This window comes from Euleptes europaea, chromosome 7, assembly GCF_029931775.1.
Source record: "Euleptes europaea isolate rEulEur1 chromosome 7, rEulEur1.hap1, whole genome shotgun sequence".
Taxonomy (NCBI): domain Eukaryota; kingdom Metazoa; phylum Chordata; class Lepidosauria; order Squamata; family Sphaerodactylidae; genus Euleptes; species Euleptes europaea.
This window is the reverse complement of record NC_079318.1, coordinates 267737-383106: the sequence shown is the minus strand read 5'-3', so window position 1 is coordinate 383106 and position 115370 is coordinate 267737. Positions and strand designations below refer to the sequence as shown.

Here is a 115370-nt window from a genome sequence, read left to right as displayed (position 1 = left end):
AGTTGTATGAGCCAGTGCACCAAGCCCTCCCCAAGAGGGCAGTTGGATGAGCCAGTGCGCCAAGCCCCCCCCCCAAGAGGGGGCAGTTGGAGGAGCCAATGCGCCAAGCCCCCCCAAGAGAGGGCAGTTGGATGAGCCAGTGCGCCAAGCCCCCACCAAGAGAAAGCAGTTGGATGAGCCAGTGCACCAAGCCCCCCCAAGAGAAGGCAGTTGGATGAGCCAGTGTTCCAAGCCCCCCCTAGAGAGGGCAGTTGGAGGAGCCAATGCGCCAAGCCCCTCCAAGAAAGGGCAGTTGGAAGAGCCAGTGCACCAAGCCCCCCCCCCCCGAGAGAGGGGAGTTGCAGAGAGAGAAACGCAAAGTCCCTGCAGAGAGGGCAGTTGGAGTGAGAAAAATGCCAAGTCCTGACTCCCCTGGCACAGACTGGTAGCATGCCGGCCCATGTGAGGCTTACCTGTCAAGTGAACGCTGGCTTCGAAGTGCCAATTCCTCCTTTCTGCACCCTAGGAGGAATTGGACCTTCGGGCACCATTTGGAACCTTCGAGGTCAAGAATGGGTGCAGAGAGACGCGGTTGCTTGTCTTTGACTTGGACCTTCTTGCGTCATTACTGAATTGCAATTCTTTTCCCTTGTATGTTTTATGTTGTCAGGTTGTCTTGGGTAGTTAGGGGATTTTTGCCATTGTGTTTAATTGTGTTCAGGCAACAGCATGGAGTAATGCTGGAATTGCCTTGTAATAAAAGATGCAAAGTGTATAATTTCCTATTATGTACTATTGATTTATGAGCCTTTGTGCTGCCTCTTCTATAAAGTATCCTTAATACTGGCACAGGTTATATATTTAAGATTGCTCTAACCTCCAGGGGGTGGCTGGAGATCGCCTGCTTTTACAACTGGTCTTCAGGCAACCAAGATCAGTTCACCTGGAGAAAACGGCCACTTTGGAAGGTGGACTGTATGGCATTGAAGTCCCTCCCCTCCCCAAACCCTGCCCCCTCAGGCTCCACCCCCAAAATCTCCAGGTATTTCCCAATTTGGAGCTGGCAACCCTATCAGAAGGGTTGCCAGCCTCCAAGTGGTGGCTGGTGATCTCCCGCTATTACTACCGATCTCCAGCTGATAGAGATCAGTTCACCTGGAGAAAATGGCCGCTTTGGCCATTGGACTCTATGGCATTGAAGTCCCTCCTCTCTCCAAACCTCGTCCTCTTTAGGCTCCGCCCCCAAATTTTCCAGGTATTTCCCAAACCAGAGCTGGAAGGAAACTGGGAATGGTGAGGGCACGGGGCTGCCAGGAAGAGGGCCAGAGGAAATTGCATGGGACAAAGGATACAGGAGGAAATGAGGTGCCCTCCACAAGTCCTTGAGGGTTCTCTGCACAACTTGGCAAGAGTTTTCCTGAAGAGTGGCTGCCAGGCTGAAGTAAGGAGGGAAAACTGAAGACAGGGGCCAGATAAAGGTAGGTTGGCTGGTGGCTGGGAAGAAGTTGTTTTTATATGCCAACTTTCTCTACCTTTTTAGGAGAATCAAACTGTCTTACAATCTCCTTCCCCTCCTCTCCCCACAAGAGGAACCCTGTGAGGTAGATTGGGTTGAAAGAGTTCATAGAGAACTGTGACTAGCACAAGGCCACCCAGTTGGCTTCATGTGTAGGAGTGGGGAAACCAACCCTGTTCACTAGACTAGAGTCTGCCACTCTTGTGGAGGAGTGGGGAATCAAACCCAATTCTCCAGATTAGAGTCCACCATTCCTAGCCACTACACCAGGAAGGAAAACAGCAGGAAGCAGGAAAACAAGAGGCAACTGTGTGGGCTTTTAGGGAAGAAAAAGAGGAAATAAGGGGGGGGAGAATGAGATGCCTCCTGCAAGTCAATGCAAGATGCTCACATGTGTGTGTGTATTACATCATACAAAGGTAAGAAATTATGAAGCTGCCATGCTATTCATTTATCTATTTCAGTATTGCCTACCCTGACTGGCAGCAGCCCTCTAGGGTCTCAGATGGAGAAAGGCCTCCCCCAACATTTGCTACCTGAGATACTTCAACTGGAGATGCCAAGGAATGAATCTGGGGATTTCTTTCTGTCTGGTGAGGTATTTCATAGCCACAGCATAATGCACAGCCATTACCCTAAATTCAAGTACTATAATACTTCCACCCCAGGGTCAGACAGGCAGCTATCAGAAACTAGGGAGGAAGTCATTTTATCTGAGGAAAACCCACTCTCCTCAGTAAGAATCCCTCATCCCCCCTCCCGCCCTTTCTTAATAGGTTTGGGGGTCTTTTCCTTATCAGATCACTGCATTCTGCTTAGCCCCTCCCCCATTTCTAGTTTGAGGTCAAGAGGAGCATCAAAGAGGTGGTTTGGTATTGACCACAGCCAAGGCATGCAGGTAGGAATCAAGGTAATCTCTTGGTTTCTTAAACAAACACAAACTTTATTCTACTAGTACACCTCAAGAGAGTATAGAAGCTACAGAACTATTGTGCAGAGACCAGCAGAAGAAATGAAAAAAGGCAGATTTCTAACATATCCTGGAACTTAAAATACCTGATCTCCCCTCCCTGTTGAATGATGTAAATGGGTGTATGTGTACCCAGGATGCTACCATTCGTATGGATGCACTCCTCCCACATATATGGACCAAGAAAGAACAGCTCTTTTTCTGTCCCTTACAGAAAGGTCTTAGCCAACCTAGGTTCTGGTTCCAGCAGCCTACCAGAATATAACAACCAATAGGCAGGCATTTGAATATCAAAGCAGTGTTTTCATTGTGGGTAGTGAAAACTTCTAGCTCTGGGGAAAATGAGGGTTTCCCAGCCTCCCTGGCACTATAAACATCAGCCCATCAGCCCTTCCTAAGATAAAAGGTCTTGTCCATGACATTGACTACCCTGGTTGGCAGCAGCTATCCAGGGCCTCAGACAGAGAAAGCCCTCCCCCAACAACTGCTACCTTAGAAACTTCATCTGGAGATACCAAAAAACGAAGCTGGAAATTTCTTTGTCAAGGGTGGTTTTCAACAGCCACAGCATAATCCACAGCCACTCCCGTAAATACAATTATAATAACTGAATTACAATATCCAGCACATAACACCTGTATATTGTAGGTACCTGTAATGTTCCTTCTGCATTGTGTGAGAGCCTTGTCTTTTTTAAAAGTCATTTCTGTACTTTGTGTACAGGCTGTGTGAAACAGTGGGATTGGGCCAGGGGATCCTGCAACCTGCACACATTTTTCAAAAAGATACACACAGTGCATCATGCACTAGAAGGGGCCTAGTGGGTGTACCTGGGAGACCAATGGGTACCTGGTAGTCTTTGTAGCATGTAAAATATCCTCATGCAACAATATCTTGATGTATTGTTAGAATATATAGGACTAGAGATTATGTGCCAGGAGAGGAAAATAAAGCTGTCCAAAGGACCGAAATCTGTCTCTATTAAAACTGGAGTTTTTCTTTCAAAGCATGTGACAGTAAAGTGTTGCCCACTTCAAAGGAGCCCACCCCCCCAGGCATAAATCATATATCTAAGCAATCAAAGATGCAACAGGTAAGCTTCCTCTAAAGCTGGCTAATTCTGCAGCTCTGCATCAGGCATTATTCAATGGTTTAATCACACTTGACAGATGTATTAATCTATCCCCAGTTCAGGCTATTTGGAAGGAAGGAAGGAAGGAAGGAAGGAAGGAAGGAAGGAAGGAAGGAAGGAAGGAAGGAAGGAAGGAAGGAAGGAAGGAAGGAAGCCTAAGCAGTGAATTCTACAGAGAAACAGCAGGCAGCTTCACCTTGTGGGTGATTCTATGAGATTTCAAGATTCTTTGAATATATAGTTAATACTTTTATTGCAGTACACTGGTAGTTTCCTCATCGCACGTTAGTGTGCAAAAACACACAGTTAGGGAATTATTGCTTTAGGAAATTCATTGTTCCCTAGGGCTGTCGATTCGGTTCGGCCCGAACCGAAAAGCAGCCGAATTTCCTCTGATTCGGCTGTTTTTAGTTCGGGACAAACCGAACTCAAAAATGGCGGGAAAACGGGGGAGCCGAATTCAGCGAGTTCGGGAGTTCATGAATAAATTCGGCAAATTCAGGGCGCAGCAGCATAACCGTCAGTAAGCAGCATTCTCCCCCGGCCAATCGGTGGCCAAGCTGGGTCTTCTTCTGGCCAATCAGTCAGGATTGAGTACTGTTTTGTTTTGTAAAGATTGGGTCAGGGGGCCCCTAGATATGGGCTTTCCCCTTTTCCCTATTGGGATGAATGGATCACCCGATCCTGTATGCAGTTTCTGTGGGTGGGGGGGAAGCCAAAGGGGGCTTTCGCCCATTATGCTTGGGGTGTGTGTGGCCTCTCGAGTCTCTCTCTCCCTGGTTTGAGGGGGGGCTTCAGTTGTGTGTCCTCAGGTTTTCCCTCATTCATAAGATCGGTTAGGTCTATTTGGATGCTTGCTCAAAACTGGTTTTCAAATTGTGACTTAAAGAATGCATTTGCCTGGTCCCGAGTCCGATGCAAAAGGGGAAATTCCACCCCCTCCTGCTCATTATGCATAGTTAGCTGCCTCTGTCCCTTTCCATGGTTTGCAAACTCCCAGGTGTCAGGTGTTGCTTTGCATGGTTGCAAACGTGTTGCTTTGCATGGTTGTGTTGCTTTGCAGTTGTGTTGCTTTGCAGTTGTGTTGCTTTGCAAACTTCTTCGCACCTGCCCCGCCCTTGCTCCCTGCAGCTCAGCTGTTTGTCGGGGCTGAGAGCTTTGGGCGTGGGTGGCAAGCTCTGCTCAGAGATGCACATTAAGGGTGGGGGGACCCCTTTCAGGGCCCATATCTCAGCCCCCCCGACCCAATCTTTAAAAAACTTGGGGGGTCTTGCAAGAAGGGTCCTTTGAAGCTCCGCTGAAAGTTTGGGACCTCTACCCCAAAAAATGCTTCCCCCCCAGAACCACGGAAAGGCGCGGTTGTGTTTTTAATGGCTTTATTCGGCCGACTTTTTCCCCCGAACTTTGAATTCGCGCCGAATTGCATGGACCCAAAGCGGGGGAGTTCAGACTTCGGCATATCCTGAATCCAGATGGGCCGAATCCGGCCAAATCTGAACTATACCGAATTTTTTTTTCAACAGCCCTATTGTTCCCTCCACTTTGCCTTAGGGCTAGTCCATTTCAGCTTCTAGGTCAAATCCTCTCATTGCTGGCAATGCTTCCCTTTTCTGTGATGGAGCACACATCCGTCTTTGGAACAGGTGCTGGCCTGGCTATTTTCCCTAGCAAGGCTATTCCCCTGCAGCAAGGCTGTCCCCCTCCATCCGTACAGATAAACTGAACTTTTTCCTTGCCTGCAAAAGCTCTACATGGCTAGTCTGGGTAAATCCTTTCTGTGCTACAGTAGAATCACCGCCTCATACACCACCAAGACTCAGGCATCCTCTTCCCCCAGGGCCTTTTCAATGAGCCATTCATTTTTGAAGTATCAAAACAAACTTTTTCATTTAGATGACTGCCAGGAGATGGCATCTCCTGACCTTTCTCCACAGCGAGAACAAATTCGGTCTAGGTCAGCCATTTGGTGCTTTCCAAAAGTTTTAAGAAAGACAGATTGGGCTGGATCTGTAATTGTGAAGCAGAATAAACAGTACTGTGTTTAACAAATATTGTTAAAGTAAATAGTTTTGCAGAGCTTGCTGGCTATTGGACTCATAAGAATAAGAATTGGACTCATAAGAGCTATGCTAGATCAGACCCAACACCCTTCTAGTCCAGCAGTCTGTTCACACAGTGTGGCCAACCAGCTACCTCTAGGACAGGGGTGGGGAACGTCAGGCCCGGGGGCCATATAAGGCCCGCGAAATCATTTGGTCTGGCCCTTCATGGGTTCTGGCAGATCTCTAGCTCAGAAGGATGCTGCCCTGCCTGAATCTCTTGGGCCCAGCTGGGGACAGCAGAGCTCAAAAGCGAGTCACTCTATGTGGCAGACATTCGGAGCCATCTCCGGTCGTGCCTCTTGGTTAAATGTTCGACCAAATATAGCAGGCTAATTTTTAAGTTGATAATTTTGTATGGCCCGCAAATGATGTTATAAATATCCAAATGGCCCTTGGCAGAAAAAAAGTTCCCCACCCCTGCTCTCGGAAGCCCACAAACAGGAAGTCTGCAACAGCAGCATCCTGCCTGTGCTCCTCAGAAACTGATTTAAAGAGGCATACTACCCCTAGTACCAGAGGAAGTAGATATCCATCATGATTAGTAGCCATTGATAGCCCAGTCATCCATTAATGTGTCCACTCCCCTTTTAAAACCTTCCAAGTTGGCGACCATGACCACATCCTGTGGCAGTGGGTTCCACACCTCAACTATATCCTGCCATAAGTACTTCTTTCTTCTCTGTCCTGAATCTTCCACCCTACAGCTTCAGTGGATGACCCTGGGTTCTACTATTATGAGAGAGGGAGAAAAGCTTCTCCACTCTCTCGACACCATGCATAATGTTATAGACCTCTATCATGTATCCCCTTATTTGCCTTGTTTCTAAGCTAAACAGCCCTCATAGGGCAGTTGCTTTAGCCTCCTGATCATTTTGGTTGCTCTCTTACATACGCTTTCAAACTTTACAATATCCTTTTTCAGGGACAATGACAAGAACTGTACACAATATTCCAAGTGTGGTCTCACCATAGATTTGTATTAGGACAGTATGATAATAGCAGTTTTATTCTCTATTCCTGCTCCAGTTATGGCCAGCATGGAATTTACCTTTTCCACAGCAGTTGCATACTGGGACAACATTTTCACTGAGCTATCTACTACCACCCCAAGATCCTGTTCATGGTCTATTGCTGCCAGCTCAGATCACATCAGTGTATATGTAAACTTGGGATTTTTTGCCCTAATATGCATCACTTTACACTTGCTCATATTGAATTTCATTTGCCTACTTCCCCCAAAGTGAACAGCTCCTTTTAGAGCTCTCCACAATCTGTTTTCGTGTTAACCACCCTAAATAATTTAGTATCATCCACAAACTTGGCCACCTCACTACTCACCTCTAACTCCAGGTTGTTTATGAACAAGTTGAAAAGCACAGGTCCCAATAGAGATCTCTGGCACAGGTCCCAATAGAGATCTCTGAGGGACTTGTCTGGAAAAGTACTGAAGTGGGTCAGTGCCTTTCAGTTGACTATGCTCTTAGAATTGACCCCTTCCTGAGAAGAAGTATGTTATTTTATTCAGTTAGTCACCTAATAAGCAGGATTCAACTTAAGTTTACTTACACAAGAGTAAGCCTTTTTATTGAAGTGCTTCAATTAAATATATATATAAATGTATGTATGTATGTATGTAGATGGATACGAAGTTTTTAAATGTTACAAAAGTTCAGCCATTATAAGTCTTAAACATATTTCATGTTACAAGCAATCTCTATCTTAAATCTCTATATTAGAGTTTCAAACCTTAAAACAGTAATAATATTTCATTTAGAAAACACAACAGTTACAGAAATCTGTAAAATGGTTAGAAGTGCCTTGTTCAGTGAATAAGATCTGATTTATCTTAATTCAAAATACTTAGAATATCATAAGAGTTAAGTAGGCATACTTTACCCAATCATGTCTTTCATGAAATCCTTCAATCCATAAGGACTGTGAAGAGATCTGTGAGTCCCCTGTCTATGTAAAGACAGGGTAGACCTCTGAGAGCCTCCATTTGTTGGAGAAATCTGAGAATCTCTGGTATATGCAAAGACCAGAGAAATCTGTGTGTGAACCCCTAGTTCATGCAAGAACTAGGAAGCTCTATGAACCTCTGACTCACGCAAGGGCTAGAGAGATCTAATGAGAACCCTCAGCCCATGCAAGGACTGAGGACATCTCAGGGCCTCCAGCCCATGCAAGGGCTGAAGAGATCTCCTTTCTCTGTCTTTCTGCCCCTCTTTTATATGTTTCCAATATCAATTACATAATATGATACGGACTCTGAGATGTCAACTTCTGTACATCCACTTCAGATGCTTACTTTCCCGGGTACTCCCATATTGTCAGACTTCAGTACCTCGTTGCATTTCAGCAATAGTAAACTTCACTCCAAACGGTGCAGAGAGTTTAAAGTTTTATTAAGAAAGTAAACGGGTTCAGGATATCTAACAAACTTAAGGTTGGAATACGGATTGGGGAAACAGTGGTCAGCTTTATAGGGAACATACAATACAATTGATTACATCAGCGGTAGGACATGAAAGGGTGCAGCAGAATTGTTTTGAATATAAAAGGATACAAGGTGACAGTAAGGAAATGTTCGCAGGTGATTGCCCTCTACTAAACCTCCTGGTGAGATGACTAGCAAGCGGCTGGGCGATCACTGGGCTCCCAGGCATTTGTTCCGCGGCGCCAGAGATCTCACCTGGATCTCTATTGAAACGCTAATGCCAGGCGATCAAAGGAAAGAGAGGGGGGGGTGGGAAGGAGACACGGGGTCTGCTTATCCGGGGCTCGACTGGACACCCTCGCTGACACATATATAGGAGTTCCTTTTCCAGTCAAGGGTGTCTGTAACACTCTCAACTAGTGTTGACATCTGCTGTTGTCATGACAATATATTGAACAGTCAGTTATTGCCTTACAAAATTAGCTACTATAGCTAAACTGTGCAAATCTAATATTTAATTTTATTAACATCTTCATATTATAAGAAAGGCAGTTAATATGAGTATACTTATAATAGTCTATCAAAACCCTGTATGTATCGATCTTAAAACCAGCATAACATTTATATAACATTCACTAAGTAGTGCTTTTGGCAATGTTCACCATTGGATGCTCCTGTTGATCAGGAGAAACCCACTAAGGTCACGCTAAAGTCTAAATGCTTTGAAGTGAATGGGGGGGCATTCCTTCTGACCACAGACTTGGCATATCCTCAAGATTTTCTAGGTACCCAAGGTTGGGTGAAAAGAAAATATATATAAGTCTTTGTATAAATCTGAAAGTATAATTTATTAGACGCACTATATAAAAGTTAAAATTATGTAATATCATTAAAATAGCACAATGGCATTTCCTGAGGTTGATAACTGTAACCACATACCAAACACGTTTCGGCCTATGGGGCCATCAGTGGTTAATTAAAACCCTTTGTTAAACCTGCACACATTTACAGAAATACATTAATGAATACAAATACAAATACAAACAGTTCAAACCCAACCAGGCATGTGTATATGTTGTAAATTCTATACCCAATTACTCAAACATCTGGTATAATAGGTTCTTGTTGTAATACTGGTTAGTATAAGTTTCTCAAATACTCTGTGAGCAGGTATCAACCCAGTAAAGCAGTTTTTAGGTTTTGTTTTTAGGTTGGGTTTTATTCCCCTCCTTTTTTTCTTCCACATCCTCAAGATTGTCAGTGTTAACTATAGAGACAGGCAGAAATGCTTCTTTGAAGGCAAAAGACGACGCAGACCTGTATTTTGAATGGAATTAAAGAGTCTTTTGCCTTTCCATAGGAAAAGGTACATCTTGCCAGCCCTTCCATACAGAGAGTGGTTCTAGTCTTTACTAGGGTGAAGTGTTCCTTGAATGGATTTCAAATAGGAAAATTCTACAAATTCATCTGTCCTATATGCTTTATGTGGCTTATAAATGAAAGCCCATAACTAGGGCTGTTGATTCGGTTCGGCCCAAACTGAAAAACAGCCGAGTTTCCCCTGATTCAGCAGTTTTTAGTTCGGGACTAACCGAACTAAAAAATGGCAGGAAACCGGGGGAGCCGAATTCAGCGAGTTCGGGGGTTCACGAATAAATTCGGCAAATTCGGGGCGTCAGTAAGCAGCATAACCGTCAGTAAGCAGCATTCTCCTCCCCCGGCCAATCGGTGGCCAAGCTGGGTCTTCTTCTGGCCAATCAGTCAGGATTGAGTACTGGAGGAATCAGCTGCTGCGCAGCCGGGCCGGGGAGAGAGAGAGAGTGAGAGAAATCCTCGTGGGGGGGGTGCTTGTGCACATTCGCTCCTTTCCGTGGCTGCAGGGGGTGCATTTTGGGGGTAGAGACCCCAAACTTTCAGCGCTTCAGATGAGCCTTCTTAAGAGACCCCCCAAGTTTTGTAAACATTGGGTCAGGGGGTCCCGAGATATGGGCTCCACCCCTTTTCCCTCCCCCCTTTTCCATTTCTGTGGCTGCAGGGGGCGCTTTTTGGGGGGTGCAGCCCCCAAACTTTCAGCATAACTTCAAACAAGCCTTCTTAAGAAACCCCCCAAGTTTTGTAAAGAGGGTTCAGTGGGGGCAGAAATATGGGCTCCCCCCTTTTCTCTTTCTGTGGCTGCAGGGGGTGCATTTTGGGGGTGCAGCCCCCAAACATTCAGCATAGCTTCAGACGAGCCTTCGTAAGAGACCCCCTAAGTTTTGTAAACATTGGGTCAGGGGGTCCCGAGATATGGGCTTTCCCCTTTTCCCTATTGGGATGAATGGATCACCTGATCCTGTATGCATCTCCAGAGCGGCAAAACCTTCCGTGCTTAAATGGAATCATATTGGATTACCCAGTCCTCCTCCCAGCCCCTCCTGATGGAACAGAAGACAGCCACAGTAAGACCCCTTTGGGGGCTTTAATCTATAATTTTTCTCCTGTGTGTGTGTGGGGGGGGAAAGCAGAGTCTGTGTGTGTGTGGGGAGGGAGCAGTTTCTGTGGGTGGGGGGGAAGCCAAAGGGGGCTTTCGCCCGTTCTGCCTGGGGTGTGTGTGCCCCCTCGAGTCTCTCTCTCCCTGGTTTGAGGGGGGGCTTCAGTTGTGTGTCCCAGGTTTTCCCTCATTCATAAGATCGGTTAGGTCTATTTGGATGCTTGCTCAAAACTGGTTTTCAAATGGTTACTTAAAGAATGCATTGCCTGGTCCCGGGTCCAATGCAAAAGGGGAAATTCCACCCCTCCTGCTCATTATGCATAGCTAGCTGCCTCTGTCCCTTTCCATGGTTTGCAAACTCCCAGGTGTTGCTTTGCATGGTTGCAAAGGTGTTGCTTTGCAGTTGTGGGTGTTGCTTTGCAGTGTTGCTTTGCAATTGTGTTGCTTTGCAAACTTCTTAGCACCTGCCCCGCCCTTGCTCTCATCAGCTGTTTGTCGGGGCTGGGAGCTTTGTGAGTGGGCGGCAAGCTCTGCTCAGAGATGCACATTAAGGGTGGGGGGACCCCTTTCGGGGCCCATATCCCAGTTCCCCCTGACCCAATCTTTACAAAACTTGGGGGGTCTTGCAAGAAGGGTCCTTTGAAGCTCCGTTGAAAGTTTGGGACCTCTACCCCCAAAAATACCCCCCCTGGAGCCACGGAAAGGCGCGGTTGTGTTTTTAATGGCTTTATTCGGCTGAATTTTTTCCCCGAACTTTGAATTCGCACTGAATTGCACGGACCCGAAGCGGGGGAGTTCGGACTTTGGCATGTCCCAAACCCAGACGGGCCGAATTCGGCCGAATCCAAACTATACCGAATTTTTTTTTTCAACTGCCCTACCCATAACAGTACAAAGCCCACCATATTAAAGACATTGGTATCCCTTCAACATGCCCCTGAATTCACAGAAGTCTGACATATGAATAAGGGACTTTTACTGACTGATCTACTGTTTTGCCGTTTTTTGTTTGTGGCAGTATTGTGTTTCATTGTTTTGACTGAATTGTTATAGTTGATGTTTTGAGTTATTATGCTATTATTATATTAATATATTATACTATATAATATTATAACATATATAAAATATATAATTTTATAATAATATAATATATACTGTATAATATATAATATAATTAATATATTTATATATTGATTAATACTATATTATATTATATTATATTGTATTATCCTTGATAATTTTGAATTTTTGAATTATAGGCTATTATTCTTGTATTGTTTATTGAGATCAATATAAAAGCCATAGTAGATGCACTTAAGACCATGGGAAGAAATGGGTTTTCAAGATTGTCTACTTCTGTGTTGAACTGTTGTCTATTGGGGCATCTACACCATTGCAACTCCCACAATCTTTATTATGGCACTTTGAGATAGCAGAAATTGATATTACTCAGCTTCATGGTCTTGTAGTCCATATATTATATCACAATCCAAAGTCCTGTGAGTGTAGAAACTCATTTAAAGAAACATCTGAACCAGCCTCTGGTGTATTGAAATGTTCTTCTTCAGTCTTACTTTGAAAACTTTTATAGCATGTTAGTCCCAGAGAAGAGAATACATAAATTGGTAATAATTTCTATTGGGCAAACTTCCAACAAAAGAGATGCAGGCCTCTGTGTAACTCGGCAAATTGCACAGACTTACATAAAAAGCTTTGCATAACAAAGTTATTTGGATAAATTATTTGGGACTGTGGTCAATACTACTGTGTAATGTGGTAAGTAGGATCCGACTATGTAATTTTTGCTTATGTGCAACAAAAATCATGTAACCGTGACTGTAATTGAAATTAACCCGGAAAAGAATCTCTGGCTAATTCTAAATCACCGTCTCCAACTGTAATGGACACCGTCTCCAACCGACTCCAACACCGTCTCCAACCGACCTAACTAACTCCAATAGATAATGGGGGAGGAGAGGACTATACCATTATATACATATATCACAGTAAATAATACCACAACAACAATGCGAGAATTCAGAAAATATATAAAAATAATTTTCTTTTTTGGATGGGAGTTAACTTATTTCTGCCAAATCACATTGTTTGGAGATCTGTTCATTAATTTATTTCTTAGGAGCCACAGTGAGTATTCATGTAAATTTTGCCCTAATTAGCATGAAGTTGGAAGTTGCTGGACGTAAATATTACCTTCTCTCAACTGCTGCCTGCCAAGTGACATATCTGTGATCACTTTCAACTAGGATGAGGTTCTATAAAAAGGAAGATTTAAATGCATATTATAAGGCCTTCTCCCTTAAATGTTTTTTAAAGCCAGCAATTATGAAGCTGAGGCAGCTGGGCTGAGAGAAAGCAGGAGCCAGAGCTTCTAGAGAGTTGTTGCTAAGTGAGGAGGGCTGGTGTGACTGAGGTGAATTGCTGGCCCGACCCTCTTCTGTTGGCAGTTGAGGGGTGGGACTGAGAGCCATTCATTAAGAAGGTGAGCTGAAGGGTGAGAGGCTCTTGCTCTGGGGCTCTTAGTCTGAGGGTCTGGCCCGGGGGCCTGTAAGGAGCTGACAAGTTTCTACATTTTATACGCGTTGAATGTTTTTGCGTCTTTAAGCAAGGAGTCTTCAGAAGCCGTTTGTCAGGGGAGCTATCAGGGAAGTGCAGGAAAGAAACTGAACAACTTCAGCAATGGATCACAGCAGTGTGGCCAGTGAGAGAACTGAGGCAGTAACATTCAATGCCTATGGCATGTTTGTATTTTTACCTGAGGGTAACAATAATTACACTTGCAGCAAGTTGGTAGTCCTGCTGGAGGAGAAGATACAGGGACTTGAGGGACGCTTGTCCACACTACATTTTATAAAGGAAGGTAAAGAATTCATGGACAGAACACATGAAGCACTCTTTAGGGGGCAACAGGAGAAGAAGAGTAAGGAATCTCAATTAATGGAGGTGCAACCAACACAGGAGGAGGGTGCATGGAAGAATGTGACCCACAGGAGCAGAAAAATGAGGAGTCATTCTGATTCTCTGTTGCTCAGCAATCAGTTCCAGGATCTCCCCATAGATTCTGGAACAAGGGCTACCCCCCCCAAAAAAAAACTTGAAATAAATTTCTCAGGCTCCTACAAATGAGAGGACTCGAGCTTCTGCTCTCTAATTTAGTAAGAGGCGTTTTGTGGTAATTGGGGATTCCCTACTGAGATGGGTAGAGTCTAAAGTGTGCTGACCGGACTTTTCATCTCAAGAGGTCGGCTGTCTACCAGGTGCATGCACCCAGGATGTGACAGAAAGGGTAGGAAGACTCATCAGTCCCACAGATTATTACCCCGTCTTGCTCATTCATGTGGGAACAAATGATATTGCCCGACACAGCCCAGAACATATTAAAAGAGTCTATGCGGCTCTGGGTAAGAAGGTGAAGGACCTGGGGATGCAGGTTGTGTTTTTGTCAGTTCTGCCTGTCAAAGGTTGTGGCTTAGGAAGGGTAAGAAGTTGTTAAGGAAGGAAGGAAGCGACCATAACAAGTGTGGGAAAATCCAATTTCCTATAATTAACAGTAATGTTGCAATCAACCATGTGGGAGGAAGGAAGCAGACCGGCAGCCATTTCTGACAAGTCTAAAAAGGTCAGTACATTTAAAATTCTCCTGGGGAGGCATTTTTGGAGGTAGAGCCCTCATATTCACAGCGTAGCTAGAAGGGACTCTCCTTGCACAACCCCTGACACTGGGTTAAGATTGGGTCAAAGGGTCCGATTTCATGGGTCCGGAAGGGGCTGCCTCCCTCCTCCATAGACAATCATTGCAAAACTTTGACACACACACACCCAGGACCCAGGAAAAGCCAAATAATTATTCGCCTTTTTCCGGAATTGCCTATTTGGCTTCAACTTTCTCCCCAGGTTTGTGCATTCGGTAAACCTGAACCTGAAATTTACCGAAATTGCCAATTTCGGGTTTATTTTTGGTTCGGGTTTATCAATATGCACACACCTACTGAGAGGTGATATGATAACCATCTTCAAGTAGTTGAAGGGTTGTCATATAGAGGATGGTGCTGAGTTGTTTTCTGTTGCCGCAGAAGGTCGGACCATTACCAGTGGGTTGAAATTAAATCAAAAGAGTTTCCGTCTAGACATTAAGAAGAATTTTCTAACAGTTCAAGCGGTTCCTCAGTGGAACAGGCTCTCTCAGGAGGTGGTGAGCTCTCCTTCCCTGGAGGTTTTTAAGCAGAGGTTAGATGGCCATCTGTCAGCAATGCTGATTCTATGAACTTGGGCAGTTCATGGAAGGGGGGCATCTTGGCCATCTTCTGGGCATGGAGTAGGGGTCACTGGGGGAGGGAGAGGTAGTTAGTTGTGAATTTCCTGCATTGTGCAGGGGGTTGGACTAGATGACCCTGGTGGTCTCTTTCAACTGTATGAGTCTATGATTCTCTTCTATGAATCTATGATTCCCAGGATATGTGATGTATAGATTATTTTTCAGAATGATCATATCCAAGCTGTACCAGTCTAAAGCTAAAAGTAAATATACCCTAAGCGATGTTTTTATTGTTGGTACTGATGTGTTGCAACATTTGAATAAGCAATTTTATATGTGATGTGTGTGTTCCCTCTTTCACTCACACTGTGGTCTTCGACGTGATGCTATTTAGATAAGACTAATCATAGAGAAAGACAGGACGTTGAAAGAACTTTGCAACCCCGGTGTTTTTGGAGAGCAGATCTTTTCTAGGCTGCTGTCATTCCTCCCTCCCCCTTCCCATTTTCACATTTGAATTCTGCATGGCCATGAAGATGTTTGCTCTGTGACAGACCAGACCAACTTCTTGTCCAATCATCATGGACAGCTGTAGCCTTCAACAATGGGAAGTATTGTTAGGTCAGTTTTAAAGTAGGTCCTTAAAGTTTATGTGATTATGCAAATGTTGCTGTAAACTACTAAAGGCTCTCTGAGGCTCTTCACAAATGAGTGCATTGTCACATTTCATTATTCATTGTCACATTATTCATTGTCACATTTCATTATTTCATTGTCACATTTTAGTCCTGCTGGTTTGGTGGTATCATTTTATCAGAAATGGATCATATCAAGACCATTCATTGCCAGCATCACCCTGAAGTCTTCCTTGAGCAAACTGACCCTGACTATGAACAAGGATTTTTCCTAATCCACTATGTTAGTTCTGACAAAGTTCGGGGGAAGTCACTAGAGGCAGATGTAACGATATGTTTGAATCCCCTGCTGAAATTGACTCAGCCATTTCTTGCTCCTGAGGAAGCATAAGAGGTTTCATTTAAATCAACCATCCACACAACTTTTTCATACTCTCTTGGAAAGGGGGGAGAGAGATAATTTCATAGCAGAGGGATTTCTTTGAAAATTACTTTTAAACCATTGCCAATTTTTGATCACAAATAGCAGCTGATATGGTATCAAGGGGAAAATGGCAAGTACTGTATTGATGGCATTAGTCCTATAGATTGGGCTCTGCTGCTGCAGTGCAACCAAATATCTGAGCATCAATGGCTAAAATGGAATTAGAAGCATTCGTGGAAAATAAGTCCAGCAATGGCTAAAAGTTAGCTCCATATTCAGGGTCAGAGTATCTCTGAATACCCGTAGCTGGGGAACAACTATAGGGGAAGGCTTTGGCCTTTGTACTCCTGCCTGTGGACCTTAAATGCCACTGCTCAGCTATTATTGGGAGCACATTATTACTCCCATTGAGGTCCTCAGGGCAAAGCGGTCCTGCAAGGAAGTGGAGGGAAGGAGAATAAAACACATACAACAAAAATAGGTTAACAAAGGCCACAGCTTTATTGATTACAGCAGCTGGAACATGGGTGAGGCATAGGGCATGGATCCAGACATCAGGTGACCACCCTGTCAGCTGATGAAACGATCCCCAAACCGGAGTGGCAAACTAGTGGTTCCATTTGGGCAAACACCTCTAAGTGGTCCCTTCACCACCTGGGAAAAGAGCCACACGACAGCCCCCGAGCTGGGCATCTGCAGTGATAACCCCAAGACCCCTAATTGGGGTCCCCAAAAGGGGGAAGGCAGGCACGCAGGCTCATCTTCCCCAAACTGAATCCATTCCAATGCCAAAAACTGCCCAGCTGTGATGAAAGAAAACACAGCAAACCATTAAAACAGAGGGAGGGAGGGCGGATCTGTCTATGCCGGTGAACAGGCCGAGTGGTTGGGCGAGCCGGCCTTAAATAGGCAAAGTAGCCGAACCGGTGCAGGATAACCGGCATCATCCCCCTCTGGTGCCTGGCCCGCTCAGCAGCCTGCCCCTCGAGCAGCAATTGGCTGCAAGTCGAAGGGGGCAGGCAGGAACTACCCAGCCACGCTGTGGGCACGGAAACAGCTGAGGCTGCCCACCCAGAAATGGCTCCGCTTCAGAGCAGGGCTGCAGCCCGAGTGGCCGCAATGGATGGTTCCAGTAAACCCACAGCCACGTGCTTTCTGCTGTCACACCACTGGGCTCAATTTAAAGTATTGGCTATCACACACAAAGCACTTCAGGGCCTTGGACCCTGATATCTGCGAGGCCATCTCTCCCCATACATTCCACCATGCTAGCTTCACTCATCTGAACAGGGCCTTCTGCAGGTATCAGCCTGCAAATGGGCAAAATCAACAAATGCCCGTACGTGTGCCTTCTCTGTTGTGGCTCCCACTTTCTGAAACGGCCTGCCTGAGGAGGTCAGGAAGGCTCCCACCCTCCTGGCTTTCCACAAACTATGAAAAACTGAGTCCAGTAGCACCTTAAAGACTAACAAAAATATTTTCTGGCAGGGTATGAGCTTTCGTGAGCCACTGCCAGAAAATATTTTTGTTAGTCTTTAAGGTGCTACTGGACTCTTGCTCTTTTCTACTACTGCAGACAGACTCACACGGCGACCCACTGTGAATTATGAAAAACTGAATTGTTCAAGAGGGCTTTTCTACACAGGCAATAGGATAGCACTATACAAAATGATTCACAAAGTTACTTGGCCAAATTATTAGGGACTGGGGTCTATACAACTGTGTATATTTTGTTGTAAATCCTACTGTGTAATCTTGCATCGTTTGATGATTCATGCTAACTCTTATGCTTTGCTTCAATTATGTTTTTTAGATTTCTGGTTGGTTCTATAACCCAAATTCGACTTCATTGTTTATTGAATGCCCCATCCTGTTGATTGCATTGACTCACTATGTATAATCTGCCTTGAGTCCCAGTGAGAAAGGTGGACTATAAATAATGTTAATAATTTTATGTTATTTTAATGTTAATGTTTTGTATGGTGGATTGTGATGGCCTTCGGCCACAGACAATAAACTTTATCACTCAAGGAGTACAAAAATGGCTAAGCCTAGAGTCCTAAAAGGTGTAATATAATCATATATGAGTTGAGTTGAAATAATGTAAATAAATAATAAATAAAAACTTAGGAAGGGAAAGACGAATACTCCGAATTAATGACTGGCTGCGTAGGTGGTGTCATCAAGAAAGGTTTGGCTTTCTGGACCATGGCTTACGCTTTCGAGAAGAAGCTCTTCTGTCGGGGGATGGTTTACATCTCACGAGGGTAGGAAAAAATGTGTTTAGTGAGAGCCTTGCCAACCTGATCAGGAGGGCTTTAAACTAAATCTTATGGGGGAGCGAGACAACAACTTAGAGCCTTGTATGCTGACAATACCTGGAGACGAGAACAATAAAGATTTGCAGGGAGTGGCGTGAATGCAAGGAAACATAAACTCACAGGTAAGTACAGAAACGAAAACCACAGGGCACATAAACCATGGATTCCGATGTCTGTACACTAATGCGCAGAGTATTGGAAACAAGCAGGAAGAACTCGAAGCCCTAATACAGGAAGGGGATTTTGACCTAATAGGCATTTCTGAAACTTGGTGGGATGTCACTCATGATTGGAATATTAAGATTGAGGGGTACAACTTGTTTAAAAGGGATAGAGTGATAAGGAAGAGGGGAGGAGTAGCACTGTATGTCAAAGATGTGTACACTTGTGAAGAAGTACATGAATCTGAGCATGGTAGTGCAGTCGAGACTCTATGGGTAAACATAAAAGGAATAAGAAATAATCATGATATTCTGGTGGGGGTCTGCTATTGACCGCCAAACCAGGCAGAGGACTTGGATGGGACGCTCCTAGACCAGATCACAAAGTTCTCAAAGAGAAGGTCATGGGAGATTTTAATTACCCGGATATCTGTTGGAAGTCCAACGCTGCTAAAAATGCAAGATCCAATAAATTCCTGACTTATCTTGCTGACAACTTCCTATTCCAGAAGGTGGACAGGGAAAAAAGGGGGTCTGGTATCTTAGACTTGATTCTCACCAACAGGGAAGAACTGGTCGCTGAGGTTAAAGTCGTAGGCACCCTGGGTAGTAGTGACCACGTACTCTTGGAATTTACAATCATGGGAAAAAGAAAACCTGTACGTAGTCAGACATATAGGATGGACTTTAAAAGAGCAAAGTTTAACAAACTTAATCTTACGCTAGGTAGAATCCCATGGTCAGAAATACTTAAGGAGAAGGGAGTTCAAGAAGGGTGGGAGTTTCTTAAAAATGAAATACTGAAGGCGCAATCCCAAACCATTCCTATGAGAAGGAAAAACGTAAGGAGCCTAAAGAGGCCAGGGTGGCTCCATAAATAGCTTTTTAAAGATTTGAGAAATAAAAAAGACTCATTTAGGAAGTGGAAGGAGGGCCTTATAACCAAAGAGGAATATAAACAAATCATTAGTGCTTGTAGAGAGAGTGTTAGGAAAGCTAAAGCTCAGTATGAGCTTAGGCTAGCGAGAGATGCTAAATGCAACAAAAAAGGGTTCTTTTCCTATGTACAGAGTAGGAGTAAGCACAAGGACAAGATAAGCCCATTGCATGGACCGGAAAGTGAAATTGTAACAGGAGATGAAGAGAGGGCAGAACTCCTCAATTCCTACTTTTCCTCAGTTTTTTCTTGTGAGGGAAGTGGTGCTCAACATGGCATAAACAGAACATGTGATGAGGGAAGGGATTTGCAGCCTAGAATTGGCATTGGGATAGTGCACAAACACCTGGTTTATTTAAATGAAACAAAATCCTCTGGGCCAGATGAATTGCACCCAAGGGTACTCAGAGAACTTGCAGATGTAATTCTGAACCTCTGTCCATTATTTTTGAAAAGTCTTGGCAAACAGGTGAGGTACCAGAAGATTGGAGGCGGGCAAATGTTGTCCCCATCTTCAAGAAGGGGAAAAAGGAGGATCTGGGTAACTACCGACCCATCAGCTTGACTTCTATACCAGGAAAAGTGTTCGAACAAATCATCAGACAGTCAGTCCTTGAGCATTTAGAAAGGATGGATCTGATCACTAAGAGCCAGTACGAGTTTCTCAAGAACAAGTCATGTCAGACTAATCTTATCTCCTTTTTTAAGAAAGTTACTACCTTGCTGGATCAGGGGAATGCTGTAGACATAGTTTATCTAGATTTCAGTAAGGCTTTTGATAAGGTTCCACATAGTATTCTTGTTGACAAATTGGGAAAAGGTGGTTTAGATCCTATTATTGTTAGGTGGATCCACAACTGGTTGACAGATTGTACCCAAAGAGTGCTAGTTAATGGTTCTTCATCCACTTGGAAAGAAGTGACTAGTGGAGTTCCTCAGGGATCTGTGCTGGGACCTGTGTTGTTCAACATCTTTATAAATGATTTGGATGAAGGAATAGAGGGGATGCTTATTAAATTTGTAGATGATAGTAAATTGGGAGGGGTAGCAAATACGGTAGAAGACAGAGCCAAGATGCAGGATGATCTTTTTATTTATTTATTTATTTATTTATTTATTTTAATTTATAAAATGATTACAGAGGGGGGGAAAGGGTGGGGAAATATACATGTAAATAAGTACACTGATATACATTTTTAATATATCTACTACAACCACCTTATAAGGTAAAAAAATGAAGAAAGGAAAAATAGTATTATCTGCATGTCATCATATTGATAACTATCATTCACTGCCCCTGTTTGTAACATCTTCCATGTTTTTAGATGCAGGATGATCTTGACAGGCTGTAGAAGTGGGCTAGAACTAATAAAATGCACTTCAACAAAGACAAATGTAAAGTTCTGCATTTAGGTAGGAAAAATCAAATGCTGACTGAGCAGTGGTGTGTGTGAAAAGGATCTTGGGGTCTTAGTAGACCAAACACTGAACATGAGTCAGCAGTGTGATGCGGTAGCTAAAAAGGCAAATGCAGTCTTTGGCTGCATCAACAGAAGTATAGTGTCCAGATCACGCAAAGTGGTGGTATCGCTTTGCTCTGCTCTGGTTAGACCTCAACTAGAGTACTGTGTTCAGTTTTGGGCACCACAATTTTAAAAAAGATGTAGACAAGCTGGAACGTGTCCAGAGGAGGGCAACAAAGATGGTGAGGGGTCTGGAGACCAAGTCCTATGAGGAAAGGTTGAAGGAGCTGGGTATGTTTAGCCTGAAGAAGAGAAGACTGAGAGGGGATATGATAACCATGTTCAAGTACTTGAGGGGCTGTCATATTGAGGAGGCTTCCGAGTTGTTTTCTGTTGCCCCAGAAGGTTGGACCAGAACCAAAGGGTTGAAATTAAATCAAAAGAGTTTCCGTCTAGACATTAGGAAGAATTTTCTAACAGAGCGGTTCCTCAGTGGAACAGGCTTCCTCGGGAGGTGGTAAGCTCTCCTTCCCTGGAGGTTTTTAAGAAGGGGTTAGATAGCCATCTGTCAGCAATGCTGATTCTGTGACCTTAGGCAGATGATGTGAGGGAGGGCATCTTGGCCATCTTCTGGTCACTAGGTGTGGGGGGAGGTAGTTGTGAGTTTCCTGCATTGTGCAGGGGGTTGGACTTGATGACCCTGGTGGTCCCTTCCAACTCTATGATTCTATGAAAACCAGCTTGGCCACTGTGGGAAACAGGATGCTGACTAGAGTAATCATGAGTCTGGGCTTTTCTTAAGTTCTTATGTGCTCTGTACATTGGTAAATGGCTCTGCCCTGGATGGCCCAGGCTAGCCTGATCTTGTCAGATCTTCTTTTTATCTTCTCTCTCTCTATACCACCTTGAATTTTATTGTATTAATAGGCCTCTTATTACTGCTTTACCTGCATCCCATACAATATCATCCAGTGTCCCTTTATCAGTATTTTCTAAAAAATAGTTTTGTATGTCTATTTTCAACTTATCCACAATTTTCTTATTTTTAAGTAAATATTCATTAACAACCCAAGGTTTATTTTTTTTTATTCCCATATTGATCTTTATTAATAACGCATTATGATCAGAAAACACCTTGGGTAAAATTTCAGGACCATCTGATAAACTTATAATATCTTTAGACAGCCAAAACATATCAATTCTTGAGTGAGAACCGTGTCTCAATGAATAAAAAGTATATCTTTTTTGTTACCATTCATTAATCTCCATAAATCAAACATTTCCCATTGTTCTGTTGTATGATTAAAAATACCAGGTAGTTTATCCTCTGATTTACCCTTTTTCTTCTTTGTTGATCTATCCAGTCTTGGTTCTATTTCACCATTAAAATCTCCCATCCAAATCATTTTTTCATTAGCAAATTCTGCTAATATCGATGTTAAATTAGTGTAAAACGACTTCTGATTTATATTGGGTGCATATATACCCACTGAGAGTATTTTCTGAAAACCACATGTAATTTCCACCATCAAGATCCTCCCATCTACATCCTTATACCGAACCTTAGGTTCTAAAACTAAAGGAACATACATAGCTATACTGTTAGTTTTTTTCTTTTCATTACATGTGGTAAATAATTTGCCCATTTTTTTTGCTCCAGTCTTTTAACATCTTTTGATAACATATGCGTCTCCTGTAGACAAAAAATGCTAGCTTTAGATTTTTGTAGATGATAAAATACTTTCCCCCTCTTATTTGGAGAATTCAAACCATTAACATTCCATGATACTATTTGAAGCATTTTATTATTAATATAAACCCCTATTTAATTTTTTAAAATGTTTTTCTTTCCCCCCTTAAACCTCCTCATTATCATTCTCTCCCCTCCCCCCTTTTCCCATTTTATTTCCCTTTTTTAGTTCAGCCAACTTCTCCCTCATCTGACGATGATGCCCCCCCAGTTGCTTCTTCTGCCTTTTCTTCTTCAGTACGATCCTTCCCATCGATTTCTTTCGAAGGTTGACATGGTGGTTTGCGTAGTTCCCCTTCGTATCTTCTCAAAAATTGTTCAGCTTTAACAGTATCTGTAATCCTGAATCTTTTGGCTTTGAAGATAAAAGAGACTCCTTGAGGGTATTCCCATCTGTGTTGTATTCCATTATATTTCAGTCTTTCCACAAATTCGGCAAAAAAAATTCTTTTCCTCAGAAGTCTTCCAGGGATTTCCTTCATTAGCCTCACTGGGTTCCCATCTATTGTCAGTGGATTGTTGAAATGTTTGTTCAAAATTAGGTCCCGGTGACTTCTTGAGAAAAACTGAATTAAACAGTCCCTTGGAACTTTGTTTTTTGTTGCATAAGCAGAGTTTAGTCTATAAGCTGTTATTATCATACCTTCCACTACAGCATCATCTTCCTGGAGAAAATCAGCCAGCAACATTTTCAAATACTTTTTCAAATCTGGACCCTCCAGTTTTTCTCTAAGTCCACGTAAACGAATCCAACTTTCTTTTATCTTCAGTTCCAACATTGCAGTCTGGGCGTCACGCCATTCTTCACGTTCTTGGCAGGCTTCCATTGATAATTCAAGAGCATCAACCCTTTTTCTGGTTTCTTTATTATCCTTTGATTGTTTTTGAACCTTTGCATCAAGTTTATCTTGTTTTAGTGTCAGAGATGAGATAGATTCTTGAAGTGCAGTAATAGCCACTGCATTTTGATTTAGCCCTTGTTTGACAGATTCTATCTCTTGCTTCATTGAAACCACTTCTTACTTAACTTCTGCCACCTCTTGCTTAACTGATGTCACCTCCTGAAGTGTTTTAGTCAAGAGATCTTGTAAGGAGTTGAGACTGGCATCAGGTTTTTTAGCCATCTTAACAGTTAATGTTGACCCTGTTACAGGAGAAGTGTCTGGTGAAACTGCTTGACTAGAGACAGAAGCTCTTCTTTTAAGCTGTAGAGATTGTTGGATCTGTAGCTGTTTAGTCTCTTTAATTAGTGCTTTAGGATGTTTTTCTGTGTCCTTCTTGGTTTTGTCTTCTTTATCTCCCATGGAAAGGCTTGAAATGGCTACTATTGTAATCCCGGGAAAATGGGGGGGGGTGAGATTTACTTTTTAAAACATCAGTTCAGAACATTTCTCAGTGGAACTTCAAACTGCAAGAATCAGTACTGGAGAAGCATAGCACAGTATAATGTCATTCAGTTTTCAGTCCTGCTCAGATGTTTCTCAAGCTTTAAATGGCACAGCTGGAATTTTAAGTGTGCAACAATTTGGCAAAAAGCCAAGTTCCTTTATATAGACTTAGTGAGTATAGAAGACAGACTCCAAAATGCTTCTCTTTGTTCTAAAAAAAACCTGTTAGACACCCCAGTGAGTTAGTTGTTGGAATAAATGTAAGAAAAACCTTGTTTTTGCATTCCTGTGCTGTTCTTTTGCACCGTCCTCCCAGGCTCTTGTGGTTTCAATGGCGCCGGCTCTTCCGCTATCCCTCCCGAATGCTCGCCGCCGCTTGTGAAGCAGCGGGCGCATCAAGGTCGGGACGCGAGCCGGCAGCCTTGTCAGCTTCCCCTCTACTTCAAGGGGAGCCACGTAGATGTTGGTGGGGGCAAATTCCCCCCCTCTCCGCTTTTAAGCTTGGAGCGCGGACCTTGCGCTGCCGCGGCGCTCGGCATGAAAGCCTTGAAAGCCCCTTGCTGTGGTTTCCGTAAGTCGCCTGCAGCTTGGCATCACTTTACACACACACACAAACATACACAGTAAATGAACAGAATTGTTTTGCTCTGCCCCAAAGTGCCTTTATCCAAGAATACAGGGATGCAGGGTTTTGACTTTGTTTTCAGTAGCAGTACTGCTTGACACAACTGAATAAGCTCTGCATCAGGTCCTGCTTTTCCTTGCCACTCCTCAATCAAGTTGTCATGTCAGCTGAAGGTGTATATGGCAAAGGCAGCTGTTGTGCAGGAACCTGGGGTGGGGGATCAGACTCCAGTTAGGGTTGACCTACACCTATCGCATGACCCATGTCACACCATGTAGTGAAAACTGTAATGATGTAGGGATTCAGAGAGACCACCACAAAGTTATGGCTATGTTCCAGGATGGCAAAAGGAAATGTGTCTTTACCCAATTAGTGATTCGGATGTGGAACTGGCTGCCAGAGGATGTAGCGATGGCCACAGGCATCGATGACTTTAAAAGGGGATTAAACAGATTCATGGAGGAGGGGTCTATCAGTGGCTACTAGTCACGCTGACTTAAGGGAACCTCCACATTCGGAGGCAGTAAACCTTTGAATACCAGTGCTAGGAGGCAACTTCAGGGGAAGGCCTTGGCCTCTATGCTCTGTTTGTCCTCCAGAATAACTAGTTGGCCACTGTGTGAACAGAATGCTGAACTAGATGGACTACTGGTGTGAACCAGCGAGGTTTTTCTGATGTTCTTATGTATAAAGCAGTTGTGACTGTATTACTTCCAGATGTAATGCTCCTGCTATGAGAATTTGTAGCAAGACAAATTTAGTTGTAGAGTAGAGCCTGAGAAATACATCAATTTCACTTTGAGAGGAATAGAAAACAGATTATTTTTCCCCTTGATGGACAGATATATGAGAATCTCAGATATAAACAAGACACCCAATTTGTTGTTCTAAGTTTATTTTTTAAATGGATAAGGTGCCTCAGGCAAAAATGTAGGGCACAGGTGTTTGGGGGTCTTTGGTTTGCAGAATACTGTTTATGGGAGGGACCCAAACACATATGAAGTGTGCAGCTTTGGTGCAGCACCAGCTAGCAACAACTGTGATGGAAACAGGTGTCTTTGAGGCTGAGAAGCAGCAAGTGCTTCTGTATCGTCATTTTCATTCATTAAAGAGGCTGCAATGATGGCTTTAAAAAAGATGAAATGACAGAAATGTTTCAAACTTAAGCCATTTTCATGAAGTGGGACCAACTGCAAGAAAACTAGGATGGCTAATTAAACATTGTTTCATTATGATAAGCATTAAAGCAAATGTAATGTTAAATTTGTAAATATATTTTGTCTGTAAAGTACTAGTTTTGGGGTATTTATAACCCTCTTTTGTAGGAAATTAAGTAAATAAATGAATTAAAGAAAGAATACCGGGAGTTATAGAGAAGGGACCTTGAACTTTGGATACACTTAGTTATATCTAAGTACCAGATGCCTGGCTGGAAAGTCTGTAGATAGTTATTCAAGTAGCTGTGGGGCCCAGAGTGGAGGTTCACAGGAGGAATGGGGTCACTATGTAGTACACAGATTTGGTCCAGCATGTTCTCCTCAATCCATAGAATCATAGAGTTGGAAGGAGGCATAGAGGCCATCTAGTCCAACCCCCTGCTCAATGCAGTATCTGCCTAAAGCATCCCTAAGAAGTGTTTGTCCAGCTGCTGCTTGAAGACTGCCAGGGAGGGGGGAGCCTTACCACCACCTCCCTATAGCCAGCTGATTCCACTGCTGAACTACTCATACTGTAAAAATTTCCCCTAATATCCAGTTGCCACCTTTCCACCTGTAATTTAAATCCATTATTTATATGTTTTTTATTTAATTTTTTCCAACATATTATAAAACACACAACAAATAACATACAAACCACACAACACAACAATTCTACCTGTCAATACAACTCTTGGACAAGTTACTATTTGTGAATAGCTGGAATGGGATTATAATCCTTCTAGCCTAGAGTAATATAAAACTATTAAATGCTTATAAAACATAATATTGATTAGTTAAGACTACATTAGCCTGCTATATATATATACCTATATATTTTACTTTACTAAAAGACCTGCACTTTCATATCAAAGAATAGTTAATAAGGTTGGGCTCACTTTAGTGATATTAAAAGTTTGCTTGTATAAAATTTAAAAAGCAAAAATAGAAAGAAAATAAAAATAATAAAATGCTTTAGTATATCATAACCTCATATAGTTATCCCATTAATATACCGTTATTCTATATAATAGGAAAAGTTGAGGGAAGCAGGAAAAGAGGTAGACTCAACACAAGACTATTCTTGCTGCAGTAATCATGTATCTGAACATTTCTGATTGGTTTTTTTTTTTTCAATCTCTGGTGGTAAAATTCCTAAGAGCAGAGTTTTTGGGTCCAGCAAAAAGTTCAACATTTTTTATTTTCTTATTTTTATACAGGACCACCAACAATGGAAGAAAGTTCCTTCTTTTCCAGCATCTTCCATCTGTATTTTTTACTTATTTTACTGATATCTTTGGTTGTAATATACCAACATTTTATACCAGTTTTCTCTTAGGCTCTGGCTAGCAGTGAATGTAATTGCTTTTAGCCACAAGTCTTCCCAATCTTTTAATTCAATTTCTTGACCAAAATTTTGCATCCATTTTATCATACACTGTTTGATTTGTTCCATCTCTGTATCATATTTTAATAAAAGTTTATAATGTTTTCCCAACAGGTGATCAGTATCTTTTTTGATTAGTTCAAATTCTTTTATCCAATCTGTAATCCAAGTTAGGCCTGCAGCCTGATAGTACAGTCTCAAATTCGGGACTGCAAGTCCGCCTTTTTATTGTCCTGAAGAATTTTTAATCTAATCCTTGGCTTCTTCTTGTTCCAAATAAATTTGTTAATTTGGCTTTGCCATTTCGTCCTTTTCCTCTTTTGTCATTTTAATCGCCATGATTTTAGTTTTAAACTTGTTGATTTTATAACCAGAAAAGTTGCCATATTCTTCTATTTGATAAATCAAATGGTTGTTCCGAGTGTTGTGGGTCTTTAATTATCATAACGACATCATCTGCATAGCATCTTAATTTGAATTCCTCCCCTTCTGTCACCAGTTCAGTAATTTTGGAGTCTTTCCTGACTTTGTTGAAACTTCCAGCACAGTGTTGAACAATAAAGGTGAAAGAGGGCATCCTTGTCTTGTTCCTTTGTTGATTTGGAATCCATTTGTTAGTTTCCCATTTCCTAATAATTTTGCACTTTGTTCCTTGTATATACTCTTAATCCAGCTCATACATCTGCATCCTAGATTGATCTGTTCTAGAACCTCTATCAAAAACGTCCACTGGATATTATCGAAGGCTTTTTCTGCATCAAGAAAAATAAGAGCTGTTTTCTGTTTTTTAAATTTTTTGAAATACACGACGGCATTTAATACTAGTCTTATATTGTCTTTCATTTGTCTTTTGGAATCCTGTTTGGTCCTGGTGGATTATTTTCTTGATTTTCTTTTTCGATCTTTCTGTAATGATAGAAGTAAAAATGTTTGTAATCCACATTGAACAACGAAATTGGTCTATATGACTGGGGGAGTAAAGAGTCATTACCTTCCTTGTATATCAAAGAAATATATGATTCTTGCCAAGATTGGGGAAAGCCAGATGCATCCACAATTTCATTCATTACCTTTTGTAGATTAACCCCAATCATTTCTTCAAAACATTTATAATATCTTGCTGTTAGGCAAGCTGGTCCTGGGACCTTATGTCAGGCTGCTATCTCGGTTTCAGTATTGTTTCTGTGTCTGTACTGTACTGTCTAGCCTCAAGGTCGACCACACATACCAAGGCCTGGGAATGCTGCTCCTGGGAAAGTGTACTCTGTTTATGTGTGCTGATGCTGTATAATCTCCCGCCATTTACTGCCTTATATTATCGTCCAGCTAGTGAGACTCTCATAGCTGCCATAGTCCCCTGTATGCACTGTATTGCCTTTTTGACCAGTAAAAGCCATCTGCTTGGACTCTATATGACTCTGTGGTGATTTCTGGTTCGAAGGGTCAGGAGCTTACACCTTATCTAATTTGAGTCTTGCTATTGCTTGAGCAATTTCCATCATTGTTATATTTTGATTTACAAATTCCATAGCATCTTCTGAAAAGGATGGTATCCGTGCTTCTTTTATATAAATCTGTACTCCTTCTGTGTCGCTTGCTTTTATTGGTTGTAAGCAAACGGGTTGCCAATCTCCCGGACTGGTCATGGCAACCCCAACAGATACGTGTCACCACCATTCCAGATGTGACAGCCAGCCCGAGTCACCACTGAAAGGGCTCCTATCCCATCCCACGAAACAGGAAGCCAAGGAACCATGGCCAGGTCAACCCCTCATGTGAAACAGAGGGAATCCATTTTCCTGTGATCCCGTTCAAGTTCCAAGCAGAAGCCATTTTTCAAGGATTTACCAGGCATGCAGTCAGCGCTGACGCACCTCCCCAGCAACATCTGCATGATTGATGGCCCATCGGAAAACATTGAGTTAGCAATACGAAGCGACCCACCCCGGACTCTGTTTCTTGTGAGGCATTGTTCCAGCTTGTTAACCTCATCAACGACCGACTCCCGGTTCTCCCGGAATTGCGCAAATCAGTAGGAGTAGAATAGCACGTATCAATTGCCCTTTTGCCCCACCCCGGCAGCTGACCATTAGGGTTATTGTCACCTTTTGTTTTACAACGGGAACCACAAAGGGGTAATCTCATTACTCCGCCCCCAGGAAAAGGTATAACTGGGGTCTCCTTAGTCCATACACTACCTTAGGTCTTCCCCTTGCATACTTGCTGTTACTCTGTTGGTCTGGGTAGCAATGCCAAACCACCCAGCTCTCCAGCCTTGCTGGTTAAGCCACGGGGAGTCCCCACCCCACCCCTTCCCCCTCCTTTAGCCACATGTGAAAGCTCTAGCCCTGCGGCAAACCCATAAACAGATTTCAGCAGACGGCAAATCCACGAAAGCAGTTTTATTGGTTAGAATCGCAGGTTTCAGAAGCCATATTCACAAGGACACTAGTAAGGGGCAAAGGCAAGGTACACAGCATATATGGAAGATCAAAAGGAGATAACTGGTAACCCAGGAAACCCCCCTCCCAGAGGCAGGAAGGAGTACTTGGCGATTCCCACAGTATGGGAATCTATGAAGACTAAACATGGGGCATAGACTGGCCTTGGACAGAACAGCACAACAGCACCTGGAAGCAGCACAATTGCACTACCGCATACCATCCCCATGGCCTGCTCCTGACATTCTGCCCCCCTAAAGACCCCCCCTCACCCTCCCACCGTGGGTTTGTGAGGGTAGGCGGCATAGAATTCTTGTACTAAGCGGGGGCGGAGACATCACAGGTGAACTCCCATTCATCCTGGGCAGGACTAAAATGTTTCCAGCGGACCAGGTACTGAAGAGTACCGTAGCAAATGTGAGAATCCAGTATTTTAGCAACTTCAAAATGCTCCTTCCCCCCCCCACACCATTTCAGGCACTTTGGGTTGTGGTTCAGGATGCCATTTTTGGGAAGGAACATACAGTTTTAAAAGACTGACATGGAACACAGGATGAATTCTGTGTAAGGACTTGGGCAAGGAGAGTTCCACAGCCACTGGATTAATAATCCGGGAAATGGGGAATGGACCCACATACTTGGCACTGAGTTTATCACACAGGTGGGTGGATCGTAGGTTCTTGGTGGACAGATAGACAAGATCCCCCACTTTGCATTCCATACTGGGAGAGCGATGTTTGTCAGCCTGAGCCTTGTAACGCCATTTGGCTCTCTCTAGGTTTTTAACCAGCCATGGCCAGGTTGTTTGAATTGAACATACCCATCCGGCCACATCAGCTCCCCCCTCCTCCTCAGAAACATCAATATGACCAGCGGGGCCAAACTCTTTACCATGGACAACCTGGAAAAAGCTGAATCCCGTGGACTGGTGAACCGCATTATTATAAGCATACTCAGCAAAAGGCAACAGGTCTACCCAATCATCTTGATGGTAATTAATGTAACAGCGTAAATAGCATTCCGACACCGCATTCACTTGTTCAGTTTGACCGTCCATTTGGGGATGGAAGGCACTAGACAGTCCTTGTTCTACTCTGACCAATTTGAGAAAAGTCTTCCAGAATTTGGCCACAAAAATTGACCCCCTTTCCTCACTATCTTGCGCAGAAAGGAATGTAGACGGAAGACATGTGACACAAAGAGGCGGGCCAATTTTGGGGTGGAAGGGATACCTTCGCAGGGTACAAGATGCACCTGTTTCGAAAACAGATCAGTAATCACCCAAAGAACTGTCTTTCCCCCACTAGGGGGTAGGTCCATCATGAAGTCCATTGCAATAACTTCCCATGGTTTGGAGGGAGTCTCTAACGGTTGTAAAAGTCTGGGCGGTTTGTCCTGAGATCGTTTGGCCGCTGCACATATGGGGCAGCTGGGGATGAAGGAATCCACATCTGACCGCATGCCCACCCACCAAAACTGTCTCCGTAGCAAATGCAATGTCTTGAGAAATCTGAAATGTCCAGCGGCCTTGGCGCCATGAACCAAACCCAAAACCTCCCCCCGCAATACTTTCGGAACATACAATTTAGAATCTTTGTACCAAAACTCCCCGCATTTAATTAGAGTAGCTGGAAGGGTCTGCGAGGACAGTTCCACTTGACAACTGCGAAGAAGAGTCTCCTTAAAGGAATCAGACAGTCCTTCAACCCCCTTCAGAGAGGAGTCGGCAGGCAGCTTGACCGGGGACAGAGCCGACACAGGTGCAGGGAGCAACTGAACGGGGCGCTCGGGCCCCCGCACCTTGGGAACCGTGGCTGGCAGCCACTCAGGGGGAGGAGGAAGTGAGACGGGTGGCACTGCCGGTTCAGCCGGGCGTGGGGCTTCCCCCCCATCGAAAGTGGCAGTGGTGGGGATCGGGTCGAGGAACGGGTTTGTACGGCCAAAGTGGGCAACAGACCTCGTTGGGCAGGGGTGAAAAGTGACTCTGTGGGCCAATCAACCTTGGTGGGATATTGGGGAAGTCTGGATAAAGTGTCAGCCAGAAGGTTTTGCTTCCCTGGTACATATTTTTGGATGAATTGAAATTGGGCAAGGAAGTCTGCCCAGCGTACGTGCTTCGCGGACAGCTTGCGAGCCCCCGTTAGGGCCTCTAGGTTTTTGTGACCGGACCATACTTCAAAGGGCACCATGGAACCCTCTAAAAACTGCCTCCACACTGTCAGGGCATGCTTTACCCCAGTGGCTTCCTTTTCCCAAATGGCCCAATTCAGATTGAGTGAACTTTTTAGAAAAATAAGTGCACGGATGCAGGTGCCCATCCTCCCCCAGCTGTAGGAGCGCACCCCCCATCGCTACGTGGGAAGCGTCTACGTGCACTACGAATGGTTGATTGCAGTCCGGGTGCTGCAAAACAGGCTCGGAGGTAAAAAGCTGTTTAAGACTATCGAAGGTAGCTTGACACTGGGGGGTCCACTCCACCCGGGCGTTGGGTAAGGTGGCTGTATTCCCCTTTCCCTTAGTCTTAATCTGAGTGAAATGTGGGAGGAACGCCCTGTAAAAATTTGCGAACCCGAGAAATCTTTGGACCTGTTTACGAGTAGAGGGTGGTTCCCAACCGAGCACCGCTTGTACCTTTAAAGGATCCATAGTCAGTCTCTGGTGTGAGATAATATATCCTAAGAAAGTCAATTGCTTTTTATGGAACTTGCATTTAGACACTTTAGCATACAGCTGATTGTCTCTGAGACGTTGCAACACCTCTCGAACCAAGGCAACATGCTCATCCATGGTTTTAGAGTAAATGAGAATATCATCTAAATAAACCACCACTCCTTTGAACAGTAGGTCATAATTAATAAATTGCATGAGGACCCCCAGGGCCCCTTTTAATCCAAAAGGCATCACCATAAATTCGAACATCCCAAAGCAACTGGAAAAGGCTGTCAGAGATTCATCTCCCTCCCGGATTCTGACTCTGTAATAAGCCTCGACTAAGTCCAATTTGGTGAAAATGTGTCCCTCCTTCAGTTGTCCTAAGAGATCAGAAATGAGGGGGATGGGATAAGCATTTGTTTGAGTAACAGCATTGAGTTTTCCAAAGTCAATACACAAATGCAAATCCCCTGTTTTCTTACACACAAAGAAAGTTGGTGCTGAATAGGGCGCGGTGGAGGGTCAGATGAAACCGCGAGCCAAGTTCTTGTCTAAGAATTCGCGGAGCACTCTCCATTCCGTAGGACTCATTGGGTAGATCTTACTCTTTGGCAGTTTTCCATTCCCTACCACTTCAATAGCACAGTCTGTCCGGCTGTGGGGGAGGGGGTAACACATCACACTCCTGCACATTAAACACGTCTGCAAAGTCCTGATATTCGGGCGGCACTTGGGTTGGACTGGAGGTGTCCGAGGCCAGGCCAGGAGTTGGTTTGATTACGGTTTTAACGGCCACTTCATATCGGTGTAACTCACACAGCAGGCTATTGAACGTTAGAGTCTCAGCTTCCCAGTCTATGGTGGGACTGTGTCCTTTGAGCCAATTTGCGCCTAACACCACAGCATATCGAACATTGGGCACAATAGTAAAGTTAATTTGTTCCCAATGGTGGCCAATTCCCATCGCCACTTCGTCAGTGCGACGGTCGACTGCCCCCCCCCCTGAAATCACTGCCATCCATTTGAGCAAATTGAACAGGTGCCGACAAAGGGACTGACTTCACTTGGAGCGCCTTAAAGGTGGTTTCGTTAATTAACGAGCGGGCACATCCAGAGTCTATTAAAGCTTTAACTTGTAATTGAGGACCTTTTCTATAATGTTGTAATATCACATCTACATACACAGTCTCTTCTACTTCATTCACCATGACAGGAGCCTCGGGTTTCGCAGGAACACCTGCGGAGGTCTGCGGTATCGCTCCTTCTACCGCAGACCCAGTCCGTTTTTTGGCTGTTCGAGGGGAGACTCCAAGTTAAGGGCTGGGGAGTTCCAGTGGTCACCCTCCTCTAAAGAAGTGGAGCTACCCTCCCCAGGAGTAGTAACTGTAATCCTGGACCCCGACGGGTTCGCTGGCGAAAGGTCCCTTGTCACTTCTCCTGCGTGCAGAGCTGGGGGCGCTTTTCGTCTTGGAGCGATGCTCCGCTCGGCTGTGGTGCCCCTCCCCCGAGCGCATCCTCTCCCGCGAGGAGTCCCCTCTGGCTGGGGAGTGGGACTTGGCAGTCCCGAACGTGACGGACAAGTGGCAGCGAAGTGACCCATGGCACCGCAAATGAGACAGGCTCCCCTTTGAAACCGCAACGCTCAGTCTTGCGGAGGTAGAGCCGGTCTCCGCGGGGCCTGAGGAGCGGCAGGTTTGGGAGGGTTTCTCTGGCTTCCCCCCTCCCTGGCCTGCTGTCGGGCAAGGGAAATAAACTTGCAGCGGCTTTCCATTTCCTCTGCCAGTAAAATCCACTGTTCCAAGGTGGCTGGGTCTCACTGCATGTATGCCCAGTTTAGAATCTCAGGATGCAATGCTGCTCTGAAGTAATGCACCCGGGTAGCTTCAGTCCAATCCATTATTTTGTTAGTGAGTCTTTGGAACTCATCCGCAAACTCTCGGACTGAGGAGGATCCTTGACGGAGTTGTAGGAGGGCTGCTTTGGCCTTTTCCCTCTGAAACGGAGCCTTGAAACGTCTCCTTAACGCCCGCATGAATTCATTAGACGACTGTATGAAGCCATCAAATGTCACTCACTAACAGGGTTGCTTCCACTGCACGACCGGGACCACAGGGGGTGGTGCCGGTGGTTGCCCAGGGGCCAGCTGCCCGGAAGCCGGTTGTACCGGGGCCGGCTGCCCCGGAGGTGGTTGCGCCGGGGCCGGCTGCCTCGGAGGTGGTTGCGTAGGGGCCGGCTGCCCCAGAGGCGGTTGTGCCGGGGGTTGCCCTGGAGCCGGCTTCATCGGAGGCTGCTGGCCAGGGGGCTGTTGGCCCGGGACCAGTGCCTGCACAGGCGCCACTTGAGCTCGCTGTAGGCGACCGTACTCACACATCAACACGTCCATTTGGTCCTGCATACGGGCCATACGATCCAACAGTTCTCGGTTTTGAAACCTCAAGGCATCGATCTCCTCCTCAGCCTCCCCAGTCCGTTGGGCTTGGCTGACTCAGTAGTTTGTATTCCAGTCGCCCTCCTCTGCGAACAAGTCCTCCTCATCCGAATATTCCTGTACATCAGGAGCAAAGGTGAGCCTTTGCCTGCGCGCCGCTTCCCAGGGCAGGCCGGGTTCCGGGGAGCCCAAAGAAAACGAGGGGAAAGACCAGTCCAGTCCCCCGCTAACTTTCGACCGCGCTCCAGTTCCTGTCGTCGACCGTGCTTGAGCGGTGGCCGCATCCGACCAACAGTTGCTCCTCCGCCTGCCTCTGGTCCGAGAGCGCTCGGTCCGCCTCAAGTTTGGCGGCGGCAGCAGCCGTCACAATTGGTTTGGCTGCTTGCTCCAAGAGCATTTGGATTTCCTTGTGCTGGCCCAACAGCGTTTGGACCTGTTGAGCCAGGTCCGCAGAGGCAGGACCGAATTCAGGAGTTAGTATCTTTTCGACGTCAGTCACCGTCGCCGTGGTCGGCGTGAAATCCACCAGGAACCAGGACTGTCCTGGTGGCAGCGTTCTGTGCTTCCCAGCGGCATAGGGCGGGATCCAGAACAGTTTGCGGAACGTCTCCCCCCTGATCCCCTGCCATTGGGAAACAGAACTCAGGCCCCTGAATTGGGGCTGCCGACTCCTGTTGCGTCCCGCGGAGAGCAAGCTCAGCCAACAACCGAGTTAGGAAAGCAAAGTCCTCTTGCACCAACCGGGCCTCCTGCAGCAAAGTATCTAGCCCCAAAAGGTCGTTGTGGGCATGTAGATCAGCGTCCTGAGTCCTCCAGGGGGTCGCCGCTGCCAGGCGACGCCACTGATCAATCACCAGCCTAACCAGCCTGGTGGACTCCGCTGTGCCTCCTCCAAGATGGCATGCAGAAAGTCAGGGTCCTCTGGGAGCTTGTCCTGCGCCCCAAACCGAGGAGACGAGTGTCTAGGCAAACCCTCCAGGGCTCCAGCCAAGGTCACCAAGTAAGGATAGGACTTACTAGTGTCCTAATGTAAGCTCTAGCCCTGCGGAAAACCCATAAACAGATTTCAGCAGACGGCAAATCCACGAAAGCAGTTTTATTGGTTAGAATTGACAGGTTTCAGAAGCCATATTCAAAAGGACACTAGTAAGGGGCAAAGGCAAGGTACACAGCATATATGGAAGAGCAAAAGGAGATAACTGGTAACCCATGCAACCCCCCCTCCCAGAGGCAGGAAGGAGTACTTGGCAATTCCCACAGTATGGGAATCTATGAAGACTAAACACGGGGCATAGACTGGCCTTGGACAGAATAGCACAACAGCACCTGGAAGCAGCACAATCGCACTACCGCATATCGTCCCCATGGCCTGCTCCTGACAATGTGGAACCTTGGAAGTCCGCTTCTTGATCAGGTGAAGTATTTCCCCTCGTCAAAGGGAAACCAGCCACATGGGCAAACGTCTCTATGCTACTACCTTTAATTCCTAGGCTCTGACGGTGTGATGTGTATGTGTAATTTTGTATGCATGTGCGAACATATAATTTGAATAAAATTCTTTTAAACCTAATTCCATTGCTTCTGCCTCATTTTCTGGTCATGGTATGGACTCTGGTAGACAAAGGTTGCATCCTGCTTATGTTATGTCCAGTGTCGGTTATTGAATGCTAATTCCCCCATATAATAATTCGTAACCGGGCATTTTGGCTAACATGGTATAATTCCTCAAAATATCTTTGAAACTCTTGCTGAATGTCTTTTTCTTGATAACTTATTCCTCTGGCGCCCTTCACTCCAACTATAGTTCTTTTCTCAGATTCATTCCTTAAACAGTATGCAAGAAATTTCCCTGGTTTGTTGGAATGTTCAAAAAAAACTTTTGCTTGGCAAATTTTATTTTATTTTGCATTTCTTTTGTCTCCAGAAAGTCCAGATCATTTTTCACTCTTTTGATTTTTTTAAATATATTCTTCTTCAGATTTTTGATATGCTGGTTTTCCAATTTTTTCAGCATATCCAATAAATTCTTCCTCTTTTCCAATCTTTGCTTTTTTATCTTAGCATTTATAGCAATCAATTTGCCCCTCATGAAGGCTTTACTTGTATTCCAAATTGCAGCACTTGTGACATCTGCAGTGTTATTAAAGTAAAAAAATTATTTCAAGTCTTCTTTGCATTGTTGGACTACGTCTTCGTAAAGAAGAACACTGTTGTTTAGTCTCCATCTTCTCATCCTTTGTGATTTATATAACCAAATCAATTCTAAGGGATTATGATCTGCAAAAGTTTTAGGAAGTATTTCCACACTTTCAAGATTGTTTTGTAGTGTTTTCGAAATCCAACACATATTAATTCTGGAATAAGAGTTACCGGTATGTCTGTCCGAATAAAACGTGTACCCTTTCCCCCAGTATTTTTGCTATTCCAAGCATCCACTAGTTGAAATAAGTCCATATACTTGAATACATAGTTTGGGAGTTTGCCCCCTTTAAATTTTTTCAATCTATCCACTGTGGGGTCCAAAACTCCATTCATATCCCCAATTACAATTATTTCTCCTTCTTGAAATTCCAAACTTTTTTGAAAAAGTTTCTCAAAGAAATGATCTCTCACCGAGCTAAGTGCATATACAACTGCAAAGGTACATATTTTCCCTTCATGTCCTTGAAACTTGGTAATTAACAGTGCATTCCTAAGCTTTTGTGGCGAAAGTGCTTAGGAGACCTGTGGGGCCTCACGCAGGCATAAAAGGCACTTACCCTGGCACAAAGAGCCTGGGCGCCGGCGTAAGGTGAGTTACTCAGGCGGCGGTAGGTGGCAGAGGGGGACAATGTGGCCCCGCCAGCACATGGGCTGCGCCAGCGCCTGAGCGGTGCAGAAGCAGCTGGCAGCGGCCATGGAGACGTTCCACTGGCTAGGAGGCCTCCTAAGGCCCTTTTAGGCTGGGAACGCCCACTTTTGCTGCCAAAAAGTTATGCCAGGTATTGACCTGGCACAGCCCATTGACTGCCATGCAAACGCTCCGAACCCTCTTCTCTCCGCCGCGGCCAAGCACTGCCCATCTCAGCCTGGCACCTCTGGAACCTGGCTACGAGGCCGGCCAATGGGGCCAGGCCAGGAAGTGGCAATGCCCTCCAGAGGAGGGGCCTCGGAGGCAGGAATTTCCCTCATAAGTGGCACTTCGAAGCCGGTGCTCACTTGATAGGTAAGCCTTGCATGAGCCAGCATGCTGCCGGTCCGTGCCAGGGAGCTGGGACTTTGCGTTTTTGTCGCTCCAACTTCCCTCTCTGCGGGGATTGTGGAGTGAGGCCTCCAGAACTGTATATAGTACTCCAGGTGCAGCCTGACCAGTGCAGTGTACAGTGGGACTATGACATTTTGCGATATGCTCGCTAGATTAAATGTATTACCATCTGCATTACTATATGGAAGTTTTAATAAAGTTCCATATCTGGACAGGGTCTGCCCATGTGGGGAGGGTGACATAGAAACAGTTTCACATATCCTTAAGTGTTTGCTCTGCGTTAGGGTCCGATCTAATCTCATAGACCTGTTACTTGCTGATAGGGAATGGTTACCTATCAAATCTAAGGTGTCCCACTTTATGACCACACAGGATCCAATAAGTATTGACTCGGTAGCAAGGTTTTTTCAGCTCATAATTAGAGAACGTGATTATTACTCTGTACCATATAACGGTTAAGTCCGGATTGAATAACCAAGTAACCAATTTAGTGGGATTTGCATGTTCTTATAAAATAATTTTATAGTAAATTTTATCATATGATATCTGCATGCCCTTATTCCAGGGTTTTACTGTAAACTTCACTGTACGGTTTCCCTTTTAATGCCAATAAAGGCTTTCGTATTCATATCGACATTTTGCGATTTGGGTGTTATGTCTGTTGATATTCTTCAAGACCGCCTTTCCTTCTTTCATTCTTTCAACCTCCCTTGACCAAAAGGACTTGAGCAGTAAAAGGGGAGCCTTTATTTCTTTAAGGAAAATATGGTGGATAGATACTTGGCTACCGCCAATGTCGTTCTGGGATCTCTATCCGCAGCAAAAAGGGGACTGTTTTATCTTTTGTTATGGTGGTAGGTAATTTGATTAAGATAGGGGTAATCCATTTATTGTGATAGGAATTATATTGGGGGCATTCCAACATCATATGGGAAAATGAATCCACTCTCTTCAGATCACAGGGACAAAGCCTATCTGAATAAGGTAAATTACCATATCTTCCATTTAACAATGCTGAAGGGGTGGCATTCAAGTGAGCAAGCATTAATGTTCTACAGTAACGAGGGACTATTAAATTGCTAAAATAAGCTGGAGTTCACAAAAATGGAAGGATGCCTAAAAATTGGGTAGAGCATTCTCTCCTAGCATGCATTATAGAGCTGGAGTAATCTATTTTTTTATATAGTTCTTGATGGTTAATATAGATTGACTTTTCTCCATACCTAATAAGATATCCTTAGACAGGCCTAGGATTAACAATTTCTTGGCTATTCCTTGCATCCAATGGGAGCAAAACTGGTCTTTGTTTAGTTTGTAGATCAGGCCATCCTTCTCAGTTGAAAATATGACCTTTACTCCATGTTTGAAGGCTTGTGGCCACACTTTAGCTTCAGTGGAACATTGGCCTAATTCAAACCTTAAACTTACTCCAGCTACACATCTTGGGGTCCCTGTAATTTACCGTAAAAACAGACGCAAGGGGAGGTCAATGCTCTCGTCAACCTGAGGAATCCATATTGAAGCTCCATATAAGAACTGTGGGATAATTTTCATGTTGAACACTTGTAATCCCCTGGAATATATTTAACTCCCTTATGGAAGAAAAAGCATTCAATTGCTGCCACCGAAGGCTTAATTTTTTTGTTATATATCTGAGATTTGGTTTCTAATTAAGGTTAGAGTTAAATATCATGCCCAGGTATGGATATTTGGAGACTTGTTCTAATTGAGTACCATCAATTCCCCAAGTAGTAGGGGTGATTTTCTTACCTTTTGAGAAGACCATAACTTTAGACTTTGAATAATTGATCTTAAGTTCCTCTGATATACATTACTTTGAGAATCGATTTCTCAAGCCTATCTGAGTGCAGGACATTATGATGGCATTGTCCGCATAGAGTGCCTTTGAAGACAAAAATGAAGAATGAAACTCTGCTAAGGAGAGGTTGGCTGAAAGGTCATACAAATTTAAAAGTAGAGGTGCCAAAAGACAGCCTTGTTTCATGCCTCTATCCAGGCAGACACTCCCTGTAAGTTTACCCTTATCACCACAACACACTTGGGCCACACAAGAAGAGTAAAGATTTTTTTTATCAACCAAAGAAGTCTTTTGTTGATTGAAGTATGCTACAGTTTTTCTCACAACCTATTCCTGGATATAGTGTCAAAAGCTTGCTCCAAATCTATAAATGCAACATATAGTTTACCTTTAGATGAAAAGGCATATTCTTCAACTAAATGGACTAAGATCAAGCAATGGTCTTGAGGAACAAAGTCCTTCCTAAAACCAATTTGTTCTTGTCCTAATATGTTGTTACAGGTTATCCATTCCTCTAATTTGAGATATAAATATGAGGTGTATAAAAATATTGTCGAAGGCTTTCACGGTCAGAGTTCATTGGTTCTTGTAGGTTATCCGGACTGTGTAACTGTGGTCTTGGTATTTTCCTTCCTGACATTTCGCCCGCAACTGTGGCAGGCATCTTCAGAGGAGTAACACTGAAGGACAGTGTCTCTCAGTGTCAAGTGTCAAGTGTGTCGGAAGATATAGTCAGAAAGGGGTTGGGTTTGAGCTGAGTCATTGTCCTGTACATTACTTTTGCAGGACAATGACTCAGCTCAAACCCAACCCCTTTCTGACTACATCTTCCTACACACTTGACACTGAGAGACCCTGTCTGAAGATGCCTGCCACAGTTGCCTGGATAACCTACAAGAACCAATGAGGTGTATAACTTCCCCACCGAAGAGAGCAGACTAATAGGATGGAGCCTTTCTTGTAAATTGGCACAATGATAGGATGTTTCCAGATTTGGGGGGGGGGACTTTTTCTGTATGGTTGATTTCAGAGAAAACTTGGGCTAAAATCATAAAACCAGCTCATTGGATTTATCTTAAATAAGTTATTAGGTACCAAGTCCAGGCCTGGAGCCTTCCCTGGGCATAAACACTTAATCATAAATATTACTTCCTGCTTAGTAATAGCAGGCCAAGAGAGGAGGTCATTTTTATTGGATTGTAATACAATAGATCCTAGAGCCTTATTATGGCTTTTATCCTTGTTGCTGGGTATGATTATATTATTTAGTTGGACTTTATTCAAGTGGATTTGTAGTTGTTGAAATCTCTTGATGATATTTGCTTGGTCCTCAGAGGGGAGAGCCTCAAAAGAGTTGATAAAAGTCCCATCTATGGTATCCAAATCACCACCCTTCAAATATATTGGTACGTAGTTTTCATTTACCCTCCCTTTTTTAGCAATTAAGGTAATTTTCTGGGCTCCTGAGGGGTTGTTGATTTGGTCAATTAATGGAGTTTCTAAGGCTTTTAAAGCTTGTCTATTTACTGATTTGAACTTACAAGTAGTATTTTTGTATGAACTTTTGTATGTACTTTGTATGTACTTTTGTATGAAGTTTGTATGTACTTTTAAAGACGGTTTCAACGGTAATTTAGTGGATAGCAATGGAATAATTACAGTATTTTTAAGAGGACGTTGAGGGTAGATGCCATAGCTAATTAGCCATTCCTGGTTCGATAAAATTAAAGATGGAAATTTTGGAGAATGGAATAAAAGCATTCATCTACAAGAGTGAAGGTTACTGGATAAATTGTCATAATGTTTTAAATAAATTAAAGCTGGATTCAGATTTAGGAGGAATGCTAATTTTTTCTTTATGAGACATTTATTGTTCCAGTTAACAATTTTTCCTCTGAAGTGGTGGATATCTAGCACAATACAGCAAAAGTCTGGTACAGAGGAAGGTTTTTTCATAATATCCTGGATTTTCTCTTGTTTCTTCATTAAGATTCTCTTGTTTCTTCATTATGTTTGATACTTGAATTGAAAGTTGATCTATGTTTTCATAAATTTTATTTAAAGTATCTGCAATGAGGTGAGGTTTGTGATCCCAGCAGGCTCAGTATGGAGTGACAGATTTTTGCTCAATTAAATGGTCAGACTGGATTATGGTCATTGTTTATGTCATTTTGCAGAGAGAGTTGGTCTGGGGCTGACAGCAAATCTTCAGAATGGTTTTTGGAATCATAGTAGAATCTAAAGGGGTCTTCCGCCCTACTTTGTTTGGGAGAGGGAAGTGTAAGGTCATCAAAAGGGCAATTACACTTACGATTCATAATAAAAGTATAACCTTTCATGTAATTTCAAGTCCCCTAAACAGCTAGGTATATTAAAATGTATTAAATGTATTAACAATGGCCCATTGCTTTCAATGGTGGGAAAGTTTGCCGGGCTCCTCCATAGAGAAGCATAGAGAAGTTTGAAATAGAGAATCTGACCGCGGCCACTTCACTATTTCTTCTCTGTGGAGGAGGATTGGGCAACCCCTTCCAGTCCCCATAACTTTGGAACCCCTGACCCAATCTTCACCAAACTTGGGGGTTCTTGCAAGGAGAGTCCCTTGCAGCCACACTGCAAATTTGGGGGCTCTACCTCCACAAATGCCCTCACAGGAGCCGCAAAAAGCCGTGAAAAGTCCCCATAGGCTTTAATGGGCAGAATTGTTTTTGGGAAACCTGGAAAAAAGTCAAATTATCATATTTACCAGTGTGGGAATTTGGCTTGTTTTGGGTTTTTCAGGGGGAAATTGGGTCTAATAAACCCGAACCCAAAATTTACCGATTTGTTTTTATTATTATTATTATTTTGCACACCCCTACTCTAGTTTATCTATCAGAACATCATGGGGAACCCTGTCAAAAGTGTTACTGAAATACAGGTAAACAACATCAATGACATTCCCACGGTTCAGTAATCCTGTCACTTGATCAAAAAAGGAAATGAGATTGGTCTGACAGGACCTGTTGGGGATAAATCTGTGCTGACTTCCCCGGATCACCAAGTTTTCCTTCAGATGCTAGCAGATTGACACCTTTAAAATCTGCTCCAATAACTTCCCTAGGGCAGAGGTCAGAATGACTAGCTTGTAGTTTCCTGGGCACCCTTCCTCCCTTTTATGAATATTGGAATAAGATTTGCCCTCCTCCAGTGTTGTGGCACATCTCCCATCCTACAAGAGGTCTTGAAGATGATGGAGAAAGGTTCTGCAAGCTCTCTAGAAAGTTCTTTGAGCACTCTTGGGTGCATACCATCTGGCCTGGGGGATTTGTACTCATCCAATTCACCTGGGTGCCACTCAACAACGTCTCTGTCCATGCCAATCAGCAGCCCAGATGCCATACCTTGCCCACTATGATCTCTAGATGGGCCTGTTCTCTTTTTCATGGAAATGTGATATATGTGATGCATGATTTGGATTGTGACTATGGCATGTGTAGATAAGGGACTTCAAACTTCCCGCCTGCACTGTTTTCCTGAGCTGCAGTGGTCCCAGAGCTGTGCTGTTTGGCCCATTGGGACCCACTGAGGAAGCCTACATGTACTCTCTTGGGTTTCCCCAATAAGCCAAGTAATGCCCTTCATAGGGGTGGGGCTGAGGCATTCATGGGAACTGAAGAGAACCTACAAGTCATGTGTGACTGTTCCTGAAAGGATGCAGGATGGGGATCCCAGCCCCAAGCTGTTTACTCAATACAGTCCAGATTCATGGGTTCGTCTGACAGGAAACCTCTGACTCAGATGGCACATCCCCTTTCATATCACATACATACACATACCTTTATTGGCATAATTATAATGCTTTAACCCTTTCATATCAGTGTAGGGACTTATCGGTGAACTTGTGCATAGATATTGGTCCCTCTATAGTTTGCAAAGTCTTACATGTAAAACAGATTGCTGAATTGATGTTTTCTTTGCAGGTAATAATTTGCATGCTCAACATTGATACATTGTCAAATTAATCTGAAACTTCAGGTACTTGATTTCCCTATCAATGGCATGTTACATGATTGAGCTGGCACCACAATGTCTTAATGTTGTGTTGTTTCTCCAGGACAACTGAGATATTCAGGGACTCAGAACTGCTGATGTAATGTTGGATGCAGCTGGAACTTTTTCCAACGGATTACCATGCTGCAGTGATAGTCAACCCAGAGTCAGTGTTAGCACAGAGTTGACTAATGTCTTTCTTGCATAATGAAGTAATAACTAGGTTTTTCTCTTCCCAGTGCTGGCGTTAATGTCTTCTAATGTCTACCACAGAAGAAAGTGGAAGAAGGGTTCACAAGTGTACAATGTAACTGAGGAAAAAATGGGGAAATCAAGCCAGCAGACACAAGTCCAACTAGAGGTGGTTATGAATCAGTGGCCTGTACCCTAACTAGGGCTGTTGAAAAATAAATTCGGTAAAATTCGGATTCGGCAAAATTCGGCCCGTTTTTATTCGGGAAATGCCGAAGTCCGAACTCCCCTGCTTCGGGTCCGTGCAATTTGGCATGAGATCCAGAGTTCGTGGAAAAATTTGGCCGAATAAAGCCATTACAAATACAATCGCGCCTTTCCACGGCTCCGGGGGACATTTTTTGGGGTAGAGGTCCCGAACTTTCAGCGTAGCTTGAGGGGACCCTTCTTGCAAGAACCCCCAAGTTTTGTAAAGATTGGGTCAGGGGGGACTGAGATATGGCCCCCGAAAGGGGTACCCCCTCCTTAATGTGCATCTCTGACAATGGGGGTTTGCAATTAGCAGAGCTTGCCACCAATGCCCAAAGCTCCCAGCCCCGACAAACAGCTGAGCTATGAAGAGCAAGGGGGGGCAGGTGCAAAGAAGTTTGCAAACCATGCAAAGCAACACATTTGCAGCCATGCAAACCATGCAAAGCAACACATTTGCAACCATACAAACCATGCAAAGCAACACGTTTGCAACCATGCAAACCATGCAAAACAACACGTTTGCAACCATGCAAAGCAACACCTGACACCTGGGAGTTTGCAAACCATGGAAAGGGACAGAGGCAGCTAGCTATGCATAAGGAGCAGGAGGGGGTGGAATTTCCCCTTTTGCATCGGACTCGGGACCAGGCAAATGCATTCTTTAAGTCACAATTTGAAAACCGGTTTTGAGCAAGCATCAAAATAGACCTAACCGATCTTATGAATGAGGGAAAACCTGAGGACACACAACTGAAGCCCCCCCTCTCAAACCAGGGAGAGAGAGACTATGGGGGCACCTCCCCGCAGAACAGTCGAAAGCCCCCTTTGGCTTCCCCCCACCCACAGAAACTGCTCCCTCCCCACACACACACAGACTCTGCTTCACACACACACACACACACACACACACACAGGAGAAAAATTATAGAGAAAAGCCCCAAAATGGGTCTTACTGTGGATGTCTTCTGTTCCATCAGGGGGCATCCCCCTGCAGAACAGGCGAAAGCACCCTTTGGCTTCCCCCCCACCCACAGAAACTGCTTCCTCCCCACACACACACAGACTCTGCTTCACACACACACACACACACACACACACACACACACACACACACGAGAAAAATTATAGAGAAAAGCCCCAAAATGGGTCTTACTGTGGATGTCTTCTGTTCCATCAGGGGGCATCCCCCTGCAGAACAGGCGAAAGCACCCTTTGGCTTCCCCCCCACCCACAGAAACTGCTCCCTCCCCACACACACACAGACTCTGCTTCCCCCCCCCAACACACACACACAGGAGAAAAATTATAGAGAAAAGCCCCAAAATGGGTCTTACTGTGGATGTCTTCTGTTCCATCTTCTTCGCACCTGCCCCGCCCTTGCTTCCCGTAGCTCAGCTGTTTGTCGGGGCTGGGAGCTTTGGGCATGGGTGGCAAGCTCTGCTAATTGCAAACCCCCATTGTCAGAGATGCACATTAAGGGTGGACCCAGCTTGGCCACCGATTGGCCACAGGAGAGTGCTGCTTACTAACTGACGGTTATGCTGCTGCGCCGAACCCCGAATTTGCTGAATTTATTCACCGAACACCCCGAACTTGCTGAATTCGGCTCCCCATTTTCCCGCCTTTTTTGAGTTCTGTTCCATCCGAACTAAAAACCACCGAATCAGGGGAAATTCGGCTGTTTTTTGGATGAACCGAAATCGACAGCCCTTACCCTAACTACTCCATGAAGCAAAGTTTGAAGACTTCCTCCACTCTAAGGAGTTTGCCTCCAACTTTTGGCTCCTTGGGCTAGAGGAACTTTTTCTGTAAGGTAAGACACTGCCCAGGTGTGAGGGACAAAGTGACTTTGAGGAGACGCAGCTGAGAGGTCTTCCCAGAAGGACTGTTATTTCTTAGATTATCTCAGTGTTGCATTTGGGAGTGAAATAACTTCCATGCTGCAGGAACAGCCTTTCAGGCCTTAGGAGTGCTCAATGGCACCTGTAGACACTCTGTTCCTCTTATTTAGCACTAGGGCAATCTCATATCATACAATTCTGTTTGGTTTCTGGAACTCTTGGCTTCAATAAATAATTCCATGTCATCCTGAAGCCTTTGCTTGAGCAACAATTACCTTGGGGGTGGTGTGTTGCCCTGGTAAGAATACCCCGTGAATATTGCTTGTTGCTCAGCATTATTGGATAAGATCCCTCTTATCCTCGCCCTGCTTGCTCCTTGCTTCCTGATCCTGCTGCCTGTTCTAAGCTTTGCAGGGGCACAGAGCTCTCGGCTGCATTACAGCACTATCTCACCCTCCATTTTTTTCATACCTACCCTGTGAGATTGGTTTGGCTGAGAGAAATGGACTGACCCAAGGCCATCTGCGAGCTTCCTGGCAGACTGGTGGTGTGAGCCTGGAGCACCTTGGTCCTTGTCCCACTATGCTAGTCTACAGACCTTAGTTATATTCATAGAATCATAGAGTTGGAAGGGGGCCATACAGGCCATCTAGTCCACCCCACCACCACCCCGCACTCAATGCAGCATCAGCCTAGAGCATTCCCGGCAAGTGATCCTCCAGCCGCTGCTTGAAGGCTGCCAGTGAGGGGGAGCTCGCCACCTCTCTAGGCAACCAGTTTCACTGTTGAACAACTTACTGTAAATTCCCCCCACTAATATCCAGCCGGTACTTTTCTGCCCGTAATTTAAACCCACTCCTAGCTTCTCCTCTGACACATGCCTTGTCTAGTTACCTTGAGCCCAAACGAAATATTTTTAAAAAGCACTGATTTCCAAAAGTGCATGCTCAAGTTCCCCACTGATTTAAGGATGCAATCCTGAGTGCTCTTTTTTTTTTCTGCTTCTTTTTTTTAGGAGAGGCAATGGAAATCAATGCAAGTTACTTGGTTATGATTGGGCTTCATAGCTTTTTACCTTGGGTGGATTGTAATTTCTGTTGGTTTATCTGATTAAAAGACTGCATAGGATGGCCATATTACTTAAATGTGTAAGGAGACCAGAACTGAGCAGAATATTAAATTGTTACTAAATCAGGATTCTAGTCTAGTAATAGAAAGATAGAGCCGTATTGCCTTTCTTTGGCTGCAATACTTACCTGGGAATAAATGCCATTGAACATACTGGAACTTTCTTCTGAGTCGGCATGCGTAAGGTTTCTCTGTCAGTCATTACCCAAAATCCTACCTCAAATTATCCTTAACTCCAGACAATGGCTGCTTGCTCTGCCAAGGGGCAAAATAAACAAGATGAAAAGCAGTATTTAATAATAATGTTAACTCTGTTTATCCCACGCGGTCACACGTTTCTCAAGCAGAAACAAACAGGGCCTTTTGTTACTTATGTAACTTTTGTTACCTATGAAACTCACATAAGCGCAACATATCTTGCTATCATAAAGAGACTGTGAAGAAGTACTGTAGCTGGAAAATAGCCAGTTTTTATGACTAATTAGAGATGGATTCCACATGCTTTTGGCAAACCTCTGGGCAAAACATGAGAGTATTCACAAAGACACAAAGCTAACTTGTACTGACTCAGACCATTGGTCCATTTAGTTTGGTATCATCTATTCTAACTGGCTGCGGACAGAGAAAGCTCTTGCCCAACATTTGCTATGTACATTCCTTTAACTAGAAAGGCCAGTGACTGTACCTGGAACCTTCTTTATACAAAGCATGTGTTCTGAGCCATGGATCTTTGCCACATTCATCTATGCACACATCCTTAGGGAAACAAAATAAGAAGCAGCCCAGACTAAGACTGGAAGAAACTGGCAGGTGGCAGATGAGATATATAATAATCATAGAATCATAGAGTTGGAAGGGACCATCAGGGTCATCTAGTCCAGCCCACTGCACGATGCAGGAAATTTACAACTACCTCCCCCCCTCACACACCCAGTGACCCCTATGCCATGCCCAGAAGATGGCCAAGATGCCCTCCCTCTCATGAACTGCCTAAAGTCATAGAATCAGCATTGCTGACGGATGGCCATCTAGCCTCTGCTTAAAAACTTTGAGGGAAGGAGCGCTTACCACCTCCTGAGGAAGCCTGTTACACTGAGGAACTGCTGTAACTGTTAGAAAATTCTTCCTGTCTAGACGGAAACTCTTTTGATTTTATTTCAACCCGTTGGTACTGGTCTGACCTTCTGGGGCAACAGAAAACAACTCAGCACCCTCCTCTATATGACAGCCCTTCAAGTACTTGAAGATGGTTACCATATCCCCTCTCAGTTTTCTCCTCTTCAGGCTAAATATACCCAGTTCCTTCAACCTTTCCTCATAGGACTTGGTCTCCAGACCCCTCACCATCTTTGTTGCCCTCCTCTGGACACATGCCAACTTGTCTACATCTTTCTGAAATTGTGGTGCCCAAAACTGAACACAATACTCTAGGTGAGCTCTAACCAGAGCAGAGTAGAGTGATACCATCACTTCGCGTGATCTTCTGGACACTATACTTCTGTTGATGCAGTCCAAGATCACATTTGCCTTTTTAGCTACCACATCACACTGCTGACTCATGTTCAGTGTTTGGTCTACTCAGACCCCAGGATCCTTTTCACACACACTACTGCTCAGACAAGTCTCCCCCATCCTATAATTATGCATTTGATTCTTCTTACCTAAATGCAGAACCTTACATTTATCTCTGTTGAAATGCATTTTATTGGTTTTAGCCCAATTCTTCAGCCTGTCAAGATCATCCTGTATCCTGGCTCTGTCTTCTACCATATTTGCCACCCCTCCCAATTTAGTATCATCTGCAAATTTAACAAGCATCCCCTCTATTCCTTCATCCAACTCATATATAAATATATTGAACAACACAGGGCCAGGACAGATCCCTGAGGCACTCTACTTGTCACTCTCCAAGTGGATGAGGAACCATTAACAAGCGCTCTTTGGGTGCGATCTGTCAACCAATCCACCTAACAGTAACAGGATCTAAATCACATTTTCCCAATTCGTCAATGAGAATACTATGTGGAACCTTATCAAAAGCCTTACTGAAATCTAGATAAACTATATCTACAGCATTCTCTTGATCCAGCATGGTAGTAACTTTCTCAAAAAAAGGATTAGTCTGACATGACTTGTTCTTGAGAAACCCATGCTGGCTCTTAGTAATCAGATCCATCATTTCTAAATGCTCAAGAATTGACTGTTTGATTATTTGTTCAAAAACTTTTCCTGGTATAGAAGTCAAACTGATGGGTCGGTAGTTACCTGGATCCTCCTTTTTCCCCTTCTTGAAGATCGGGACAACATTTGCCTGTCTCCAGTCTTCTGGCACCTCACCTGTTCGCCAAGAATTCTCAGAAATAATAGACAGAGGCTCAGAAATTACATCTGCAAGTTCTTTGGGTACCCTTGGATGGAATTCATCTGGCCCTGAGGACTTTGTTTCATTTAAAGAAAAACAGAGTTGCACTTACCTGTAACTGCTGTTCATTGATGTCTTCGGTGCAGACACACATGTGGGACTGCGCCTGCTGTGTGTAGGCCTGCCACCGGAAAAAACTTTATTAGCCTTAAGCCTCAGACTGGGGATGCCCCTCCCACCACAGGCGGGGCCAATCTTCGTGCCGGAATCGCCCACATGCTACTGGGTGGGGCATCCTCCTCCCTCCTCAGTTCCTTGCCCGCCGCCGACCAAGTCCAAGTAGGTAAGTAAAGGAGAACAAACACTAATTATCATTGCTCTCTTCTTATTTTTATTATTATTAAAAAAATTTAGGTCGACAGTGGGGTTGGAAGGGAGGGATGTGTGTCTGCACCGAAGACATCAATGAACAGCAGTTACAGGTAAGTGCAACTCTTCTGTCTTCGGTGCAGCCCCACATGTGGGATTTTAACTAGCTTACCCATAGAAGGTGGGGTCGACTATGAGAATAACGACTGAAGAACTGCTCTGCCCACTGCTGCATCCTTTCTGGCTTGCAGGTCGAGTGCGTAGTGCTTCACGAATGTATCCTCACTCGCCCACTTGGCTGCTTTACAGATTTCACCAACCGGGATACTTCTGTGGAGAGCGGCAGACGAACCCTGTGCCCTAGTGGAGTGAGCCTTAACCTCTAGGGGACATGGGAGTTGAGCTTGACGGTAGGCAATCTTGATTGCAGAGACCACCCAACGTGCTATAGACTGGGCAGATGCTGGGGAGCCCTTCTTGGGGCCCTGATAACAGACAAATAGTGCCTTGGACCTTCTAAAGTGTTTGGTTCTGTCAATATAATAAAGAATGGCTCTTTTCAAATCTAATGTGTGAAGTGTCTTTTCCGTCCGGGAGGTAGGGGAAGGGAAAGAAACCGGTAAGATTAAATCCTGAGCCAAATGAAAAGCAGAAATAACTTAAACCTAATGCTGGGGTGAAGGACGATCTTGTCCGCAAAAACCCTGAGGAAAGGCTCGTCAACGCGTAAGGCCACCAACTCCCCAACTCTCCTAGTTGAAGTGGCCGCAACTAGGAAGGCTACCATGGCCGACAGAAACGATAAATGAACTTGGCTCATGGGTTCAAAGGGACCCAACATAAGCTTTGCTAGAACCATAGACAGAGACCACTGCGGGGTTAGCATGGGGGTTGGAGGAAACAAGTTATTAAGGCCTTTTAAGAAACGTTTGGACAAGGGGTGAGAGAAGGTAGTGTAGCCCTCTACCCTATTGTGGAAGGCTGAAATGGCTGCGAGATGGACTTGCACAGAGGAGATTGAAAGGCCTCTCGTGGTCAATTCTAAAAGGTAGTCAAGGACCTTGGGAAGCGGGCACAGAAAGGGTGAATAACCCTTGGCTTCTGACCAGGCCCGAAATCTCTCCCATTTTATGTCATAAGAGTAGTGAGGTGAGGGCCTTCGGGCCTGTAAGATAACCTCTTGTACAGATGGGGAAAGGCCTACATGTGAGTGGGTAGGATTCTCCATGCCGTAAGATGGAGTCTCTCTACATTGTGGTGTGCCAACTCGCCCCAGCGAAGGAGGTTCGGATGGCAAGGTAGAGTCTTGTAGTTCCCTCTGGCCAGGTGGGTCAGCTGGGTGAACCAGATCTGTCGCAGCCATCGAGGGGCTATTAAGATGCAGTCGGTGTTGTCCGCTGCCAATTTCCTTAAAACTCTCGCTAGTAGAGGGAATGGAGGGAAGGCATAAAACAGGGAGTTGGTCCAGGTAATCTGGAAGGCATCTCCCAGGGAGTCCGGATCTCTTCCTGCCAGAGAGCAAAACCTTTCCACCTTCTTGTTGTCTCTGGTGGCAAAAAGGTCTATTTGAGGGAAGCCCCACGATTGGAAGATAGGCCGGAGGAAAGTGTCCTGTAGTTCACACTCGTGATTGGTAAGAAATTCCCTGCTGAGGGAATCTGCCCAGGTGTTGTGTACTCCGGCTATGTGAATGGCTCTTAAATGTATGTCGTTCGCTAGGGCTATCTCCCAGACCCTCTGGGCTTCTCTGCAGAGGGGGATGGAGCCTGTACCCCCCTGTTTGTTGATATAAAATACCGTACAAGAATTGTCTGACTGCAGGAGTGTTCTGGAGCCACGGAGGATATCTGTAAAGGAGGTAAGTAAGTAACGTACAGCTCTTAATTCCAGCATGTTAATATGTAGAGATGCTTCCCTATCAATCCATCTTCCCTGGATGGAATGGTACCCACAGTGACCCCCCCCAACCTTCCAAGGAGGCATCAGTTGTGAGGGTAAACTCTGGAGTCCAGTAGCCCAGGGGCATACCCTTCAAAAGGTTAGGTTCAGAGAGCCACCACTCTAACGATTTCAGGATAGTTCTAGGGACGGAGAGTCTGTGCCACTTAGAGTGGCAGGAGTAGTCGTATGCTCTTATAAACCAATTCTGTAAGCCTCTCATGTGTAACCGGGCAAATGGGGTGACCGCTGTGGTTGACGCCATGAGCCCTAGCAACCTCTGGATAGAGACTATGGGCTGATGTCTACACCGTATAAAATGGTGAGCTAGGTTCTTAGTGGCCATCACCCTTTCCTGGGGAAGAAAAGCTCTACCTGCAGGGGAGTCTAGTACCGCCCCAATGAACTGGGCTTTGGGGGAGGGGTCCAACCTTGACTTTTTAAAGTTGACCTTGAGGCCCAGGTTGTCACAAGTGGTCAGGACCAGCTGTAAATTGGTGGAGAGGGTATCTGGGTCAGTGGCTGTGAGGAGCCAGTCATCCAGGTAAGGATAGATAGTACAACCCTGGTTCCTGAAGTAAGACATAACCACTGCTATGCATTTCGTGAAGACCCTGGGGGCTGTTGCAAGACCAAAGGGGAGGACCGTATATTGAAAAAGTTCTGAACCATAACGGAACATGAGGAATTTTCTATGGTCAGGATGAATGGACACATGAAAGTATGCATCCTTGAGGTCTAAAACCGCAAACCAAGTGTTGGGTGTAATAAGCTCCATAACAGAGGGTAAGGAGACCATCCTGAACTTTGAAATTCTTAAACATTTATTTAATAATCTGAGGTCAATGATGGGCCTGGACCCCCCATCCTTTTTATCGGCCATAAAGATTCTTGAGAAGAAACTGGAACAGGGTGGAACAACTCTTTGGACTGCACCATTCTGGAGGAGTTCCTCTAGTTTGGGGGCAAACTCAGGAAACGGGTTATCGCCTGCTGACGAGGCAGGGGAACAAACTGGGTTAAACTTGAACTCCAGGCGATAGCCTTCGGATATAACCTTCAGGACCCAGGAGTCTGAGCATATGGAGCTCCAGGCCTCCTGAAATCTAGCCAACCTGTCCAGGAAAGGTAGCTCTTCCAGGCAGGCCTGGGGAGATAGTCAGAATTTTTGACCAGATTGTCTCTGATCCTTGTGTTGGACGTTGGGGCTGGGCCGAGGTTTGAAGGACTGCTTGCGTTGACCCTGTTGACTGGTCTGTTGAAATTTTCCCTGTGGAGGATACGGCTGGAACCTCTGGTATCATTGGTATCTGGAGAAAGAGGATGAGCCGAAGGTTTGTTGACGGAATTGAGCCCTCTCTCGTTGCTGGAAGGGTTGGGCTACTCCCAAGGATCTAGCAGTCTGGCGATCTTTTTTCAGGTTAGTGAGGAACTTGGTAGTAGAAGCGAAGAGAGTGTCGCCTTCGAAGGGGAGGTCCTCGATGAGAGATCTTGTGTCCATTGGAAGGGCTGTGGAGCGAAGCCATGCGTACCTTCATGGCTGAAGCCATGGCTCTGGCTGCTACGTCTGCAGCATGTTTGCCTGCATTTATCTCTTGCCTTGAGAGACGAGTAGCCTCTGATTGGATTAGACGTTGAGCATTTCTGGATTCTTCTGGTAGAAGCTCGATGTGAGGAGCTGCCTTTTCCCATAGGAAGAGTTGGTACCCCCCCCCATAATTGTTTGGTAGTTAGCAATGCGGAAACTTAGGGCCGAAGAGGTGTAGGTTCTCCTACCCAGTTGATCCAGACGTTTGCTTTCCTTGTCTGCGGGTGTGGAGTGCAGGCCCTGTCTCTGCTTGGATTGCATTTCGCTTGCTACTATGGAGGAAGGGGGGGGTGTACCAAAAGAAATTCAGCTGCCTCGGGTTTTATCCTATAAAGATTATCAATCTTCTTTGAAGACGCAGGTGATGATGCAGGCTTCTTCCATATTGAGTTAGCAATCTCAGAGAGGCCCTCCAGGACTGGGAAGGCAGCGATCCCGGGAGAGTCAGGGTAGAGGTGGCTGAGGATTTTATCCTTCGGTTTGTTGTCTGCCGTAGAGATGTTAATATCAAGGGCCTCGGCCATCCTGATCATCTGCTCCGTTCTAAGTCCTCTGATGGAGAGATGGCGCCCACTAGTTCATCAGGGAATGGCTTGTAGACTTCCTCAGAGCTCCTAGGGGAGCCTCTGGTTTCCGAGTCGCCAAACTCTGATTCTGGCCTGGGGGATCTCTGAGACAGTGGAGTAAAAGGAGGGGGAAGTTGAGGAGTTCTCAGGACAACTGGCTCTCCCTGTGCAGTCATCTGCCTGAATCTGCAGAATTCAATCCAGTCTTTGACTAGTTCCGGAGAGATAGATGGAGCGGAAGCCAAAGGTGCAGGTTGGAGGATCTGTTGTGGTACCGAAGGACTCGGTACCAGGAGCGTCGGATCCGGTAGTGTCGGATCCGAGATCAGGAGGGGATCCTCCACAGGGTCCAGTTCCAGGTCGGAGAAACATTGGAGAGGGGATCCGGAGTGGAAGGATGGTGTCCTTGGTACAGGTGGTACCGGGGGTTGGAGGCTCGAATCCGGGGTCTTCTTGGTGGACGCGGGCTTCTTAGGTATTGAGCGGCTGGAACCGGCAGGCTTGTCGTGGTGCTTGGTCTTATGTTTATGCTTTTTTGACACGTGGGTCGGATCCGAGAGGGGACCGGGTGTCGCTGGGACCGGGTGTCGGTGCCGAGCGTACGGAGTGCGCGCCTCCCGGGGTTCCGGAGCCCGCAGACGGGGAGGGGGCGGATAGAGCCTTCTTCCAAAGTTCGGCGCTCAGCCGGTCCGCACGAGCATTTTGAGACCGGGTGGAGAAGCCTTGGCAAATCGCACATTTTGAGACGTTGTGCCCCTCACCCAAGCAGCTTAGGCAAAGCTCATGCTGGTCGGAATGTGGCATCTTTGCAGAGCATTTTGTGCAAAGTTTAAACGGGGTCTTAGGGGCCATGGCGGCTCTCGGTGCACAGACAAGAGGACCGGGATAGAGAAGGGCTCTTTGTTTGTTTAATACTCTTCTTTTTACATCCTTTAGTTTCAATTTTTTTATTATTATTATTAGTTTTATTATTTTTTGAGGATCGACGAGAAACGGGGAAGGAGGAAGCCGGCTAGGGGGGCCTAGGGGGGCCTGAGGCTTAATGCTAATAAAGGTGTTTCCTGTGGCAGGCCTGCGCGCAGGCGCAGTCCCACATGTGGGGCTGCACCGAAGACAGAAGATGAACTAGGTGTTTGTGCACTACCCCAATGCCAATCCTAGGCTGCAACTCCCTTCCCTCATCATGTGTTCTGTTTATGCCATGTTGAGCATCGTTTCCCTTGCAAGAAAAGACTGAGGAAAAGTAGGAATTGAGGAGTTCTGCCCTCTCTTCATCTCCTGTTACAATTTCACTTTCCGGTCCCCGCAGTGGGCTTATCATGTCCTTGTTCTTATTCATACTCTGTACATAGGAAAATAACCCTTTTTTTGTTGCGTTTAGCATCTCTCGCTAGCCTAAGCTCATACTGAGCTTTAGCTTTCCTAACACTCTCCCTACTCTATGGTAATGCAGGGCAGAATTCTGAATATACCATACTCAGACAGGATCTGCCCTTGCTCTTCTGGCTCTATTGACACATTAGCCCATGCCCTTTTGGAATGCTGCTTTTACGAGGAACTTTGATCGCACTATATTTCCCCCCTTTTAATATACAAATCCAATGCCTCTGTGACTGACATAATGCCTTTTTTACTAAGCGACAGGGACCCCAAGGCTACATTGTCAGTGGCAAGATTTGTTTCAGTCCTTATATCCCTCCAACACTAGATATATGCTGCTCAAGATCAATTGATCAAGGAGCTTCTAAGGGATAAAAGGGAAAGGGAAAAGGAAACACTCTCCCTACAAGCACTAGTAATTTGTTTATATTCCTCTTTGGTTATAAGGCCACTTCCTAAATGAGTCTTTTTTATTTCTCAAATCTTTAAAAAGCTGTTTATGGAGCCACCCTGGCCTCTTTAGGCGCCTCCCATTTTTCCTTCTCATAGGAATGGTTTGGGATTGCGCCTTCAGTATTTTTTTTAGAAACTCCCACCCTTCTTGAACTCCCTTCTCCTTAAGTATTTCTGACCATGGGATTCTACCCAGTGTAAGTTTAAGTTTGTTAAAATTTGCTTTCCTAAAGTCCAACCTATATGTCTGACTACGTAGTTTTTCCTTTCTCCAAGATTGTAAATTCCAAGATTACATGGTCACTACTACCCAGGGTGCCTACTACTTTAACCTCATCAACCAGTTCTTCCCTGTTGGTGAGAATCAAGTCTAAGATAGCAGATCCCCTTGTTTCTCTGTCCGCTTTCTGTAATAGGAAGTTGTCAGCAAGACAAGTCAGGAATTTACTGGAACTTGCATTTTTAGCAGAGTTGGACTTACAACAGATATTTGGGTAATTAAAATCTCCCATGACCACCATGTCCCGTTTCTTTGAGAACTTTGTAATCTGGTCTAAGAGTATCTCATCCAAGTCCTCTGCCTGGTTTGGTGGTCGATAGCAGACCCCCACCATAATATCACTATTATTTCTTATTCCTTTTATTTTTACCCATAGACTCTCAACTGGACTTCCATTCTCAGAATCATGTATTTCTCCACAAGTATACACATCTTTGATATATAATGCTACTCCCCCCCTTCCCTATCTGTCTACCCCTTTTTAACAAGTTGTATCCCTCAATCTTAATATTCCAATCATGAGTGACATCCCACCAAGTTTCAGTAATGCCTATTAGGTCAAAATCCCCTTCCTGTATTTGGGCTTCAAGTTCTTCCTGCTTGTTTCCCATACTCTTGTGTATTAGTGTACAGACATTAGAATCGGTGGTTTATGTGCCCCAAGGTTTTCGTTTCTGTACTTGCCCATGAGTTTATGTTTCCTCGCATACATGCCACTCCCTGCAAATCTTTATTGTTCATATCTCCAGTTACTGTCAGCATTAGGGCTGTTGAAAAAAAAAATTAGGTATAGTTCGGCTTCGGCAAAATTAGGCCCTTTTAAATTTGGGCCTTGCCGAAGTCCGAACTCCCCCGCTTCGGATCCTTGAAGTTCAGGCGAGATCTGGAGTTCGGGGGGAAATTCGCCCCCCCCCGGCGTGCCTTTAAACAAATCTGCGCCTCCCAGCTGTGTTAGGGTCAGGGGCTTCCCTGAAGGTAGGCCCTGAAGGGGCCTCCCGGCCGGGAGGCACAGATCTGTTTAAAGGGCCCCCCCGCACGCCTTCAGGGAAGCCCCGTGAAGGCGCGCGGGGGGGCGAGCCGAACCCCGAAGTTGCCGAATTTCTGAACACCCCAAAGTCGGGGAATTCGGCTCCCCCCGTTTCCCGCCTTTTTTGAATCCGGTTTGTTCCGAACCGGAAACCGCCGAATCAGAGGAAATTCGGCAGTTTTTCAGTTTGGAACGAACCGGAATCAACAGCCCTAGTCAGCATACTAGACTTTAAGTTTTTGTCTCTCTCCCCCATAGGATTTAGTTTAGAGCCCTCCTGATCAGGTTTGCAAGGCTCTCACCAAACACATTTTTCCTACCCTCGTGAGGTGCAAAGCATCTCTCAATAGAAGAGCTTCCTCTTGAAACTGTAAGCCATGGTCCAGAAATCCAAACCTTTCTTGACGACACCATCTACACATCTAGTCATTAATCTGTATTCTTCTTCTTTCCCTTCCTAAGCCATGACCTTCGACAGGCAGAACTGATGAAAACACAACCTGCGCCCCCAGCTCCTTCACCTTCTTACCCAGAGCTGCATAGTCTCTTTTAGTACGTTCTGGGCTGTGTCGAGCAATATCATTTATTCCCTCATGAATGAGCAAGGGTAATAATCTGTGGGCTCCAATATCACATGCAATTTACCTCTTAGTCAATACTTAATAGGAACTTGTCAATTAAATCATTACTTGTCTTTTCTAGGTGTAATTCTGCCATCTCTCTTGCAAAATGAAACTAGCGGGAAAATAGTGTTTAGCCTCATAGGATTGTTGTGAGGATCAGCATGATATACTGTAAAAGTTTAGAGTACTACATAAATAGTGCTAAAATTAGCAGCTTCTGCATAGTTTGCACTGTGTGTCTTGTGATATTTTCTTGCAGACCCCTAGCTATATCCTGATTTGTTTTGAGGATTATGACAGGCAGTTCTGAAGGTGTGCCATGTCTCAAACTTTATTTTGATTAAAAGGCAAGTCATATCACTGAATCTCCATGAAGCACTTTTGTGGCTCTGAGAGCCGCTCACATTCCTATTTGGCTTCCATTCCTTTCCTCTGGAAGCTGAGAACCTATTCAATAGAATGTGTGTGTGTGGGGGGGACAACACAATATAATGCTGCCTTGGTAAGCCTCGTTCCTTCTGTTCCCACAATCTGCATTGTGCTGTGACCTAGATCAACTGGACTTGTTGAAGCGGATATGTTTGTAGATTGAGGTCTATTTTACTTTTTTGCACCAATGTGTGTTGTGTAGTCTTTTCCGACTGATGGCAACTTTATGAATTCATGACCTCCAAAATCTCCTATCGTTAACAGTCTTGCTCAGGTCTTCCAAACTGAGAGTCAATCATGTTGTGTCTTCCTCTTTTTTTGCTGCCTTCAACTTTTCCTAGCTTTATTGTTTTTTCCAGTGAACCTTGTCTTCCCATAATGTGACCAAATAAAGATAGCTTCAGTTTAGTCATTTTAGTTTTAGGGAGAGTTCAGGCTTGGTTTGATCTAGAACTCACAGATTTGTCTTTTTGGTGATCCGACCCACAGATTTGTCTTTTTGGCGGTCCACGGTATCCTTCTGGCATCAATACCTAGCTACAAAGCCACGAAAGGCAGATGGGTACATGCTCCATTGTGTTGCTTTTTAGAAATATGAGTGCTGACTGGGATTCTGCTTGTATTGTGCATGCATCCTTCATAGCTACATACATATATTAAATTAAACAGGCATTTTAATCAATAGGGAAAATAAAATTCTAGGATATATGAACTCAATCATTAGATCTGTGATGGATCCAAGACTGCTCATTTGGGACAGAAACACCAAACAGCATTTTTGTGGTTGTAGCAAGATAGTAATTTTGACAAATACACTCAACTCAAATGCAAGAGATTAAACAAATGTAATTTTTTACAAAATGACACACTTTATTTATCTACAAGGCAGTACAGTGTATTATTAAAATGTTAAGTGCAGGCCAGGGCTGCATCTAATTCTATTCATTAAGGCAGCAAAGTGAGAAAAGGAATCAACCTTCCCTTAGAATTGGTAAAGGTTGGAGACGGCAGTCCAAAAGACTTTTTTTTTTAAAAAAGGAATTTTTGCATATGGACTCCAAATTAGGAAATATGTAGACTAAACAGTAGACAACAGCAGAAAACACAAGCCAAGTTCTGTTCTCCCAAATGTTTGTAATTTGCAATCTTTGTTGTTGCAAAGTCATCAGAATACATACAGACATGTACATAAAATCTCCCAAAAAACAGTGTTTCAAAGTATTGCTTGTAAAAGTGAGGAAAAGAAATCATTTTTCAGAAATGCTAGTGCATAGTCAGGTTAGCTAGCCCCCAGGTTTTTCTTTCTCTAGTACCCCTTTATGGCCTTTATCCCAATAGTAGCCCATCTACATGCTGTAAGACTGTAGCAGCAAAACAAAACAAACCCACAGTATCCATTTGGCATTTATAAAATTAAATTACGGAATAAAAATATAATTTGTTCTCATAAACTATATTTCGTACAGTAATAATTTTTAAAAGCAAGCTATTTTTTAAAAAATACTCAATGAAACACACATGTATAAACAAATCTAGAGCTCTAATGAGTGGAACCATACTTCAAACAGTACAGATGTGCGAGCATCCACTATCTTGATAAGAATGACCCCCCCCTCTCTTAAATGAGCATTGCTAATGCTTTTCTTGGAGACGTTTATGCAAAGACATTCATTCAGGGATTTAAAATAAACTGTTGATGAGGGCCAGCTCTTAAAAGAAAATAAAAACATTTTGCAAAGCCTCCTCACTGGTATAGGAACTCCTCACTAAATTAATACTGGTGCATTTGATCTCTAATATTTTAAAAAATCATTTGAACAATGTTTTTTTTTAAAAAAAAATCTGCATTCATGTGATTAACTGCATCAAACTCAATACCTAATAAGTTAGGCAAGCTTCATTAATACAGGGTTTTTTTTTTAAGTTGGTGAAATCCAACTTGAATAGATATATGCTTTTGTGACTATATGCACTTTGTGCTGCTCCCAAATGTTGTACCACCACCACCCATTCACAAAAAAGGTTTCCTATATAGGAATGGTAAATCCTAAATCAACTGGAAGTGTTTTGAAAAGAAAACATAATGCTGGCTGGAAGACCATTTACATGACCAGAGTTCGAGTTGAGAATGCATTCATGTATTTGCGTCCTGGATCGGAGAAGGTCAGTTGGTCCTCTGTCTTTCCACAGGATGCTGAATCCCACGCACTGCTAAAATGCTTCAGAAAGAAAAAGAAAAATTACACCCTTAGTTTTAAAGGATGAGGCACAACCCAATCCTTTCTGCACACCTGGGTTTGTGGATTCATTGGCCTCACTCTCCCTCAGGGATCTCTGTTACATAGACCTGATTCTATGACCTTAGACCAGGGGTGGGGAACGTCAGGCCCAGGGGCCGTATAAGGCCCGCGAAATCATTTGGTCTGGCCCTTTGTGGCTCCTGGCAGATCTCTAGCTCAGAAGGATCTAAGACTGGCGATCCGCCCCCTCCCACGGCCAGGAATAGCCTCTATTCAAGGCAGATGTGGGTTTGTTTTGCTGAGAAAAGGAACCTTCTTTCCCCCTTGCAGAAGAGTCATTACCTATGAAGCTGCTAGGACCACCCAAGAAACTATGTTAACCTTTTCCCACCTGGGCTGTGGAGAAACGTATTTCCTCTGCACTACAAGTGGGTTGGGGGCGGAAGTGGCAACAATGGAGGGGTTAAAGGGGGCAGGGCCAGGTTGTGCGGTCCGCGAATGTTATAAATATTCAAATGGCCCTTGGCAGAAAAAAGGTTCCCCACCCCTGCCTTAGACAGATAATGAGGGAGGGCATCTTGGCCATCTTCTGTGCAGAGGGTTGGACTAGATGACCCTGGTGGTCCCTTTTAACTCTATGGTTCTATAGACTACGTGAGTTCAGAGTATGAGTAGCTCATGTGCACAGCACTGAGAAGTGAGGCTGCAGCTTTTACCAATGGGAGGATCAGACAACTCCCCCAGTGAAATTAACTGTACCATGAACCACTACATCTCCACTATCCAACAATCTGATTCAGCTATTTTTACTGGGCACCCTATAAAAATCCTCTTGCTAATGTAGCATACTATATAAACTTTTGATTGCCAGAAAATGAGCATTCAGATAAACTTAGTTTAAGCATTCTTTATAGGGTCAAAGACTTCTGTTAAGAATATTGTCGAAGGCTTTCACTGTCAGAGTTCATTGGTTCTTGTAGGTTATCCGGGCTATGTGACCGTGGTCTTGGTATTTTCTTTCCTGACGTTTCGCCAGCAGCTGTGGCCGGCATCTTCAGAGGAGTAACACTGAAGGAGTAACACTCAGTGTCAAGTGTGTAGGAAGAGTAATACATAGTCAGAAAGGGGTTGGGTTTGAGCTGAATCATTGTCCTGCAAAAAGTATCAAAGGTAATGTGCTAATCATTGTCCTGTAAGTATCAAGATAATGTGCTAATGAGGGTGTGGTATGTTAACAGATCACTTCAGGATACAATGGTTCCATATTAACCTACCACATCATCATTAGCACATTATCTTGATACTTACAGGACAATGATTAGCACATTACCTTTGATACTTTTTGCAGGACAATGATTCAGCTCAAACCCAACCCCTTTCTGACTATATATTACTCTTCCTACACAACTGACACTGAGAGCCACTGTCCTTCAGTGTTACTCCTCTGAAGATGCCTGCCACAGCTGCTGGCGAAACGTCTGGAAAGAAAATACCAAGACCACGGTCACACAGCCCGGATAACCTACAAGAACTTCTGTTAAGATTCACAATAAATGTGGCAGCTTGGAATCAGTCCTTTCCTGGTCACCATTTCAATGTTTATTTCACTCAGGTTCAGCCATTTGAATGCACACAAGCCATTCAGAAGGAAATGCTCCAAAATGAAGGAAAAGAAATTTGAGACTGTTGATAGAAACACATTTCTTAAGCTTACTCTAAAGCAACCTTTTTCACAGTATTTACAAAGGTTGTAAACCCCTACTCAGAATGGTGCAGCATGCAGATAAACATATCAAGGTCCTTTGCTTGTTCCCTAGACATGCAAAATATCTCTTTATGCCTCAAGCTATTATCATAGTAAACATTTAAGCAATAAATGGAATTTGTGAATTCAGATATTTTTGTCTCCTGCATATTTTTATGTTCTGTGTTGATATCAGAAATGGTTAACTTTGCCAGAGCAATTTGTTACCCAGTAATGAACAAAACTGGCTGTTGTGTTCCAAATTTCAAGTGCAATTCTGTTACATCACAACACCCAGGATGAAAATTTTAAGAGGGAGGGAGAGATCTGCCCTGTTTGTGAGGGTGGGAAAGGACTATGTATGTCTTTACAGCAATAAGTAGCACACCAATTTATGTTCCCTTAAAATTACCAAGGCAACCTGCTTAAACAACAGGCCCAGTTCAGTTTTCAGATCATACACGGAGGCAGGTATTATGGGTGTTCCAAGACCAATAACTCTGGATCCCCCTTTTCCTAGACTTTGCTTGAGTCCAAGCATGATTTTTTAAAATTTATATAACTTATTAATTGATTTTGGTACCACCTCAAGTGTTATAAAGTTCTCTATACAATGCATAGATAAAAATCACATCAGCACTACAAACTATCAAAAACAATAAAACCAGAAGACATAATAACACCTCCAATCAATAAAAGTAGTAAGCACTGATGTCACACTGGGGCTCCAGGCAGTCAAACTCATTTTGCTATTTGGACATAAAGGTACAAATGTAACCAAATTCCCTGCCCCAAACATTTAAAATTTCTAAAAAGGAAAACAAACAATTACTGCAGCACACCGAATTCAGGTGAGCCTTCTTTGTAATAGTGTATTCATGATGGCCAGTCATTCTTTTTAACTTTCTGCTTTTTTAGTCTGACAGGTAAGTTCCAGTAAATCTGTTATTAGGCATTCCACCTCTTTCCCAAAGTCAGCTCACAAAATGCCTGACTACCAAACTGGTGGACTGTGTGTCTAAACTAGAGACACAGCATACCTATTTGATTACCTTTTAGCTCAAGAGGACCCCTACTTCTTCAAATTAACAATCAAGTTTATTATACTGTCAACAGGCCTTTCAGTAATACTTCTTCAAATTACAGCTGAGGGTGGGTATGATATAATTTTCACTTCAGACACGTCATGCCGTGATTCTCCTCTTGTGGAATTTCTCATACTTGGTGAAAATTCTAATACTTTATACAAGACCTGCTCAGGGATGAATAGTTGTTGCCAAAGGAGCTGAGATTTCTGGAAGGAAGGAGAAAAAGACCAGGCGCTGTTGCTGAAGGTAGCTACGTATCAACTGTACAAATCAGACGGTTTGTGATGGAGGGTTTGTGGCAGATCTCCCTTGACCAGGAATACAGAACCAGGCAAGGAGATACACAAGCGCTACTAGAAGTGCTCTCTAGTGCAGGCCATCTAAAATGGCCACCAGTGGAAGAGAGCTGCTTCCCCTCTTTCAATGGCCAGAACAGGGAGGAAGCCTCAGGGCCTCATTAAGGAGATGTCATGTGAGATGGTTACCAGATAAAAGTTTAGGAGATAAAATGGCTTTTCACCCTAAAATTAATCTTTGCATGTAGGGCTGAGAACACCAAGTGTTAGTCACTCTTGAAATTGATAATTAAAATAAATTATGGGCTTGTTTACATATATTCCCAGGTATGCATATGCTGTGTATTCCATTTACATTTTAATAACGAAACAAAATGGAAAGTGAACACACATGAATACATAAAGCTGCCTGTCTACTGAGTCAGTCAATTAGTCTAGCAGTAGAGTCTACTCTGATAGGCAGCAGTTATGCAGGCTGTCAAGGTTGAGGACCTTCTCATCACTTGCAACCTGATCAAGAGGGAGGTGCTGTGGACTGAACCTGCAACCTTCTGCATGCAAAGCAGATGCTCTACTACTGAGGCCCATTCCTTCCTCAGAGATATATAGCACTTTTGGATTCCCATTGGGATGTGAAGCATAAACAAATAGATCTCTTACCATCTAGGGTTCTGGAGCTAAAATTTTATATCTTAAAACAATGGAATCAACTGGCCACATATGAAGATCATGAAGCAGTTATATGATTTAAACTGTAAGGCTTTATACATTTTCTGTAACCCACTTTGTGTCCGTTCTTTTGGAAGAAAAATGAAGAAGCCATCTTTTAAATCAGTGGTTCCCAAACCTTTTGGGCCACCGCTCCCTTGGTTCTACAAACTCAACCCCAGCACCCCCTACCCTACCCTATAAAAAGTACTATTCAAAATAGGGGTTTGCATGACTCACTAAAGATAATAACAATAAAATTTAAACAATTAATTGCATATCTATTCAAAATCAAATTAAAACTTTTTAGTTGAAATTTATTCAACAAAACTGATGACCTTGATCCAGTGGTACTAGCTCTTCAAAGTCTGGAAAAAAATTCTGATAGTTTCCACCAAATTTGCCAGCATGGTGCCATAACTTGATCTATTGTAAATTAGTGAACAGTGAACAGTTGAAGGGGCCCACTTCTAGCGCCCCCCTGCCTCTTAGTGCCCCCCTAGGTAATCCCACCGCCTCCAGGGGGTGGTACTGCCCACTTTGGGAACCTCTGTTTTAAATAAATCAACAAGCAAGCTGAACCAAACACAAAGTTCGCACACAGAAGCTCTTGTCTAGCAGCTATTTCTTCTCAGGGTGACGTACCACATAAACAGTAGCCTGGGTTTATTATCTATGATACACAGAAGTGGGTAAAGATCTAAATACACTGCAATGTGCAGTGACCTGATATAACCAGAGAGATAGTAACCACCCTGTTTGTCACTACAACATTCTGGGTTTCTCTCCATGGATAAACAAAGGTTGCTGTATTATTAGAATAATCCTAAATCAAGTACCTTTGAAACTACCTTAAGCCCAGTTTGGATGATCGTCCCCTACTATCTTCCTACAAATGGTGAAGGAGAGATTGCACAGCCCTGTCTTCACCCCCAAGCGTGCCTGTACCAACTCCATTGTTCCCAATTGTTCATATACAGGTTATCATTAGAACAGAATTACACATATAAAATCTCATGCATACTGACTAACAAACTCAGTGGTCGATTCCTGGGTTGATTCCTGTCTTTAGGAAAGTGACACTGGCCAAAGTTAATAGTTTAGGATTTCTCTCAGCTATTGGGGAACAACAACTGTGCTCTACCAAGTTTAAGACTGGTTTTGAGGACATTCATGAGAGTCCTCTGAATTCCAAAAGCTGTGAGTCATGCCATCAAATAGCCAACTGTGTTGCTGATGCTCAGTTAAAAGGAAGCATTGTTTCCTGTAGAAAAACTAAATACCAATGTACAGGATGCAGAATCAAGCAGGACCAAGTTCAGAATTCAACACTGTTGAAGGCTGAAACACAGGATGGAGGAAAGACTAATGATTTCTCTCCCCCCCACCCCCGCCAACTGTGACTTCAGAGTCTTACCCCAGTAGCTGCTTGTGAGGGACTGAGGCACACAGGAAGATACCATCATCACAAAACGAGAAGCCAGGGAGAGGGGGGGCCCTGCGGAAGCGTTCAGCTCCACTGGCCATCCTTGGTGGCCCCGTGCCTGCGGCAGGCACCCCCCTACCCTTGTAATTTGGCAATACTCACAAGAAAGAATGCAGGGTCTTCCTCTTCTTACGTGCATCCCCTCTCGTGCCACTAAAGCGTTCTGCACAACTGACTGAAGTGCAAGCCAGCAGCAGTGAGTCTTAATTCCTTGAGATTTCACGCATGTGAAAAATCCTTCACTATCATGCTGAAAATATTTCTTAAGCAATAGATTTGTTCATTCACAGGAGACTTGCTATAAACTCACTGAAGCTAAAATGTGAATAAGAAAAAGTGGGGAACTTTCCATAAGCTTCCATTAAGTTCATGCATAATCATCAAGGCCTGGTTTATTTTCAGCCATGTCAGTCCTGGTTCATTTTGCTAGGCCAGGAATCCTCCCAACACATCCTTCTTCTGGCAGCACAATTATCTCACTTATCCTGTAACGTGCCTTCTGTTGCCCCAGGCAGGAGCAAATGGTAAACAAACTGTCAGGGATTTAACTGGGACATCCAGTTGAAGCACTTTAAATAAAAATGAAGCCTTAAGGGGAAGGAGAGCAGTAAAGCCAAGGCTGGGCAAAGGTGCTCTCTCCACCTACTCAAAATGCTGCTTCGCACACTGTGGCCATTTATGCAGGGGTAATTTGCTCTGGGTTTGCATCTCTGCAGACGGAGTTTTCGTTTTCGGATCCAAACTCTCAAAACTGTATGAGTGGGGCCTTTTTTGCCCTGAATTTTGGGGGGGGGGGTAGAGTGTTATTTTAGCTTTAAAAAGCTAAAATAGTTATACAGAAATGAAGGGGGGAGGGGGGAGAACAGCCGTCTCCATTTCCGATATCATTACAATCACTGCTGAAACTAACCAGAGAGGAAGCCTATGAGGCGTGGCGGGGGGGGGGGGAGACAACAGTTCGCTGCTGAAATTGACTAAAATGGCTTCTCTGGGAGGGGTTGGATGAGGGAGGGACAAGCGAGAATGGGTGGGGAAAGAGAAACCCGAAGTTAAGACTGTTCACAGAAATTGCCTCAATTAGCTTGGCTTTGGGATTGACGCAAAATTTAAAATCGTGATAAAACAGGTTCCTGGAAACACGGGACAAGTGTGCGGCTGCTGCAAAATGACTTCAGAAGGTCGGAAAAATCATGAATAATCCAAAGGAAGCCCCGAAGCAGTCCCGTGGGGATCGCAGGGCTAAGTAACCAAGCATAAATGGCCAAGCACTAACTTCAGAGCTGGATTGTGTCTTAGGCCAATATAAACAGTCAACTGAAGTTACTATTATTACTGCAAATGAGCAGAACGCTAACCTGATTGTTTTACAATGAGACAAGATATTGAAAACAGAATGGCTGCCATACATGCTTCTGGAAGCAAAACTCCTATGAGAGCTTCAGGGTGTCGTCCCTAGTGAGACTGATTGCTTTTCTGTTTACCTCAGTAATTTTTTAAGGGACCGAGAACTGCAGAACATTTACTAATCCAGGCTTTGTCATACAGCACTGGGGTAGAGACAGTGGATCTCTGATGTTCTTATACTGTGTTTTCACAGAAGCTTTAGTAAGTAAAGCACCTCCTGCCCATAGGTTCACTGTGGTGTCTAAGGCTGCCATCCTAAGATCCCTTACCTGGGAGTAAGCCCCACTGACTAAAATGGGACTTAGAGAGAGAACACATGAAGCTGTATTGCACTGAATCAGACCGCTGGTCCATCAAGGTCAATACTGTCTATTCAGACAAGCAGTAACTCCCCAGAGTCTCAGGAGGAGGGTCTTTCACAACACCTTCCACCAGATCCTTTTAGCTGGAGTTGCTGGGGATTGAACCTTGGATCTTCTGCATTCCAGGCAGCTGCTCTACCACTGAGTTACAGCCACTCCCCACAAACTTACTTCTGAGTAAAAATGCATAGGCTTGCACTGCCAATGAAAAAGGAATGGTCATGGTCCTAAAGACAGAGACATCTGAGAACTCAAAGCTGTGAGGGAAAAAACCCATCTTTCAATGTGTGGATGTCGGAACAGTCAATACAATCATATCTCAGAGAGTTTTATGTTCATTTACATCTCCAGGGGATGTGGAAATGCCATAGCTAACACGACTTTGGCTGTTGTCCTTAAGGATGTAACTGCAATGAGTTGCCAGAGCACGCATTTAGGGAAAAGGGTTAAAGCAGAAACAATGCAGTGGAAGCTCCAACAGAACACTTTGTTCATGAAGAGTGTTGGCCATGAACCAGAAATGGCAACCCATGCAGCGTAACCACAAAAGTTGTATATCTGGGACAGATGGGAGTGGAGAAGAAATCGAGATTTTGCACAAGCTGTCCTCCTCCCGAGAGGCAATACCACTCACCACCGGACAGGATGAGAAGGGTCAAAGAGCCCCAGGTGCTTTTCTCTCTTTCCCTCCTCCCACCTACCTAGACACAGCTTTATTTTGCTGATAGTTCCCCGTCACCTATCTGAGAGGGGGCAGGGTGGGCTTGGTGTGTGCACAACCTTGTACTGAGCTTCAATATGTATAGATCAGGATAACTCCAAGATTTCTGTAGACCTAGACATGGTGGTGGTGGTGGTGGTGGGGAGGAGCAGGGGAGTTCTTTCATCAACCATTTATCAGCTCTAGGCTAACAAATAAAAAAACTAGTGCAAACTTCAAGGTAAGGTAATAAATCAATTTTACGTCATTTACTTTAGAAATAATCAGTCCTAATGTACTTATTTGCCTAGGCAACAGTAATAAAACGGACACTAATTTTTTTTGGCTCTGCATTGTAGAAGCAGAGGTGATTTATTTGCTGATGTTCAGGTGAAGGCTGGATGTGAGTTCCATCTAAGTCAGTTATGATTTTTGAATATGTTGGTCTTCACTATTGCCTCTTGGAATTAATTTCAGAACAAGATTGTTTAGTTTAGCTTAATTTTGAGTACTGTTGTAATTCTTTGCTCTGTAATTTTTGTGTATCTTTCTCTCGGGAGGAAGCTGAAACGAAGCTGAAGGAAATGGAGGCACAGGTGGTGTTCTCTTCGAACCTTCCTGTCAGAGGAAGGGGAATGCGATGGGAACAAAAGATAATGGAGGTGAACCACTGGTTGCGTTGGAGGTGCCGGCAGGAGCGATTTGGATTCTGGGATCCCAGGCTGGGTTTTCTGGATGGTGGCCTACTAGCACACGATGGAATTCACCTTTCAAGGTCGGGGAAGAATGTTTTTGGAAGAAACCTGGAGATTCATCAGGAAGGCTTTAAACTAATACCACAAGGGAATGAGACAATCAACACAGGGATTTAAATGAAGGTGATCAAACAGCAGAGGCCCACCTGGGAGGGCTGAGTCTAAAGGAGCCAAAGGCGCGGGGCTTCAAGGTGTCTATGTACCAATGCCCAAAGCTTGGGCAATAAGAAAGAAGAGCTTGAGCTTCTAATGCAGTCAGAAGTACATGATTTAGTAGGCATTACAGAGACTTGGTGGGACAATTCCCATGACTGGAATGTAGTAGTGGATGGATATGAGTTGTTCAAGAAAAACCAAAAAGGTCGAAGAGGTGGCGGAGTGGAGCTATATGTGAGGAGAGGGATTGCTTGTCAAGAAATACTGGAGGAGGAGGGTGACAGCCCAGTGGAAAGTGCCTGGGTGAGGATAAGGGAGCAGATTGACAGGGTATCCAAACAACAAAAGCTGTTAGTTATGGGTGATTTCAACTTCCCAGATGTGTGCTGGGAGACAAACTCTGCAAACCGACTCCAGTCACACAAGTTCCTCACCTGCCTGGCTGACAACTTCCTTCATCAAATGGTGGAGGAAGCTATGAGGGGCTCAGCGATACTCGACTTAATATTGACCAACAGGCAAGAGATGGTAGATGAGGTGAAGGTGGTGGGGACCTTAGGGGGAAGTGACCACATCCTCCTAGAATTCCTTTTGCTGTGGGGGACCATAGCCACACATGTCTGCTAGATTTTGGTAGGGCAGATTTTAATAAACTCAGAGGCATGATGAGAATCATTCCATGGGCAGGACTGCTTGAAGGGAAAGGAACAAATGAAAGGTGGTCTCTCCTAAAACTAAAGCTCTTGTAAGCTCAAGCCCTCCCTATTCCAACAAGAAGGAAACATGGTACAGGATCGAAGAAGCCAATGTGGATGAACAAAGAACTCCATGATGAGCTAAGGGAGAAAAAGGAAATGTTCAAGAAATGGAGGCAAGGACGCACCTCTAAAGAAGAGTATCTACAGGTTGTTAGGCACAATGGGTCAGCCATCAGAGAGGCCAAAGCTCACAGGGAGCTGATGCTGGCCAGGGAGGCTCACTACAACAAGAAAAGTTTCTTCAGATATGTGAAGAGCAAATGCAAGGGAGAAGAGGACATAGGCCCATTGTTGAGTGAAAATGAAGAAACTCTGACAGAAGACGGAGAGAAAGCAGAAAGGCTCAATGCTTATTTTGCCTCAGTTTTCTCTCTGAAAATGAGGAACGGGCTCATCTAGAGATGACAATAGGCAAGCCACAGCATCCGGGCTGCTGGCTGACATGAACAGGGAGGTAGTTGAGAAGCACCTGGTTGCATTGGATGAGTACAAATCCCCCAGGCCAGATGGTATGCACCCAAGAGTGCTCGAAAAATTTGTAGAGATCTTGCAGAGCCTTTGTCCATCATCTTCCAGACCTCTTGGAGGATGGGAGATGTGCCACAAGACTGGAGAAGGGTGAACATTATCCCAATTTTCAAAAAAGGGAGGAAGGATGACCCAGGAAACTACAGGCCAGTCAGTTTGACCTCTGTCCCAGGGAAGATATTGGAGCAGATATTAAAGAGATCAATACTTGAGCATCTGAAGGACAACTTGGTGAACCAGGGAAGTCAGCATGGATTTGTCCCCAACAGGTCCTGCCAGACCAACCTTGTTTCCTTCTTTGATCGAGTGATGAGCTTACTGGATCAAGGGAATGCAGTTGACGTTTACCTGGATTTCAGTAAGGCTTTTGACAAGGGCTCCCATGATGTTCTGATGGGTAAACGAGAGGACTGTGGACTGGACCCTAGGATATTTAGGTGGATAGAGAACTGGTTCCAGATCTGCACTCAAAGAGTAGTTGTTAATGGCATTTCATCTGATTGGAGGGAGGTGTCCAGTGGGGTGCCACAGGGTTCGGTTCTGGGCCCGGTACTTTTCAATATTTTTTATAAATGAACTGAATTAAATTTGCAGATGACCCCAAGTTGGGAGGAGCAGCGAACACACCAGAAGATAGAGATAGAATTCAACGAGATCTGAATACACTGGAAAAGTGGGTGGATGTGAACAGGATGCAATTCAACAAGGATATGTGCTGAGTTCTACAGCTGGGTAACAGAAATGAGGGACATGCATACTGGATGGAGGATACACTTCTGGGCAGCAGTGTGTGTGAACAAGATCTTGGGGTACGGCTGGACCATAAGTTAAATACGAGCAGCCAGCGTGATACAGCAACAAAAAATGCTAATGTGATCTTGGGGTGCATCAACAGAGGCATAACATCCAAATCGCAAGATGTTGTTGTTCTGCTGTACACTGTGTTGGTCTGGCCGCACCAGGAGTACTGTGTGCAGTTCTGGAGGCCTCGCTTCAAAAAGGATGTGGACAGAAAGCAGCGGATGCAGAAGAGAGTGACGAGGATGATCAGGGGCCTGGAGACCAAGCCCTATGAGGAAAGGCAGAGGGAGTCGGGAATGTTTACTCTGGAGAAAAGGAGGTTGAGAGGGGGACATGATTGCTCTCTTTAAGTATTTGAAGGGCTGTCACTGAGAGGAGGGCAGCACAGGATAGGGCTCGCAATAATGGGAAAGGTACTGGCTGGATATTAGGAAAAATCATTTTACAGTAAGAGTTGCTCAGCAGTGGAATCAGCTACCTCGGGAGGCGGTGAGCATCCCCTCACTGGCAGTCTTTAAGCAGAAGCTGGACAAGTACTTGTCAGGGATGCTCTAGGCTGATCCTGCATTAAGCAGGAGGTTGGACTAGATGGCCTGTATGGCCCCTTCCAACTCTTGGATTCTATGAATTTTAACTGTGGTAAACTGGTTTGAGAGCCAATCTTGGTTTAAAAGCAGCACACAAATATAATAAATACTTGTTAAAGATTTTATTAGGCACTTGGCCAGAGGGCAATTATTAGCATGTAAGCAATTATTTCCCTATTTATTTCTGTGTCAACATAGGTAAGGGGCAAGCTACTGTGTTCTATGGCCTACCAAACCCCACATTCAAACAGCAGTAACAGCATTCTTTTCTTGGAACATCAGATAGTCATTCATAACTTCAGATAAATCAAATCTCAAGAAAGAAGGACATGAGCCTTTCGTCCTCAAGTGCTGCTCAGTGTTGGAAGCTATGGACATTCCACTGATGGAAGAGGGAGAAGGAGACGATCGTGCCTGACTCTCTTTATGACTCTAGCCTCCCGACCCACATGGCTTTTTGACTACAAGGCCCCCACCCCACAGCAACGTCTTTTCAGGGGTCACATGGGGCTACTGAGCAAAGAGGAAAATGCAGAAAGATCTACTTCTGCCAGGACAATGTTTGTAGGATCCACCCTACAGCTTAGGCTTGGCTATTCCTTCCATTGCGCTGTTCCAGGTGGCTTTCCCATTAAACTGGGCTGACACTCACCAAGAAATAAATTACACATAATAAATATTCACCAAGGAAAATCAGTTATTTACAAGTGCATACTTCGCCAATGTAAAAATGAAGCAAGCAATCATAGTGAGGTGATATCATCTCTGTCTTTGTTTCTGTTGACCGGATGCTGAGTATCTCCTCTTGAACTTGTAGAGGAAAGGAACATAACCTATGAACTACTGTACCAAAATGTCAGCAAGTCAACTATTCTGTTTTCCTTACAACTTCATGCTCTTTGATTTTTCCAGTTTGAAAATGGTAGTCCCAACAGTGTTCAGTTTGTATATAGTCCTTAGTCAACCACAACTGCAGCCTTTTTTCACTGTACAATAAAGCAAAACCTTCCGTTTCAGAATTAATTCAGTCTCTCAGCTGTATCTGAAAGCATGGTGTAAGGACATCAATACTGTAAACTATTTTTAAAAGTTTTTTTTTTTGTTACCTGAAGTGGGCTACCTGATGATCTATTTCTATGAAATGCAAATAATTTATGGGCATTCTCCTCTTCTTCTGATGGAGGCATCTTTAAACCAGAACTGGTAAGTAGATTCTGAAGATAAACGCAAACAGTAGCAATTATAAAAGAAGAATTAATTAACAAATGAATTGAATTAATGATTTAAAAAGGTACAAAGCACAGCTGCATTAAAAGGTAATACTGCCATTTGCAGAAAGCCTGGCGGAATTATTTTACAAATAAAGTTGAAGTATGAAGTTGCAAGCAGTTTGAGTTCAAGTTCAAGATTCAATCCTTTGCCCAACACTCAGCCACAGTTGGGGAAGGGAGGGTTGTGAACATCTCTCCCGCCTTGCAATACTCTTTAGTTTCCCCCTCCTTCCACATTTTTTCATGGTGCGGAGAAGCTGAAAAAAAGGGGGCAATCGTATTTTCACTGCTCCCTCCAACCAGAGAGAAGGAGGCCATGCTTCCCAGATTCTGAACTGGCTTTGTTTGATAGCCAAATATGTTAGATAGCCAAATATGACTGAATACAAGCTACAGTGACTCAACAGTGGTCATCGCATAATCTCTGACTGGCTTAGGTCATAGTTCCAGGAACAAGAAAAGGCAGGGAAGGTTCAAAATGGTATTTGAATAGTTGCTGAGCAGGGTTGCAAATACCTTTGAGCGTGCTGGAAAAGGGTAAACATTTGGACGTTTTTCAGGGAATGTTTCAAGCACCCTGAAGCCCTGTAATTTCAATGAAAATGTTCACTGGGGAATATTTACCACAGCACTATGTGTATAGACTTGCTTGGGAGTAAATCTTTTGAACTCAGTCAAACATACTTCTGATTAACCATGCGTAGGATGGTTAACCATGTCAGATCCTTAAGATTATCACAATGAAAAAATTCAGCATATTAAGTATAAGCTTCAACCTAAGCAGCACGTTGAACTGAAAATAATCATAAAGCCACATACACTACCCCAGGACTCTCAGCCTTTGGGTAACATTACTAACATACAATCCATTAAAAACCAATACAACTAAACAAATATACACATTGACTGCATTTAGATCAAGAAAGTGAAATGTCAGTAAACTAACATAAATGAAAGCTAAAACAGACTACATTACATTGTATTTTCATGTATATTAAAAAGCATGCCATATGCTTTACAAAGGAATTTGATCAAGGTAGCAAACCTCTCATTGCCTATTAATTCCGTAAACTGTATAGTGATGCAATTAAGGCCAGCGTTTTGCTTCAGCACCTTAAATGCATCTTAAATATGGTACTTTTATGTACAAAATATGAAGAAAAAATGATGGATGGGGGGAAGTGGGCTCAACAAAGTCAGTGTTAAGTACTTTGTAATTCCACTGATTCAGTGGAACAGTGACACACACATGTCATCGATGAAATTTCCATGTACCTAACTTTGCTGGGTCAAGCCTTTTTTCCCCCTGTCCTGCACTTCAGAATAGGAGTCAAGCATGGTACAAAGCAAGAAGCTCCATCCAGGGTGCTACAGCCTTTATTCTGGAAAAAAATTGCACCCCCCCCCCCCCCATCTACAAGTATGTACAGGCTATGAGCAAGTTACCCCATAGCTGTAGTCTGGTGGAAATGTCTTACTAAGCCAGATCTGGTGCCCAAGCTCTATCTTCTCTACTCCAATTTAGAATGCATAAGGCTTCCAAATGAAAACAACAACTATACCTCCAAGCAAGATCCATGACACTAATACATACCGGCATATCTTTCACAGCTGACGTATACGTGAAAAGCTGTGTGTTCAGACCTTCCCCTTCCCAATGGTTTGAGCAGAAGAAGTTTCCAGCTTTACCTGTTGGAGACCCCACCTGGAAGCAGAAAGAGAGCCATATTTTAAGTAGCACAACTGATTGTCTCATGTCAACTTAACAGCAAATAGATTTCCAAATGAACTTGGCCTATATTTTAAATTGTTCTAACAGTACTTGTTCTAACAGTCAATCGATGTACAATTGAGTTCAAGGATTTGATGTTGGTTATTTCACTCAGTCTCAGAAGTCTAGATGAAAAATACTTTTTTACACCAGGCATCAATTAAAATTATTGTATGGAACAAACTTGGGTAATCAGATTGTTAAAACTTCATTATTAACTTCCTTGTGGCTGAGAAACCCCAGCGAAAACCACATTGCCAATTACGCGTAAGTCTTTTAAATACTGCATCCTAAGCCAACACAGTATAAGGTCGTTTTCAATAACTGGTTTACATTGTGGGGGAAAAACTTTATCTTTGCTGTATGCAAATTATTACGATCCTACAAAGGCTGATACCAACTAATTTTAACAAGCAATATCCCATTTGACTTCAACAGAAACAAATCAGGTACTAATAGTATTTTGGTTCTTGTAGGTTATCCGGGCTGTGTAACCGTGGTCTTGGTATTATCTTTTTTGACGTTTCGCCAGCAGCTGTGGAAGGCATCTTCAGAGGAGTAACACTGAAGGACAGTGTCTCTCAGTGTCAAGTGTGTAGGAAGAGTAATATATAGTCAGAAGGGGGTTGGGTTTGAGCTGAGTCATTGTCCTGCAAAGTATTAAAGGTAATGTGCAAATCATTGTCCTGTAAGAATCAAGATAATGTGCTAATGAGGGTGTGGTATGTTAATGTGGAACCATTGTATCCTGAAGTGACCTGTTAACATGTGGAATCCAAGGCTAATCCGCATGGCTATTGTGGACTGTAGTCTTTGTTAGTCTGGAGGTTTTCAGGACAGGAAGCCAAGACTTATGCATTCTTAAACTCTCTTCTTTTCTGTTCAAGTTGTGCTGATGTTTATGAATTTCAATGGCTTCTCTGTGCAATCTGACAAAATAGTTGGTAGAATTGTTCAATATTTCAGTGTCTTGGAATAAGACCCTGAGTCCTGTTTGGGTCAGTCCATGTTCAGCCACTGCTGATTTCTCAGGTTGGCCAAGTCTGCAGTATCTTTCATGTTCTTTTATCCTTGTTTGTATGCTGCATTGTGTGGTCCCGATGTAAACTTGTCCACAACTGCAAGGTATACGATATACTCCTGCAGAGGTGAGGGGGTCTCTTTTGTCTTTTGCTGATCGTAGCTTGTATTATCTTGGTGGGTTTAAACACTGTTTGTAGGTTATGTTTTTTCAAAAGTTTTTCCATCCTATCAGTGTTTGGTTTAATGGTCCTTCTGATTTCATTTCTGGAATAGCCGTTTGCTAGCAGTGCGTGATTTAGATGATTAATTTCTACCTTGAGAAACTGTGGTTCACAGATCCGTCTAGCACGTTCCATTAATGTTTTAATTATTCCTCTTTTTTGTCGGGGGTGGTGGTTGGAGTTTTTGTGTAAGTAGCGATCTGGAGACAAAAACACCAACCACCACCCCCGACAGAAAAGAGGAATAATGAAAGCATTAATGGACCGTGCAAGACGGATCTGTGAACCACAGTTTCTCAAGGAAGAAACTTATAATCTAAATCACGCACTGCTAGCAAATGGCTATTCCAGAAATGAAATCAGAAGGACCACTAAACCAAACAAAAATCAGAAAACTCAGGAAAAACAGTCTCCCATAGGAAAGGTATTCTTGCCATTTATTAAAGGAGTCACTGATAGGATGGAAAAACTTTTGAAAAAACATAACCTACAAACAGTGTTTAAACCCAACAAGAAAATGCAACAGATGCTACGATCAGCAAAAGACAAAAGAGACCCCTCACCTCTGCAGGAGTATATTGTATACCTTGCAGTTGTGGACAAGTTTACACCGGGACCACAAAACGCAGCATACAAACAAGGATAAAAGAACATGAAAGATACTGCAGACTTGGCCAACCTGAGAAATCAGCAGTGGCTGAACATGGACTGACCCAAACAGGACTCAGGGTCTTATTCCAAGACACTGAAATATTGGACAACTCTACCAACTATTTTGTCAGATTGCACAGAGAAGCCATTGAAATCCATAAACATCAGCACAACTTTAACAGAAAATAAGAGAGTTTAAGAATGAATAAGGCTTGGCTTCCTGTCCTGAAAACCTCCAGACTAACAAAGACTGCAGTCCACAATAGCCATGCAGATTAGCCTTGGATTTCACACATTAACAGATCACTTCAGGATACAATGGTTCCATATTAACATACCACACCCTCATTAGCACATTATCTTGAGACTTACAGGACAATGATTAGCACATTACCTTGGATACTTTTTGCTGGACAATGATTCAGCTCAAACCCAACCCCCTTCTGACTATATATTACTCTTCCTACACACTTGACACTGAGAGACACTGTCCTTCAGTGTTACTCCTCTGAAGCTGCCTGCCACAGCTGCTGGCGAAACGTCAGGAAAGAAAATACCAAGACCGGATAACCTACAAGAACCAATGAACTCTGACTGTGAAAGCCTTCGACAATACTAATAGTACTGTTTACCACAAAAACAAAAGGAAAACAGGAAAACTAGACCTGTCTCAGACCAATGGTCCACTTAGCTTACTTTCCTGTTTCTCATAATCCCCATGCACGGGTGGTTTCTGCAACAGTTCAGAGAAGTCAATGGCTGTTCCGCTCACTTCTGTTTGCTCCCAACACTCTTAAAGTTTCAAACGTTTTGAATATGTCCATTGATTTTCTGGCTACCTTGACAAATAGTCACTGGTCCTAATGAATATAGAAAGTTCTTTTTCTTAATTGACTTTCCCAGATTGGTTTGTTTTATTATTATTTTTTGTAGCAGCAAGTAAACTGCAGACCTTTTGTAGCAAACAGAGCCAAGTTTAACATGGGCTTCAGTAAAAATTGAGAGGCTTGCCTCCTGCTTGATTTTCTTCAGCAAAGGGGATCCATTTTCATGTAGGCCTGAGACGATGCCAGATTCATCAGACTCTTGTTTGATAACATCCTGCAGATCATCCACAAGATGACTTGGAGTTTGAGGCTAAATGGAAGAAACAAAGCACACAGTAAAACAACATACAGCATTTTAAAGGGGGGGAATTCCCATTCGTATAACTGGCTTAAAAAAAAAACTTACCAGCATCTTTAAGGGTCCATATTTGAATTCTTGAGCTGCAAGTGCATTTTTAAATGGAGTGGGTGTTCTGGGAGAACTCTCCAATATTGATCTTTTGACAGCTGGTGTTCTGAAACCGAGACGACAATGTGAACATAAGGGGAGAAAAGGGGGAAATTAAAGAGAATGGTCTAAATCTCTTTACTGAGACCCTAATGCAGATTAGTGTAGTAATAAAGAGAAGGAGCTGCCTGCCAGAAAGTCCCAAGTTCTAATTTCACCTCAGCCACAAACTCAATGGGCAATCTCACATAAGTCACTTTCTCTCAGAATAAGCCCTGTTTTGAATATAGTGATGATAATACCTTACAGTAAAGTGCTGTGCAAATTCTGCTGTGCAGATTACTGAAATAATGTATATGAAGCACTTTTGGAACGAAAAAAATGTTATATAAATATTAAGTATTATTAATATTTTGCGGGCAGCTTCGTCAGGGGGAATCTTTCAGATTCTTTTTAGTAATGTCCCCATGCAAAAGTGACACAAGGCTGAACAAAGTATTTGGAAATCTGATTATGTAAACTGTTTGCAATGGGTTGCAATGATTCAGGTGTTAATGGCAGAAGTAGAGTGAATGTGCATAGCTGTGAAATCATGGTCTGTACAAATAAATAATTAAGATAACAGCTCTAAACAGAGGTCCTAAAGCCTTGCCAGAAGAAAAGCCAAGAGCCAGAGTGATGTAGCGGTAGAGGGCTGGACCAGGAGCAAAGGCGCAAATCCCAGCTCTGCCACGAATAAGCTGTTGTTGGAAGGACAAAATGGGGAAGGGGAAATCATGCACCCCACCCTGAGCTCCTTGGTGGAAAGATGGGATAAAACACACTGAACAGACAGATGATGCATTCACAAAGTTGCTTTGCACAGATTGGCCTCCTTATTCATTTAAATGAAAGGAGTAGTTCCAAGCGCACACAGAAAGGAATGTGTATAGTTGCTCTTCCACTGGAGTTTATGGGGAAGTCTATCCCCCCACTCCTAGCACCTGTGGAAATATAGGCAGAATCCAAGCCCATTCATTGCTGTAATATGGCGAGCGTGAGCATTTAAAAATGTAACAAAAACTTACATGTTATTTTCCTTCTGTGCCTTAAATGCTTGATCTCTGTAAAGCGGTGTTGTAACCGTGACTTTATGAGTACAAAAAGGAGTGGAAGTTAGAGTAGGATTGGCCAAATCTAGACTTTCTGGGCTGGATGAGGTGTTCAAGAACTGCAAAGATAAAAACCAACAATGTAAGATACAGATTCGGCTTCTCAAAACTATCTTGTTCAGCAAAACCAGAAGAGTGGAGAAAAATAATTGCAAAACAAATGCACAGGAGTGCTTCTACTCTGCTGATTCATGGTGTAACAGAGGATACATCATTCCTAGTGTCAGATTACATGGTAAGAGGATTACACCATAAGCAATACTTCCAACGCAAAGGTTTGTATTTCTATGGCTTGGCCTATGAAAATATATTTCTTAGGTTTTGTTCCAAGATTATTTGTAGAAATAAATATTTATTTTATTCCCTTGAACATCAATGGGAATTTACATATAAAAGGATGGTCTGATAATACCGGGGGGGGGGACCTTGGAATTTGCCTATGAATTCTATAACATGGATAAAAGACAATTAGATACTTTAAAAAAAAAGAATATGAACACTCCTTTCCCTATGGAAACAAGACTGCTTCACTTTCACAGTACAGGTCCTAAAAAGATCCCATTTTTTAAGAATGCTGAAGTTTAGTTTATTATGAAGGCTGCTGCTGCAGAATTTAGGAAATAATACTTCAGTGGCTGGAGTGATGAACTCACTAATGTAAATACACTGTTCCAATCTGGGTGTGCGTGTGTGTAGAATAGAAATCCACAAACCACTTGCTCCCACCACTGACCTTTGGTGAGATAGGTTAACTGGTTTGTAGAACACACCACACCTCTCTTACTATCCATATATCAGGCTTAATAATTTAATAAACAATAATAAAGTGTTTGTTTTTCCCTGTCAATTTACAGGGCAACTTGGATAATATTTATCATCTGTTTAGTCTAAATTTTGTGGGGAGTTAATGAACCATACTGTGAAAGGGATAGGATATAAAAAGAGTTAAAGGAAACTGAGATAATGGTACATTCTGGTAGCTGGAGGAATTAAAAGCAGAAGGTAAGCAAATGAATAAGTAGCCCCTTCAGTACCACCAAGGATTAAACGCACAGAAATAACTTGCCAGAAGATGGTAACCTAGACGCAGCAGTGAAGGAGAGCAATGAGTAGATTCAAAACTGGAGCACAATCAATGAGTGCAAAAGTAATTAGTCATTTGTTTAAAGATTAGTTTGTCTATGTCATTAACACCTTGCTGACTTTTGAGAATTAGTAACATCTGTGCAGAAATCTTGTTCTACCTGCGAGGGAGAGAATGGCAGGCTTTTGACAGGGGAACGCTTAGGTGTTGAGCTGGTGACCTCAGCAAACAGGAAGGACTTATTATGGCCACTGGCTAAGTGGCTGGGCTGCCGCCTCTTGGTGTGCAGAATGACCAGCGGAGCTGTGCCCCGTTGTGAGGCGGTCAAGGACTTTTGCAGGCCAAGGCCCTCCTGACTCAACATGGTTTTGCTCCAGTTTGAGAGAGGCTGTCCTTCAGGCCTATATGCGCGGGCCTCTGATTGCTGAAGCTGTGGGGAAACTCGGCCAGGTGAAGTGTCTGTTTCTTCAGAGCATTCTAAACTGCTGAGATCACCCCATGATGAAGGATCCTGAAAACAATGGGCAGGAGGCACAAATCTATGAGACAGTATACAAAGCTCCCTTGTTTTTTTTTTAAACACAGCAATGTAACATCTTTAATAAAAGAGAAATCAAAAGAGAAGGAAAAAAACAGTTGTTCTACATGTGATTCAGTTATGTGAACATGAAATGCAGTGAATCTAAAGTGATGGTGGGTTCTTTAAAGGCGCAACTCTTTTTTCTTCATACATATATATGAGGAAGAGCTCCCCCCACCCCACTTGTTACAAAGATGTGCTTTGTGACCCATCTGCTTTCATTCCTTTTAAGAAGGTATGATTGTGAAAAGGAATATATCTGTGTTTATAGTGAATTTGTTTATAGTAAGCCTTTGGCTTCAAACTGTATGCTTAAGAAACCCTACATTAATGTTAAGTTCCTACATGAGGATCTTAGAATCTTCAAATATTCAGAGGCCTTTTGAAGTTTTCCAGAAGTGAATGTTCCACAAAGAAGCAGACGCCTGGATAGTTAAACAAGGTTTACCAAGCCACAAGGAAGGGTACTAAAAATACATTTGATGCCATTTAAAAAAAAATCTCACAATTTGGTTTCACATTTAAAAACACTTAGAACTAATTTTCAAATTAGACTGTTATGTGTTGCAGCTCCCTAAATAATTTATTAAAATATTTGTATCTTGCCATTCTCTGGGGATGCTGGATGGCTAACAGTGGGCAGAAAAATACATTAAAATCACAAATAAGCGGCTAACAAAAAGACAGAATAAGAATTACTTGACATTACTTGCCTTTGAATTTGAGAGCATGAGCAAAATTTCACAAGAGAACTCTATTTGTGCTTGATGTATTAAAGCCCCCAAACCGCCTCAACGAACAGCCCCATCCCTTCCCATGTTTTCTCTGAATCGCCATTTATTTCAACAGAACTTACTTCCAAGTAATCAAGCACAAAATTGGGCTAGAAATGTTTTGTAACTGCAGTAAAAACAACAGCACAGTCATTAAGCAGCAACGGCACCCTGCCTATACAGAAGGACCATATAAAGGACAAGAAACTGACGTAGAAATAGCATACATCTCCAGTCCTACACCAGCCACACATTAGGAGATGACCATTCTACTTACGGAATCTATTAGCTGAAGCGTTTCTGCAAATTCTAAGAGATTCTTAACATTATCCAAGAAGTTACTCTGGTGAACGATCATGCACCTTGCAGGGGAGGCACTTTCTTCAGGCAAGCAGCCATCGTCCACAGGTGGAGATGGAGTGCAATGATGACGCTCCCCCAAAGAGGAAATGGGTACACTGTTACCACTACTTCTGGTATTGTCCACAACTGTGGTGCTTTGCCACCCTGGGTAATCTGATGTGTGGTTCTGCGTCTAAAGGGGGGGGGGAACGGGCAAGAGGAGGGAGGGAGAGAAAAAGGCAGAAGGAACTTAGCAATGAAATTGCACAAGGTGTCAGATGGCTGTTAAAGGAAAAGATAAAAGTGGTTGCATCATCTAAGCACTTAATGCCTATGAAACAGTTGTCAAGATGTTTCCTTTCATCAATGCAGCAAGAGCTTGTTGAAAGGGCCGTAAATTTATAGCTCTACTTTTGGCATTACCTCATCTTGTGCAACAACCCTGCATCCTGGGCATGAATCTACAGTCTAATAAGCATACTACTATGGTCATATGTTGCTCCTCCTAACTTGAAAAATTGCCTGAAACTATTTTCTTTTTTGCTGTGAGAAGTAAGGAGCTGCCAAGATTCCTCTTGTTCAGATTCAACCTCATCCAGGTCCAAAGGCGAAATTTAAAGGAGGTGAAATCTACAACACATTTGAGGTGACTGGCAAAAATTTTCATTGGTTTTCATGGATCTTGATTTTACCCAATTGCTTTTAACTTTTGCGCCTCACCTGGCCTCCCTCCTGTCCCTCTCTCGCACTACAGCTTACACCAATGCAATGAAAAGGCTGTCAAATCAATGTGGTTAGGAAAGCAGAAGAGCAAATTAACAGAAGTGTCTTTCCACTGTAACCATGCAAAAGAAGGAATTGCAAAATGTAAACTATAAGTTAGAGGGGGCCAAACTAGCACGTCATGCACAAGTCATTGTATAGTTAACTAGAAATGAATTAATAATTAATCTGAATTAATTATTCATACAAAGTCTCTGCTGGCTATCATTTGTAATAAATTAATATAGGAACTGCAGAAAAATTACATCAGCTATTTTCTCCACAGCCTACGCACTGAAAACAAATAATTAAATAAATGTGTACACAGGATTCAGTAATAGCCAGCACTGGTCTCATACATGCAGTTATAGAATCTATGTTTCTTCACAGTCAAACATTACCAAGCATGCAAAGATCTTGACAATACTTGGGCTGTGATTCTCAAACCACCTGAGCTAGAATACTGGTTTTCCAAGCCCACTGAACTTTACATGAGTCCAATCTGCAGCATAAATGCCACAAGTAAATTGTGGTCTTCCCGGAAGGAGCAGGAAGGTCACTAAGGCTACAACAGAGTCAGGCCTGCATGCCTGAATGTCTCTCTTATTCTGTTCAGCATGGTGGACTACAGGCAAAACTACCTGAAGATTGGGGGTGGGTGGGGAGAAGGGGTGCAGGACTGGACAAGAGCTGTAGTAACCATCAGAGAAGGTACTGCCTCATTTGCTTTTGGAAAATTTGCTAAAAAGATTGACCGCCCTTGAACTTGACTGAATTCAGGGGTTTGAGGATCATAGGTCAAGGGTGAACTATACAGCTGGAGAATATAGCAGAGAAGAAAATCTGAAGAACAGGCACTACATTTTCATTACACAGTATTCTCAGCACAGATTTCGCCTATCAGTTTAATAGCTAGAGGAGGGGATATACTGGTTGCCACTCCTCCAAACACGTAAACAGATGCAACGGCCACCACTGCAGTCAATTAGCATACAAAAGCAAATATGCCAGAAATTATTGCACTAGCGTATTTTCGAGGGTGTGTAGGCGTGTGCACAAATGCACTCGGGGTACTGTTATGCTTTCTTTCTGTTCAAATGGAAATATAGAGCCTTCGTTAGTGTCCGAGGAATAGCAAAAAGTAGGGGAGAAAATGTAAGGAACAGAAGCACTGGGGTGAAGCTGCTGCCCCCTCCATCCAAGCACACGGGGACATTCTTACTGGTGATGCCCGCTGCCCTTTCAGTTCATTCTCAGTCGACATTAGTAGCAACTCTAATTCCTTTATTCGCTTTTCTTTCTCAGGGTCTTCATCATTATAGTGTCTCTGCAATTAAGAGTTGAGGGAAAAGACAAGATAAAGGCCCAGACGAATGCTGCAACTATGACTACGATGACGGATGGCTGTCTTGTGGAATTCCAGCCAAACTAGGCTGAGAGGTAAAGCAGTCCTCCTCCACTGTAGTCACCACAGGACTTTTCTGCTGGTGGACGCATAACTCTGGCTCCATACTAAGCTAGGATTGCAGACCGGAACCTCAGGAATGTGTTCCCTTTCCTCCTTCCCTCCCTTAACTACAGTTCATTCTCACAATCAATAACCATGGTTAAAGCTGAACAAAATCATCCTGATTTAAGGGAAACCCCAGTATATCCTTAGCTGTTGCTCAGTGAGAAGTTAAACTGCTTAATTCTGATTTACTAGAACAATAGTTAGCAGGGAGCCAACACTATATCCACCCCAGCCACGCTTCATCATTTGCCACGTTAAAGAGTTAAGCCTCTGATCATTTTTTTTGCAAGGTCAGATATTTGAATATTTGAAATGTATACCAAATTGACACTTGAAATGATCTTTTAAAATTATCTACCTGAATAGCTGCAGCAGCTGGCTGGGGAACATTAACAATATTTACATGAAGTGCTACTGGATATGGGATCTGAGCAGAGACCTAGACCAAAAAGCAAAGAAAGCCCAAATTACTTATGCGGTTTACATAGTTTCCAATGGCATGGTTGGTTTAAACAGTAAGCACAGTCTGTGGTTTGTACACCAATCACTCTGTTTTTTCAAACAAATTAGAATATTGTCCTGAATGGAACAACTGAAGTAATGTCCTTTAAGATGGGGAGGGGTCTTGAATTTATAGTATATTTGTCCATAAAAAAATCTGACCACCTATATCAAAACATGAGTGTTGGTTTGTGGTGCACTGAAGACTAAGAAAGGAAGGAAGCAGACCCACGGCATGGTTTATAGTTCCGCAAGGGAACAAAAATACCACAAAAAAGAAAGTGCTTGTGGCTCCTTGCATAGCTGAAACCTTTATCAGGGTGGCACTGGTAAGTCAGCACGCCTCTTTTTTGGCCCTGCTGAGACAAAAACAAAAACTGCACTGCGAGGTGTTCAGGGGAGCATTTGGGCATCCCCTGCAACTAAGCATTCTCCATTATCTCTTTGCCTAGGGCAATTAGGCACCATAAGGGTGACAGCATAACCTAGAGCCTGATCTTGCCGGCATCTCCTCTTCATTTCTCTGAAAAGAACATAAAAGGATTCATCACGGTGTATAAGGATAAGATAGGTCTATCGCCGGCTTCTAAATCGAACCTCCCTAGTTAAGCCCAGTAAGCTTCTGAATACCAGTTCCTGGCCTGGGCAGGGGGGACAAATGAAAGGGCAGTGCTGTTAGATTTAGTTGTGAGGTTTCTAAAGTATCTAGCTGGCCACTATGGAAATTAAAGTGCAATCAACCTAATGAACTGTTCCTACCAGCTTACATTTTGCGCCTCAGAAATATGATAATAGGAGTAGTCACGGGTAGCTGTGGTCTGGGTGGCAGTTGGCAGCTGCGCAGAAGGCGGCGTGGGGGTATAGCCCATTAAATGGTTACTCTTCGGAAAACTGGCAGCTACTGAAGATTGGCTGGCTTTGGAGGACTCTTGAAGATAACCTTCCTGTTCAACCTTTCGACGCATTGTAGAATTCCAGTGGTTCTTGATGGCATTATCAGTTCTGCACAAGAATCCATTCATATAAAAATACTGTTAACAAAAAACGATGGTTCAAGGCAGTAGGTTAACATAGAGCAGTTTCATAATCATCCAGCAGTCTTCAATGCCATGTAATAGTCTCTATATCACAACATGTCCTCATGAGATGAATCCTACTTGAGGTTGTAGCACGTTCCTCCAGCCTAAGAAGCCTTCCTCTAGCCTCAGTAGCTCTTCCATTAGTGGAAGAACCAGTGAAGTGGAGGAAGGCCCCTGAGACTAGATGAAGGCTCAGTGGAATGGTAGGATGCAGGTTGCTGATTTTACATGCCTGAACAAGTCCACAACAAACTGATTTTTGTCATTATCAAAGTATCTGCTCTATATCAGCAGTCCCCTGCAAGTAATTGGCAATAAACAAATTAAATTTTGACATACAAAGGCTTCCCTGCATTCCTGATTCCACTGCTGAAGCCAATTCTCATTCTTCTTCTTTCACAATGTATCTCCACTTGGAGAAATGAATCCCTCCTGCTGCACCCCATATTCCTATGCAGCGGCACAGCATGTGCTCCAATTTCTTAGTTCTCTCGTGCACCAGGGCCTTCACCTTGTCAAAAATGCTGCCATTCCAAATGGAACTCTCCTGCATTCACAAACACACATGAAGCTGCCTTATATTGAATCAGACCATTGGTCTATCAAGGCCAATGTTGTCTACTCAGACTGGCAGCAGCTCTCCGGGGTCTCAAGCAGAGGTTTTTCTCATCACCCACTGCCTGGTCCATTAACCAGAAGAAGATGGAGAAGATGGGGATTGAACTTGGGACCTTCTGAATGCAAAGCAGAGGCTCTTCCACTGAGCTGCAGCCCCTGTCCAATCCCACTACAGTGCAGAGACAATGCACAGTCACCCTTCTCCAAGCAACTTTCTTAGCAGCAACCAAGCAACCCAGAACTGAAACCTGTCATGTAATCAGATTAATAAATAACATAGCTCTCCTGGGATTCAGGATCTGTGCACGGTTACCCCAAGATGATTGCAACTCATTCTCAGGCTGCTGGCATCAACTTTTGACAATTGGGCTATCTTCATGTCTATTCACAATGAATCAATTCCCTTCTGATGTATGTGGACAGACTTACTAGAATAGTGTAAGTTGGCAGGATGTTGGTGGTCATGTCCAGCGGAAGAAAAGAAATACGGCCATTTAAAGGACAACCTGGATTTTTTCACTTGCTATGTGGCCTTTCAAGGGGCTTAGATTATAAAAGACTATTGTTGTATTAGATTAGAATTCTATATTATTGCAGCATTAATTTAGATGGTTTTACAATCATGTTATCATCGTTCATAAAGAATTCTATTTATTACAGGGATGCTTCATGCTTTTCTTCTGGAACGTGGGATGTGTGGAAATCATGGATTTAGAGGAGTTCAGTTAGTCCCATTTTCCATGAACGCATATTACAATAAAATACAATGTTCCTTCCTTTTTTGTAACATATAAAGCTGTGTCTCTGGACAGCCTGTGTAGTGTAGTGGTTAGCATTTCAGACAACGGTCAGAGAGAGCGAGGTTCTGACCCACACTTGCCAATGAAACTAACTAGGGGACCCTGGGCCAGTCGGTCACTCTCTGCCTCTTGCTCTCAGCCTAATCTACCTCACAGAGTATGAGGTTAAAACAGGGAAGAAAAAACAATGTATGCCATCTTGAGCTTCTTCACAAGGAAGGGCAGGCTAAAAATGAGAGGACCACATGATCACCAAGAACAGTGTTTCTCAAACTTTGGTTCAGAGACTGCTGGGATTTCACAAAGGTACTACAGGGAGTCCAGGAGTCTTTTGTAAGGACAGAGGGGAAGTCCTTCTCATGCCCATCTGGCTACTGTGAAATTGTCCAGTCTCTCCCCTCCCCTCCTCAGTCTTCTGAGGCAGGGACTTTCCACACTATATGGGAAAGGGTTAGAATTAGCTTGCTGCCCTATCAAAGAACAGAATCTCATAGAGCTGCCACCATCACTCCCAATCACTTGGGGGGGGGGAAGAAGAGAGATGCCACTACGTATCCGTAAATAATAACAGCTGATCAGAGTTTTATACTGAATACCGGAGTTCAGATTTTATATCGCTGGGTTTTTTATTATTTCTATGAGCATCTGTGAAAGAACTGTTGAGGCCTGACCCTACAGAATCATTTACCCTCTGTGACCTGATCTTGTGAGCCATATGCTGACAATACAAACACATTTCTCTTAAACTTGATTTTTAAAGTCTAGCAGATGTGGTTCTCAATGTACTGTTTTGAGAATGGAGGCCTCTATGCAAAATGCATGGTCTGGTGTGTGTGTGCCCTTTTTGGCAGGTACCATGAGCTGAGTGGCAGGTCTCTTGGAGTCTACAAAAAATTAAATAAAAATTGGCAGGGGGGCTCAGGTTGCTAAAAGTTGAAGAACTGCTGACCTAAAAGGATATCGTTGAAATTTGCTCAGCTTTAATAATCTCAGACTGTTTACATGGTTTTTAGAGAGGAAACCTAATAATTTCCATAAGCTGCTGGTTCCATTACCCAGATACAGTTAGAAACATTTCCCTGAAGTTGAAACTTTAAGTTAAGAGGCTGCAATTTCAAATGAGCTCACAAAATAATGCAAACACTTTTAACCTATCTGATTTGGCCATGCAACCATTCACATACATTAATCAATAGTAGCAACATCTGCCTTTAATACACATTTCCTTTGCTCAGCTAAGGGAGACAAAAGAAAGAGCACACCAACTACTCTTTCCCCAGCTGTTTCTTTCTTTCAAAAAAAACCTGCTACTGTATGTCATTACCGTCCAGGCAGCAACTTTGCAATTTCTGCCCATCTGTTTCCCAGCCTCTTGTGTGCCTGGTAAATTATCCTATCTTCTTCTTCTGTCCAGGAGGTTTTTTTAACTTCTGGGTTCAGATGGTTGTGCCACCGCTCCCTGCATTGTTTCCCGATCCTTCCTTTCAAGTGTTTGGCGATGACGGACCAGCGTTTGGGGCCGTATTTCTGCACGAGCTCTATCACCTTCAAACAAGAACAAAAACACGGCCCTCTGTAACACCGAGTATCATACAATGAGGCCTGGCTGCAATCATATACACCGCTGCTTCAGTGGAGATGAGAGATGTTACCTGCTAAAGAAAACTTATTAAACTGTATCTTTAATTAGCTACTACCTTGAGGATTAGAATTGACTGAAAAAGTGAGCTACGCTTGAAGGGCTGTATACAGCAGAGACCCTCACAGGAAGAGTAGCAGAGCAGGTCTTTCCTTGACTTCCCCTTCCCATCTGCTGTGCATTCCGAAAATCTCCTCTGAGGAAGGGGAACCCCTGTGGGGAAAATGCACCACACTACCTGGAGCTACAATGAAGAGGGGGAACAGGGAGAAACAACATCCTCTTCCCTCAGCCCAACAACAGGAAGGAGGAGGCAATTAATCAGTTCCTCCTCCTCATGGCGCCCCTCCAATCTGGGGCATTTTGTTCACAAAGATCCCCTGGAACTCACAGAGGATATTCAGGATATGCAGAGGACTGCAGGGAGAAAGGAAAGGCCAGAAAAGATCCCCTCAACCAACAGCTATTATTGCTAGAAACAGCTCAATACTAATTACATAAATTAATCAGGGTACTTTGGTTCTTGTAGGTTATCCGGGCTGTGTAACCGTGGTCTTGGAATTTTCTTTCCTGACGTTTCGCCAGCAACTGTGGCAGGCATCTTCAGAGTAGTAACACTGAAGGACAGTGTCTCTCAGTGTCAAGGGTGTAGGAAGAGTAATATATAGTCAGAAAGGGGTTGGGTTTGAGCTGAGTATTGTCCTGCAAAAGTATTGTCCTGTAAGTATCAAGATAATGTGCTAATGAGGGTATGGTATGTTAATATGGAACCATTGTATCCTGAAGTGATCTGTTAATGTGTGTAATCCAAAACTAATCTGTATGGCTATTGTTGAATGTTGTCTTTGTCTGGAGGTTTTTCAGGGCAGGAAGCCAAGCCTTATTCATTCTTAAACTCTCCTCTTTTCTGTTAAAGTTGTGCTGATGTTTATGAATTTCAATGGCTTCTCTGTGCAATCTGACAAAATAGTTGGTAGAATTGTCCAGTCTTTCAGTGTCTTGGAATAAGACCCTGTGTCCTGTTTGTGTCAGTCCATGTTCAGCCACTGCTGATTTCTCAGGTTGGCCAAGTCTGCAGTATCTTTCATGTTCTTTTATCCTTGTTTGTATGCTGCGTTTTGTGGTCCCGATGTAAACTTCTCCACAGCTGCAAGGTATACGATATACTCCTGCAGAGGTGAGGGGGTCTCTTTTGTCTTTTGCTGATCGTAGCATTTGTTGTATTTTCTTGGTGGGTTTAAACACTGTTTGTAGGTTATGTTTTTTCAAAAGTTTCTCCATCCTATCAGTGACTCCTTTAATAAATGGCAAGAATACCTTTCCTATGGGAGACTGTTTTTCTTGAGTTTTCTGATTTTTGTTTGGTTCAATGGCCCTTCTGATTTCATTCTTGGAGTAGCCGTTTGCTAGCAGTGCGTGATTTAGATGGTTAGTTTCTTCCTTGAGAAACTGTGGTTCACAGATCCGTCTTGCACGGTCCATTAATGTTTTGATTATTCCTCTTTTCTGTCGGGGGTGGTGGTTGGAGTTTTTGTGTAAGTAGCGATCTGTGTGAGTTGGTTTCCGGTAGACCTTGTGACCTAACTGAAGGTTTGATTTACGGATGACAAGGGTATCAAGAAATGGGAGTTTACCCTCAATTTCCTTTTCCATGGTAAACTGAATGTTTGGATGGATATTATTAAGATGGTTTAGAAAGTCCATTAATTTTTCTTCACCATGGCTCCAAATGGTAAATGTATCATCTACGAACCTGAACCAGACTGTAGGTTTGTAAGGTGCTGATTCTTTACCAAGGTTCCAGTTAAAGACACAATCTCATTGATTAACCAGATTTTTCCAGAAGATATAACAGCCTTATTTCACCATTGTTTGACAACAAGTTATTTCCTATGGGATCAAGAATTTTATGAACAGATTGATGGAGTAGCTATGGGAAGTCCACTCAGTCCAGTAATAGCAAACTTTTACATGGAATATTTTGAAAAGACAGCATTAGAATCAGCACCTTACAAACCTACAGTCTGGTTCAGGTTCGTAGATGATACATTTACCATTTGGAGCCATGGTGAAGAAAAATTAATGGACTTTCTAAACCATCTTAATAATATCCATCCAAACATTCAGTTTACCATGGAAAAGGAAATTGAGGGTAAACTCCCATTTCTTGATACCCTTGTCATCCGTAAATCAAACCTTCAGTTAGGTCACAAGGTCTACCGGAAACCAACTCACACAGATCGCTACTTACACAAAAACTCCAACCACCACCCCCGACAGAAAAGAGGAATAATCAAAACATTAATGGACCGTGCAAGACGGATCTGTGAACCACAGTTTCTCAAGGAAGAAACTAACCATCTAAATCACGCACTGCTAGCAAACGGCTACTCCAAGAATGAAATCAGAAGGGCCATTGAACCAAACAAAAATCAGAAAACTCAAGAAAAACAGTCTCCCATAGGAAAGGTATTCTTGCCATTTATTAAAGGAGTCACTGATAGGATGGAGAAACTTTTGAAAAAACATAACCTACAAACAGTGTTTAAACCCACCAAGAAAATACAACAAATGCTACGATCAGCAAAAGACAAAAGAGACCCCCTCACCTCTGCAGGAGTATATCGTATACCTTGCAGCTGTGGAGAAGTTTACATCGGGACCACAAAACGCAGCATACAAACAAGGATAAAAGAACATGAAAGATACTGCAGACTTGGCCAACCTGAGAAATCAGCAGTGGCTGAACATGGACTGACACAAACAGGACACAGGGTCTTATTCCAAGACACTGAAAGACTGGACAATTCTACCAACTATTTTGTCAGATTGCACAGAGAAGCCATTGAAATTCATAAACATCAGCACAACTTTAACAGAAAAGAGGAGAGTTTAAGAATGAATAAGGCTTGGCTTCCTGCCCTGAAAAACCTCCAGACAAAGACAACATTCAACAATAGCCATACAGATTAGTTTTGGATTACACACATTAACAGATCACTTCAGGATACAATGGTTCCATATTAACATACCATACCCTCATTAGCACATTATCTTGATACTTACAGGACAATACTTTTGCAGGACAATACTCAGCTCAAACCCAACCCCTTTCTGACTATATATTACTCTTCCTACACCCTTGACACTGAGAGACACTGTCCTTCAGTGTTACTACTCTGAAGATGCCTGCCACAGTTGCTGGCGAAACGTCAGGAAAGAAAATTCCAAGACCACGGTTACACAGCCCGGATAACCTACAAGAACCAATGAACTCTGACCGTGAAAGCCTTCGACAATATTTTAATCAGGGTACCTTTTTCATAGAATCATAGTTAGAAGGTACCAGGGTCATCTAGTCCAACCCCCTGCACAATGCAGGAAATTCACAACTCCCTCCCTCCCATACCCCCAGTGACCACTACTCCATGCCCAGAAGATGGCCAAGATGCCCTCCCTCTCATCATCTGCCTAAGGTCATAGAATCAGCACTGCTAACCTCTTCTTAAAAACCTCCAGGGAAGGATTGCTTAGCATCTCCCGAGGAAGCTGTTCCACTGAGGAACCGCTCTGACTGTTAGAAAATTCTTCCTAATGTCTAGACAGAAATTCCTTTGATTTAATGTCAACCCGTTGGTTCTGGTCCCACATTCTGGGACAACAGAAAACAACTCGGCACCATCCTCCATATGACAGCCCTTCAACTACTTGAAGATGGTTATCATATCCCCTCTTAGTCTTCTCCTCTTGAGGCTAAACGTACCCAGCTTCTTCAACCTTTCCTCATAGGACTTGGTCTCACCATCTTTGTTGCCCTCCTCTGGACACTTTCTAGCTTGTCTACATCCTTCTTAAATTGCGTTGCCCAGAACTGAACACAATACTCCAGGTGAGGTCTAACCAGAGCAGAGTAAAGGGATACCATCACTTCGCATGATCTTCTGGACACTATACTTCTGTTAATACAGCCCAAGAACGCATTTACCTTTTTAGCTACCGCATCACACTGCTGACTCATGTTCAGTGTGAGGCATTTATGGGCTGCAGTGGCAACAGGAGGCAAAACAAGTTGTGCTCTGCAGACCTGTATACACTTCTGCCTGTGGGATGAGCTTCAGTAGATCCAGTCCAGTTTTTCAACAACTGTCATACCCTACCCCTTTAGGGATCAGAATACTCACAAAACATTTGCAGGGGAAAATGATGACTGTAGGTATCCTTTAGAGCTGCTTTTTCCTACATGGTTGTCCTACTGTTATTGGTGCAAAGTGCTGTCAAGTTGCAGCTGACTTATGGCAACCCTGTAGGGCTTTCAAGGCAAAAGACGCATAGAGGAGGTTATTGCCTGCCTCTGCACAGCAGCCCTGGACTTCCTTGATGGTCTCCCATCCAAGTACCAACCAGGGCCAACCCAGCTTAGCTTCTGAGAGCTGACTAGGTTGGGCTAGCCTGAGCCATCCAGGACAGGGCCCTATTGCTGTTACTATATTAGAAATAAGAGGAGCTGAGATTGAAATATAGATTTCCTACAGCTACATAAAGATACTATGGTTGAAACATGTCAGGGTCTTTCTTGAATCCAATACCATCTCAAGCAGAGTTGTATCCTTCTAAGCCCACTGACTTCGATGGACTTAGAAGGGTGTAACTCTGCTTAGGATGGTACTGTTAGTATCTCAGTTACCACACAATACCAGATTTCTTGTGTACAGTTCACTTCAGCAATGACCTATAGCACTGGTTTCCAATGGCAACTGAAGGGTTTTGAAGATTATTTATTTATTTGATTTCTATCCTGCCCCTCCCTGGCAAGCCAAGCTCGGGGCGGCTCACAATATGTTTTAACAGTTAAATATAACACAATTAAAATTCTCAATATTTTAAAATTCTAATGGTGCCTTTGATCATTACAATAGGGGAGGGGAAAAAGAAGAGAACTGTCCCAATAAAAAGTCAGGGTTAGGGTAGGTATAACTAAACAATAACTAAAAGGTAAGGTAGAGTGAAGGGAGGCCAGCCAAGATGGAAACCATGGCCATCCTCAACCGTAGACCTGGTGGGAAATCTTGGTCTTGCAGACCTTGTGAAACTGCATCAAGTCTTGCAGGGGGCCCCTAGTCTCATTAGAGAGAGAGAGAGAGAGTTCCATCAAGCCAGGGCCAGAGCCGAGAAGGCTCTGGTTGAGGACAGCTGGACACTCTTTGGGCCGGGGACCCTCAGTGAGCTGTTCCCAATTGAACGTGATGTTCTCTGAGGGGTGTATCGGGAGAGGCAGAAATAAATCAAGAGACCCTAAATAAGCACAGATATTATTTCAATATATACGAATGTAGGCACAATTAACCAGTGCAGTTTTTTTAAAGTTACTTACCCGTTGATCTTCTTCTTTCGTCCATGGGCCCTTGATAAGTTCTGGATTTAGTACCTTTTGCCACCGATGCTGGCACTGCACATCTGTCCGATTCTAAAAGAATGACAACAACAAAATTTCCCCTCAAACAATTACATCACTGCTACAGATAAATGAAAAATGGAAGTTTTGCTTTTGTCTCGTTATTGTAGCTTTACACTAGTGATCTGTATATTTGCTTGCTTGACAAAAAACCTTTTTGTTCATATCAACATTAACCAACAAAAATAATAAGCAACGGACAACTGATAGAAGTAAAATAACTGTACAACTTTTTCATAGCTGATAGCGTTTTAACTTTTTTACTAGCAATTACTAAACAGAATCTTGGTTACATCATAGGAGATTAGTTACATAAAATAATAACCTCCACTTGCAGTATTTCAACAATTACATTTAAAAAATTACTAACAAAACTGTGCATTTAATAAATAGCAGCCACTATGGAGCAAAGCCAATTTCTATTCTCAACTAGGGTTTTTGTTCCACTCATATATACAATGTATCAACCATCTGTTGTATATAAAATCCCCCCAAAGGCTTTTTAACATTTTCCTTCCTCCATTTCAAATGAGAAGTGAAATAAATAAATTAAAATATGAGTATTCACGGTAGAGTGTTCTGCAAGCCTCCTAAATTGCTATAATTGCATTGTCCCCATCTGTAATTATGAAATAACCTCTCCCCCTTTCGCCCACTGATAAATGTGTGGTTATAAACAGAAAATAAGGTCTACTTACAGGAAGGAAATTGGCAATAACTTTCCAATCTTCTGTGCCATTCTGCTCCACAAGTTGCTTTAGCTTCTCATCCTATGAGCCACCAAGAAAAGGCTATATAAACTCAAGTCAATTGCTTGTTTCAATTCAAAAAAATTTTTTTAACTAGCAATACTAGACTTGACTGCATACTACTGCATCTCTTCCTTTGGAAAGTGAAAAACTACAGTTTGATTGTGTTGCATGTGCAAGTGCAATTTAAAATTATTTTGCTGAAAATAGTATGACTTTGTATTTTGAATCAGCAGCCTAAACTGAAATCAGAACTGGAAGCTAAACAGTGCAAAAAATTAGAAGCCCAGAAAGATATGAATAATTTTTCTTTTAAAATGTTCTGCTTATATTTTTATACACTTAGGTGGCAATCCTGTGCATGTTTACTCAGGGTTTACTATCTCCTTACTGTCAATTAAGCCAAATTCAGAACAAAGCTATGAACTGCCACACTAGCAGACAAGTGTTTAAGATTTCAGATAACAATCACTAAACGGGTATACGTAACCTGTGACTCTGTGCACTATTGGTGCAATGAATCAAGTCTGCTGGAAGGAATTACTATGCCCTTTGTTTCCTACCTTTCCTCAAGGGAGTACACAGCTTCCTACAGGGAGTATCCATTCTCACAATTACCCAGTGCAAGATGAGGCAGAACTATACATTACAATAGCATAGACCTGCGACCCCAAAGAGGCATATACTCACACCTGTTACCTCACTCTGTGATGTGTAGTAAAACTTAACTGTGTTCTAATCTCATTACTCTAGACTTCTTCCTCATCTCATATCATTAGCTGGAAGTGGAATGGAAATGCAAAACTTGATAGTGTTAGAACATGGATAAATTGTGATACATTTTTTAAAAGGAGACGGGTTTTTTTTTAAATACGCAATTCCACCTGTAGACCCTTGCCCAAGGACCTCAGTGAGTTACACAACAAAGTAGAGAGTCAAACTAGTAGGTTCCCCATCCCGTCCTGCACTCCATCTACTACTCCACACTGGTGCTGTTACGTCACAGCAAATATCATCACATTGCACAGGAATGAACAGACATACAGAGGAAATTCATTAATGCACCTCTTCGGCAACCATGAAAACACCGGTATTCTATGCTGTACGTGGTTTCATGCAGTTGCAATTATGCTGAAAGTAACAACAGCCACTAGGGTGTAGCAGTTAATATGTCAGGCTAGGGTGGGGAATGGAGGAACTGGATGACTTTGGGGCCGTCACTTAGGGCCTCACTACATGATACACTGCTCCCAGGTCTGATCAAGCAGACATGCGCTGAAGTTCCAGGTTAAAACTTGGATTCTCAGGCATGGAAGGGGGGGGGGGTTGCTATAGATTGCGAAAAATTATTTACCCAATGGGTAAACAGTTGCTCCCTGGGCTTAAACCCCTTCTCCCCACATGCTGTGATACCAATCCTAATCAGCCCCCACATGCCTGAGAATGTAAGTTTCAACAAGGAAGTCCCAATGCACACCTGCATGATAAGACCCGAGGGTACAAACCTGGGAACAGTGTTGCAGTCTTTCAACATAATCCACCTCACAAGGTTGTTATGGGATGAACTGTACCCTGTACTCGCTCCTTTTTCCCAATGTATTTTTAAAATTACCCCCTTCTCTCCTGCACCTGGGCTTCCTCTGTGTGTGTAGCTTCACCTCTGGGAGCAGCCATTCTCCTGCCTTGTGACAGCCATTCTGTGGTTGCACCCACCACCCCGCATCAGAATTCCAAAGGTGCCCACAGGGTCAAAAAGGTTGCAGACCCCTATCCTAGTCAGTCCGACCTTCCACTGAACTCCGCAAGACCGGGGCCTTGTTTTAATGTTACTGTCCTCACAATAAATGCTGTTAAAAAGTGATTGCTCTAGCTGGAAAATATAACATCTTATAGCCTCTCACATACATTAACAGAAGTGTGGAGATGCTATATGTGTTGGGCCAACATAAATAGTACCAGGTTTCCCAACATTATCCCAAATGTATAAAATACCATGATGCATTCTCAGTGGCCCCCACTGGTGAGTGCAGCGATTTCCACCACAGCACTGATTTCCCCCAAACTTTTGAGAAAGTTGTTTGAGAACTGCTGCCTTGTGATAACTTAACCTAATAACCTTCATCTACAAGGGGGAAAGGGAAGATCCAGGTAACTACCGACCCATCCGCTTGATTTCTATACCGGGAAATGTTTTTGAACTAATCATCAGTCAGTCCTTGAGCATTTAGAAAGGATGCATCTGATTACTAAGAGCCAGCACGGGTTTCTCAAGAACAAGTCATGTCAGACTAATCTTATTTCCTTTTTTGAGAAAGTTACTACCTTGCTGGATCAGGGGACTGCTGTAAACATAGTTTATCTAGATTTCAGTAAGGCTTTTGATAAGGGTCCACATAATATTCTTGTTGACAAATTGGGATAATGTGATTTAGATCCTGTTACTGTTAGGTGGATCTGCAACTGGTTGACAGATCGTACCCAAAGAGTGCTTGTTAATGGTTCCTCATTCACTTGGAGAGGAGTGACTAGTAGACAGAACCAGGATACAGGATGGTCTGGAAAGGCTGGACAATTGGGCTAAAACTAACAAAATGCACTTCAACAAAATAAATGTAAAGTTCTGCATTTATGTAGGAGAAATCAACTGCATAATTATAGGATGGGGGAGACTTGTCTTAGCAGTAGTGTGTGCGAAAAGGATCTTGGGATCTTAGTAAACCAAACACTGAACATGAGTCAGCAGTGTGATGCGGTAACTAAAAAGGCAAATGCGATCTTGGGCTGTATCAACAGAAGTATAGTGTTCAGAAGATCATGCAAAGTGATGGTATCACTTTACTCTGCTCTGGTTAGACCTCACCTAGAGTATTGTGTTCAGTTCTGGGCAACACAATTTAAGAAGGATGTAGACAAGCTGGAACGTGTCCAGAGGAGGGCAACAAAGATGGTGAGGGGTCTGGAGACCAAGTCCTATGAGGAAAGGTTGAAGGAGCTGGGTATGTTTAGCCTGAAGAGAAGACTGAGAGGGAATATCATAACCATCTTCAAGTAGTTGAAGGGCTGTCATATGGAGGATGGTGCCGAGTTGTTTTCTGTTGTCCCAGAAGGTTGTCCCAGAAGCTACGGGTTGACATTAAATCAAAAGAGTTTCCGACTAGACATTAGGAAGAATTTTCTAACAGTTCGAGCGGTTCCTCAGTGGAACAGACTTCCTCGAGAGGTGGTAAGTGCTCCTTCCCCGGAGGTTTTTAAGCAGAGGCTACATGGCCATCTGTCAGCAAAGCTGATTCTATGACCTTGGGCAGTTCACGGGACAGTGTCAGGAGCAGGCCATGAGGATGGTATGTGGTAGTGTTGTTGTGCTGCTTCCAGGTGCTGTTGTGCTATTCTGTCCAAGGCCAGTCTAAGCCCCGTGTTTAGTCTTCATAGATTCCCATACTGTGGGAATCGCCGAGTGCTCCTTCCTGCCTGTTGGAGGGGGGGTTGCCTGGGTAACCGGTTATCTCCTTTTGCTCTCCCATATATGCTATGTGCCTTGCCTTTGACCCTTACTAGTGTCCTTTTGAATATGGCTTCTGAAACCTGTCAATTCTAACCAATAAAACTGCTTTCGTGGATTTGCCGTCTGCTGAAATCTGTTTATGGGTTTGCCGCAGGGCTAGAGCTTACATTAGGACACTAGTCCCATCCTTACTTGCTGACCTTGGCTGGAGCCCTGGAGGGTTCGCCTAGACACTCGTCTCCTCGGTTTGGGGTGTAGGACGAGCTCCCCGAGGACCCCGACTTTCTGCGTGCCGACTTGGAGGAGGCGCAGTGGACTTATGCGGAGTCCACCAGGCTGGTTGGGCTGGTGATTGATCAGTTGCGTCGCCTGGCAGCGGCGACCCCCTGGAAGACTCAGGATGCTGATCTACGTGCCCACAATGACCTTTTGGGGCTAGATACTTTGCTGCAGGAGGCCCGGTTGGCGCAAGAGGCCTTTGCTCTCCTAACTCGGTTGTTGGCTGAGCTTGCGCTCCGCGGGACACAACAAGAGTCGGCGGCCCCAATTCAGGGGCCTGAGTTCTGTTTCCCAATGGCGGGGGCTCAAGGGGGAGACGTTCCTCAAACTGTTCCGGATCCCGCCCTATGCCGCCGGGAAGCACAGAACGCTGCCACCAGGACAGTCCTGGTTCTTGTGGATTTCACTCCGACCACGGCGACGGTGGCCGACGGCGAGAAGATACTAACTCCTGAATTCGGTCCTGCCTCTGCGGATCTGGCTCAACAGGTCCAACCGCTGTTGGGCCACCACAAGGAAATCCAAATGCTCTTGGAGCAAGCGACCGAACCAATTGTGACGGCTGCCGCCGCTGCCAAAATCGAGGCAGACCGAGTGCTCGCTGACCGGAGGCAGGCGGAGGAGCAACTGTTGGTGGATGTGGCCACCGCTTGGGCGCAGGCGACGGCAGCAACTGGAGCGTGGTCAAAACTTAGCGGGGGACTGGACTGGTCTTTCTCCTCGTTTTCTTTGGGCTTCCCGGAATCTGGCCTGCCCCGGGAAGTGGCGCGCAGGCAGCGGCTCACCTTTGCTCCTGACGTGCAAGAGTATTCGGAGGAGGAGGACTTGTATGCGGAGGAGGGCGACTGGAATACGAACTACCGAGTCAGCCAAGCCCGATGGACTGGGGGGGCTGAGGAGGAGATCCATGCCTTGAGGTTTCAAAACCGAGAGCTGTTGGATCGTATGGCCCGTAGGACCAAATGGACGTGTTGATGTGTGAGTACGGTCGCCTACAGCAAGCTCAAGGGGCGCCTGCGCAGGCACCAATCCCAGGCCAACAACCCCCGGGCCAGCAGCCTCCGATGCAGCCGGCTCCGGTGCAGCTGGCTCCAGGGCAACCTCCGGAGCAGCCGCCTCCGGAGCAGCCGGCACTGGCGCAACCGCCTCCGGGGCAGCCGGCCCTGGCACAACCAGCTCCCGGGCAGCCGGCCCCTGGTCAACCACCGGCACCACCACCAGCGGGACCGGTCCAGCCTGTGGTCCCGGTCGTGCAGTGGAAGCAACCCCGTTTGCGAGTGACATTTGATGGCTCCGCGGAGACTTTGCCCTGTTTCCTACACCAAGTGGACAGCTACATGAGAGAACAAGGGCATTCCTTTCCCACGAAAGACAGCAGAGTAAGATTCGTTTCCTCACTTTTGACTGGAAAGGCTGCAGAATGGATGGTCCTCCAGTTTGATACCCGGGCGCGCTCCATACGGTCGCTTAATGAATTCATGCGAGCATTGAGAAGACGTTTTGAGGATCCATTTCAAAGGGAGAAGGCCAAAGCGACCCTCCTACAACTCCGTCAAGGATCCTCCTCAGTCCGAGAGTTTGCGGATGAGTTCCAAAGACTCGCTAATAAATTAGTGGATTGGACTGAAGCTATCCGGGTGCATTACTTCAGAGCAGCATCGCATCCTGAGATTCTAAACTGGGCATACATGAAGCGAGACCCAGCCACCTTGGAAGAGTGGATTTTGCTGGCGGAGGAAGTGGAAAGCCGCCGCCAGTTTATTTCCCTTGCCCGACAGCAGGCCAGGGAGGGGGGACGCCAGAGAAACCCTCCCAAACCTGCCGCCCCTCAGGCCCAGCGGAGGCTGGCTCTACCTCCGCAGGACCGAGCGTTGCAGTTTCAAAGGGGAGCCTGCCTTGTTTGCGGTGCCATGGGTCACTTCGCTGCCACTTGTCCATCACGTCCAGGACAGCCGAGTCCCACTCCCCAGCCAGAGGGGACTCCTTGCGGGAGAGGACGCGCTCGGGGGAGAGGCACCGCAGCCGAGCTGAGCATCGCTCCAAGACGAAAAGCGCCCCCAGCTCTGCACACAGAAGTGACAACGGACCTTTCACCAGCGGACCCGTTGGGGTCCAGGATTACAGTTACTACTCCTGGGGAGGGTAGCTCCACTTCTTCAGAGGAGGGTGACCACTGGAACTCCCCAGCCCTTAACTTGGAGTCTCCCCTCGAACAGCCCAAAAAACGGACTGGGTCTGCGGTAGAAGGAGCGATACCGCAGACCTCCGCAGGTGTTCCTGCGAAACCCGAGGCTCCTGTCATGGTGAGTGAAGTAGAAGAGACTGTGTATGTAGATGTGATATCACAACATTATAGAAAAGGTCCTCAATTACAAGTTAAGGCCTTAATAGACTCTGGATGTGCCCGCTCGTTAATTAACAAAACCACCTTTAAGGCGCTCCAAGTGAAATCAGTCCCTTTGCTGGCACTTGTTCAATTTGCTCAAATGGATGGCAGTGATTTCAGGGGGGGCAGTCGTCCGTTGCACTGACAGAGAGGCGATGGGAATTGGCCATTGAGAACAAATCAACTTTACTATTGTGCCCAATGTTCGATATGCTGTGGTGTTAGGAGCAAATTGGCTCAAAGGACACAGTCCCACCATAGACTGGGAAGCTGAGACTCTAACGTTCAATAGCCCGCTGTGTGAGTTACACCAATATGAAGTGGCCGTTAAAACCGTAATCAAACCAACTCCTGCCCTGGCCTCGGACACCTCCCGTCCAACCCAAGTGCCGCCCAAAAGGACTTTGCAGACGTGTTTAATGTGCAGGAGTGTGATGTGTTACCCCCCCCCCCACCGCCGGACGGACTGTGCTATTGAAGTGGTGGGGAATGGAAAACCGCCAAAGAGTAAGATCTACCCAATGAGTCCTACGGAACGGACGGTGCTCCGCGAATTCTTAGACAAGAACTTGACTCGCGGTTTCATCCGACCTTCCACCGCGCCCTACTCGGCACCAGCTTTCTTCGTGCGTAAGAAAATAGGAGGTTTGTGTATTGACTTTCGAAAACTCAATGCTGTTACTCAAACGAATGCTTATCCCATCCCCCTCATTTCTGATCTCTTGGGACAATTGAAGGAGGGACACATTTTCACCAAATTGGACTTAGTCGAGGCTTATTACAGAGTCAGAATCTGGGAGGAGGATGAATATTTGACGGCCTTTTCCAGTTGCTTTGGGATGTTCGAATTTATGGTGATGCCTTTTGGATTAAAAGGGCCCTCGGGGGTCTTCATGCAACTCATTAATGAAATCCTCCATGATCTACTGTTCAAAGGAGTGGTGGTCTATTTAGCTGATATTCTCATTTACTCTAAAACCATGGATGAGCATGTTGCCTTGGTTTCAGAAGTGTTGCAACATCTCAGAGACAATCAGCTGTATGCTAAAGTGTCTAAATGCGAGTTCCATAAAAAGCAATTGACTTTCCTAGGATATATGATCTTGCACCAGGGACTGACTATGGATCCTGAAAAAGTGCAAGCGGTGCTCGGCTGGGAACCACCCTCTACCCGTAAACAGGTCCAAAGATTTCTCGGGTTTGCAAATTTTTACATGGCATTCCTCCCACATTTCGCTCAGATCGCGCTACCCATCATAAACCTCCTTAAAACTAAGGGAAAGGGGAATACAGCCACCTTACCCAACGCCCGGGTGGAGTGGACCCCCCAGTGTCAAGCCGCCTTTGATAGTCTTAAGCAGCTTTTTACATCCGAACCTGTTTTGCAGCACCCGGACTGAAATCAACCATTCGTAGTGCACGTAGACGCTTCCGACGCAGCGATGGGGGGTGCGCTCCTGCAGCAGGGGGAGGATGGGCACTTGCATTCGTGCGCTCATTTTTCTAAAAAGTTCACTCAATGCGAACTCAATTGGGTCGTTTGGGAAAAGGAAGCCGCCGTGGTAAAGCATGCCCTGACAGTGTGGAGGCAGTTTTTAGAGGGTTCCACGGTGCCTTTTGAAGTGTGGTCCGATCACAAAAACCTAGAGGCCCTAACGGGGACTCGCAAGCTGTCAGTGAAGCACGTGCGCTGGGCGGACTTCTTTGCCCAATTTCGATTCGTCCTAAAATATGCACCAGGGAAGCAAAACCTTCTGGCTGACGCTTTATCCAGACTTCCCCAATATCCCACCAAGGTTGATCGACCCACAGAGTCGCTCTTCACCCCTGCCCAACGAGGCCTATTGCCCACCTTAGCCGTACAAACCCGTTCTCAGACCCGATCCCCACCGTCGCCACTTTCGGTGGGAGGGGAAGCACCACGGCCGGATGAGCCGGCAGCACCACCCGCCTCGCTTCCTCCTCCCCCTGTGCGACTGACAGCCACGGTTCCCGAGGTGTTGGGACCTGAGGGCACCATTCAGTCACTCCCTGCACCTGTGTCGTCTCCGTCCCCGGTCCAGCTGCCCGCCGGCACAACACCGGAGGGGGTGGAAGGACTGACTTATTCCTTTAAGGAGACTCTTCTTCGCAGTTATCAAGCGGAACTTTCCTCGCAGGCCCTTCCAGCTACTCTAATTAAACACAGGGAATTTTGGTACAAAGATTATAAATTGTATGTTCCTGAAGTGTTGCGGGGGGAGGTTTTGGGTTTGGTTCATGGCGCCAAGACTGCAGGACATTTCGGATTTCTCAAGACATTGCATTTGCTACGGAGACAGTTTTGGTGGGCGGGCATGCGGTCAGCTGTGGACACCTTCATCCACAGCTGCCCCATATGTGCAGCGGCCAAACGATCTCAGGGCAAACCGCCCGGACTTTAGCAACCATTAGAGACTCCCTCCAAACCATGGGAAGTGATTGCAATGGACTTCATGACGGACCTACCCCCTAGTGGGGGAAAGACAGTTCTTTGGGTGATTACTGATCTGTTTCCGAAGCAGGTGCATCTTGTACCCTGCGCAGTTATCCCTTTCGTCCCGAAATTGGCCCGCCTCTTTGTGTCACATGTCTTCCGTCTCCATTCCTTTCCGCGCAAGATAGTGACGGACAGGTGTTCAAATTTCGTGGCCAAATTTTGGAAAGCTTTTCTCAAATTGGTCGGAGTGGAACAAGGACTGTCTAGTGCCTTCCATCCCCAAACGGATGGTCAAACTGAACTGGTGAATGCGGTGTTGGAATGCTATTTACGCTGTTATGTTAATTACCATCAAGATGTTTGGGTAGACCTGTTGCCTTTGGCTGAATATGCTTATAATAATGCGGTTCACCAATCCACAGGGTTCAGCCCTTTCCAGGTTGTCCATGGTAAAGAGTTTGGCCCCGCTGGTCATGTTGATGTTTCTGAGAAGGAGGGGGGAGCTGACGTGGCCGGATGGGTGCGTTCCATTCAAACAACCTGGCCATGGCTGATTAAAAATCTGGAGCGAGCCAAACGAAAGTACAAGGCTCAGGCTGACAAACATCGCTCCCCTGGTAAGGAATGCAAGGTGGGGGATCTCGTCTATCCACCAAGAACCTACGATCCACCAGCCCGTGCGATAAACTCAGTGCCAAGTACGTGGGTCTGTTCCCCATTTCCCGGATTATTAATCCAGTGACTGTAGAACTCTCCTTGCCCAAGTCTCTACGGAGAATTCATCCTGTGTTCCATGTCAGTCTTTTAAAACCGTACATTCCTTCCCAAAAATGGCATCCTGAGCCACAACCCGAAGTGCCTGAAATGGGGGGGGGGAGGAGGAACATTTTGAAGTAGCTAAAATACCTGGTCCGCTGGAAACATTTTAGTCCCTCCCAGGATGAATGGGTGCGCGCCTGTGATGTCTCCACCCCCCGCTTGGTACAAGAATTCCATGCCGCCTACCCTCACAAACCCACGCTGGGAGGGTGAAGAGGGGTCTTTAGGGGGGCAGAATGTCAGGAGCAGGCCATGAGGATGGTATGTGGTAGTGTTGTTGTGCTGCTTCCAGGTGCTGTTGTGCTATTCTGTCCAAGGCCAGTCTAAGCCCCTTGTTTAGTCTTCATAGATTCCCATACTGTGGGAATCGCCGAGTGCTCCTTCCTGCCTGTTGGGGGGGGGGGTGTTTGCCTGGGTAACCGGTTATCTCCTTTTGCTCTCCCATATATGCTATGTGCCTTGCCTTTGACCCTTACTAGTGTCCTTTTGAATATGGCTTCTGAAACCTGTCGATTCTAACCAATAAAACTGCTTTCGTGGATTTGCGGCAGGGGGACGCGCGGGCAGCCCTTGCCCCCCCCGCCCCCTCCGCTCAACTCCAGCCAGACTTTGGCAAGCGTGCTCGGCAGGGCGCGCGCAGCTCCCGCAGGAAGAGTTGGGGTCTGCCCCCCCGCCCCCAAGTTCTGGGCTCCGCTCCGGAGCGCTGTCCCAGCCCCGCGGAGTTCAGGCGCGCCCGCTGACTCCCGCGTAAGCGCGTGGGGCTTGCGTGCTTTTCCCTCCTCCCTTCCCGTCCCTCCCCGCCCGTGTTTTATTTGGGGGGAGGGCTTTGCTTCCCCTCCCCTCGGGGCCCCCGACGCTGCCTCCCGAGGCGCGCCATCCCCGCGCTTCGGCTCTCCGCGCCCTCTCGCGCCGGCTCCTCCGCCTGGGCTCTGCACCCCCCTCTCTCCCCAGCTGCCCCTCGCGCGACGAGTGCCCCCCGGCCCCACCACCCCTCCGAAGACCAGGAGCGGCGCGCGGCCGCCTCTTCGGGCGCTCCCGCCGCTTGCAAAGAGCCGAAATCCGGCCTGGGCGGAGGTGACACCAAGAGAAGCCCCCCACCCCCTCTCCTGCCGGGGGGCTGCACGTGCTGGATCAGGACTTCTCTTTCTCCAGGCAGGGCAAGGGCCAGAGGGAAGGGGCCCTTTTCCCCATGATTTGCTGGGGGGCAGGGGGCAGGGTGACACCTTCCTTGGGACATTCCCAAACTCTGTATTTTAATTCTAAAAATGGGGGGTCGTCTTATACGCCCAGTCGCCTTATACGCCGGAAAATACGGTAACATTGATTTTGATATTAATCAAATGCAGCTGAAGGTTGACTTCAAACTTTTTCATGCTTTATCACCTCATGGCCTGTCTCTGTGTAATACTGTAACTTAGCCTTAGGGTAACATGCAAATCTGAATAATAAACAACTCTCAACAGTGTTTTCAGTAACTTTGGATCAGGTACATAAAGCCAGGACAGCAGGAAAAGAGGAAGACCCAACAAGAGATGGATGGACTCAATAAAGGAAGCCACAGCCCTCAATTTGCAAGACCTGAGCAAGGCTGTCAAAGATAGGACATTTTGGAGGACTTTCATTCATAGGGTCGCCATGAGTCGGAAGCGACTTGACGGCACTTAACACACACACACGCATAAAGCCAATTTGAACACCTGTCCAACAGAGTAGGCCAGTTGTCTCAAACTTACTTGAAATTTGCAGTTCCAGCCCCAGTACAAGCATGCTTCCCCTTTCCCCACAGGACTCAGCAGAGTGAATCTCATTACATTGCCTTATATAAGGAATGGGAAAGGTCTGCAGCCACAAAGACCACAGGGTGGAGACGGCACGCTTCTCATTCCAGATCCTTTGGTCCCCAAGTGTGATTCCTCCATCCATGAATCCCCTGCTTCTTTCTCCTATTGCAGCCATTCTCCGCTGCTACTGGACTGTGTGTCATTCTCTGCCACTTGTCCCACCATCTGCTCATATTCCTGCTTCCATGCCTGGAGGGGCCACATTAAATGTACAATACCTTGCGGCCACACCTGAGATGCCGAACAGCAGGCAATGAAGCCCGCTAAATATTACACCATTTCTTTTTAAAGGATATTCCTTAAAATCTTTAGCCATAGGATATTTGTTAGCAGAAAAGAAACTTCTTCTCTTATGATGACACAAAGACCAGTTTGTTTGTTTTTTGTCTACATTTCTCTCTTTTTGTGGCACAAATTGCTATTTACCTCTTCCCGAGTCCATCTGGTTTTCCCCAAATGACGTTTTCCACCCTTGGCCAACAGACCATCATAGTCATGATCGTAAACCTCGATATCTTCATCCTCCTCATCACTACTGTAGATGCTGGAGAAATAAAACACAAGGCAAAACGGGATGGGACACGGAAGCGTTTTAAAACCAGAAAGTTTTCAGAAACGTAGGAAAACACAAGAATCTTTATAAAGGTTATGGGGGTAAACAATCAGAAACTTGCAATGCAAGATTTTGTTCTACATTCTGTTCTAGTATTCTGAACGGGTTCGGCTGTTTTTGGTATCCACAGCTACAAGCAAAAGGTTGGCAACCTCCTTATTATGGTGCATGTTTAGACCTGCTCAGACTGCAGGATCAGTGGCAAATTACACATTTGGCAGCCTTTCAACCAATGATGGTTTCAAATTAAAATACAATGTTTAGGACAATAAAGAGAACAGAGCCCTGTGTCCTTTGCCCAAGTACATACTCAGAATCTCTAACCTGCGTCATATGATTTGAAGAAAGTTTCATGCTTTCACACTGTTGATATTCAGCTCCCTCAATACTAAGGAGGCTGAATATTTAAAGCAGGGGGGAATATTCAGTAGCAACTGTAATATTAAATGAGTAAGCTGAATCCTATTGCATAACTAATCAGAAATCCCAATGAGGTTCCCATTGAACGTAATGCTTCCCTTGTAAGCACACACACTTGGGACTAACAATGCAATCCTAAAGAGAGTTACTCCAGTCTAAACCCATTAATTTCAATAGGCTTAGACTGGAATAAGTTTGCATAGGATTGTTCTGTAAGGCTGCAATCCCAAACATGTGTGTTAGGAAGTGAGCCTCCGTGGAATCACTGGGGCTTATTCCTGAGTAAACAGAAGTAGATTGTGTAGCATCCCCCCCTCCCCAGTGAATGTAATAGGTCTGATTCCCAAACAAGTGCCGATGACACACTGCACTGCACGAGTGCAAAGAATCACAACCCGAGAAGGACGCGTTCCAGGGCAAGGGGCTCTCAAAACACCACCAGGCCATCAAGTGATCAGTTTGTTTTGTCAATAAAGAATAGTATCAACAAACCCATAGCTCACGGCCCAGCCACAGCTATGACTGAGAACACATCTACAATCTGAAGCCTTCATAGCACACCACTTCACTATAAACACTTTTCTAATTTCTGGCCCATTTGAAGTATTTCAAGGGCGTTTAGTCAATAACTTCTCCTTACACAGTGTTGAGTGGAAGCGATCCAGTTTTCATAAACAACACTTAACCTATCTAGTAAAATTAAAGCAAAGTATTTTGCAACAGGAGTCGCCTTGCTTCAATATAGTTGTGCAATGTTGTATTTCCAACTTTAAAATATAAGCGTGACTTCTGAAACCTCAACTCACAGATTGTATCTACAGTACAGAAGAAAATATGGATAGTTTGGGGCTAATTACAGTGATACGCTTTGGATAAAGTTCAAATACAGTTTTTAAATGTATTTTGATAAACAAGCGTATTAAGGCAATCCAGCCTAACACTGGATCAATTAAAGATCTTATATTTGAGGTTGAGAACCTCAAACCAGTTACATAGAAGGAGCATCACTGAGGTCAATAGGATTACTCAGAAGTATGAGCTTTATAGACTGATGCGTAATTGCTCTACTATGAGGCAGTAGGCTGCTGTAGTGTAAACTTTCAATGAATTTTTAGCTTGAAAACTTTTGGCATGGGCTGTATGCAACAGAAACCACACTATCTCAGAACAGCACAAGGTTTTGAAATCTACAGAAATCAGATGCAGAAATGGAGAGGCCATCCTGGGGCCTAGCAGAATGTCAAAACAAAGTCCCCAGTTCCACTCTCGGTATCTACTATTGCTGAACTATCCTGATGTGTGTGAAATAAGCCTGCTGTAAGGATTATGTGGTTAATGAAATAATTAAACATAATAGCCAGGGTGGGCACAGAAGCGAGGTTTCAACTTGAGTCCCCTTAAATTTGAATTCAAGCTCCGTCATGGTATTAGTCACCAAACACATTTATGTATTCACTTCATGGACACCCCACTTTTCTCCCCAATGCTAACCTCAATGGCTTACAACATTCTCCTATCCTGCATGTTATTCTCACAACAATTCTGTGGGAGGGTAGCTTAGGCTGACAGAGTGTGGCTGACTCAAGCTCACCCAGCAAGCGCAGACTGGGGATGTGAACCTGGGTCTCCCAGATCCTGATCTGATATTCTAACCACTGCACACCACGCTGACTCTCACCATGGTGATTGTGAGTGCGCGCATCGACCGTACCTTGTCTTATTCCGCTGCAAAGTTTATGCAGAAATTCGCAGCAAAATTTTAGGTCCTATTTTGACAAAAAACGTCAAACTTTCCTGATTGTCTTAATGCTCTTTTCTTGCTGAATAATCACTTTCCTGCTATACCGGGGAAAGTAGCACAATTTCTGAGACTTGCTATGAGCGTTTGGCAGCAAGTTAAGTAGAGGGCTTTTATTAATTCCGCCATCCATTTATTATGCTTTATCCTTGTCAGAAATGCTCAACTGCCACAATTACTATGCAGACACCCCATGTTTCGATTTTATGCCAATAAAGGAGGTTGTTATTGTTGTTGAGTACACTCCTCACAATGTTCAGCCTATTCACATCATGCGTCTGTTGCTGGACTGTACCACTCTGGACTACAGGTGGTAAATCAAATGCATGAATGCTGTCTTGTGTTAAAAAAAAGAAAACATCCTTACAGCACAGAAACAGCACATCAGGGAGATAACGGGACTAGAATCTTTCTCCCCTGTTGGTGTTCAATATCTTCAGGGAACGTATAGGAGGGGGTATTCAATCAAACATCCGATTCACCTGCCGCCCAAAGTGCTACGGTTCAGCAACAGGCTATCGCTCCTCACCAGCGTCTGGCTTAAGTGCTGGTCTTCAGTCATTTTCAGGGTTGCCAGCTCTGGGTTGGGAAACACCTGGAGATTCTGGGGGGGGGGGCGAAGCCTGAGGAGGGTGGGGTTTGGGGAAGGGAGGGACGCAATGGGGGTATACGGCGCCCATCCAGTCCACCTTCCAAAGTGGCCATTTTCTCCAGGTGAACTGATCTTGGACGCCTGGAGAGCAGTTGTAAGGACACATTATCTCAGCCATCCCGCGGAGGCTTTGGGATTACAGCCCTGTCGCCCCAGGACCTACTGGTGGGTTCTGCTTGCCTTTTGAGTCCATGGGACTTCCCCAGGGGCCGGCTGCTTGTCCGGGGCATTTTAACGTCAGTGGCTTCCTCGGTTTTACTTTGTTGGCTCCCTTCCCATAGGTACGTGGAAGTGGGTCCCGTCTGCGTGACTGGGGCGGAGGTCCCTCTGAGCGCCAGAGACGCTCAGGCAGGGGCGGCCGGAGTCGCTGGAAGCTCACAAGTCCCCTGTGGGCCTCTGAGGCGAAGCATCCCACTGGTGGGGCGGGCGGGCGGCTTGGCTCGGAGGAGGCGAGCCCCCTGGTGCGGCGGGGGCCGGAGTGCGCCTGTGCGAGCGAGCACACCTGGGCCACGGCAGGCACAAACCCCGGCTCTGAGAGGACGCCAGGAAGCGGGAGGGGTCAACGCTGGGACCCCCCACCCCCACCCCCAGGGTTGGTCTAATTGCGCGGGGGAGGGGGGAGGGGGGGAGGGGGGGCTCCGCCTAATGGCCCCCTTGTTGTGCCAGGGGGAGGCCAGCGGTGCGGCCAGAGGAAAGAAGAGGAGGAAAAGAGGGGGCGGGGGAGGCGGGGGGGGCCGATCCGTTGCTGCCCCCTTTATGACTGCCACCCCCCCGCCCCCCAGCTCCCTGGCCAGGGGAGGGGAGGGGAGGGGAGCCCCGCCTCAGCCCCCCCGAGGGCAGGAGCCCCCCCTCGCCCGGCCCTTCGGCTCGCTGGGAGGTGTCGCCGGCTGCTCCCCCCCCCCGCCCGCCCGCCCCCCCTCTCGGGGCTGCACCTGTGCCGGGTTGGTGTCGCCAGGAGAGGCCTCCTCAGTGGGGGGGGGGCCTTACCCGCCAGCCCCCCCCCGTCAACAAACACCCGGATGTGTTCCAGACCCGGCGCCGTCGGGTGCGGGGGGGGGGGGTGCGGGGGGCGCTTCTGTTGAAAAGGCCGCTTCTGAGGCGGCGACCTGACGGCCCCCCCCCTCCGTCCCTCCCTCCCCCCACGCCGACCTGGGCGCGAACACGTGTGGGTGTGGGGGAGGGGAGGGGGGTTGGCGCGTCGCCCCGGGGGCGGCAGGCAGTAGACCGGGGGGGGGGACCCGGCGGAGGGTCTCCTCCCTACCCCCCCTCCCCCTCAGCCAGCGGGTCGAAAGCGAAACCCTTGGCGGGGCAAGGGGCGGGGGGGGGTCTGCCCTGCCCTCTGCCCCCCCTCGCACGTGCCCCGGCCGGACCACGAGGCGCCCGCTCTCGCCCGCTCCACGCACGCCGCCCGAGGGGGGGGAGGAAGCGCCTCAGCCGGGGGGGGGCCCCCTCCTGCCCCTCCTCCGGCCAACGTCGCTCAACGGCCGCGCCTCCCCTCCCCCCCTCCCCTCACGCGCCCCGCCGGGGGCTTCTGCGGGGGCAAAGTTTGGTCCGAACCGCCCCCCCATTCGGGCCCCCCCCGCACACCCGCGCTGCAAAGCGGGGCGAAAGGGGGGGCTCTCCTCGCCACGTGCGGGGGGGAGGAGGGGGAGGGGAGAGCCCCCCCCGCGTTGCAATGTCTTCAAACAGGGCGCGCGCGCGCGGGTGTTTGCGGCGGGGGGGGTCCGAAAGAAAGAAAGCAAGCTCTGGGCAAGGGGCAGGAGTGGGGGGGGGTGGAGGAGGAAGGGGGCTGGACCCCCCGCCCCCCTCTGACCCCTCACGCGCCACCTGTCAACCGCTCTGGACTCGCGGGCACCTGTGGCACGGGCGGGGGGGGGGCGCGCGCCGGGGTCCCACCCCCCCACCCGCCCGCCGTCCAGCCGGCCGAGCGGCCCCGACCTCCCCGCGCGCCCTGGGGAGCCTCTTCGTGCCCGCTGCGCCCCCGGGCCGGGCCGGGCCGGTCGCCCACTGCGGCCCCCCCACCCCTCCCGCCCCCCACTCACTCACTCACGCACACTTCCTGCCCGGAGATCCCGGGACGGCGCGCTGCAAAAAGTCCCCCCCTAGTGATCGTCGCCCCCCCCGCACCCCCCCACCCCCGGCTCTCCCAAAGGCCCGCCGAGGGCTCCGGCGGGGGGGGGCGGGAGAGCGTGGCCGGGAGGCTGCTGTGCCCGTTGTGACAGGTGTGCTCCAGGGGCGGACGGGCGGGCGGGCGCCCCCCCCCCCCCGCTCCTTCCTGAACTGGGCACCCCCTGCCGGACCCCCCCTCCCTCTCCCCCCCCCGCACACTTCCCTGCAGCCGCCAACCGGACCCAAAGGCGCGGAGGCGCAGCGCACAAGCGGCGCAAAGGCATGTTGCCCAGAGGGGGTGGGTCGCGGGGGGGGGGGTGGTTGTGTCCTGTACCTGTGCCTGGGTCTCCTGGCCATGCCGGCATGGGTCCCCTTCCCCGGCTGCTTGGCGCGGGGGTCCGGGGGTGGTGGGAGCGGGGCGCTGCTGCGGGCGGGCGGGCGGGCGCGCCGTCCGGCCTCTCCCGAGGGGCGCCGCTGCTCCGCCGCAAAGTTATCCGGGGCGGGCGGGGCGGGGCGGGGCGGGGCGGGGGCGGCTGCAGGTGGGGATGAAAGGAGCGGGGGGGGTGTGTGTGCAGAGCCTCCTTGTCAACAGAGGGGTGCCCCCTCCAACAAAGGGCGCTCGGGACACTCCCCCTCCCGCCCGCCCTCCCCTCCCGCCAAATCTGGCGCCCCTGCAGTGCGCACGCGCTCCTTCCGGCCGCGGGTCCGCCGCGGGCACCGGGGGGGGGGGAGAGGGAGGGAGGGAGGGCTCGCTCCTCTGCTGCTGCTGATGCTGCTGTGCTTGTGTGGGGAGGGGGGGGCGCTCGTCCCTCTCTCCCTCCCTCCCTCCCTCCCTCCGTGGGCGCGCGCGGATCAGGCGGGGAGCGGGAGGCGGCGGGCAGGGGGGGGGGCCCACCTTTGGCGGCACAACCCGCGCGCAGCGGCCGGGAGCGGGTCCGGCCAGCGGGGCAGCGGGGCGGGCGGGCGTGGGGTGGCGCGGAGGCTCGCCTGCCGGCCAGGGAAGTCCGGCTCCGCCCGAACCCTTGCCCCGGTCCACCTGTGGCTGGGGGGCGGGGGGGGGCAGGTGTAGGATTTCCGAGGGGGAGGGGGGCGAGTCGGGCTCTTTCCGAGCCGGGGGCACTCCGGTGCGGCGCCCTTGCCCTTGCCCTGCCTAAGAGAGACACGGGTCCCCCCTTGAACCTCGGCCCTGCCTGCCGTGGGGAGGGCAGCCTGGTGGCGGAGGGAGGCTCCAGGGTGGGCCTGGCTGCAGCCCCAGAGCCTCTGCCGGCCTTGGCTGCGCGGGGGGGGGGGTGGGGGGTGGGGGGGTTTCACCCACTGGACCCGCCTGAGGAGCGGCGGACGAGTTGTGCCGGGAGCCTGAGGCTCCCCCTGACTCTCAGGAGGTTGGGGAGGAGGCCCGGCCAGGCCCGGCCACAACGCCTCCCGGGTTCGGCACTCTGATGCGCGGGTTCGCACCTTGGCGTCCGGCCTGGCGGGGCCCCTGCGAGAGTCGGGGTCCTGTTTCTTGCTGCCCCAAGTAAATGACAAGGCCGCCCGTAATGTGTGTTTCATTGTCTGCAGAGCAATTCGGTACGGTCTAGAATTGGCCAGAATGCTTTACAAATATTGGTAACGTCTGCTATTTCTTCATTGGCTCCCGTTGGCAAAGGCATCTGTAGGGCTTCAGTCCCTATCCGTTGTCTCTCCCCGCATTCAAGGATTATCACGTCAACCAACCAAGGAAGCTGCTGCCTCTGTCTGCCTCCTCCAAATCTCGGGTTCTCTCACTCACACAATTGGCACAAGTAAGGCCTTTTATGCACGGCCGTTTCCCTCGCGGTCACCCCTCCGACGACTTCGGGTCTTTGTTTTGATTACGTGTGCCGTTCCCGATCAGAGGTCGCCTCGCTGTCGTCCCCCCCCCCCCGCCGTTTCCCTGCATTTTGCCCACGTTTTCCAAATTTGAAATAAAGCAGGTCTCTCAAAACACAGGGAAACGGCAGGGGGGGAGAGCGAGGTGACCTCTGACGGCCAGGAACGGCACACATAATCAAAACAAAGACCCGAAGTCGTCGGAGGGGTGACCGCGAGGGAAACGGCCGTGCATAAAAGGCCGCAAATGTGTACCCTAGGTCACTATGTCTATGCAGCTTTGAATTCTGTTGACCCCTGTTATTTGCCTGCTTTGAGTCCTGTTGGTCTGGAGAAAATAACTAACTCATTTGTAGCTCATGTCCCTCAATCTCACGCATGTACACATGCTGTACATATGGTCACACGCATACCAACACTACTGTTGCACTTGCCTGTTTAATGTTCTGTAATTCCTATACTTCTCACAGTGAACGTGACTTTTCAAGATGGCATTGAGTGTGGTCTCCGAAAGCTATAACGTAAATCTAGTACGTAACATGTAGTCCTTAATGCACGCGTAACCATTTTGAGCCGGGGCTGGTGGTGCATGATTAGATGTGTTCAAGCACTTGCTGGTTCAGCTCACATCACAATTATGTGTCCAAGATGGCAGAGCTGACCATTCAACGGGCAGCTTGTGTTGCTCACATACAGCTCACACTTGTCTGCTTGCTGAGACTGGTGCGCATAGTCAAGCATAACCCTCTCTTCCTGCCAGTGCTGCCCACCACTGTCAATTGTTTAAAGGAAGAATTACCATCACATCAAAATTGTCATGGAAAAATCGTGGTGTTACCATTTGTTGTTCATCTGAGTCTGTCTGACAGCCAATCTGTCCAGATACAGAGGCGGCGGCACAGGCGCATTCTTGCACAGCCTCATGAAAGTGGCAGCTTGTTCCCCCTGCGTCATCAAAAATACTAAAAATAAATAAATAAATAACAGTAAAAATAAAGGGGTGACTGGCATGGAGAACACGATCAAGTATCCAAACCAGGGGTCCCCATTGTGGCATCCGCTGACACCTCAGCCGCAGCTGCCGCTGCAGCACAAAGATCTTCACTGTGTGACTGAAGGTAAGCTATGCAAGAAAGTGTTTTAAAACAGTATATTCATTTTGAAAGGTGTCCTTTTAATATGAACAGGGCTTCGGCCTGAAATGTTGCAGAGTTACCATTGGAATTATATGTATAACCTTTTACTCTGTGGCATTTTGTAGTTGGCTCTGCCTCTTGCAGCAGAGCCATTTTGCTATGACACCCCAGCACCCTGTGTCACAACCCCCAAAGTGCCCCACAGGCTCAAAAACGTTGGGGATCCCAACCTAGACTATTCAAGCTCCCAGATTTCCTTGTCACTTCCTAGGCAACTGACTGCATCGTGAAGCGGGGGGGGGGGGCAGGGCCTCCTACAAGCGCTGCATGTTTCACTTGAAAAAACTGATAATGTTTTGAAGTTATTGGTTTGTCTTCTTTCAAATAGACCTGCCTTCTTGCTCTATGATGAATCCTGTGAATAGATG

The 115370-nt window shown here is 45.3% G+C and overlaps 1 protein-coding gene across 1 annotated transcript; it reads right to left on the bottom strand.

Moving 5' to 3' along the window:
• Positions 1-60250: 60250 nt before the first annotated feature.
• Positions 60251-114547, bottom strand: MYB (MYB proto-oncogene, transcription factor). The gene is made up of 18 exons (XM_056852490.1): positions 114469-114547; positions 112851-112991; positions 112290-112488; positions 110226-110348; positions 106790-106916; positions 95028-95099; positions 94249-94341; positions 88563-88783; positions 85509-85743; positions 84599-84679; positions 83950-84054; positions 81901-82158; positions 79103-79245; positions 77994-78102; positions 77772-77897; positions 74689-74799; positions 72930-73037; positions 60251-60429 (listed from the first exon to the last, which is right to left on the bottom strand). Exons 1-18 carry the CDS (start codon positions 114545-114547, stop codon positions 60313-60315), a joined length of 2448 nt encoding a protein of 815 aa, XP_056708468.1. The 3' UTR covers positions 60251-60312.
• Between the last annotated feature and the right edge of the window lie 823 nt (positions 114548-115370).

What these genes read in the sequence shown, in the direction of transcription:
- MYB (XM_056852490.1), bottom strand. Translation starts at nt 114,547, where the DNA reads ATGCTTGACTATGCGCACCAGTCTCAGCAAGCAGACAAGTGTGAGCTG. An exon ending in AAGGGCAGCGGGCATCACCA is followed by an intron (nt 82,159 to 83,949) that starts GTAAGAATGTCC and finishes CCCCCCCTTTAG; the next exon opens with ACGCAGAACCACACATCAGA. An exon ending in CAGCTGTGAAAGATATGCCG is followed by an intron (nt 73,038 to 74,688) that starts GTATGTATTAGT and finishes GTTTATCTTCAG; the next exon opens with AATCTACTTACCAGTTCTGG.